This window comes from Ambystoma mexicanum, chromosome 2p (assembly GCF_040938575.1).
Source record: "Ambystoma mexicanum isolate Mex_15411 chromosome 2p, UKY_AmexF1_1, whole genome shotgun sequence".
Classification (NCBI taxonomy): Eukaryota; Metazoa; Chordata; class Amphibia; order Caudata; family Ambystomatidae; genus Ambystoma; species Ambystoma mexicanum.
In genome coordinates, this window is record NC_090923.1 from 881,380,153 (window position 1) to 881,524,331 (window position 144,179).

Consider the following 144,179-nt stretch of genomic DNA (forward strand, 5'->3'; position numbering starts at 1 on the left):
TTTCTGTGCTACTTCCCTCTCTCTTTCTTTTATTCTTTTGCAATGGTGCACTATTATGCTTTGGATGTCCGGCCACCCCTTCGCCTCAACCCCTGCTATTTTGTCGAGTGCCTTCTGCACCTCTTTTGGGAGCCCTCTCTTGATGATAAAGTAAAACAGAGACGTTGACTGATGCCAGGGCGTGCCCGTTTCCGCTCTCCACATCTCCTGCACCCGGAGAATGTAATCCATAGCATCCTCCCCGTCATTCATTGTACATTGCATTACTGACTGTAAATCAGGGGTATCTGGGAACGTCTCCCGCAGTGCGTCCCACACCCTTGCTCGCACTGTATTAAAAGAAGCCCCGTCATGGCGATCACAATTCAACGCCACGCCTGGGAAACCAGCCTTAGCCCATACTCTGTCCGCTTGATCTCCTACTGCGGATACTAGTAGGCTTTTCACATCGCCTACTGCCAACGGTATGCCGGCGGTATGTTTCTCAAATGCATATATCCACTTGCTCGCCCCTCCTGACAACGGGGGCAATAATTTCATTAAATTAGCCTTGTCCATCTGGGCCCACGGTATATAGTTTGGTCTCCCCCCCCCTCTGTGTATCAACGGAAGTTGTAACTTCCCTTTTGCAGTTGCACCCTCCCCTACCTTAGTCGCTGCTGACTCCAATGACGCCATCTTCCCCACTCTATTTCTTAATCGTCCCATCCATTCATCATCTATAGTCCCTAGCGAACATGCACCGTCCACCTCCTCGCTTTCCCCTCCTACTGCCATACTCAACCTATCACTCTCATCCAACCCTCCTCTGACATCACATAACAAGTCCTCTCTGATCCCTCTCTCTCGTGATACATCACCAATGCTCCCTTCTACTGCTCCTACCTCTATTATTCGTGTCGGCTCTTCCTCAATTCTGAACAGTATTTCCCCCTTTTTCCATCCTTCCTCAATTTGTCTACTTTCGCTTGACGCTCTAGACGTGCGTCCTGATTGTGTAGGGGCGCACGCTGTGCGCTCACATATGTCTTTTATTCTTGAGAGTTCATCCCTTGCCACAGAAAGCCTCGACTCTAAGTCACTCGTTAGCTTTTCTATATTCACCCTCTGTGTGCTTCCCTGGGCGCGCTCTCTAGTGCTTTCGTATGGCGGGGGGGCTGTTGGTCTCTGTGGTGTAACAGTTGTGGGGGGAGGCACATAAGTAGGGTCGCTATATCCTGCTGCGGGGGCTGGTTTGTTCAATATTGGGTACAAGCTAATCACCTCCGTAGGTTGTTCTGTATTTAACTGGTCCTTTTCCCCTCTTGGAATCATGAGTGGGTTGTCTGTTGTGGGCGGCAGATCGACATTTGGTGCCGGATCTTTGGGTGGGGGTACTTCCTCAAACAATCTCCAGAGGTCTAATATCTCCTTCCTGTTTTGCCATTGTTTTCCCTTATACTTGAGGCTAATGCATGTTCGCACCATATCAAGAACGCTTTTGTCAAAAGATCCTCCCTCTGGCCAAATCTGGGGCAATCCCTCCCCTTTCAATTCTGTTACCCATTGATCGTGATATTTATTTATTCGTTCAGCGTACCCCGGTAAGCTCTTACAAATATGCGACAAGGGAGTTTCTGCCCCCATATTCTAAATCACTAGCAACGACCGTGTCCACCTCCTTTACTTTTAGTTAGGTGTAGATATATTTATCTATATCTTTATGGCACAGACAAGAGCGGACGTCTCAACGATATCACCCAAAGTTATTCACTGCACAAATCCTTTCTTACTCACCACAACTCATCCCCTTCCCATTCCCATACACTCTCATGTAATTTCACTTACAACCAATCAACTACTAGTTATGGCCAACACTCTCTAGCACCCCCTCGCGGTCAACCGTTCGTCTCCACTACTCGCACGGTGCGCGCACCCCTCACAATACTTTCTCACTCACACCTCTTCTTTTTTTTTTCCTCCCTTTCCTCCCTGGCCAGCTGTCCCTGTTTTTCTGCTAAGGTTACTGTGTTCACGTCTGTACGTGCCACTACTTAATCCCACTCCTAAAAAAGTGCTCCCTATTTTATAGTTCTTCTACAAGTATGTTTACCTTATACCCTTTTCGCGTTCACCCCTTGCCCCGTGGACTGGAAAAAAGAAATAGAAAGAGTAGCAATCACTAACAGTATCCTAAGTGTCTCCCTTTGCCAGACACCAATAACTTATTTTTTACTTCTTCATATATTCCCAGTACTAGTTTAGATAGTACTATGCGGCGCCGCCTTCCACCCCCTCTCGGAGCTAGGTTTCCGTCACTTCTACCTCTTCACTTACTTCTTACTCCTAATGGCCATATGCAAAGAAAAGATAAAGAAAGTTTTAAGACCTGTCTTTAGTAGACTCCCGTAATTCTCTCCCCTACCTGCCCACGTTCTCCTATTCACAAGTTCCCCTCCCTTCCCCTTTATGATCGCTCGCACTCGGTACTCACGTGCCCGTCTTGAACCGATAGTCTCCGAAACTGGGTCCGTCCAGGCGGTGTTGCCTTTCTGCTCAACAGTCAGCCCCGGCTCCGGCGAGCGGTACTCAAAGGGGATTTTGCAACCGGGATCCCGTACCCCATCTAGTTTGAGTGCGCACTTCTAAGCGTACCGGTCGCCGTTGGCGGGTAGCTTCCCGGAGCCGGCTCACCGTGCGTTTCCCTTTCTGACCGGAGATTCTCGTGCCAAAAGGGGGTCGTTAAAAGGAGTTCAGGAAAAATAAATTTGGAAATATCACGCTATCGGGGTCACCACTGAGTGGAAGCGCCCCCAAGTTAGCACGATCCTCCCCGCAATGGGAGACAATAATGGACACTCCCGTAATGGGAATAAGGCCAAGACAGAGTGCGGGTGAGCGTAAGTGGGAGTTTATCCAAAGAATATGGCATGCAAAGAACTCTGCAACCTCCGAGAGCGCTCTGCCTGACAATCGCAAAGGCAGGCGTATTTCTAATACAAAAAACGTCATCAGAACCTACACACTATAGGGGGCACAAGTTAATTGGGATTGGGTGGCGTCGACTAACTATAGGTGTTGCTGCAGCATGGTTGGTCCGGGTGAGATGTCGTCACTGGTCAGCCTCGTGGGTTGGGTTGGGCCTGGCAGGCCGGCTCGAGGTCATCCGGGCGGTGTTGGTACGCTGGGGCAGCCTGTGACAAAGATGAATGCCTTCCCTGACTTAGGCGCCCTAGATCATGCACTTTACCTAGATCATTGCAGTTACTTAAAACCCCATATCTAACTTCTACAGTAAATCTTTCAATCAATACAACACAGGAGGAATGCACCTTGTGAGGGGTCTGGTGGTCATCTGTTGGATTTACCGGTGTTCTGACGTCTGGTATTTCAGGTCGAGGGGCTGGGCTCTGGGGGGCTTGTGCCGGGTGGTACATGTTTTATTACTACGTTAGAAGCTACTATGAAGGGGGCTCTGTGTCTTGTCCCATTGTCGGGGGTCTCCTTGGGGTGGTCTGGGGGATTGTGGGATTTACGAGAGGGTGCTGGTAGATCAGTGGATTCAAACGTAAGTTTATTATCGTGCTGTAAATAACGCAGGTGGCGGCCGGTGGCCTTGGATGCTGTGTTGGGGCCTCTGACTCTCTGAAGTAGTTCCAGCTTGGCCGGGGGAGGTGGGGGAGCACGGCACAGGCCTTAGCTTTTTTCTACTTGGCAGGCTTCGTAGGGCGGGAGGGAGAATGGCCTTGCATATATTCACAAAAGGTATTTTCCTCGTGTGTTGCCTAATTTTGAATACAAAACTTTTATATCATTTGTCTTCTTTAAACTACTATACCATACATATATACTTCGAGTTCATTAAACATTTCGTTAATATATTCAGTCTGAGTACCTTTTCGTTACCTAACATTATATTCACTACAGTATTTGATTATTTTATGTACATTAGACGTTACATGAGGTAGTTCTAGGTTATGGCCTACAGAGATTGATACTCGCCGCTTGGGGTGATTAAGAAAACATATACGAGTTCAGGTTTCTACATAAAATTGAGAGAACACTTATACAGATAAAGGTTATACGTTTTGTCGACATCTTTCTCTGTAGTTATAGCAGCATTAGTCCAGACCTGGGGTGACATCATATAACGTTACATCTTTATGGTTGATTCACAGTTTACAGAATCTGTTTAAACAGAGGTAGTTCGTTAATACCAATACTTGAATTATTTTCTACTTTCTTCAGATAGTGATGCTTCAGCTTTTTCCCCGTCACCCCGGCCTCGCGGACCAGGTCATGCGGGGTGCAATATTACATTGTGAACGATAAAATGTTACAGTGTTAGCATCTCGGGTTAGCTCATACCCGACTTTCTCATGGGAACGCGCTTGCAGCGGATCTACCAGGGCTACGGCGGCAGGGATACTTGGAAAGCCCTCCAAAGGTGGGGGCCGCGCTACAGCGCGCTGAACTCACGCCATCTTTGCTGGGCAAGAAGGCTTCTAGGCCTATCTAAACATTAGTGTGAGTGTATGATGGATATGTGGGGGCAATGTCATCGGCGGGCAAGCCCTCCTCCACCTGGGCCCGGGTGGCATGGGGGGACGCTCGGCGAGCCATGGTCCTCACCTGGGGAGAATGATGCAGGAGAGGGGGGCCTTTAAGGCCTGTCCTCCCCTACACTCTTGAGACAGATGTATGTCCTTTACAGAGGAAATGTTGCAGAAGGGGTGACCATATTAGGGAAATATAAGTATACAGAGGCAATTTAATTTTGCACGAAGTGTAGATTTTGAAAAAATGTTTTAAAGCAAAAGTAGACAAAATTAATAGGATGACATTGGAATGAGTCTACAAATGTTTTGAAGAAATAAAGGGGAAGATGTGAGGCAAAAGGTGGAAATACAATTAGAAGATGAAAGGAAACGAGGTTATACTCATTAATGCAATCTTCACTCTATGGGTTAAGTTCAGCAACTGATAAGACAATGGGCCTCATTATGAGTCCGCCGACCCGGACTTAACGCCACCGGTATAACCATACCGGCACCGTTTCCGTGACCGTCAACTTACGCCCCACGATTCCGGAAAAAGCACCACCACACACCACCACACCGTTAGGGGACCCGTAAAATGCGTCGCCGGGGAAACCCCCCAGTTACCGGCAACACCTAACACCATGGGCATTACGAGTACCACGGACATGGAAACACACCATAAAAATGGCAGAAAAACCGTGGCCACGGAGGCAGTATCGACGCCACCATGAACATGATGTTAAACAGTGCCTGGTGAGCTGAATCAGGCCACAGGTGTAGCAAATGAGACCAGCTGAACCCAGCAGGCCACTGGGAGCCTACAAAAGGGCCACACCTACACCCAGGCCAACTTCAAACACAACTATGCAGGCAGCAGCTGCAGCAGCATTGGGAATGGGGCTATTGAACCTACAGGCAGCACTGCACATGGTGGCAGTAATGGTGCAGAGGAGGATGAGGCAGAGGAGGCGCAGGCGGCAGTTAGCAAACCCTGCACCCATGCCAAACCCAATTGTGCAGCTGGCATGACCCCGCAGGCAGCCTGCAATACCCCGCATCAGGGCCTGACCCTGGAACCTGACCTCAGGACAGATCCACACATTATACCGGCTGGACCATCCAACAATCATGTACATCACCACCATGATTGAGGACGACATCAGCAGCCACATTGCCCTTTCAACTGCAATCCCCCCCCCCTAAAGGTGGTGTCATTACTGCATTTTCTAGGCACTGGAACTTATCAGCACACAGTTGGTGAGCTGCACGGGCTCTCACAACCGTGTTTCTCTAAAATATTGGGACAGGTACTGGATACCCTGCTGCGCCATGTGTCGGAACACATCGCCCTACCCCGTACCCTTGCACAGGTCATTGCCATCAAGTTGGCCTTCCATGCCATTGCGGCCATGCCCAATTGCATAGGTGCAGTAGACTGCACCCACATAGAGCTGACAGTACCATGTGCAATGGAGAGGGTGTACCGCAATAGGAAACTGTACCACTCACTGAATGTACAGATGGTATGTGACGCCGGACAAGTGATTACACATTGCTGCAAATGTTTACCGGGGTGAACACATAACTCAATGGTCCTGCGGAATTCGACACTGCCACGCTACATGGAACTCTACGCTGGACAAAGCACATGGCTATTGGGTGAGTACAACTGCCAATGCACAGGCCCTGTGGAAGGGGGGTGTGTGTCCAGGGCAATGACCTGTGTGAGTGGGCTGCTACAACTGCACATGCATCACCCCCTGGCCCATGTAATGGAAGGTCAGCATAACCCACACATCACAAAGCTACACATGACAGGTTGCCACAGTGTGCCCGTACACACCCTGCCAAATGAGACATACAACCAATACTACCACAAGGCCATACAACTTGAGCCACTCAATACAGCCACCCACACTATGCACCACTGCCCCCCAATGCACATGATGACTGCACATGAGACATCCTGCAACAACCACATCATCACAGTCTATTGATTGACTCTACCATGTGTGTACATCATTGCACAATGCCATACTTACCAACCACTATTGTCCGCAAGGGCAACTACATATGCACAGCAAGTCGTTGGGCAATGTCCAAATGCCAACGTCTACAACAATTACCCATTAATGGTAATCACCCACCCGTCCGACCACTGCTTGGCCCATATGGATGAATGAATGATGACACAAGATTGCACTGCATCTGATCAAGAGATGATACCACAAACACTGACATGTCCCACACATTTCCATCCCATGTAGGTGATGCTGGATATGCACTCACGCCATGGCTGATGACGCTTGTACGGAGGCCAAGCTACAACAGGGCACACCTCCGCACACCTGGCATGATTGAGAGGACATTTGGCCTACTGAAGGCCAGGTTCCGCTGCTTGAGCAGATCTGGAGGATCACTGCTCTACAACCCAGTGAAGACAGGTAAAATTGTGCTTGTGTGTGACAGGCTGCACAATCTGTGCATGTGCAGGAACATTCCTCTGCCCCCAGACACAGAGGATGATGATGGAGGTGAAGATGGGGATAGGGTGGCTCCACACCCTGCCGGGGGTGCATAAGATGGCCAACGAGCACGGGATACACTCATTCGCATTTACTTTTGAGAGACTGCACATTGACAGCATTGCATGGATATGACGATGCCGGTGAATACATGGATTATCTGCAAATGAAATGACGTATGTGCACTCATTATGGTTTTTTCAAAGGTGTTGTATTATGTACAAACCAGGAAAGAAGGTGCATTGGGTAGGGAAGCTGTAACCCCGTGCCCACCCACCACCCAAACTTACCCACCCCCAACCAAGCCCCAAACAACTAACCCCCTAATGGACCTCCCCCACCACCCAAACGTACCCACCCCCAACCAGGCCCCAAACAACTAACCCCCTAATGTACCTCCCTGTTAGGCGATCCTCTGCACACCAGGCCACGACACATCAGAACACTGCCCACATTCCCCCAACATCTCCTCCCAAGCTTCGAGGCTCAAGTGATTCGGTGAACCCACAGAACCGAAAACTCCGTACCAGTGTACGGGCTCGATTGCAACCCTTTCTGCATTGGCAACTGCCTTGGAGAACGTATAGCAGAAAGGGCGGCCTTACGTCTTCACGCCAGTCACGTGATACACTACGGCGTTCCCCATGTGATCTTGGTGGACGTCACATGATCCAGAGAAGTCACATGACCCAGGGGCGATCAGTATAAAGGTCTGAGAGACAGAACGCTCATTGCTTCTCAGCTGGCTTCGGACACTGTTTGGCGTTACAACTTGCTCCTTGTTACCTTGATCACGGAACTCTATCTTGGACTCCCTCGGACACCCCTTGGTACTTTTGCTTGGAACTGTTTACCTGTTGCCGGATATTTGGACTGCACCTCGACTTGTCTTTGGATCATCCCTTGGTACCTTGCTGATCTTCTACGCCTTTTCCCTACTGGGGATTCAAGTCAAGCCCTGACTCCCACAGGTGGCTACTCTTCATCCACGCTGAACCTGCGGTTCTACCATTCCAGGGATCGCCGCATCTAATGAGCCTCGAACCTCCCTACTAGGTCACCTGGGTCTCCATTACACCAGATAGGTAAGACACTTTAGTTACTTGTTTACCTCTTTGTATTGTGCTTGCCTGGTACTTAACCTCATTCCCTCTTGACAGCAGCATCGGTGTTCCAAGAGGCTCCGTGGATCCGAGAAGACATCTCTCACCTGTGGCCTCAAGGGTCGTACAGCGGGTTTCTATTTAGTTCCCCTGTGCGTCACTTGGGGACGGAGGTCTCATCGGTCTACACGACACTCAAGTCAGAACACTCCCCCACTACCCAAACGTATCCACCCCCCTACACCCATCGTGTCCCCGAATGTCATGTCTATTGCCATCCCCACATGGCACTATTTGCGGGGGACCTTATGCGCAGGAGTGTCCCTGCTGGCGGGTCCAGTCAGCCGACTAGAGCGCCTCCGTGGGCTACCAGCGGCAGAGCTGGATGGGGTGGTGCTGGCTAAGGTGACTGCTGGTGTGACTATGGGCACACGTCCTTGAATCGCCTGCTGGGCACCCAACATTGACTCTGCTATGCTGGATTGCACACTGTTCCCTTTCCTGACATGACGTGCCAGGGTGACAATGGTGGTCGCAAATTGTCCAATGGACCTGGAGAGCGGACGCACCGACGTTGCATTGCTCTCACGCTGCAGCCTGGCCTCCTCCCACTGGTTCATGGCCTCTTCACGCTGCAGCCTGGCCTCCTCCAGCTGTCTTTCCACGAGCTGCGTCAGGTTGGTCCGTTGTTGCTCAATGTGCTGCAAGCGAGTACTGAGCTCAGCCATGGAGGGAGTTGGGGAGCGCATGGGGCTGTGCAGTTCTTGGGGGCTGAACTGTAGGCCATGGATCTTGACAGCTCATCCATGTTGTCCCCCTCACCCTGTTGTACAACTTCGGCCTGCATGGCCGAGGCACTGTCATCACTCGATGCAGCCTCCTCAGCAGTGCAGATGGGTTGCAAGATGGCATCCGGGGGCCATGGTGGGTGCCTGCATGGGGATGTGGTGTCCGCTGGTGTGCCCGATGCAGCTGGTGCGCCTGATGCAGTTGGTGGGCCCGATGCAGCTGGTGTGCCCGATGCAGCCGGTGCTGGTGTGCCCGATGCAGCTGGTGCTTGTGTGCCGGAGCAGCTAGCATCGTCCACCTGGGCAGGAGTGCTGCATTGGGCACGTGCAGGTGGCCGCTGCGTCGCCTGTTGGCCGTCGTCACTATCACTTGACACGGCTGTGGGGATACAGAGGGCATGCTGTTAGTTGTGTGATGTTACTTGATGTGTCCATCACATGCATCAAACTGAATGATCCATGACCACTTGCATGTACACACTTGAGACTATTGATGCACTCAGGTGTGTGTGTCTCTGCTTCCAATCAGGCACGCACTGTGTGCATTTCCAGGGGTCATGCATTGGGGATGTGTTACTTGTCATCTGGGTAGTCAGTGGGTCCATTGGGTCACTCCTGCCCTGGCTGGGGGAGGTGTCAGTGGGTCCATTGGGTCACTCCTGCCCTGGCTGGGGGGGGGGGTCAGTGGGTCAATTGGGTCACTCCTGCCCTGGCTGGGGGGGGTCAGTGGGTCCATTGGGTCACTCCTGCCCTGGCTGGGGGGGAGAGTCAGTGGGTCCATTGGGTCACTCCTGCCCTGGCTGGGGGGGGGGTGTCAGTGGGTACATTGGGTCACTCCTGCCCTGGCTGAGGGGGGGTGTCAGTGGGTCCATTGGGTCACTCCTGCCCTGGCTGGGGGGGGGGGTGTCAGTGGGTCCATTGGGTCACTCCTGGGGTGCATTCACACTTATTGTACTTTGTGCACTTGCTGGCAGCTGCAGGTGGGCTCACTCCTGCCTCTGCGTCTCTGATGCCGTGGATGCCCTCGAGGTGCAGGACACTGCTGCTGCGCTGCTCCCACGATTGCAACTTGAGAGGGGTTGCAGGGCCTCCACCGGTGCCAGTGCTGTGTTGGCAGTGTGCAGCGATGAGGTTGCGCACCCAGACCCTGCGGTCATCCCATCTCTTATGGCAGTCCTTCACAGTGCATGTGGTCACACCGACCGATGTGCACTTGCTGGCTGCATCCGCCCACACCTCCTAAGCGGCGTTGCTGGGTAGCGCGCCGCTGGTCTGCGCCAAAGAGCATTTCCGCATGCTCGACAATGTGTTCCACCAGTACTGTGAGCTCAGCCTCACGGAAGCGCTGCTTTCGCTGTCTGCGTACTGGGATCCTGGATGCCATGATGGTGTTAGATGTGTTCTCAGTCTCAGGGAGGTGTTCTGCCCTGTGGTGTCTGATGATGGCAGTGGATTGTGCTTTATATAATGGCCACCTCTATGTTTCCGTTTTTTCTCGCAGTCATGGTATTTCCGCTTCCGGTGATTCCGTGTCCGTGACGGCGGGGGCAGACATGGGTTTTGCACCATTTTTTGTGGCGTTATGGCCATGTGCGTGGGTGTTTACGTGATGGTGGTGACACCGTTTCCGCCTCGGTGTGTTGCGCGCGACCCACGTGCCGTAATCGGTCATTCATTCTCCAACCTTGCGGTCACGGAAACGGTGTCACCGTCGTCACGGAATCACCAGATTCCGGCCCGGGGGACTCGTAATGAGGCCCAATAATTGTTATTTGTAGCCGTTATTTACGAGACCAGTAGATTACAGGAACACTTAGAAGGAACCTAAAAGGGGTTAAACAGGGGTGAATGTTTAGATATTCGGTGGGTGTAAATGAAATCACTCTGAAAACCTGAAAACATCGAATATGTTTTATGGTTTTGATATATTAAGTTACTATGGAATTAGGCTTAATAGTAGCAGGGATTTGACTTTAAGGGAACATAAGTAACTAAGGTCTCTAGTATTCCTCTTTTAAACATGGGAGGTAACTGCTGGTGGGTTTGTACTGAAAACGCCAAGAGGTTATATGTTGTGTTGCTGTGTCATTGCCACTGGACAAGGGGCCAGTCCTTCCTCATCCCCAGGGTCCTCTGGCGCCAGACTCATGTAAAAGTGTGCCTTGCACACTCTGTGCCAAGGGCATGTGCAGCTGGGCCGGGGCGTGGCCGTAGAGCAGCATTGGAAGGCACGTGCCAGAGTCCCAGGGAAGAGCAAGGTGGAGCCAGTAGGCAGGGCTAAAGTGAGGGGCCTGAGCTAGCCGATATAAGGCCAACCCATCCACATGCCTTCGCTTCACGTTATTCTGCTTTCAGCAGCGTATCACTCTCTGCTGTGCTTACCTGTGCATCACTGGATTCCTGCAGCTCCATTCCTGAAGACATCTCTGAGGGCGCTCCTTACCTGCTGCCAGCCGCTGCATCACTGTGTGCACCTCTTACCTGATCCGGCTGCTCCATCGCTGAGGGGGCTCCTTACCTGCTGCTGACCGCTACATCGCTGTGCGCGCCTCTTACTTGAATCCGGCTACTCAATCTCTGAGGGCGCTTCTTACCTGCTGCCAGCCGCTACATCGCTGTACATGCCTCTTGCCTGAATCCAGCTACTCCATCGCTGAGGACGCTCCTTACCTGCTGCCAGCCTGCATTCCATCACGGCCGGAGTTGGAGTTTTCATTTTACCTAATCCGGGCACCCAGTTACCCGGAGCTCCTCTTCTCTCCATTTTCTCTGCAGTATCTTTATCCTGCAACTGCGAATCTTCATCGAGCATCCGGACGCCATTCTTCACCGTCGGCCTGCACCTGCGAGGAAAGAAAGAACACAACAGGTTAGAACTCATGCGAATAACGAACGCTTGGCCGTGCCATACAAGAAACTAGAGTTTCCTTATAAAGACCAACTTACCTGTCACTGTTGAAACTCCATCAGTCTCTAGGGACTTCCTGGACCCTCCTCGGCTCCGATTTACTTCTTCGTACCTATGGCAATGGAATGAGACATTGCAAGGATTATTATTAGACAAAATACAGACAGTCTAATCGAACAATAGTCATAACTAAAAGACTTACCTTCTAAGTGCATTGGTCACAGCTGGTCTGGATCAACACTTCCACGGACCAGTGAAGCAACTCGGTCCGTTCAACGTGCCCCTGCTAGGATAAGCAGAACGGATAGCTCTACATTACAAAACAACAGGTGAGCTTGTATGGGAAAGCGCTTGCACACTGTATTTTGGCACGGAAGGGTTGGGGAAGTCACGATATCCCCACTTCATTTTCATTGCCTCTCATCTTCACTCAGGGGCAACACCAGTATCTCGAACAGCAAGCCCAGCAGCAACCTGGAGGGGGAGACGATTCCGAGGAGTCAAGTCAAGGGAGGGCTCCAACCGTGCCCCAACGCCCCCGCGGAGACCAGGTGAGCGTAACAGAACGCGAAGCCACTCCAAATCTCTGCCTGGGCGTTATGTAAACTTCTGAAACCGACCAGTTAGCCCAACTATTGGGGGAGCTACGGGCTGAGGTGCATGCCTCAAGACAAGCGACTAATTCCCTGAGGTGAGACCTTATTATAGCCCGAGAACGAACAGATGATCTGGCAAGGCAAATGCTCTAGGCACACGCAGGACAAGTCCCGTTACCCGGAATTACACCAACTCCTTTGCTGCAGCCCTCACCACCAGTGCAGGTGGTACTCCCAGGGGCGGTTCCACTTGCTCCACCCGAACGCTTCTTTGGCGACCCGAACAAATACGCTGTGTTCATGAACCAGTGCTGCCTCCACTTTTTTTGCCAACCAGGAGCCTTCCCTAATGAACGTACTAGCTCAAGTTGTTAATCCACCCGAATGCTGTGCAGACTATATCAACCTAACTGTGCAATTGGACCACCGATTACAAGACAGAAAAATGGGCCGCACAAGGGCGGAAGGGAGATCAGTCTACATAAGACCTCGGGACACTCACGCCAGGAGTCATGAAACCCCTAGGAGCTCCCATTTCTAAGGCTGAAAGAGAAAAAAGGAGGGAAATAACGGCTTTGTTTATATTGCGGAAAGGCTGGACATTCTTACGAGATTGTCCTACTAAACCCTCCAAGAAGGTGGTTGGTGCCACGGACAATGACAACGAAGACAAGGAACAGAAGCCGGAAAACTCGGACGCCCGGCAAGTGTAGAGGTCCACTTGTCGAGGGGAATCTAGAAAGTTGGAACCACCTCATACCTGGTCATTCCGGTATTAATAGCCCATCACCAACAACCATCAAGAGTACATGCTCTAGAAGCCTACATTGATAGTGGTGTGGTGGGAAATTACATTGATCAGGGGTTGACTACACGGATAGGCTTCCCACTTCAGCAAAAACTACACTTGGAAAACATCACTGCTGTGGATGGCTCTCAGCTGTCTTCTGGGCCAGTAACTCAACACACCGATGAGGTAATGCTGACATGTCAGGATGGTCATCGGGAAAGCATTTCGTTTGATCTCATAGGGGCCCCCCAGTTCCAAATGATCCTAGGAATGCTATGGCTCGGAACCCATAACCCAAGGATCGACTGGCGCACAAGAAAGCTGACCTTTCCCCGAGAATGTGCCAAGAGCTACTACCTTAAAGATGTGAGGAAACTACAACACAAGGAGAAGCCCATCCTGGGATTGTTGGGTTCATTGCCTTCCGAATATCAAGACTTGCGGACAAAGGAACAAGCCAACACCTTGGCACCACACAGAACTTACGATTGCCAAATCGATCTGGTCCCTGGAGCACAAGTTCCCTGCAGTAGAATCTATGCTCTGACTGAGCAAGAAAATCAGCATCTACGAACATATCTCGATCAGTACCTAGCTAATGGGTTTATCTGCCCATCCAGCCTCCTTAGCTCTTTTCTTCGTACCAAAGAAGGAAGGTGACCTCTGGACCTGTATAGATTATAGGGCGTTAAACCAGATTACCGTGAAAAATAGGTATCCTCTGCCACTCTTTCCTGAACTACTCGACCAAGTAAAGAATGCTCAAATCTATACAAAGTTAGATCTACGAGTAGCTTACCATCTGGTCAGAGTGAAAAAAGATGACGAATGGAAGACAGCGTTCCGAACCAAATATGGGCTTTCGAGTACCAGGTCATGCCCTTTGGGCTATGCAACACACCAGCCGCATTCCAGTTCTTTATGAACTACGTACTCCACGAACTGCTGGACGTCTGTGTCCTTGTTTATATCGGCAATTTCTTCATCTATTCGGCATCCAAGGAGGAGAACGTGGGCCATGTAAGAGCCGTTTTGGAAAAACTCTGTAAGAACCGATTATTCGCCAAACTGGAAAAAAGTTTTTTCCACGTTACGGAAGTCGACTTCTTGGGCTTTATGCTTACCCCACGAGGGGTACACATGGACACTCGTAAAGTGGGAGCTATTCTTCAATGGCCATCCCCGACATCAACCAAAGGAGTGCAGAGTGTACTCGGGTTTGCCAATTTCTACTGGCGATTCATCCCGGGATTTTCTCAAACCGTCCACCCTATCACCTCTTTGCTAAGAAAGAATAAAAAGGTTTCTTGGACCCCCGATGCTGAAAAAGCATTCCAGGAATTGAAATCGACTTTCACTTCAGCCCCTGTTCTCTGGCATCCTCGACCCGACCTACCTTACGTGGTTGAGACCGACGCCTCCAGTGTGGCCATGGGGGCGGTGTTATCACAGAGAGACCCAGATGCCGGACAGTTACATCCAATAGCATTTTGGTCCCGTAGGTTTACAGCACCAGAAAAGAACTATGCCATAACCGACAAAGAACTGTTGGCGATCAAAGGAGCCCTTAAAACTGGAGACACTACCTCCTGGGGCTAGGCATATTGTCACTGTTATCACAGACCATAGCAATTTGCAATATTTAAAGACAGCCAAGGCCCAATCTTCTCGTCAGCTTTGCTGAGCTCTCTTCTTCGTGGAGTATGATTTCATAATCACGTACCGACCAGGAGTGCAGAACTGAAAAGCTGATGCTCTGTTATGAATGGGCGATAACAAAGGCACATTTATACCATCAGAACCTGTACCCATTATTCTGGAGGAACGAATTCAGAACCAGATCACAGTAACCACCTGTTGGGAAGAATTAAAGGTCGAACTCCAATCTCAAATGGATCAAACCGCCCAACAAGAATGGTTGAATAAGGGAGAACTGTACTCCGTCACAGACAACTTATCCTATTTTCAGGGGAGACTATACATTAGGGATAAAGAAATGCAAGACAAGATTATAGCCAACTACCACTAATCATTAGTGGAGGGACACCCCAGTATTACTAAAACACGGGCCAAGATCAGGAAGAATTATTGGTGGCCAACTTGGAGAAAGGATTTGGCCCAATTTATTGCGAACTGCGAAGTTTGCGCACAGCAGAAATCCCAAAAGGCCCCGCAGGATTATTATATCCCCTAAGCATACCACCGGTCCCTTGGCATACATTATCCATGGGCTTCATTACAGACTTGCCTCCCTCTGACGGTTTCAACACAATTTTAGTGGTGGTGGATTTGTTCTCTAAAATGGCACACTTTATTCCACTAAAAGGACTTCCTACTGCTGGAACCCTGGCCACCGTATTACTAGAGCAAGTAGTCAAATTACATGGCTTCCCTTCAGTACTGACCTCTGATCCGGGGACACAATTCGTCTCAGCCTTCTGGAGGAGTTGTTGCAAGATAGTGCAAATTGATCTTCGTCTCTCTACCAGTCACCACCCCCAGACCGATGGTCAAACTGAAAGGACTAATCAGACACTAGAGCAATAGCTGAGATGCATGCTGCAGCAGACTCAAGGATCCTGGAAAGATGTTCTTTGGTTAACTGAATTTGCTTACAGTAACTCTATCCACACTAGCACGGGACAGACCCCATTCTATATCATGAATGGTCGGCACCCTCGGACATCTTCCTTTCACCCACTTGATGAGCTAGAAATGCCGGCAATCACCTCCCTACACAAGACTATTACCCTAACCCTCAAGGAAGCAACCAAGAGCTTAGCTAAAGCCAAAGAACAACAAAAGAAGTTTGCTGACAGGCATAGAAGGGAAGCTCCACATTACCAAATCGGGGATAAAGTATGGTTGGCTGCCAGAAATATACCACTAAAAGGGATTCAGGTCTTCTGCCCCAGGTATCTTGGGCCCTATCCCATCAAAGACATCATCAAGCCAGCCGCGGTAAAGCTAGATCTATCCGACAATATGCAAATTCATCCAGTATTTCACATTTCCCTCTTAAAGCCTGTGAAGCCTGAGACTAGGATCAAAAAACCACCGGAACCTGAAATTAACGAAGGAGAACCCGAGTATGAGGTTAAGGACATAGATTCTAAAATGGTACGGTCAAAACTGTACTACTTAGTCAACTGGGGCCTCAAGATCGCACTTGGGAGCCTGTGGAATTTGTCCATGCACCTCGACTAATCAGGCGGTTTCATCGCAACAATCCCACCAACCCTCGACCAGGGAGAGGATCACCCGTGAGAGGGGCCTTGCGGGGGAGTGCTGTCATGGCCACTGGACAAGGGGCCAGTCCTTCCTCATCCCCAGGGTCCAATTGGACCCAGTCCTGGCACCTCTGGCACCATGCTCATGTAAAAGTGTGCCTTGCACACTCTGTGCCAAGGGCATGTGCAGCTGGGCCGGGCATGGCCGTAGAACAGCATTGGAAGGCACGTGCCAGAGTCCCAGGAAAGAGCCAGGTGGAGTCAGTAGATGGGGCTAAAGGGAGGAGCCTGAGCCAGCCTATATAAGGCCAACACATCCACGTGCCTCGCTTTGCGTTATTCTGCTTTCAGCAGTGTAACGTTCTCCACTGTGCTTACCTGCGCATCACTGGATTCCTGCAGCTCCATTCCTAAAGACATCTCTGGGTGCGCTCTTTACCTGCTGCCAGCCACTACATCGCTGTGCACGCATCTTACGTGCATTCCATCACGGCCGGAGTTGGAGTCTTCATCTTACCTAATCTGGGCGCCCAGTTACCCGGAGCTCCTATTCTCTCCATTTTCTCCGCAGTATCTTCATCCTGCAAATGCAAATCTTCATCAAGCATCCCGATGCCATTCTTCACCGTCGGTCTGCACCTGTGAGGAAAGAAAGAACACAACAGGTTAGAACTCATGCGAATAACGAACGCTTGGCTGCGCCATACAAGAGACTACAGTTTCCTTATAAAGACCAATTTACCTGTCACTGTTGAAACTTCATCATTCTCTGGGGACTTCCCGGACCCTCCTCGGCTCCGATTTACTTCTTTGTACCTATGGGAATGGAATGAGACATTGCAAGAATTATTATTAGACAAAATACAGACAGTCTAATCGAACAATAGTCATAACTAAAAGACTTACCTTCTAAGTGCATTGGTCGCAGCTGGTCTGGATCAACACTTCCACGGACCAGTGAAGCAACTCGGTCCATTCAACGCACCTCTGCTAGGATAAGCAGGACGGATAGCTCAACATTACAAAACAACAGGTGAGCTTGTATGGGAAAGCGCATGCACACTGTATTTTGGCACAAAAGGGTTGGGGAAGTCACAATATGCCCACTCCATTTTCATTGCCTCTCATCTTCACTCAGGGGCAACACCAGTATCTCGAGCAGCAGGCCCAGCAGCAACCTGGAGGGGGAGATGATTCCGAGGAGTCAAGTCAAGGGAGGGCTCCAACCGTGCACCAACGCCCCCACGCAGACCAGGTGAGCGTAACATGCTGTGTCTGTTTGTATTTTCTTTGTGTATGTGTGTGGGCTGGACTGGGGTGTGACAATCGTTCAATTTGAACATGGCTCAGTCTAACAAGGACAGTATTAAAATAGTGAGTTGGAAAGTGAATGGATTAAACTGTTTGACCAAAAAAAAAGGAGTTTTACATAGACTTAATGAACTAGAAGCAGACATTGCTCTGTTACAAGAAACTCACCTGTTAGATGCTGAAGCAGAAAAAATGAAACGTAACTGGGTGGAGTATGCTTTTCCCTCCGGCTTCACCTCTAGTTCGATGGGAGTTTGTAGGAAAAACTTACCGATATCTGATATAATCTACAGTAAAGATACCAAAGGGAGAGTGGTCTGTATTCATCAGAAAATGCAAGGTATTGAATACAGTATCTGCAATGTGTATGCTCCAACTATTGAAGATGGAAAGTTTTATGTATCACTAAACTAACACAGTTTTTGCAGGATCAGAATCGTCATAATATTGTAGTGGGAGGGGATTTCAATGTCACAATAGATCCACTGTTGGACAAAAGCTTAGTGTCATTAAGTAATGAAAGCAAAAAGAAACGAGAGGCAATGTTAGACTTCATGGCAGAATGTGGATTGGAAGACCCGTGGAGAATTCATCACCTGCAAGACAGAAAGTACACATTCTACTCAGGACGTCATAAGACATTCTTGCTCAAAGACATGCTGCTGACATCTCGCATTTGTACAGAAAACTGTGCCCAAAGCAAAATTACTACTATGCTAATGTCGGACCATGCATCAGTGTCAATAGATTTGACCTTGACATATTCAATGCCAAAGAGTAGTTATTGGAAAATGAATGTCACTTTACTGGAGGATGTGGAATTGGTGGACAAGATAGTGACAGGAGCCAAGATATTTGTGGAAAAAAACTGGACAGCACAAGTAAAGGAAGGTGGAACATGTGTGGGAATCGTTTAAATGTTATATGTGAGGCATGTTAATTGGTCTCTCCAGTAAAAAGAAGAAGGTTAAGAATTTGGAGATGGAAAAACTTAAAGAAGAAATAGAAGAGATTGAAAAGGAGATTATGTTAAGACCCTCAATAGAATCATGCTCTGAACTAAAGGTCAAAAAGAGAAAATTAGAGAAGATGCTGACAGAAAAAATGGAGGCGCAATTGTTCAAAACTAGATGTAGTTACTATGAAGTCGGAGAAAAATGTGGTCGCCTCTAGGCTCACCGTCTAAAGGTTATAGAAAACGAAAGATCAATTAATGCCATTGAATGCCAGTCCGGGGAAATAACTGTTGAGCCATCATGGATAAATCAGGAATTTAGAGAATACTATGAAAGGTCACACAAATGTGAAAAACAGAACGGGAGCAACTGAAAGATTACATACGCTGCTTCAACCTTAAAAAGATTGATGAGGCGAGGTAGAATCTTATAAAGAAGCTAGATATTGAAGAGCTTAGGAAAGCAGCATGTCAACTAAAGTCAGAAAAATGTCCAGGGCCTGAAGGATTGCCAGTTGAATTATACAAGGTTTTACCTGATGAAGTATGTGCTTTACTAATGAGAATGTTTGAAAACTCTCTGAAGAATGGTATGCTCCCTCATTCAACTCCACCTGCAATTATCTCATTGTTTTTAAAATCAGGAAAGCCTAAGCTGAATATGAATAGTTACAGGCCTATAAGTCTTATCAATACTGACAATAAAATATTGGACAAAGTCCTCGGGATGAGGCTTGAAGAATTGCTACCAGAAATAATCGGGCAAGAACAGGCAGGGTTTGTGAAAGGCCGATATGCTTCAAAAAACATGCGCAGATCGATGTTGACACTTTTGGAAAGCGAAGACTTGGACCGTGAAGTTGCAGTGATCTCATTGGATCCAGAAAAGGCATTTTAGAGGGACACGTCAAGGGTGTCCTTTGTCCCAGTTCATTTTTGCTCTCGCAATGGAACCTCTGGCTGATAAAATAAAGGGGGATTAATTGATTCGGTGAGTCCAATTTGGTGAAGCCTATCAATGATTATGGCTCTACACAGATGACATGTTGCTGGTGATTCAAGAAATAAAGGAATCAGTCAAAGCACTAATGAACCACATCAACGGATTTATGAATATTCTGGATATAAGATCAACTAGTCCAAATCAGAAGCATTGTCAGCATCAAAGACATGTACTGCACAACAGCTGTTGGTATTTGGCTTAAGGTGGTGCCCAGATCAATTATGATACTTGGGAATCTGGCTGACGAAAGATGTGGATCAAATGATGGAGATTAACATGTGCCAAGTGATCGAGCTATTAGAAAGGGACTTACTAAGATGGAGTGAATTGAAGTTGAGCCTTTGGGGTAGAGTTAATGCCATCAGGATGAGATTGACTCCCCGAGTTAACTATGTCCTAAGTATGATACCACTGGTTGTAAAGAGAAAGCAGATAAAAAAAGTGGAGAGTTAAATACAATAATTCTTGTAGGATGGCAAACAACCACGCTCTGGAAATTACAATTATCGATCAAAAAAGGAGGTTTGGCAGTACCAGACTTTGGTAGCTATCACCTGGCTTTTGGGGCAAGACATTTGGTTATATGCATTGAGAACTCTCCGGATGTTTGGACTCATGCAGAAACCACTAAATGTACTCCACTAACCCAGAGAGAATTATTGTCGTCAGAAAATGTACAAGGATGTAAGTCAAGTGTGGCAACAAAGTTTCGAAGAGCATGCTGCAGAGGATTTATGAAAGTTACTAACAAAGAAGGTTCCTGCTCGAAAAACTGTTCACTCTGGCTAAACCCGGAAATTAAATTGGAGGAGAAAACATTGTTTTGGCTCAATTGGTCTTTAAGTGGCATTCAGTGGTTAAGAGACCAATTTGAGAAAGGGAAATGGATACCTTTTGAAATATTGAAGCATGAAAAGAAGCTAGAAAATGTTACATATGGAGAATATAGGACATTAAGAAAGGCAGTTGATAACAAGATACAGGAAGGGGGCAATGATTTGTTTGACTGGCTGTGGGAATTCAGGAAAGACGGCCACATGGCCTCCAAAGTGTATACGTTCCTAGAACAGTTCAAAGTTCCGAATGAAAGCCTTCTAGTGAAATGGTCTGAGGCACTGAATTTACCGATGTCTATGGGTAGATGGAACAATATTTGCAGAAATGTATCTTGAACCTTATTGAATCTGGGCGAAAGGGTGAGACAAATTAAAATCCTGAACAGGGTAATTTGGACCCCACAGAAATTGTAAATGGGGGGATTGTTAATGTCTGAGGCATGTTGGAGATGCAAGTTACAGAGAGGCACATTTGAACACATGATATGGGAGTGTGGATCTGTGAGAAACGTTTGGAGGGAGGTAACAATAACAATGAATAGAGTCTTAATGTTACATGTTGATTATGATTATGAGAGTATCATTCTAGGTGAAGTAAACCTGATACAGGATCTGTCATATCCACAAAGATGTTGTTTTTTTAGAGCATCACTATCTGCTAAGACAATTATTCTAAGGTTCTGGAAGAGTGATCAAGCGCTACCTGTATCTGATTGGCTGAAGGATCTAGAACAAATGTAAAAAATGGAAAGATTGATCTTATGCAAATACAAAAAAAGAAACGTATTTGGAGATATATGGGGACTATTCCTGGAAATGTAATAGTTTAGCTCCATTGGTCTTTAAAAGCTTTAATACTGTTCTAAATGATTTGCCACATATGTAAATTGTTGTATCTTTTTATGTTAAATAAGTTGTAATAATTGTCTTTGTAAATGTTCTGTATGAAATTCAAATAAATATGTGAAAATAAAAATTAAAAATCAAAAATGGCACGATAAAAGTTGGAGAAAACGTCAAGTGTGGTCGTGTTTTTGACATATCAGGCATGAAGGGAGGAACAGCAGTCCTGATGGACCACTACTGGGTCTGTCGATCAAGAGCATATATAAAGTTGCCACCAGAGTGGGGAGGAGTTTGTTCATTAGTACTGATGAACATGTAAGCCCTAGTAGTAGCACAAAAGGACCTGCAGATCACAGACTTACCAAAATGGATACGCTCCAGAGGAAGAAAAGACTGCTTAACCTTATTCGACATAAGAGGGAGAATTACTTCTCAGTAAAATCAATAGAAGCCTATCATGATATTCCAGACGAGCATAAATTGTTCAGCAGAACGGCAGTGATAGTTGCAGCAATATTCATGCCAGGAATTGAAACGGCAGTAAATGCCAATTGGTTACAAATCACTAGGTGAGAGCTGCTACAAATGATCAACACGACAATAAAAGGATTTAATGCAATCAAAAAAGAACTGAGGGCCCTCAGAGTCATGGCCCTCGAGAACAGGTATGTCCTGGACTTAATTATAGCAATGGAAGGCGGCGTGTGCAACAAGATCGGGCCTGCTTGCTGTACATAATGTGAGGAAGGCATGGTATCAAAAGGTAGACACAGACACAAGGAAGCAAGTTTGTAAAACCTTTATTAACTTGAAAAGGGGTTGGAGACTCCCTAACTGGCCCTATTTCTAAGTGGTCTCAATCCTTAAACTAAGTCAAAAGGTAGTCAAATGTCTGTCATTCAAAATAATAAAGATGTCTGTGTGAAACCTATGCTTGCCCTCACTTTCTAGTAGAAAATGTGTACAGCATTGGAAAAACAAAATAGCGAGTCAAATAATATCAGGATGGCAGTGGAGCTGTCCCACAGCTCCCTTCCCCAAACTTGAGTTACTCAGGCTTCAACAAAGTTCCTGGGGTTTAAATAGTTCAGAGGAAGTTCCTTCAGGTTTCTAAGGGCTTGCTTTCCCCACAGACTTATAAGCCCTTCTCGTCGCCTTCTCTCAGAAATTTCACAGTTCACAATATTTGGCTTTCACAAGACATTCTTGCTGTGGTTTCATCAGCGGTTTCTTTCCCATACAATTCCAGAGGGGGGAATGCAGAGAAGCCGACATTTACATCATTGATAGAACTCACCTCCGACATACTGGATGAAGGACAAGAAGACACTGTGCATGGCACCAGGTATTATTCCAATAGTACATTGAGTATATGGGAGACGTTATACACTCAGAGAACCGTACCGAATGTACAATCGAACTGAAGTGGTAGCAGGAGATTTTCAGACAGCACTGAAAATCAAAGATCTGTAAAGGAAATCTGACAGGTGCAAAGTGATGTCATAAGCAGAAGATACAGTGACACACTGAAACAATATGAGAATACTTAAAGAATGAAGATGTAACTGAAGAAATAAAGTTAACATGTATACGGGTAAGAAGAAACCATATATACAAAGAAGATAAGTAACCAGATGAGTAGTAAATGTATATATGCAGAAACGCAGGGTAGATGAGTCACATAGAAGCTTGCTGCAGTAGAAAATAAAACACAGGGAAAGTGGCCATGTTGAAAAGATGGACGTCGCCTGTGAATAAAAGTAAGCGATAAGGGTACAAAGGGAGTCAATGAGGATAAGCAATATACACAAGATTTTTCTCTAAGATTAAGTAAATGATGAACATTTGTGAAGGCCAACTATTGAACAATTAAAGATGCAGAGAGCATATGTGAGACGGAGCAACGCCTCCAGAGGCTAAAGAGAGTCATGACACCCAGGATAATTGCATCAAATAGCACTAAAAAGAAAGGCGAGATGGACAAAATCATGGTCTTTTCACAAGTGCTGCAAGACCAGAAAACACGGCCTATTCATAAGCTCCAGGCGAAGATAACGATGTACCTTAACTCCCCTTAAAGTTCCACAGAAGGGAAAATATAGAGCAAGGTCAATTACAAAGAAGAAGCCTTGGCTGATGAGAGATGGTAGACTAATTGGGCAAGTGGGCAGTAGTCAGATGTTGTTCTCTGCATCTGGGTTTTTGTTTTGCTTATGTGCTGCTAACAAGCGAATGTCCAAGGTTGCGAGAAAATGCCAACCAATCATGGGGGCCGATGCAATGGTGAGCATACAACATTGCAGCGGCCAGTCCGCTGCTGTTATGCTGGTATAATCTCTATTATACGTAGTTACAGGGAAGTTCAAGGCTGCCTGTCAGATGAGGGGCAGCCAATGATATTACTAACACTTATATTAACAACTATAAGTAGATATGTTCCCCTAACCAATCCCGCCATCCTATAGGTTTTATTATTTGGCACGTAGGATGATGTCATAGCTGACGCAGATCGAGGTATAAGCCTTTGTGTAACTTAAATGTTATTGAGAGTGTGTAGGATATAATTTGCTGTTTGCCAGGTTTCCCTGCTTTATTGAATTGATAATAAAGTAGTATTTTGCCATATTCTTTGAGTCGGTACGGTTATTTGGGTCCGATAGCACAGCGAGTAGAGCGCTCGCTTTGACATCTGTGCAGAGCCTACTGACGCAGGTTCGAATCCCGGCAGGGCCAAACTCAGCCTTTCATCCTTCCGGGGTCGATAAATGAGTACCACACACCGTGGGTAATAAGCAGCCCTCAGATGCTCAGATACCCGAGGGTTCGTAGCGCTATATAAATGCTAAATTATTATTATTATTATTATGGTAATGCCATTCTGCACATAAAGAACACCCAAAGGTGCTACTGCACGCACTGTGCAATCCCAGATAGCACCTACCTAAAGACTTGTCTATTCATGTACAGTTGATGAAATCATATCTTTCCTTTCACTCAACGAGACCTCAACTGGGAATTGAGACGGTCAGATAACAGCTGGGTTCTGGGGTCACAGTAATTGGTTCAACAGAAATGTAGCTGGAATGTATATTTACTTGTTTTACTGCTGTTTTGTATGTGTCATGGTGTACTTTTATGGCCCTTGGCCGAAATAAAGTTATTGATTGATTGATAGATAATCAGAACCATGATGGACCTGGACCTTCACAACCCCCTTAGATCTCCTTAGATCCAACAGGATGACAGGAATGCAAAGGTGAAGATGTCCACTTGCGAGGGTCCCCCAGAGATTGAATATCTTGTCCAAGACCTCCTGACAATGCTCCCATTCGTGGGAGACCAGCTCATGGCATCCGCCATCATGTTCTCTGTATCAGCCAGATGGGCTGCCACTAGATAAACATTTCTCTCCAGAGCCCATAACTACAGACATGTTGCTTCCCTGCATAGACGGAGTGACCCAACACTGCTCTGTTTTTTGATTTAGTGCATAGCCACTGTGTTGTCTGCCGGGATTAGGACACATTTCCCCTGAATCGAGTAAAGGAAGGCGATCAGGGCTAGCATGATTGCTTGCAATTCCAGCAGGTTGATGTGAAGCCTTGTCTCTGCCAGGGATCACAGTCAGAGGCATTGTGAATGTTGTGAGTTGGTGGTAATGTTGCTGTTAATGCTCTTGCTCTGCCTTGTGAAGAATCCTACGGATTCCTCACTGAAATGCTGCCTAAAGTCTCCTCCGAGGTTGCCAGGGAAAGGCAGATGCTTTCTGATCCTGACCTTGTGGGTGGCGTACTGCAGGAGGAAAACCTTGGAGGAGACAGGGCCGTGAGTCCGCAGAGAATAACCTGAAGAAATTATTCATAATCTATAGAAGTCTTGAGAAGCCAAAATTACAGCCCCACCAGTTCATGCCTACTGACGAGCTGTCAGGAAACTGCATCGGCCCAGACACTTGGGGAAAACCAGAACTCATATACAAGCAAGGCTTCCACTCCTTAGTTCCCCCTCACGTTCGCACTCTCAGATAACTGAGCCACGTAATCCTAAGGCCGTGAATATCCGCTGTGTATCAGTTAGACGGCGTTGGAAGTTACCATGGAAACGAGGTCCTTCCACGTTCATGCACTCACGTGTCTTTTCACGTTAAGCCTTGTTTCATCCTGTCACGTGATCTATGGTTCCTATTTATGCCCCGCCCGTTTTTGAATCACTGCTTCTGAATTCGTACTCTACGGCCTTTGAAACTTTGTGTGAATTTGCTTTCTTGGTTACCTACCCGGATACGTCCTACGGATTATCCTTGTCTTGCTCCCTGTCTGTTTGTTCATAAAAGCCACATTACGACCCTTGGAACGCTTTTGACCTGCTACGCTTGCCGATTTTGTACTTCTTTCTGTCTACACGGATACTGACCCGGAACTCTCGACCATTCTTCCTGTTCGCGCAACTTAGTGTTCATTCACACATTCAATCACTGTCCACACACTACTTTACCTCAAGACTCTCTCCATCGCGTGTACCTGGACTGCCTTCAGGAACTTAATTAGGCGTCCTCGTGCCGGCGGGTGTTAGGAGGAGTCTTCTTCACGACGGTTGACCTTGGACTGCCTTCTGGGAACTTTGCTAGGCGTCCTCGTGTCGGCGGGTGTTAGGAGGAGCATTTCTTCACTCCAGCGGGACAAGGACTGTGTAACAGCAGGTAGGTCTTCCCAGCTTAATTTCCTCTCAAAAGCTTTTCCAGATACTTCGATCTGCAGAACCCCACTCTTGGGCATATGGTTAGAGGGTTGTCTTGTTTTGTTATACTGTTCGTGATACTGCTACTCTTCTTGGTTAACTAACCTAACTCATTATACTGTTGTCCACTTCATAGGACACTCCTGTTTACATATCATCAGGATTACTGATCCTAGTACTGGGACCTTATCTGCTAGTCTGAAGATACTATTTCCTCGATCTTGCCTTGTCATTTGTTCACGTGCATACATTGTGTACTAACTTTGACTTTCCTTTGCAGGTCAGTGGAATCCTGTGGCGTCCATCCATCTTTGGGTCAATTAACTCCTCGGGCGATTGTTATACATCCCTGAGAGGTACATTGGCAGAAAGAATTCATCGACTACACGGCGGGTTCAACTGCCGGAGCAGAACTCCAACAAGGAATACTCTAGAGTTCTGACTCGAGCACTGTAAAATGGTGCAACAATCCTTTGCTGATAAAATCACATTGGCTCACTCAAAGATTTTGGACTACCTGAAGCACGATATGAACTATTTGCCTCTGACTACTCAAAGCGAAATCACTGAGCACTCTGATTTCTCTTTTTCATACATATCAGAAGAAGAGTTGCAAAGGATTCTGAAATTAATGTGTCATACATCCTGTTTAGGTGAGATTCTTCCACCTAAATTCATCTTACAAAATCCCAACATCTTTATCCCCTTCTCAGTAAATTTTGTTAATTCTTCTTTCAGTTATGGAAATTGTGAGAAACCAGAAGGCGTCTCACCCGCTAGTCCCGAGTAGCTCTCTCTCTGGTGACCAGGGCACGGCCATCGCCTTTGGATCCAGACCTTGGGGTGGACCAGTGTGGGAGGATCACCTGGGTGAGGGGTCTTTGGGAGTGTGATGCTGGATGGCGAGATGCGCTATCCCTCCCCTTGTAACACCTTTACCTATGTGGGAACTTTACCCCCCTTTCCCTTCTCCAACACTTTCATATGGATAGCCCGCACTGGGAGAAAACAGACTCACACCCTAGCAGTGTACCCGACATGTCCCGCTACTATGGTCAAGCGAAGTCAGGCAATTACTGACAATGGAGGTCATTACGACCCAGCCGGTAAGGGTTAACGCTGTTGTTAACCCTTAACGCCTGATTCCAATTTTAACAGCTGCTTTTAGCAGGCGTTAAAATCCATGGCGCTAAACCGCCTTGCTGCTAATTACGGCACCGTAATTTACGGTGCCGTAATTAGCCCCTTCCCCACTCCCATTATGCCCTATGGGGCAAAAATGGGAATGGGGAAGGGTAAATGGGAAATGGGGATTTACCGCCCCACTCACCTTGGAATGGGGCGGTAAATCCGCCATCCACCATGGTGTAAACATAGTTTACACCATGGTGGTAAAGTTGGTGTACTTACCGCCTGGGTCGTAATGACCTCCAATCACTCACGCCTGACTTCCATTAAACTTCCCTACACAGATAGAACGCAAAGCACGAGAGCACACTCTGAGCGAGGCAAAGCACCTGACGGAACAGCCGTTTTGAGTCAGCCGCTGAACAAGGGGAGAAAGACGGAAAACCAAAGAAGGGTTTGCAAGGAGGGAAATACCATTGACCTTTTTGGCAAGAAACCGTTACTTTCCAGAATTCTTCGAAGCTGAAAGCATAAGGCCAGGAAACCAGACTGAAGACTCCTGCATTGTGTGTCAGAGATACCGAAGGCCCCCCGTGTAACCAACCAAGGCGGGCAGGAGCGGCAGCCGCTGGGATATGGCCCTTGGCTACATGAACAAAGATGAAATAGAGAGATCAACACAGCCGGTGAGTTGGGGAGACCGATGCAAGGCCAGTCTGTGTTGAAATCAAGGTTGCAAGCAGCAACATTATATAACAAGCACTGGAACACACATTGTTAAACGTGTGTGATGAAAGACGCGAGTAAAGCTAAACTGCAGATGTATGTTTGAACTTGAGAAGGAAAGATATGATATTGTTAACAGAGTGGTCCGGCACTGTGAGTGTGCTCAGTCGAAGATCTCTGTAAGGTATCCCACCAAGAGAAACGAAAGCCAAAAGACTGATGAGATATTGTATGAAGTGAATCAAAGTGGTCCTGCAACGGTTTAGGTAAAACCCATCGCACATTTGAAAGTCTTTGATTTTGATATCAAGAGGATCTGAGCCCGAACAAGGAGATCCGTGGTCAGAGCCCGAACGAGGGGGATCAAGAGTAAACATTGCGGTATAAAAGCCTGAAAAAGGGAGACCCATGATAAACACTAGAAGCGAGAACTTTTGCATGTGAAGATCCTAATAGAAATGGAACTTTGATATTTGTTTGTTACGACAGGCCCTCTGCAGTAAGAGACTGTTATTGGAAAAGAGACTTTAGCAGAAGTCCCTGATGTCTATGCTTTGAACTGTGTCCTCCTGGCAGAGAAGCCAGAGTGTGTTCGAAAGCTCGAATGTGCCACCTTGCCCGTGTTGAAAACGTGGGGAAGGGAGGTAAACTGCTCAACCGTCCTGACATATTATTTCTTGAACACTTTTCTTTGTTGCATACATCACTGTCTCACACCCTTTTGTATTTAGAAGTAAGGATTGGCAATAGGTTTATTGGTATAGGCTCTTTTATTTTGACAGAGACTCGACTAGGACTGTGTTATTATTATTTGATGGTCTGTGAGAAACCTGAAGGTGTCTCCCTGACTGGTCCCCGGGGATCTGTCATCCAGGTGGCTAGGACACGGCCATCGCTATTGGATCCAGTTCTTGAGGTGGACCAGTGCCGGAGGATCACCTGGATGGGGGATCCTCAGGGAGTGGAGGTGGGACACCAATGGGTGAAACACGGTATCCCCCTTATTATGACACCTTTTCCCCATCCTACCACATAGGATGCTCAGACACTCTACTCCCCGCTTTTCCGACACAAACACTTTCTTTCACCACAAAAGACTAATACGAGACCGAAAGACTAATACGAGACCGATTTACCTGACATGTCCCAACACAAGTCTCAGGCAAAGTCAAGCAATTGACCAGAACCACACACACCTGACGGCCCTTTCCCTTCCCCACAAGGATAAAAGGTGGAGCACGCCACGAGCAAGGCAAACCACATGCCCAGAGAGCTATCCAAGGGCGGCATTTCAAGAGGAGGAGAAAAGCAGTGAGAACCGAAGAGGCGACAAAGAGGGAAGCGATGTTGCGCTTTTAGACCCAGACCCACGAAGCCTCCATGAAAGGAATTCTAAGACCGCGAACAATAACCAGCGTGTGTTGCTGCAGATATAAATGGTACACAGAACCCTCCTACACTGATAATCAGAGCAGGTAGATACGCTTGCTACCGTGGTACCGTCCTTGACTCCAGAGAAAAGAAAAGCCAAGCGGTTCATCACAGCTGGTGAGTCAAAGGGAGAGCTGATAAGAAACCAAATTGTGTTGAACGAAAGTTGTGAATGCCAAATTAAGGGGAAAACCAGCTGCAGAGGGGTCCGGCAGCACGTGGGTGCTCACTCGATAGACTCTACTTGATTCCCCATTGACAAAACTACAGATACCAGAAGACCATAGGACAGCTGCAAGGAGAAGGTCAAAGTGGTCATACAGGGGTCTAGCAAAACCCCCGGTACAGTTGAAAGCCTTTGACCAGTACATTATTGGGAAGCTAAGGGAGACGAATCTCGCATAGAGCAAAAGGAGAAAGAACTGTGTGTTTGGCAAGAGTGAACCCGACGAGGGATGTCGACAGAATGGGGCAAAGCATAATGCCCCAATGAACATTGTGTTGACAAGCGTGAAGCCGACAGAGGAGGATCCAAGGGTGAAAAGCTATCACCCACTGACTTGTGAATGCAAAAAATGAAATCTTGTGAATAAAAGCCGTAGTGAATCCGACAGAGGGAGGCTGCTATTCGAGAGGGGTCTGAGCCCGCAAGAGGGGGGTCCAGGGGTGAAATGTCATCACCCAATGTACAGACGGAAAGGAACTTTTTGTTTTATTATTTTGAACACATCAGGTCCTCAGAGGCAAGAGCCTTTTTTGTGGAAAAGAGACTTAACCACCGAAGATCCTACCTGAGAACGGAACAGTAGTCTCATGCTGGGAAAGCTCGAGAGTGTGCTGCACCCAGGAGTCCTGCCTTGTCCCGTGCTCAAAACGTGGGGAAGGGAGACCCCTGGCTATAACATCCTGATTTATCATTTGTGAACACTTATTTCTTTCTTTTTAGCGCTATCCCACACTCTTTAAGTATTTAGTTGTAAGGATTGGCAATAGTTTTTTTTTTAGTATAGGCCATTTTTTTTGACAAGACGCCACTAGGACTGCCTTATTATTATCTGATGGTCGTAGATTGCTCCCATCTTAGATTTAGGTTTAGATTAGGCATTTTTCCAACCTACCGATACAGTTTAATAAACACCCTTGAACTGTGATCACTTGTGTCTGCCTTTACTGTTGCCACCATGAGTTCAGTTCAGGTTTTAGCTTGCTCCCATCCTTAGATTTAGGTTAGATAGGTGTTCAACCAACCCACTGAAGTTCAATAAACACCCTTTAACTGAGATCACTTGTGTGTGTCTTCACTGTTTGATAGCATGCCTACCTTACAAAATGTCCCAGACATTATCAAATATGTAGTGGTTACTCGCTTGCCAAAAAAGGCTTGCCCCAGCCCAAATGACCCAAGAAATTTGCACCCTATCACCAACACGCTTTTCCTACTGGAAATCATTGATAAAATGTCAATGCTACAGCTCCAACACCATCTGGAGAACACAAACATTTACCATCCAAATCAATCTGGTTTCTGTGCACTCCACGGTACAGAAAGTGTACTTTTCGATCTGCAGACACATATGCTCAACACCATGGATGATAGCAAATCAGGGCTCCCAATACTTTTAGATTTGTCTGCCGCTTCTGATTTGCTAGATCGCAATCGCCTAATGGACTTTCTATCTATTGTTGGTAAATGTTCCAAAGAAGCGACAAATTGGATTAGCTCCTTACTAAGTAACAGGAAATCACAAGTGTTCTGGGGTGATGCTTCTTCAGATATTGAACAAATACGTGACAGCGTTCCACAGGGAGCATTCCTATCTCCAAGATTGTTCAATCTGTACATTAAGCACCTTTGTGACCTTCTCACCACCTTAGACATCCATTTTACCAATTACGCAGACGACACCCAGCTCCTCATGGTGCTGAGTGGACACTATGGGCCTCATTACGAGGTTGGCGTTAACCCTCCGGTGCCACCGGCGGGTTGCTGCCAACCCTGTAATGCCGTTTTCCACCACCTGAGATCCCGGTGCTATTACCTGAAGCTAAGAGAGCAGCATCAAGGCTTCTGGGTAATTACTTGGGCTGATAGCTGGCAGAAAGGTGCAGGTAAAGTTGGGGAAGGGGAACTGGCTGCTTGTAAAGACTATTTTTAAGTGGACACAACCTGTAGTGCCAGAGACTGTGGAAGACATAGGGAAATGAGTCTTAAAGGCAAACCTAGAGTAGGACCACTTGCAAGACTCTGCAAGTCTGTGTTCTCACGAGACTGGAAGCGAGGAGCGCAGAAGCCGCCTGAAGCGGTAGTCGAACGCAGAGGGCTCCTGAGCGACAGAGCAGCAGCAGCTCCCGGCGCTCCTCCTGCACATGTAGCTAAAGACTACTTTACCGCTTAAAATCTGCTAGAAAACCTCTGAGACTTCAACATTATGAGACAGTGAATCAAACTGTGCGTTATGATATTATGTATATATGTTGCCACTGTTGCGCACCATTAGAACAAAGTTACAATACTGCAAGAGGCCTGATCATTACACAACATAATTGGCAATGAGGAGTGATGAAGACCCTGCATGCCGCAATGCAAAGTATGATGCCACCCCTGCCATTTCTGCAAATTCCAGGTAGGCCCACCATTCCATGGCCTCAATGGGAACCCCTGTTTACGACATATGTGGACGCTCTGGGAGGGGCGGATTACACACTTGCAAGGCACAGCGCGTTGCTCCTGAATGTGTTGGGAGTAGAGAGACAAAGAGTGTTTGCCAGTCTGAGGCCCAAAATAGTGGCGGGAGAATGACGATGTGTACACTGACGATGTGTACACTGAAGCTGTGAGGAGGATTGTAAGAAGATTTGCCAGCAAGGAAAACACTGTATTACATAGAATTCGGTTCTATGGTCGCAAACAAGAGCCGTCCGAGCCAGTTGATGACTACGTTACAAAGCTACGCAAGTTGACTGCCCTTTTAAATTTTGGAAACAATGCTGAAAGTATGATTTGCAACAAGCTTACTGTACACACAAATAGCAGGAAGGTGTAGAACAAGTTCATCATGGAGAATGACCTCCAGTTGGATAAAGCTGTTGAGATAGCAAGGGCCATCGAAGAAACTGTGGGCAGACGCAAAGAATGTGCTGGTGGCTCAAGTGCAGCGGATGTCCAGGCTGTTACTTTTAGGGGGAAGAAGGAGAAGAAAAAATTGAACCCAGAGAAGGAAGGTGGGGGAGAAAGGAACCCCTTAAATGCCACAGATGTGCCAGTTCAAAGCATTTGGCCAATGAGTGTGTGCTGCGAGGGACAGAGTGCTGCGCCTTCTGCAAGAGTTTTGGGCACTTTACAATTGCATGCAGGAGGTGCAACAAAAAAGTGACCATGGTACATGCGGAAGATGGTGAGGAAGGGGAGACTTCATCCGAGAAGGAAGGAAGACCAACCGTCATAATGGTCAACAGCTTGAGAGCCAGGAGGGAAAATCCCCATTGTGTCATCAGAGTGGACGGGGTGGAAACGAGAGTGATGACTGACTCAGACTCCGATCTAATGATAATACCCATCCACGCGTAAAAAAAGATGGTGGAAGCGACAAAGTGGAAGTACTAAGCACTTAACACAAGCCCACTGTATTTGGGGGCGCCTCAGTAAGTTTGTTGGGATACATCAATGACGTTGTAGAGTTTAAAGGAAGAGAAACCAGGACCAGAGTCTATTTGGCCAAGGAAGGTCCAGTAGTCCTGTGGTGGGACGATCAATCGAGACTAAAGATTATACTGGATCCCAGCATGGAGGTTCAAGTATTAGCAGTCAATGTCGGAGGAGTGCTGGTGTTAAAAGAAGATTTCCCCAAGTTGTTTTCCGAAGGGCCGGGAAAAATCAAGAATGACGTGCACAAGATGATGCTTAAATCCAATGCAGTTGCCATAAAGCACAAAGTTTAAAGTAGAACAACAACAACTTCAATAGTCTTCTTTGGTATAATTTTTTTAGCAGCTTTCAGGGAATAGAACATTCACATTGACCCATATCAGGATTGGTTTACAAATTATGCTCATCTCCCTCTGAATAAGTTCTCCCAGAAGGGTAGCTTGTTTGCCACCTTTCTTTCCCTTCTGCTTCAACAGGATAGTGGTTAGAAAAAAATGTTCCTGTTTAGAGTAAAAATGTTCCTGTTTATAGTTTGACTGTGACAATGTGAGTCTACATCAACCTCAATGATAGGTGATCCAGAACCTGCATTGCAACCTTGACAACCATAGGGCTTTTCAACACTCCCCTCTTGTGTTTGGCAACCTTTGTCAGACTTATGTGGCCTGTTTCTCAAGGTCTTTTGGCCTGGGTATTGGTGGCATGCCTGGGTTTCTACTAAGGCCTCCCCACCGGGTTGTTGGTGTTTGCTCAAACTCACATTTTCATTTCTATACTTCGTTTGATTGAATATCAGCCACTCTTGTAAGTTTTCAATAGTTCGGTATTCATAAGATTTATCAACTTACCTTTGTAAATTTGCAATAGTGTGATATTTGTATGGTTTATCAGCTTGCCTTTGTACATTTGCAATTGTGCGATATTCGTAAGTTTTATCGGCTTGTTCTTGTACGTTAACAACAGTTAGGTATTCGTAATGTTTAATTTGCCTTTCACTCGCTCATGAGTGATCCTGCCTGCCCGTAACACGCGGCCTACATGGGAGCGTCCCGGAGTCACTCGCTTGGCTCAGACTCACCAGTTAAGTCGCTTCCAGATGCTCCTCTCTGTGTTTGCAGGACTGCCGACAACGTGGCTTCTCCCAACTAGGCACACCTTCTCTCTTTGGTCGCCACTGCCTTGGCCACGCTGATTTTGAGTTGCTTTGGTGCAACTCTGCCACCTGAAACATCTTGACTGATCACACTACGTCTACTTCCCGCTGCAAAGGTTCTGCATAAAGTAGTCTTCCTGGGCCAATGTTTCTTCCCCACGCTTCCCACTCCGCGACCTCTGCATTTTGGGTTAATAGATGCAAAACAAAAGAGATGATGGCTGGAAGGTTTGGAATTAATCCTAATCTCTGGAGTTGCTTTGGGCAACCCTCCATACCATCGCTTTTATGGATAAAATAGTGTCCTCATTCTTTTCTGCTAGTGAGCCTCCATGCTATCACCTAGAATCAGGCTATTGTAGCACTGACCCTGCCACAGTTACATGTCACTTTATTTAACAGGAGGATACATATACTCACCAGCTAGACAGGCCACCAGAGAATCTAGTACAGCCGACAGACTGCAGGAGAGACAACATTCATTTACTACCCTGCAGCCACCAGTCACTGGAGAAACATGTCTGCGGTTGCTTGTGTTTCCATGTAGAGGGGACCTGGCCTAGCAGTTCGGGCAGGGCTGCTCCTATTGGTGGCAATGGCGCAGACAGGCTAACAAACGATGGTGTGGAAGGTTGCTCGGAGCAATGCCAGTGGTTGAGATTAATTCAAAACCTTCCACCCATCACTTGTTTGGTTTCGGTTTGGGATAATAGAGGCATAGACCCTCTCAGGACTCACAGCGGTTCATGCATCTTGTGGCTCCTCTACTTCTTCTTCCCCAGCATACATGGCCCACACTGCCTTCTCCAGTTCTGCTTCTGCTGCTTCTCTTGCTCCTCCTGCTTCACCTGTTTCTCTATTGCCTGCCTGTCACCCTCAGGCCATCACCTCCCTCCACTTTGCAGTAGCCAGCAGCATTGTCATTTCATTGTCTTTATACTTTAGCTTGATACATTAGCACCTTGCTGACAAAGTGCAATTATTAGCTTTTCCACTGATATTTAGGGCCTCATTATGCGTTTGGTGGTATATATACCACCAAACTGAATTACGATTACCGTCAGTTGGTCTGGTGGTATTTTATCTGCTGGATTACAAGTGGCAGTGTAAATCTCCATTTCTTTTAGTTCATAGGACTCAATGGGGCTTTTTTGGTAGAATTACTACAGCGATAATTTCGTCGATTTTGCCAATTGTTCGGCAGAGTTGGAGGATTTACCTCCAGCATAATATTGCAGGTAAATCCTCCACTCCAGGGACAAACTCGTAGTATGCTAGAGCAGGAACATCGGCAGTAATTCCGTTACCGGAATTATTTTCCAACAGTGCAATACTTGTAATCAGCCCTGTTTATTGGCCTGAGCGGAGCGGGCGACGTCCCGGGGTGCAGAGCTAAACAGCTCAGGAGGGGGGCGCAGTAAGACACCCACCCAGAAAGCAGACTCTGATCTTGCCGCACAAAAGATTAAGCAGCCTGCTGTGCCGGTGGGTGCGCCTCTGAGATGTTTGGCTGGCTGTTCTCTGCCGGCCTCTGGATGACTGCAGTGCGTCACACACCATGGCCCCCTCTTTCTTTGCGTTGAGAGCCTTTCAAGTGGGGAAATGTATAAGTCAATGCTCATTTAACAAGCCATTGTTTTTACACAGTATGTGCTTAACATTTCAGTGTTAAAAATTGAACATGGGGCATTTTTATTCACCAGGCCATCACAAGTATCAGTTAGCTAACCAGACCTATGCATTCTGCAAAGCAAAGCGAATTAAAATGCCACTCAGAAAATGTTTTTAACTATTTTCTTTATTTTCATGTCTCTTTATCCATACAATAGCATACTGGAACGTTTTGTCTATGTGGCTCTGACCAGCATGCCATACTGTGCCTACACTTAAACGCATAAGCAATCCAAGAAGTTGCCTCAAATTGTACATTCACTAGACCAAACGCCCTTTCTACACTGACACCATGATTTTCAGTAGCTGCAGGCCAGCACTAATATGAGATGCTAATGCCATATCTGTTAGGTAAAGCATGGACCTGCTAGTTTTTGAAGCAATAACCCCTGAGGCCTTCGTAATAGTGAGGAGGTAGTGGCCGAGGAACTGTTGACCCTTTATTTACAATGCATTAGAAGCCGCACTCCATCAGCGTATTAGAAGTAAGGCTAACGTTTGCAAGAGGTACAATCCTTTCTGTGTAGCCTTTCTGTGCATTGTTTATTGGGCATTCTACGGTATCCTGTCCTGTCTATAGATATAAATCCCAAAAGATGTTTCTGTATTGGGTTGGGCATGCTCACACTGAGACCCAGCCCTTCCTCGTCTAAATGTATTCAGAAACAAGAAGCCAAAGAGCCCTTGTACCCCATTTGAATGTCTGATGTTGCAGCCATTTTATACTTGCGTCCAAAAACTTAAACTGTCCAAATGAGTATGTATTGTTTATGGTTACAAACATTTTAATGTTGGGGTGAGTGATGTGGGCACCATACATCTGGTATGAATTTAGAGATTCACGTATACAATCCTTTTATCACAGACTTGTTTATCCAATATAGAGATCTCGGATTACTGTAATACTCCTGAAAAGCTCTGTGATTTAATGCAAAGCATACAGGAACCCTCACTGGTGCTATCTGTCCCCTTCCCACTCTCACATAGGCATTTTGAAAGAGTAGAATAAAATTGTACCAGACTGTCCATATTGGAATGATAAACTTCCATCAGAAAATTAATAATATGGTTAGTCTAGTATTGCCCCTTGCAAAATACAAGTGAGTTGGTATGAATAGAACACCTGCAACACAGGGACAGTGGCCAGTGGGCCCTCAGACCCTGGTAGGCTGGTCACACTGCAGTGTGCCAGTATGGACAGTTTGAAACTGGATTCAGACAAGGCCTTCCCTAAGAGCAGTTGACAGAAAAATCATTTACTTGGACAGCAACAGCTGTGTTTTCACATTATAATTAATATTTTCAACACATTTGTTAAAAAAACTCATAGTTCTATTAAAGACACGGAGTCAGAGGATTATGCTTCTCTTATCTTTACTTAACTCGAGTAGCATTACAATAACAACCTTTCTAGAACTATACAGTGAAAAAAACGACATGTTCCATGTAAAACAGAGGGCCTCATTACGACCCGGGCGGTAAGTGAATAACGATGCCGGTAAAGGATTACCGGCATCGCTTACCGCTCCGAATGATCATGACCCGCCAATCCGCTATTAGCGGCACTGTAATTAACGGTGCCTCTAATAGCGGCATGGGCGCGGGCACGTGACTCTTCATGTCGGCAATACCGGCATGGCGTAAACAAGAGGACATCACAAGTCAGGCGGCCATGCAAATAACGGCCTACTGAAGGCCAAAAAGTACCTTACCGGCATGGAGCAAATACCGGCATCGCGGACCACCCGTAAACGGCCATGTGCAGTGTTCCCAACTGCCACAAGTGCACACAATCAGCACAGGTGGAGGAAATATAGACTGGGCCAGCACAAAAGGAGCACACCCCACCCCTTCCCACACCCAGTCACACACCAAAATGATTCCCATACTACTAGCAATGCTGGGGCTGGAGGACATGATTGCAGTGGAACTCCAGCTACAACAACAACAACAGGCAGCACAGAGGAGATGCAGGAGGAGAATGAGGGTTAGGCAGGCCCAGTATGCCCCACCAGTGCAGCCAGTGGTACCTCGCAGGCAGCCCCCAATCCCTCGCATCAGAGCCATTCCATACAACCTAATCCCTGAGCAGATCTACACCCTGTACCGTCTGGACCGGGACACCATCACCACCATTGTGGACATGATACATGACGACAGTCAGCCTTATTGAAATACGCACCACCATCCCACCCCTACTGAAGATAGTGTCTGTGCTCCACTTCCTAGCCACAGGCACCTACCAGCACACAGTGGGGCACATGCATGGCATATCACAACCATTATTCTCACGTACACTGAACCAAGTGCTTGATGCCCTCCTGAAGCACACAGGCAACCACATTTTCTTACCACGGACAGCCCAGGAGATCTCAAACACCAAAGTTGGTTTCCATTCACTGGCCGGCATCCCTGGTTGTATTGGCGCCATCGACTGCACCCATGTGGAATTGGTGGTTCCACATGCCATGGAGGTAGCGTACCGCAACCGTAAATTATACCACTCCATCAACGTGCAAATGTTATGTGACTCAAACAAGATCATCACACATTGTTGTGCCAGATTCCCCGGATCAACCCATGATTCAATGGTCATGCGGAACTCCACGATACCACGCTACATGGAGCGACATGCAGGGCAGAGATCCTGGCTTCTCGGTGAGTTGCATGTTAGGCTCATGGAAATGTGATGTGGGTAGGTGATTGGGGGAGAGAATTGCATACTTCACCTGGCTGAGATGGGGGGGAAGAGATGCATACTTCACCTGGCTGAGATGGGGGGGGATGCATACTTCACCTGGCTGCGAGTGCCTGAGAGAATGGACCATGCTCATACCCCAAAGCATGCCAGACCGGACCTGAAACCTGACCACATAATGCAAGATGTAAGCTGCCCTACCATGTAGTGTTACAACCATTGCAGAGCCATCAACATGTGCACTGTACTCAATCAGACCGTATCCCCCGCAACACAATGCAGCTACAAGCAATTAGTATGGCCAATACACAGCACCAAATACCATCAACAGAAAGGACAGTCCTCCATTACTGCGTACAAAGGAGTCACATGAGGGCCAAATACATTAATACACCACTACACTGACACAGAGGTCCAACAAAACTGCATGTCACCATTTGTTGTGCATAGTGAGATCATCCTGAGGCTGCCATCAACGATGACAGGATGAAAGCATACACATGACTGCACATCATCCAGATCATGGGAACAACCGGCGTGGACTAACACAGTGCATGAGCACTCACAAGGAATATGACCCCCTGCGCCCAATAGACGATGGCACGCACACATGTCCATAAGAGGAATACACACATAGCAGTCACATCGTGTGTCTCCATTCATGCATGGATATGTGGTTGCAATCAGGAAATAAATGCATGCTATGGTGTCTTTGATACAGGTCCCATATGATGTGATGACTTACACATATACATTGTTGCCCACATGTAGGTGATGCAGGCTATCCCTTGAAGAGGTGGCTCCTTACCCCAGTCCGGAAACCCACAGAATAGGCACGAGGAGGACTACAATTGTGCGCATACACGTACCCGTGTGGTGATTGAGCAGACATTTGGCCTCTTGAAGGCACGGTTTCGCTGCCTCAGCAGGTCTGGTGGGGAACTCATGTACGGCCATGAGATGGTGGCCAAGATCGTCATGGCATGTGTCATGCTACACAATATGTGCATCAGAGGGAATGTACCTCTGCCCCCTGACGCTGAACTGCAACCACCTGACGATGAGGATGAGGAGGGTGGAGATGGGGCTGCACTTCAGGGAGGCAGCGATGCACAGGAGGGACATGCCATGCGTCAGGCTCTGATCAGCCAATGTTTCTAGCACACATGGACGGGGAGTGTGACATGGAGGTGGCACTCAGGGCACTGGGTGTGTCAGGGACATGGACACTGTAGACTGTTCACCAATAAAGCACACGTACACAATAAGCAATGTCCGCACATGTGAATTATGATTTCCCAACAGGTGTATTAAAGAAATATAACAAAGTGCACAAGCCCTCCACCCTACACACCCTATCCCCCTCCCCCTCAACTCCCCCACACGCCCTCTCCCCCCTCAACTCCCCCACACAGCCTCTTCCCCCTCAACTCCCCCACACAACCTCTCCCCCCTCAACTCCCCCACATGCTCTCTCCCCCTCCCCCCTCAACTCCCCCACGCACCCTCTCCCCTCTCCCTCTCCCCCCTTGACTCCCCCACACATGGGGTGCACTGGCATGCACCATTAGTCCACATGGGACCAGTATGCCTGGCAGTACCTACAGCCCTCCCCCTCTTCCAGCACCAGGTGCACCCCTGTCCGATCTGCGCAGGTTCCGGCCACACCTACGCACGGGGCTGGTCCTAGTTGAGCTTGCATTGGAAGATGTCCCAGGTTGTTCTGGCAACTGTGGCGGACGCATGGCCTGCATTGCTGCCACCATTTCTGAGAGGACCTGCCGCACTGCTGCCAATTCGCTGCAAATGTCCTTCGAGGTGGTCTCAATTGCTGTTTTCAGGGATGCAGCACATTCCCTAATGTCATCCCTTGCCCGGCCACATTCTGTGATATGCTGTGTCAATAGCCCTGTCAGCTCCTCCTGGTGCTTCTGAATAGCCCTGATCCCCTCTTGGCTGGTTGGAACAGTGGTGGATGTGTGAGGGGTGTCCAACATGGTTTGTTCCTCATGCACAGTTGGCGTGGTGCTGAAACTGCCGGGCCATGAATCCCCAGGGGACAGCCCGTGCATGCTGCTGTTGTGCAAGCTGCATGGGGAGAGTTGTGGTGAATGCAGGGGGCCTGTGGCGGTAGTTGCGCCATGCGGCTGATCATCTGCCTCATCGTCCGACACGGCTGCTGTGGCAGCTGTCTCCCCCACTGTGCTGCTGGCAGCCGATGTAGTGCCTTCTGCCACTGGCTCCTGGGTGCTGGTGTGGGTGCTGTTGTGGGGGCCGTAGTGCACATTGGTGCTGTGGCCTCTGGGGTTTTCTTGCCCTTCCGCAGTGGTGTAGGTTGGCCTCTTCCCCTTGAAGTCGAGGGGTGGTGTTCTCCCTTCTTGGCCCTGGCCTTCTTTTGTGGTGTGGCATCATCCTCCCTAGTGTCCTCTTCACCACTGTCTGAATGTGTGCCTGTGGGAGCCAATAGGGGGAGAGGGTTAGTGATGGGTCTACAGGCATCAGGCATGCATTGGGGTGGCTGTATTCATATGGAATGGCAGTTGATTGACATTGGGGGAGTGACATACAGGTTGCTTGGCTTTTGGGTGGGTGATGCATGGAAGCGTCTGGGTTGAAACACATATGGGGTGCATTATGCATGTGGACAAGATGATGCTGTGCACTGCCTGTAGGCAGTCTTGTACATATGTGTCTGGTGGACCCTGCTCTACATCATTGCACTGTCAGTTCAGGTGGACATCATTGTGTTGGTATTAGCATTGTTTCATTTGGGACACCTACCTGCATCAGCCGATGACGGGGCTCCTCGCTCCATGTCCCCCACTCCCTCAATTGCCTCCGTCCCTATGGTGCTGGCGCAGATCTCCTACCATGGTTGCAACTTGATGGGGGAGTACGCACCTCCGCCTGTCGCCATCCTCAGGTTGCGGTTGGCAGAGAGGATGCTCCGCACGCGTAAACGCAGATCGTCCCAGCGCTTACGGACATCTTTAGGAGTGCGGGGTGTGGTGCCAACTGCACTTACTTTCTGCGCAACCTCCGCCCAAATCAGCTTCTTGCGCTGCAGTGCAGGTCAGGACATGTCGGTGGAGAAGACCACATCTGCATGTTCTTGCAGTGTCTCCGCCAGCATGGTCAACTCCTCTCGGGAGAAGCGCTCCTTGCGCAGGTGATCTGTGCTTTTTTTAACTGCTTTCGGCATGGTAAGATGCAGCAGGTAGTGGTGGAGGCGTGGTAGAGTTCTGGGGGTCAGATGGCACCTGGTTGTGGTGGATGGCAATGGATTGTGTTTTTAAAGATGGCCGCCGTGCTCTTTCCCGTTCCTGTGCGATGACGCTACTTCTGGTTCTGCTTATTAGAGGTGACCGCTATTAGCGGTCACCGCTAATGCCGATGGCTTGGATGCCGGTGGAGCTATTTGCACTTTGTACTAGGCCAGAAAGAGAGATTTTTCACCCTTTTACGGCATGGCAGTGGGGTCATTACCGGCATGGTGCAAAGCTTGTGCCCGCATATTCGTAATGGGCGCTTTTAGCGGTCTATTGCCAGCACGGACACGGTAGTTGCTCCATGCTGGTAATGACCGGTACTTACCGCCCACCTCATAATGAGGCCCAGAGTCTTTAGTAGTTCTCTTGTTATTGGTCTTCATATAAACCTATGATCTTATTCCTCCAATAATCCCTCAACACCTCTATAAATCTGTCCACCATCTTAATATCCTCCACTTTCTTTTGCTGATCATCCAACTTTGTGTCCCAACCGGTAAACGCTGAACTTTATTTATTTATTTATTTTTTTATTTTGATATAGCTGAGTTAAATCAACTTTTCAAAAATAATGACATATAAAATAGCAATTTCCTTTTAACATAGTAACGACATGATAAGATAAGGAATTTACAAATCAAGGAATTACAAATTAAAACAGACAAAAAAGAGATGTGAAAGAGCAGTTAAATGAAAAACTAAAATAAATTGTAAAGAAAATCTAAGGAGAAAGTGCTGATGGTGCTTTTACAATTGGCAAAGCAGCTGCAAAGTATGTTAGAAATTGCATCTATATTAGAAGCATACTTCAGCAGGTAGCACAGCTTCCAGAAAATGCACCAAAGCCTTCATAACCGAAAATCTAACTCTTAAATAAAACGCTCCATATCTCACTTTCGTCTCTTTCCATATACAAATTCAACAGATTATTAAAATGTTTCTGTCGCAAAGCCTGCAGGGTAGGGCAGGAGACAATTATATGCGGCAAGGTTTCTTTTGCACATTGATTCTCGCAAAAGCGACAGAAATTTAGATCGGCAGGAATAATTTTTCGCCTCACCAGCACTTCACCCGTTAACCACAAGTTTAGTCTCAACCGCAGTAACTTATTGCGGATGTTTGCAGAAGGACATTTCAAAAGGTAACCAGCCGGTTGACCCATGCATTTTGTCCCAAAACAATTGACATCAAAGTCTCTGTATTTTACACATGATTCATAATTTTTGATCCAATCCCATTGAAAGTACTTTTTCTTAGCACGGATCGGATTTTCAATGAGAAATTGAAGCGAGATGTTAGCCTCGACCAGGATGTCCATAACATAATTTTGCCATTTAAAGGGAAAGACAGAAGTGGAAACAGACAGATGGCGAGCTACCGTGTTCAAAATATTGTTATCGGTCACTCCAAGTAAACTTTTGCGAAAAAAAGAACATATTTTCCATTTAACTCTGCTACATAAGGAGTTCAGCCCCAGTTCAAACCGCAAAATGGGCAAGGGTGAGCAATTTGGGAGTAGCAAGACCTTTTTCCAAAAGGTGGCCTCCAGTTTGTTCCATAAGCCATCATTTGAATATAGATTTGATTCGATACCATAGTGTAAAATGGGAACCACCTTTTGCTCATAAAACATGATGAGATGTTTTAACATAAATTTCCCAAACTTATGTACAAGAATTTTACTTTGCGATATCAGAGACATTAATTTGGACTGTAAGGTGTACAAAAATGTACCATCACTGACGGTGTTTTGAATGTAGATGCCCAGATATTTATATTCGGACACTGTTTCAATTATTTCCTGATGCAAGCACCAAACCCCATTAAAAAGTTTGTGTTTACCAAGGGGTCTGCAGACCATGATCTGAGATTTGGACAGATTTACAGTTAGGTGATTTGTCTCTGCATAATCTGATCAAAGCAGTCAGCAAATTCTGGAGGCCTCTAGGAGTCTGTGATATTAAGACAAGGTCATCAGCATAAAGCATCCAGGGGATATGCTGGCCACCCAACTCCGGAGCATCTGCTGTAATTCCAAGAAAGGAGACACCCATATCAAGAATAAAAAGGTTGAACAAAATTGGCGCCAAAATGCATCCCTGTTTTAAGCCCACAAAGGTGGGAAAGGAGGCAGACAGTAGACCTTCGAGCGTTAGCCTAACTCTCATAGTGGTGTCTGAGTGTAATTGAATAATTAGGGCCAAAAGAGAAGATGGACAACCCAGTGTTTTTAACTTCAAGAATAATAGGTCACGATTTATAGAGTCGAAGGCTGATTGGAAGTCAATGAACGCAAAATATAGAGTTTGCTTCCTAGATGCGTATTGTGACTTGAGCATATTGATGGTGATAATATTAGGCATCGTGCCAAGCCCAGTGACAAACCCAGATTGAAGAGGATCCCTTTTAAAGTGATTTTTTGTCCAATTATTAAGATCTCTGAGAATAATGTGGCAAAAAATCTTGCCCGAAACATCGAGCAAAGAGATCGGTCTGTAGCTGACCGGGTTGGCTCGATCACCCTTCTTGTAAATCGGAACGACAATTGATTGTTTCCATGAGCTTGGAATTTTTTGGGAGAAAAACTTTATCTAATCTCGTCCTTATTCTCATGTTCCTTTCTGCTTGCTATCACCTATGGACCCTGCAATTAAAGAACATTTTAGGTTCCTGGTCACCTGGACTGGGTAATCATGTTGCATGACAAATACATCACATGATTGCATCATAATCATGACATTATATTATACATTTTCACGATTAGAATGGGTGGGATAATCTTTTGCCTCTGTGTCTTTAATAGAATTATGATTTTCTTAACCAAATGTGTTGAGGCTCGGATTATGCTTGTTTAAAGTTTACTTACCACTAACGATGTTACCTTTTCGACTGGCCTGAAATAGACAGTTTTGAATGTGGACTCATTTATCCAATCTGCTGCCTTCAACATATCCCCTAGTCGTGCTCGTACGCTAAAAGCTTTGGATGCCATAACTCCTCTCAACGAGTGTGCGCCATAGTGTGAAATGTCAATGCCCGCTTGGCTCATCCATCTTGCTAAAGTGGCTGGCGCTACTGCCCCAAAACGTCTCTTCAGTGCAATGACCAACTGGGATACCTCTGCAGGCCGTATCTCATTTGCTTTATTTATAAACGTCTGTATACACTGTACTAGACATAATTTCGGTTGTCCAATGAATGAGGCATAATCTATAGTGCTCAGGTTTGTTTTAGTTTGTCTAGAAATATAGAATGTCACTCCTGTGTGTGTAAATGTCTTCTCATCAACCTCTAATGCTTTTACGTCAGATACCCGTTTGCATGACAATACGCATAATAACATTGTCATCTTAGCTGATAATTCCTTCCTGTATAGATCCTCATTATATGGCCATGTTGTGAATAACTTTAATACTCTGTCTAGATCCCATAATTGGTCGTATTTTACCCTGGGGGGTCTCATCAGTCTGATACCTTTCAATAATCTGCATACCAAGGGGTGGTCCCCTATTTTTTCGTCCTTCTAAATGCATGTGTCCCGCTGATATCGCAGATCTAGCAGTATTGATGGTCCTATATGCTTTGCCTTGCACTGCCATTTGTGCTAAAGAATTTGCTACATGTATTACATCTGTTCTAGCTGAATTAATACTCCTCTCCATACATCAGCTATGCCACTTAGACCATGCAGACCTGTATGCCTTTCTGGTCCCTGGTGCCCAGGATTCCTCAATGATGTGCTCAGCCTCATTCAATAGTCCTGGCCTAGCCCAGGCTCCCCTGATATTGCCCATGCAATGAGGTTGAGGCTGCCTGACTCCACTAGAGGATGGTGGTTTCCTGTCGAGTCCCGAATTATCTATCCGATCGTCGGCAATGCAATCGAGTTGTCGTATGACATTTCCAGCAGATCTGGGAACCATGCTTGAGTCCTCCATGCTGGAGGCACTAATATTAACGATACTCTTTGTCTCCTCACCCGTGTCAGAGTTCTCGCTATCGTTGAAAATGGCGGGAAGGCATATTCTATTTCTGGGCCCCATACTTGCAGGAAAGCATCTGTCGCCTCTGCTTCAGGGTCTGTTCTCCAGCTGAGAAATCGAGCAATCTGTCTATTCAGTCTCGATGCAAATAGGTCCCTCTGAAATGGTCCCCATCTTGACCACAGTGTTTGGAATACTGTCTTACCCAGCTTCCAGTCGCTGGCATCCCACAAGAACCTGGAGTTCCAATCTGCTACTTCGTTCAGACTGCCCGGCAGGTATTCTGCCGTCACTGAAATCCTTCTCTGTAGGCATAAGTGCCAGAACTCTTTCGCTAGATCCGCTAGCCTCTTGAATCTCGTTTCTCCTAACCTGTCTCACTGCGGACACTTTGTCCATCTTGAGGAGAATGCAATATTGTGCCTTCACCTGTGTACAGCATGTTACTGCGAACGAGTCTGCTAGAAGCACCAGGCAGTTGATATGCATATCCGGTTCTTTCTTCAACCATTTCCCTCTGGTCATCATATTTCTGCATCGGCTCCCCAGCCCCATCTGCTGGGATCTGACTCTATTATTCGGTCTGGGGATGAGCCAAATATCGCTCTCCTGTTCCATGCCTCCATATGCTGTAGCCACCACTGCATTTCCTCTTTGACCTCTTGAGATAGAGGTACTCTGTTCGTAAGAGGCCCCCCCTCCTGAGATGTTGTATCTTCAGTCTCTGCAGGGCTCTGTAATGGAGTGGGCCTGGGAAGATCGCTTATATTGATGACGTTAATCGTCCCACTAGTCTGGCTATTTCGCGAATCGACAACCTTTCCTTTGTTAGAGCATTCTTGAGCTCTTTATGTCATTTACCTTGTGAATCGGTAGAAGATTTAGGGTACCCCACGGGGTGTTTACCAAGAATCCTAAAAACTCCATGGATTGATCTGGAGTCAGAAATTACTCCTCCCAGTTGAACAGAAACCCCAGATGCTCTAGCAGATCCAGTGTTATGTTCACCTGTTGCTTGATCATCTCTCTGTCTTGACATATTATGCAGATATCATCTAAATACACAATCATACGCATCCCTTGTTCTCTTAGATACGTCACTACAGGTTTCATCAACTTTGTGAAACACCATGGGGCTGATGTTAGTCCGAAGGATAGACATGTGAATTCCCAAATTTGTCCCATCTGAACCTTAGATATGTCCTCTGTTCTCCCTGAGATCTATTCTTACCAACCAATCGTCCGGTTGTAATAAGTCCCTCAGGAGGTGAATACCCCCCATCTTGAAGTGTCTGTACAATATGACGCTGTTCAGTTCCTTTAGATTTAGAACTGGTCTCCGCTTGTGTTTTCATTTGACCAAAAACCTATTGCTTACGAAGCTGTCTGACTGCTCTGAAACTTGTGTTATGGCTTCCTTCTTTAGTAAGGCTTTTATTCTTTGTCTAGAAGATCTTTGTCCGCTGCGCTCTGTACTAATATGTTTGGCTAACTTTTCTGAAATGGGTTGGAATGGAAATCTATTTGAAAACCTTGAACTGTATTCGTGACCCAGTGTCCGAAGATAAAATACACCAGTGTTCTACACATTGCGCTAGTCTCCCACCTAATGCGGGTACTCTCTCTATTGTACAGGTTTTCTGTATCATTGGTCTCACCTGTGTTCTGCTGTCACTGGTGTTCTGGTTGGCTCCAGCCTCTACTTCTCCCTCTTCCCCTGGATGGGAAGAATGGGTTGGGTCTTTGGTCATCCTGCCTTCATTGATTCCTGTCGTTGAAGGTCCTTTCATGACTGTACCGGCTGGCTGAGCGGCTCCTTCCTCTGCCAGCCCATGCAAAAATTTGACTCCCAAACACCCTTTTTAGGGATGCTTGTGCCTTGTTGATAGCCGCATAGGCGTTCGCGGATTGCGTAAGCTCCTTTAAGAAGGAGTCACCAAAGAGCTTCCCTTTCGCTGCTGCTGCTGAAGTTGCTAGGTCGCTTAGCTTGGGGTTCACTTTTATCAGAACTGACTTGCGTCTCTCTGTTAGGAGCGCACTATTTGCATTCCATAAAAGACATACTGCTCTCTGTGCCCATCATGACAGAATCACAGGGTCTATGGGTTCATTTTTCTCTTTGGCCTCTGCTGCCATTTGTAGTATCTTGGTGAGGGATCCCACCACATCTAACATCTTGACCTGGAATGACCACCAGGACCTATCTAGACCCTTTTTTATGTCCATTGCATATTTGCTCATAAAGGTCACTATTTTTCCGTCAATTTCAAGTGTTTCAGCAATACCCTCTAACAGGTGTGGTCTTGGGCATTCTGCTCTAAGTTTGATTCTCGCTTCTTTCGACAAAGGTGTCCTCAGTCACTTCTTCAACTAAGCAGCTATCTTTGCCAGTAGTTCCCACTGCTAAACGTGGGTGCATTAGTGTATCCGGGTCAAAGTTGTCCCTGGCCTCAGCTTCTATTTCAGTCGTTTTCCTTTTCTTAGAAGTTCCCTCTTCCCCAAATGAAAATATCACTTCTACTTCCTCTGAGGAATGTTCTTGCCAATCATCATCCTCTTCTGAGCTCTCTGAGGATGTGTTGTGCCATTTATGTACTCTCCTCTTAGACTTCACTGCTTTTTTCATTTTCTTCTGTGGCATGCCTGGGTGGGTCTTGGTATGTTTAACCTTACAGGCTCTCTTTCTTCCACCTTTCGCTGTTTTATGCCTCTTTGCTCCCCTGAGTGCTTGCATGCCCTGAGATAATTTTTTCCAATCCTCCATAATGGCCAGCTGGTGGGGATCCCCCATACCGGCCCACAGAGCCTTCTGTATAATCTGTCCCATCTCTGTATAGTTCCTTTTTTGGCTCGCTCGCGCCCTACTTTCTTCACTGGAGCTGGAAATTTTAAATGAAGATATTATTTGCCACAGGTACTAAAATATCTATCAGTGCATTTATTGACAGGTTTCTTTGGCCTGTATTCCTCTCACAAACACACTTACCGTGTGAGCAGTGGTCTTATATTAGGCTTTTTTACCTGTCAGGTTTTTCTTGGGTCTGTGCCCGTCAATTTGGTTGTTTTTCTTCAACTTTAATTGTTTAGCCACTATGTGGCGCTGCACCGCTCCATAGAACGGTCTTCTGACAGAAGTTCTCTGTCAATGAATGAATGTATGCGCGAATCGCACAGAACATTCTGCTTACTGCAGAGTGAAAGTATTTATATCTCCTTCTGAGAGTAAACAGATTAGAATGAATGCTGGATGAATGCAGGCACTCAATGTAGACACGGCTCACCAGAGTGAGGGCGTGGTGGAAATACGTCTTCCCGATGCGCCTCCTCTCCGGTGCGTGTCCACTCTGCCCCCTAATGCCGACCGGACTCCTGTCACGGAGTATCCGACCGGCGAAATTATCAAGGTTTTCCTTACACTGCTGATATGCTCTGTCTTAATCTAGATACATTGCACTTGCACTGAATTCCCCCACTTTCACTACTTTAGATATACAAACATTTCATTTGTTACATAACTTTCCAAATTTAACAAATTGGTACTTACCTGGCTGCCCGAGCAGCAAAGAAAGAGGAGGATATTAAGATGATGGACAAATTTATAGTGGTATTGAGAGATTATTGGAGGAATAAGATCACATGTTTATATGAGAAAAAGACTCTGTTTTACATGGAACATGTAGTTGTTTCACTTTATTGTTCTACTAAGGTTGTTATTGTAATGCTGCTCAAGTTGAGTAAAGATAAGAGAAGCATAATCCGAGCCTCCGGGTCGGGACATAGAATTCTTCTGTAAAGTACTTGCATTGCAATGTAATGTAATGAAACCAGCTTCATTTATATAGCAATTATTTATTCATATTGAGCTGGGGTTTCGCTGCACAGCACATAGGTGTAGTTTGGGAGTAACGTGTGACAGTTGGGGGCGGGGGGGGGGGGTGCAGCGTAATCTGGTGTTTCACCCTGGGCACCAAGTTGGCTAGAAACTGTCCTGCTTGTAACGAGGGACTTAGTGGTTCAGCTCCCTGGCTGGTTGCTTGTCCTTTGATGATCTGAAGACATTAACCCCCTTGCTGCATTCCTTTGGGGGGTTGTGCAGACTGTTTTTCCCAGCTGTATAAAAGAGGGCTGCCCAACATGCCTGCTGAATGGTGCCCCGCCTACTCGCCTTGACACATCTTCTGTCGGCCCTGCAGAGTGCGTGGCTGCTACGAAGTCGTTGCAGATTTCGAAGAGACGCCCATCTGTATCAGCTGAGCTCTCCATGCTACGTGCGAGGGCCGCTGCCAACCAGCGTCCGATTTCCAAATTCCCAATTGAGTTCAAGAATGTGGCTTGTGACAGATCAAGAGCTAGTTTAAGACGTAAATGACAGAAAACGTAACGTGAGGGAGACCCGACTTGCTAAGGTCCGTTTCTCGAATGGCAACTAGAGCCTACCGTTCTAAGATGTCCGTAGGTTTCATGGAAGAGGATGCATCAGAGAGTAGTCCTTTTTCTATCTCGAGAACGAAGCAAGAAGGCCTTGGGGCTTGAACCAGGCAAGGGGGAGAGACGGTCGAAGAACCCGGAGCAGAGGCATCCCGAGAGCAAAGGGAGTTGACAGCAACCATGGTGAGAATTGAGAAGGAGAGAGGGGAGACAGTGGGTTAAGAGAGGTGCAGTGGACAGACATATATCATGAGAATGGGTGAACTGCATAAAGAACGAGGTCATCTTAGGGAGGGGCTTTAAAGAAAGGTAGGAATGAAGTGGAGAATACGGGAGGACCTCGGGGGAATGAGGGAGATCGGAGGAGCGTTCTCACCGTAGTCTGCAAAAACTGCTCGTGAAGCGGGGGTTTCGCCTACCTGCCAAGTCTTCGATATAATGCGGGAGTGTCTGGCAAAAAGGTTAGATGCTCGCAGTTGATTACAGTCCTTTTAGAGATGCAGTTTCTTTTGCTGTAGATTTTGCATCCCTGAGACAGCGACCGCCAACAACTCCAAATAGCCTGCTGTGTCTTCACACCGCTTCCCAAATATTTTATGGGACTTTTTATTGTTGTGCCATTTTAATGCTACCAAGAGCATAGCTGACAAATGCCCCCAGCTCATGTGTGACGCGAGAGTTGTCTTTTCACCGTGCATGCTGGGTCTTGAAGACCTATACATGCAGTGGGGGGAGCGTATGCCATCGCAAATGGAGACGCCGCTTCTGATTGAAGGTGTTTAGCTTGACGTTGGGCCACTTGGCAAGTAAGCAAATGGCTTGAATCATATTATTGTCACACATTATTTTATAAATAGGCCTTACTTTTAACCCTTCCTTTTACAAGGCAGCTTGCGATTCATTCCTGGATGGTCTATCCTTCCCTCGTTTCATCAAATGTTAGTGGTAACTGAAACAATCACCATGATCTACTGTGATCCTCCAAAACATGATCCCTATTCAATGCATTTAAATACAAGTTTCAAGTTGTACCACCATTTTCAATATAGGACACTCGCAACACTTTCTCAAGATTGAGAGCTGTGCTTGCTGCGAAATTTCGAGTCTTTCTTGACAAAACTACAGGGGCCATCAACTCGCTTGGTGAATTGAGATAATCCATTGGTTGGTAACTGTGCAAATGTTCACGTTTTGTGTCAGTATGCGTAGTAACTTCTCCTTGGCAATTAGGCATCACACCACCCGTTTCAAATCTGCACCTCACCCACTGTCCAGACACCCACCTTTATACATGTATGATACTCTGACAATCGTTGTATTCGCCCTTGCCTTGTTGCCATCGATTTACGGGTCTCTTATGCTCGCATGAAAATTCTCAAATTCAATTGTTTCTTTGTAGACCGTGAAATCTAGGGTTATCCAGCAAGAGGAACCCTGTAGTTCCAAAGAGAGGAACAGTGAAATGCAAATTTCCTGTGAACGTAAAGGTATTTGCGAGAGTCTGCCCCGTGGTGTTGCCATGGGTGGGGCAGGGGTGTTGGTTGCCATCCCTCCCACCCCCCTGGTTCACTCTAGGTGCCCAGTGCACCCTAATGCCTCCCGCAGGGTTGGTGCTCATGACGGAGCACCAGCTCATATTTAAAAAAAAATCCTCCACATTGCTAAAAGTGCGGCATGCGCTGGTGCAGCATGCCTGAATTTGTCCCCATGGTTCAGCACTCCCTGGTGGGCTGTGATTTTCTGTGCCTGGCCTTGCCCCAGCCTTCCTGAAGAAAAGACAGAAGAGAAGAAGACCTAAGGTAAGTGTGTGTGTTTTGTGATTGTGTAATAAGTTATCAGGCTTGAATGTGTTTGGATGTAATGTAGTGTGTGTGACTAGTTGAGTGAGTTTGTAGCTGTGCTTGCATGTATGTGAATGCTAGCATTAGAGTGTGCTTGGGCATGAGTGTTTGTGTGGTTGGTCACTGTTAATCCCTTGTAGAGGCTGTTGGCATAGATGGGTTGTGTCATCCGCTTCAAACATGTGATGTATAGTGACCATTATTGGCATAAATAGGTTGTGGCAGTAGATTCGGGAATGGAATTTAGTGACCATTACTGGCGTAGATGGATTGTGGCAGCAGCTTTGTGTAGGGATGTAGAGTGACCATTACTGGCGTTGATGGGTTGTGGCAGCAGCTTTGTGCATGAGATTTAGAGTGACCATTATTGTCGTAGATTGGTTGTGGCAGCAGCTTTGTGCATGAGATTTAGAGTGACCATTATTGTCGTAGATTGGTTGTGGCCCCAGGCGCACAGCAGCGTCATTGAGCTGACTGGGCTGAAGCACCCTCGGCCACCCAAAATGTTAGCTGAGGGTCTGGGTTTCTGTGCCCTTTAACAGTTCAAAGGATCAGGAACTTGCTTCTGGGCGCATTTTACTTCTTCTTTGTAAATCTATCTGCTCGGCTCATCAAGCACTGCCCGTTTCCCTGAGTCACAGCCCCCGAGACACACAGGCTGCGTCCCTAGTGCCGCAATGAACTAGACAACATGTTTCTTTTGTCATCAGCAGCATAAAATTTCTTATGCAGGATGGTGAATTTCCAACTGAAAGACCAGCAGTTGCCTTGCAAATATGTGACAGTAAAAGCGAGCAACACAGTAAAGCACCCTTTCAAAATGTGTTCACACCCATAACGTCTAATAGCTTGATATGCTAAAAGGTCAAGTTTGCTTTGATGTCCTTAGTTGAATGTTCTTAAAACCATACATAACGACAAGCTGGAGGTTTGTGACGAATCTCCAAACATAAGTGAGTTTATGACACAATTTATTTTATTTTGTGTCTTAAAACGTTCAAAATAATGTGTGTAGATATTTAGCCTTTTACAACTTATAGTTTTCCATTCAGGATGTGGAAAATGAAGGTACAGTGATATTATTTTGGTCCAACATGCTGCCATAAGGATGTACATGTTGTCATGATGCTTTACTCTGCAATTTGTGTATTTTGCAAGTAAACTCTATAGGACAATATTATTGTAGGTTTTTATTTTTAATTTTTTTACATTTATGAAGCGCACAAGCGGCCCTAGGGCATTGTGGCGCTGTTACAAGCAGGACTTACTTAGTTACAGCAAACATAAGGAATAACATCATGACACGACAGCCTGTCTGTGGTTTGAAGTTACAGTGAACTGACAGGTTATAGTTACTCCTAGCAGTGTTGTACAGGTGAAGGGCTCTACGTTTCATTGGTTACAGGGGAACCGGAAGTAACTCATAACTTTATGAAAACGGTCTCTGGGTGCGATTGATGGTGTGGTACCGGTATGAATTAGTTGAAGAACCTCGTTTTGAGAACTTAACGGAAGGTCAGGTGGGAAGTTTCATTGGGCATTCCAGTGTGTTGGAGCTAGGATTGGGAAGCTGGCACTGTCTTGACACCCAGAACTAAAATATTTGTTCCAAGTAAAGCATGGAAGAAGGTGGCCGTGCCTAAATTGCAGTGTGGGTTAAAGTCCCTGCTTTGCTGTTAAGCGTAAGTGTGTGACCCCGGGCAAATAATGTATTTTAAAAAAAAAAAAGTTTTTGTGTTATAGTCAAATACAAATGTCGACTTTTCACAAAAACAAAATCGCATATATAAAAAAAATCACTCAAACAGCAAAGCATTTAAAATATACATACAGAAATTATAAATATCCCCCCAAAAATAGGAAAGTAGAAATATTCACTATCCCTTTTTAAAACAAAGAAAGAAAAAAAAAAAGATGACTTTCCCATCATCTCACTCTCAAGATTACTATCCTACCAAGACAGTAGAGAAAATCTAAGAAACCGTAAAATATATTCCAACGTTGCCCCGTCTAGGGCCCCTTTCTTTTCTAGGTCTAACATGATCTGGCACTTATTGCTATCTTACCAAGTTTAGCTCTTTCAGTAACCTTACTACTTCACATGTTAAAATAAAATCTTCATTTTTGGGGGGTGGGGGGTTGTTTTGTTTTGCTTTAACATGTTGTAAATTCAATAAAAAGAGTTTACATTTTTTTAAAAAAAATCTTCATTCCCGGCAGCTATTCTATTCCAAACGCATTCTGTTTCCAAAAACCAGGCATGATGAACAAATCTGCATAATCTGTGAACCCTCGAGTTCAATGTTCCTGGACACCGTAGCAACAGATGTTTTAGGGACTGTATTTCAGACTTATCACATTTTTTTACAAATATTGGAAGAAATCTCTGCTGCATCTCTTACATGTTGTATTTCTAGAGTTGGCAGCAGATTAGGGTCCTGATTCACAGAGCGTTTTTCCATTGGACCGTGCCAGTATAAAACGTATCTGTGTGTGAATCAGGCCTTTAATCGTAATCTCAGGAAGTCGCTCTACTGGCCGGATCTGGAGACTTCCATAAGTAAGTGGGTAAAAACGCCCTTGGTATGTCAGTTTGGGTAATAGAGGCAGAGGCTTTTGCTGATCTCATCGCATCAATAGTCCTGATTCAATCCATCCTTTTTATGGCTTCCTTAATAATGTAATCTCACCCTGAATTCAACTGCAAAAATTGGAGTGCGTATAAGTGATTACATTTACACCCTTACAATAGGACAGTTTTAATAAGTGTAGGGACACATTGGTGTACCCTGGTGCTCCTCTGCTAGTGGCTCCAATACTGTCGCATAGAATTGCATTATGGCTGCACTGGCTCTCCCCCAGTCTCATAACACTTGATTAGACAGGCATACATAGTCTCACCAGCTAGTCAGTTCACCAGAGATTCCAGTATAGCGAGCAGTGGTAGAACCAACATTGCATTTCTTTCCCCTGTTGCTCGCATCCACTGAAGTTGCCTGGGCCGTCCAGAGTACTGCCCCACACTCTGCAATGTCAAGTTATGCTATGATATTGAGTCTTTCATTGCACACCATCTTCCATTTTCACACTTTCTAGCACCTTCAGGATCTGCAAAAACTGTTTTCAGACTTAAAGGAGAGTGTTAACTGATGGTAACATTGAAGCTGCACTAGAATAGTCGGATTACAATTGGGGACGTCATTTCACCAAAATGCCTGGGGTAGCGGAAGTGACATCACATGACCCTTGACCCCTGGTGACATCACAGGAAGTGGTCATTTGACCCCACCCTGAAGTGATATTGCGGGATGCAATGGAACATGACCTTTCACCCGTTGACAAAACAGGAAGTGCTATCACCTAGCATTGCAAAAAATATGGTTACAATAATACCATAATGTGATGTACATTTCATTCAAGAATGGTTCGCCATATTTATTGTTAAGATCAGTGTGTATAGGCCCATATTACCAAATTGCTGTGAATGCAAGCAGACGTCCATGACCAAATGATAATGATGTGTTATTATATAGCACTTACACTTAAGCGCTTTATATAGAAAAAATATACACCCAATATCACTCAACCTGTGTTGGTACTCATTTATCGACCTCAGAAGGATGAAAGGCTGAGTTGAGGCGTTTAAGAACAGACTAAATCAGTGACTCACCACCTGAAGTGTGCCTGAAATAAACCTTTGAGTCTAGCAATTATTGTATAGAATTCCAGAAAGACATATTATTTGATATTCCTAATCTTTCATATTTAGGGTCAGTGCTGAAAGTGTTAGACTTGTGTCACTCCTTTTCTTCTTTTTTAAGGGGCTTTAACAAGAAAGCCAGCCACTCCAGAACTAAAGAGCCACATGGTGATTGCCACAGCCCATGAGCTTGCATTAAAAATAAAAAAAGGTTTATTTTTTCTAGAGGTCGCAAGGGAGACCTCGGAGGTCCCAGTTGCGACCTCTGGCTACCCCTAAATGATGTCCCTGATTACAATGAGTAAAAAGTTAGATGCCCCTACACAAGTAAGTATGCCACTCCTCCACCGTCTCTGAAGTTAGTGTCTCTCCCAACCGTTGAAGGGTTAGCCCCCCACCTACATTTTAGCCTAGGTGCACCCCTGGATGTGCACACTTGCATTTTGTTAGGCAGAGAGTTGAGGGAAGCCTTTCCTCGGAACTGGCGGTGTTAAAGTTTTACGGTGTTTGTTCAGAAAGATGTACTTGAATGAACGCAGGTAAACTTTAAAGCTGCTACTTTCAAGAAAGACTTACATCACCTCTATGGATATTGTGGTTTAAAATATACTACTTGATAGTTGGTCCCCACACCAGACTATTGGGGGTTTAGAAGGGGGGGGTAGAATAGTTGGGTTGGAGCCTCCAAGTTTGCCATGCCTATTTTTTGAAGTGGTCCCTCCCATCACCACTTAGCTCCCCCCGAAATGTAAGTTTTGTTGCACCCCTGGTTGTTGATTCAGCCTCATGCTTGGGATTTACATTGTGTGCCTTGTGCTGTTGGTGATATGGCATTTGCTGGATTTTTCCCTGTAATACACTAGAGAACAAACTGTAAATTGTATGGCTTTTTACTAATTCTGCTGCAAAATGCACCAGTGAGCACATTATTAAAAAAATAAATATATTATTGGGTGCGGGGGCTTAGAAACCCCTGCACCACCCATAATTATTTTGGGCTCCCTCGCTATGGTCAGTCGCTCCCACTAATAGAGAATATTCACCAGACATGACTGCCGTGAATCAAGAAAAATTTACCCCCGCACTCCCAGCACCAAAAACTGTCTCCGCCACGGAGCCTGCCCATAGTTGCTCGCGACTCCTGTGAGTTGCCGAAGACTTGGAAAGTCTGCACAGGAGACTTGGTTGCTTGCAGAAATCTTGCAAGAGGCATCACTAATGGGTGGCGGCTGCACATTGTCTTCTGGTTCACAAACGTTACGTTAGGTTGCACTGAAAATGTTGATGTTAAAGGATATTTGTGCCGCGCACTCTCACCACCGGATTGGTCCCCTGGCGAAAACACAGATGTGCTGTTGCCAAGCGCCCTTGACTCTGCTTTTGTTGCCCAGGAATAAGGGCAATGTCGGTGACAACGAACACGAAAAGCAAAGCGAAATGGAGGAGGCACCCCGATAACCCGAGCAGTGTCCTCCTCCCCCTGTGGAAGAAGGGGAGGCGCTGACCCCAGCGCGGCAAAAGAAAAGGAAAGCCTGCAAAGGAGAAAGCACGGCGAAATTTGGGAAAGCCCGCAAAGGGCAACAAAAGAAAGGGGAGGGGCTTAATAACAGGCGGGCTCCTTACTGCAGGCAATATCCAACCGCTGCAGAACGACGCCCGCTCGCTACACGAAGGTTTTCATTTTTCCCTTTATTGGAAGAAGATCGTCTGCAGCTCCACAGAGCAGAGCAGGCGTGAGCAGCGCGGGCGGAGGAACCAGCTGGAGGAGAGCCGCGGCGTGCTGACTCGCCAGCTGATCGACTGAGGGAGCAGTACGAAGACGCATCGGCTACGGCATCGGGCACTGCTGCGGACGGAGAGGAGACCCTCGGTGTGCCGAGCCGCCAGAGGACCAGCTGAAGGGAGCGGCGTTACCAGGAGGCAGCGGCTACATCGAGGGACACCGCTGCTGCTGGAGAAGGAACCCGCCGTGTGCACTACAGCCGGAGGTACAGCTGATAGAGTGGCTGTACAAGGAGAGGCGGAGCGACATCCGGAGTCACCGTGAAGGCCAAGTCGGGCCGGAAACGGGAAGCGAGAAGTCTAGTGAAGGTCTTCGCGCACAGCGGCCTGGGAAAGCCATCCGTGGAACACAGAGGCTCACGGTGAGGGACAAAAGCAAGCGGCCAGCGCGCAGCACTGCTCCTGACAAAGCACAACTTTTCACTGACAATCTGGGGAGAGGGCCAGGACACACCAGACTCCTGCCGCACTCACTGCATCGGCCACGCAGGTCGAGAAGCAACACTTGAATTCTGAAGCACACGTGTCCAGGCAATCACGCAAAGAACAGGCGACAACGCGCTGCACAAGCCCAGCCATACACGATGCCTCCACTACTCTTCAAGGAGGCTCACGTGGACACAAAGGCACACATGGCCAGACAATCAAGGCAAAGGATCAGGCAAACATTGCATCATACAGCCCGTCTTGCACAGGACAACCAGCAGCAAGAATGGACTTGGATGCTTTCATCGCCATGGCCAAACTTGTGGTGGCCAAGCATGGCAGCAACTGGATGGAGGCCTTGGTCCCACAGCCAGGGGAGGAGCAGCCAGGGCCCAGTGAGAGGTCTGAATCCCCATTGATGTTCCAGGAAGATGAAGAAATGCAGGAACTAGATGGTGAAGGACATGGGGCAGAGGAAGAGGAACCAACGGGGAAAAGGAGAAGAGTTATGACGCAAAGGGCCAAGGCGAGCAAGCTGCAAGTAGCAAGAAGTCCAAGGCAGCGGGGGCAAGAAACGAGGGAAGGACACAGGAGGTTGTAGCCGTACCGGCATCTGCACCTGTGGAAGCGCCAAGGAATCATGGACCACCCAGCACGCCTGCAACCAGACTGGTGGCTGCGAGGGAGGACGGACCCACATCCTTGGGGGCGGTCAAAGGTATGGTGATGCAATGTATGGGGGAATGGTGGCAGCGGGCAATTACTGAGTGGAAATGTCAATGCCTTTAACCAAATGGGAAGTGGGGCAGCGGTACTACAGCAGAGAGGGGTGGCACCGGACCAGGGGCCGGGGGCACAGTGGGCTATCAGCAGCCAGGGATCCCTTCTAGCATTGGGGTGCCGGGAAGGGGGAGCCAGTGGCCAGAGGCGTGGCCCACCACACCACTCATAGGTCAGCAGGTACAGGGTCAAGGGGGCAACACGGTGGCTAGTGTTGACACCGGGGGCCTCACCACAACGCAGTCTTCCCGAATCCAACAGCCCATGGCAGTAACCAGCGCAAACCCCATAAGTGGGGGCAGTCCAGTGACCCAATTGGGGCTAGCAGCAACAGGGGCAGCACAGGCACCCACATGGTGGGGGGAAGGGGTGGCAGACTCAGGTTTACCTCCGGTTCCCAGCACCAATGCCGGACAGGAAGGGGTATGGGAGAACAATGCCTGGGTTTGGCCCGGTCAGGGTGGCAGTTAACTCTTTATCATGGCACATACCACTGGCGGTCAAGGAAAGGGTATGGAGGAAGGAGTTCATAGAAATCCTGGATTTTGTGGGGATGGAACCACTGGGAAACGGGATAAAGGAATTATCTGAGAAGGAGAAGGAGAAAAGGGATAAGGAGACACCTAAGACTGAGGCATCCATTCATAACTGGCATAAGGCGTTCAAGGTGTGTACCTCAATAATGATAGAAAAGTATCCGCAGGATGCTTTAGCAATGATGGCATATGAGCAGTACATCCATGATCTTTATTTAAAACGGGTGGCGGGTGAGGGATGGCTACAGTATGACCGGGTATTCCATTTGAAAATGCAGGTATGGCCAGCGTTATCTTGGGACGAAATGGATGTGGGCGGGTTTTTGGACACGCTGGTGCCCACATGAGAAGGGGGTGAAAAATCCACAGGGGAGAAGCCTCATGCACAGCGGGGGAGGGCGTCCTTTTCCGGGAACTCCTCCTGGAACAGCAGAGCCAGCTACAAGGGGGAGCAAGCTTACTGCTGGAGGGTCAATTCAGAAGAGGGTTGCCCCCTTTGGCAAAACATGCTGATTTAAGCACCCTTGGGGAGGGAGCCACGAGGAGCGCAGCTCCACGGCCAGTGACGGGAGACGCAGGAGCAGCCCAAAGGGAAAAGAGAAGTTCAAAAAGGAATGAGGTTAAGAGCATGATGTCTAGGTCTACCCCAAAACGAATGTGTAATGGTTTGATTAAAATTGGGCTGCCAACCCCAGTTAACCTGCAAGCAATGACTCCGTGGTTGAATACTTATCATAACTGTGAAGATGCTAGATTGTGAAGATGCTAGATTGTTGTGGGAAGTTTTCAGGTGGGGCTTCAGGATCCCATGTGCAGAGGTAAAAAAGGGCACGGTGGCACGCAACCTGCGGTCAGCGCTAGGGATGCCAGATGTGGTGGCACAAAGTAGCCAAAAAGGTAAACCTGGGCAGGGTGGCGGGTCCATTCACGCAACCACCAATGCCAAACCTGGTAATATCACTGCTAGGGCTGGTCCCCAAGAAGGAGGAGGGGCAATACCGGCAGATCCACCACACCCCTTTTCCAGAAGGTGAGTCCGTCAATGATGGGATTAGCGAAAAAATGTGCAGAGTGCATTATTCATCCGTTCAGGCGGTGGAAGTGGTGAGAGCGTCTGGGAGGGGAGCCCTTATGGGAAAGGCCGAAATTGAGTCGGCATTCCGCTTGTTACCCATTCATGTGGAAAGTCAACGTTTGTTGGGTTTCAAGGTGCGAGAGCTATACTATTATGGTAAATGTTTACCGATGGGGTGCGCTATCTCCTGTGCCTATTTTGAAGCGTTTAGCACCTTTTTAGAGTTTGCGGAGTGTCGGGAAGGGGCAGTGGTACATTACCTGGATGATTTTCTGTTTATCGGGGAAAAAAGGTTCCGAAGAGTGTGAGGACCTCATGGTTACTTTTCAGAGGCTGACAAAGGTAATGGGGGTTCCACCAGCCTGTGAGAAAACAGTAGGGCCAGTGACCTGTCTGACCTTCCTGGGTATTGAAATTGACGCAGTGAAGGGGGAATGCAGGCTGCCCCAGGAAAGGTAGCAAAACTGAAGAAGATCATCAAGGGGCTAAGGTGTAAGAAGAAGGCAACCCTGAGGGAGCTCCAGGTCTTGGCAGGCAACCTCAATTTTGCAGGGAAAGTCATCCCGGTAGGTAAGGCATTCGCAAGGAGTGTGGAGCTGAAAACAGTAGGGCTGCAACATGCAGGCCAACATGTCAGGCTGGGGTCTGAGGTGCGGGAGGACTTGGCCATGTGGGACACATTTTTGGACAACTTTAATGGGGTACTAATGTGGAGAAGCGAAAGTAACAGCAAAGACAGGCGTGAGTTGTTTACTCATCTGGGGCTTTGGGGTTTGGGCCAATCCTTGACACCAAGTGGTGCGGCAAGGCATGGCCGGAGGAATGGCATTGGCAGGGGGTCACCAGGCACATCACGCTTTTGGAACTCTTCCCCATTGTGGTAGCATTTAAACTTTGGGGGGGAGCAGCTGAAAAACAGCAAAGTCATGCTCTGGTCAGACAACCCAGCAGTAGTCCAAATCATTAACCAAGGTTCTGCCAGCGGCGCAAGGGTTTTGCGGTTGCTAAGGGAGCTCCATAGATCCATGCTGGAAGGGAATATCTAGGTACGAGCAAGGCACATACCTGGGGTTCAGAACATGGCGGCTGATGCGCTCTCTTGTTTGCAGTGGGAGAAATTTCGAGAGTTGCCATGGAGCAGAAAAAGTGATGTCCCCGTTCGAAACACAGTGGTGGTACATGATTGGGGCAATCTGAGTACCCTGATTCAGACGGCACTGGCACCAGGCACGACAAGGAGATGCAAGGCATGCTGGGAACAGTACCTGAATTTCAAACAAGAGGTATTGGGAGAAGGCCAGCAGGAGACGCCGGTGAGGGCCTTTGTGGTTTGGGGCTGGCATGAAGGGAAAACCAGGTCATGGATGGCATACCACCTGGCAGCCATCGCTCATTTTTCTAAACTGGAGGGGAAGGGTGACCCTACTAAGGAACATTACATTTTTATGGCTATGAAAGGTTGGGCCAAGCAAGAGAGGCCTAGAAGTGATGAAAGGAGGCACATAGACGTGGTCAAGCTACAGAGGGTGGTGGCTTGCCTTGAGCGACATCTGCCACGGGGGATTCGAAGTGTCATTATTCAGGGTAGCATCCTTCGGGGCATTCAGGGTAAGTGAACTGGTACCTGAGAACAAAGGTACGAGATTTTTACAAATGCAGGATGTGCACTGTTCTGAGGAACAGGTGACATTGTGGTTAAAACGATCAAAGACGGTTCAAGAAGTCAAAGGGTGCACAGTGTTGCTACATCCCATCTCAGGAAGCATTGTATGCCCAGTCAAGGCAGTGTCAGGTTTTCTCAAACTAAGACCTCCTTTGGTAAAGGGGGCTCCGCTACTCATTCACCAGGGTGGCTCAGCACTGAGTTGCTTCCAATTTAGGAGGGTATTGGAGCTGGCACTGGTGGGAATAGGGGAGACAGAAGGGGTCTTCGGGACACTCTCATTCCGGTTTGGGGCCGCTACATCGGCCGCAGCCGTGGGCACGGGGGAGGTGGCAATCAAACAGATTGGGAGATGGAAAACGGGTTGTTTCAAGAGATATCAGACCTGAAAAACTGTAAGGTTGACATGCCTCCTTCATTCCCCACCAGCCCGAAGGAGGAGGAGATCAGTGTGGGTAATAGGACACTCATTTGTGTCTAGGGCAGGGGCAAGCTGGACGGCGGAGCAGGAAAAGCTGACGGCGGGCGAGTTCAGGATTGGGTGGCATGGGGTGCCAGGTATGAAATGGGCACAACTGCAAGGGCATGTGTGCAGATTGTTGGACAACAAGCAAAAGCCAGACATATTGGTTATTCACTTGGGGTGAGGGGGTTAACGATTTGACAAGTTTGGGGAGGGGGGCTTTGATGCGGGAAATTATGTTCTCATTGCAGGAGCTAGCAGGACAACTGGGGGAAACAGAGATCGTCTGGTCGGAGATAATCCCGAGGCTAGAATGGAGAGGTGCGGATAAGCACGCAGCAGTGGAGAGGTCCAGGCAAAAGCTAAACTGCGCAATGGCAAAGTTCTGCAGGGGCAGAGGTTTTGGGCAGATCAGGCACGGCTTGATTAATTTGAAATCTCCAGAATATTTCCTCAAAGATGGCGTGCACCTATCACCATTGGGAATGGATCTGTTTTTCTGGAATCTCTGCATGAAAATCCTGGAAATGTAAGGAGAGGAGCAAGGGGGGAGCCACGGTGGACGGTAACCCACCCGTGGCGTGGCAGTGTTTGGCGAACAAACGCATGAGACAGACTCCGTATGAGCCAGGAGAAAGCCGGAAGGGTCTTCGCTCTTCTCAGACCAGCGCCCCTTGGGAGCCTAAGCGGCAGGGGCGTCTGGGAGGAACAACTAGGGCTCAGCTTCCCCCAAGGAAACGGCACTCTCCCCGCCCAGGAGCGCCTGGAGGAGCAGGAGAGGCTCGGAGGCGAAGGTTGGGAGAGTTGGGCCTATTCTGGACTCTTTGGGAAGGAAAGGGGGAAGCAGTTTATTTTGGACACGGAGCAGTCACCGCATCTTATGAGTGTTTTCCACAATGTGTGCAGTGTGGTTTTTGTGATATTGTGGAAATAAATCTGTGACCTTTTTATGCCAAAAACAAACAAGACTCATTCTACCCTTTTTTGGGGGGAAAAGGGAATGAGCTAATATGTGTTGGGTACAAATGGACGGATGCCGGGGTTATCAGCTTTATGGATCTCGAGTAAGGAAAAGACTGCTTCGTGATGAGCCTTAGTTTTCACGCACATTCTGCTAGCACAGCCAGTGCTTTCCTGTCGCAGCATAAACAATAGCAGTTTTGGCCATAAAACAAAAGCTCTGGTTAACGATTATTTTAAAACCTGCCGTGCGCTTTGCATTTCTAGTAGAAAGCTACAAGTGTCTATAATCGGATGTCTGCACTGCAGGCACAGCGTTGAGTGGCAATTGAGAGTCACTGTTGTCACAGAGCTCTCAAGTTTCCCCCTCCCACTTGTGAGACCGCCATGCAGTTCTGTTTTTTCACCCCACGGAATTCTGAGGGTGCTGCCCTTCATTTTTAAAACGGAAAAGACAATACTCTGTTCCAGAATACCGAGGAAAAACAGGACAGCTTGGCTTTCTCCCACATGGAATGGGTAACTTGATAGCTCTGTTCGTCATGTGTGGCACGTCCCCAAAGACGTGCCAACGCTGAAAGAATCGGCTCCCAAACACGCAACCCCCTGTCATGCATCTTGCAGTGTGTCCCCAAGTTTTTTCATAATGGGGGGAAAACAAAGCTACAGTCGTACCCGCTTTGCTCATAATCTTTGCAGGGATCAAAAATTCAAGTTGCAATCTACTAGCTAGCCATAAGAAAGTCGCCTCTGATGTATACGTAGACACCACACCATTTTATGATTTTTATTTTATTTTTTTTAACTCCGAAAGAGTCGAGTATCGCTGACCGTGGCTAGTGACAAGTGCACATTTTGCACCCTGATCTTTGTATAAATTATACATTGTGGGGTTGGTCTATTCTGTGATCTCTGCACTCTGAGGCATCTCCATAATGAAGTTCATGATTTTGTCCTGGGAAGCCAAAAATGAACACATGGGTGAATCAACTAGTGCTGGGAAGACACCCAAGTTTCAAATGGGAAATTATGGCTGCAACAGTGTATGATCCCTGGCAAAGCAAGCATTCTTACTGTGCCCTGGCCACCTGAATTGGGAGTTCCTAGAAATGATTCGCTTTTAGCATATACCTCTCAAAAAAATCCTTGCTCATGATTTAATAATTCTAGTGCAGCGTTGACCAAGCCAACATTTATGTCTTGTGGATGGCGAGGATATGTTCTTTGTTGCAACATATTCACCATACAGATAAATATTTGGTTTCCAAATGTAAGTTGCCTGTCTGCCCCGTCCCCCCACCCACCCAACAAAAAGGTTACATATTATTTGGGGCAGGCAGCCCTTGCCTAAGCTGGCCAGCTTTCAAGCATCACAAGCACTCTTTAGGCCATGCCTTTTGTCGGAGCTCCTCCTCCATTTCTCATCCCACTTAAAGCACTCCCCGCGGGTAACACCATTCCATTTTGAAGAGTCTGACCAGTATTCACCCTCCATTTTGTGTCTCAAAACCACTGCTGCACTTAAAAACCAGAAGATGAGGGCATGAAGCGACATATATAAATCTGTTGTTCTCACTTTCTTGCCTCTTGGTCACCCCTTCTCCAAGGCCTGCCAGCCCTATCGTTTTGCCCTCTTCCACACCATACTGGTTCTATGTGTAATATCACGTTGGGGTCCAACCCTCGCTGTGCCCTTGATTTTTTAAATTTTTTTTTATTTTTTTTAACGTATTTGGGGGCTTTCACCCCCGCACTCCCCTTTTCACACATCTTCCTGTCCTGCACCACACTTACTCGTCACACACTCGCACCGGTCGTTCGACTTTAATTTGCGTCGCCACCCATTCCCACTACATACATTCACATGCATGTACGCACACACCCAAACACTTACCTTACTTCCACGAAGTCCCTCACCCGACCGTGCCTGTCAGCCCCTGTGCACACTCGTGTACGTCTCAAGGAGCAGCTCGCATTTGCAAAATGGCAGCGCACCGAGAGGAGGACAGCATCGACGGAGCAAGGTAAGTGCAGGGTGTGTGGAGATGCAGTTTGAGGTGGGTGAGAGGGGTTTTAGGATCGATTTAGAAAGACAAATTATCGATTTTTATATGGTCCTTCACCCAAGAACACAATTTTTAGCCTTTATTTGAAAATCATACGCAGCAATAGTTTTTTGTACCCATCATAATGATACTATTAAAGAGGAGAGAACAAGTGTTTGCTTTCATGGGGCGAATGACGAGAGAGAGATGTTGGAGCTAGGAAAGTTACGAGTGGTACCTGGTGGAATTTTGGGAGGAGAGACCAGGATTAGGAGACTATTCAAGGGACCGTGTAGAAGCATAAATAGCCAATTGCCTCCCATGTGTAACATGAGAAATCACGGTGGAGGTACAGTGGTGAATGTGTGTGAACACTGTGGAGTGTCTGTCCTTGGTACGAACTGGCGCTGTACACCAGGAACGTGGCAATGTAGATGGTGATCATGCAGCGAAGAGTTGAAGATCTTTGTGTGACCAAAGGCAGATGGGTCGGGGGAGCATGTGTCGAGCATATTCCAGGTCACAATCACACCACGTTTCGATTACCAAACTTTCTTTATGAAACCTACCAAAAGTAAAAAGTACTTGCTTTGTTAATTTACAGCCCAGTACTGCCTATATAGAGTGCTAGATACGCGGAACAATGTCATCACCTTAAACTTGCTTGGCTGTGTGAGATGGGGAGGCAGTACGTCTATTGGTTGCAGTGTTCAAGTATCAAGGGCTTCAGGCGGGGGATGAGGAGTGTGTGAACATGAGCATGATTTCACTAGCAGAGGAGTGGGAGACAGTGCTTATTAGATGAAACACAAGATGAATGCTTGAGATCTTGCTGCTAGAGCGTAAATTGATATGGTTTATTTTTTTTGAACCGCAGTATGTTTCAGTGGCAAGTTCAGGCATGTTAAGTATTTCACTGTAAAATTAGACATTTACAGCTTTCACACGTTGAGGGTGTGCATGTGATATTTTGGTGTGGGTGGTCGGACACGATGTGAAGGCAGGTGCTTACGAAACCAGTGGCCAGATTAATGTTTGCCCCAGGGTTATAAATTGAGTAATTTCTTAGATAATATGAAATGGAGCAACCGAGTTTCATCTCAATCCGTATTATTTGAAAGGATTTGCTCTTGGGCAAAATATAATCACTGTTGTTTTTATACTATTTTTTTCCTGCGTAGCGTAAAAAGAAACGTTTACTACATTTTTTTTTTCTTCATGTTATGCAGCAAACGTATAAATCAGTCTACTAGTTTGCCCTAGTGATAACGTTTAGATAATATGGATTGGGGCGAAACATGTTTCCTATTATGTAAGCAGTAAAACTGGTGATAAATTCATTTGCTTCATGTTTTTGCACAAGATTTGATAATCCGGCCCCAAAGATATTCGTGTGTGGGAAACTGCAGATATGCCATGCATGTTACTGTGGTAGCATTGTGTAGGGAGAGGTAATGCAGGGATTATTTGCCAATAGTCTTCATTAATCCTCGTCCTGCTCATCCTCATCACTGTACTTAGTGAGGCACCAGCCTTCGTTGGCAGGCAACTTTTTTCTTTTGTAAGCTTTTCTCTTTCCTCCGAGTTTAAAACCCCTCCTTTTCCCATGCTCACCAGTTGTATTATCCAAGCACCTCATGGACCCTTATAGAGTCCCAGTAAGGGAGGGGCGGCCACCAAGTTATGTGATGAGGAAGAATAGGTCTGGGTTAAGAAGATTACTGGTAGGTAATCCCTCCAGTTTTCACCCAAATCCATCCAGCAAGTCAAACGCCATTAGCCTTGCTCATCCTCTCTGCTGTAAACGGCACTAAGGCTGACCTAAGGGTTTTAAGGAGAAAAGGGCACCCCCTTTTTGTCAAATATTGTAAGAATGACCAGATGGATTTACCCTAAACCAGTCAAGAAATTCAATTCAATGCTTTGTGCTCAAAGTTGTTTTGTACCTGGTCTAATTCCATCCAGCGGTTTTGGCTGTGTGCTTGAGAAAACATTTGACTTTTTCTCTATGGGAAAATGAATAGGGACTCAAGTGAAATAGCATTTATTTTGTTTTGTCTTTTTGCTTTCTTAATAACTTTATTTTTTTAACGGATCTTTCTCAAATCTGTCATATGAGTCATAAGTGATTAGCAGTTCATTTTTCGGGGTTCCTATGGAACTCGACTTAACTATAATCGGACATCACCCCAAGCCCAGCGAACGGTGTTAACCGGGCTGAGGTGAGGTTGCCAACGGCACATCACTGCTCTCTTGCACTTTTCTCCCTTATTCCCACTAACTCACCCCCTCCCTTTTCAGAGCCGCAAGAGCGCCAGGGGACCACTCCGTTGGCGATATTGCACGGTACAAATATCCTTTAACATTAACATAGTGACCGCCGGCCTATAATCAAGAAATAAAAAATAAAAAAACAAATATATAAAAGTTTCGCCTTTTTTTTTTTTTTTCCTTCCCAAAACATCACTACTCCTTTGTTGAAAGGAGTTGCCATCTCACATAAAGCAAAAGATTGTGATTTCTGATCTACAATTCCCAAGAACCACCCTATGCGTTCAAAGGTTCTGAAGAGTGCAACACAGCAGCTAAGTTACAGAAACCATTCCAGGGGTTGAAATTGAGATTGGATGAGCAGGAGCTAAAAGCAGCTGCTGGTTATTGGGCATCATTTAGTAGACAGGCGCTACCTCAGGCGAACCAGGAGCTAGTACACAACACAGCACAAATCTAACTTGCACATGAGATGCAAACACTACATTTCTGTCCATGATGTTTTCCATTCTGCTTTAAATGTCCTTTTGATGCGTCCTTTTATTTGCTCTTATTCATATTACGGTACATACTGAGTTGATGTCACACATGAACGTTTTACATAACACCAGTTGACCTGAGGAGTCAAAGGTGGCTTCTAGTAGCTGTTTGTGTCAAGCTAACCAGGCTCTCCTAAACTGGAAGCAGGAGCTTAAATAGCTCCCAGAAATGTCAAACCCTCCTTTCGACCACAAGACTTTAGATGTCCTTTGATTATTTTGATGCTCAGAAAATGTGACCTTTTTTAAATAAAAAAAAAAACATAATTATACATATTCAGTTACTGGAAGAATTAAGTGGTCAGATACCCTCCTCAATGTATATGCTGTTGTTTATGATTCCACATCAGTGTTTGGGTCTGATAGGAGTTTACTTTGTACATTTTTTTGCTATTCCTTTTAGATAGGTGGCACTTCACACCCCCTAGGGCCAGCCTTTTCCAAATAGGGAACGTTTATTTTTTCTGAGATGATGTAAATAGTGATGTATACAGTCTTAGGATTCAAAGTAGTTTCCTCTTTCTTGTAAATAAAGTCTGCCCCTGGGATAGCACTTTTGATAGGCTTCCTTGTCCAGCTATTTGCCTCCTTATCCTTCTCTTCAGGGTCGGTTGAAGGTGAAGAAGAGTATGTTGTACTCCTGTACGCATGGGAATCCCTCCTATACTCTGTCTTCTTGGAAAAGCCCATAAGGGCTTTTTAGAAGAATTTGATCTGATCTTTTCTTCTTAGCTCTCTCTCTTTTCCTTCTCTTATGTCTTGAAGAGGAGGATGAAGACTTCCTCTATGTGCTTCCTTTTGCAAGCCACCTTTCTGCCGCTCATATTGGCAACCATTGGTTACTCCAATACCAACACGTGTTTTGCTACTCCTTTAAAACGACTTGCTTATGCACATTCTATCATTGACTGAATCGTACAGTAAAGTGAGATGGCTGCTGTCCTAGCCAGCTCTGAACACTTTGTTTAAAAAAAAAAACGAAAAAAAAAAAACGAAAAAAAACTCAGGAACTTTCCCACACTGCACGTAATCTTCTAATGGACTTGTGTCGTTATTTGTGTGTTTTGTTTAAAGCGATTATTTAGGAGCGTAATTGCCGAAAGTGTCCTCGCTGTACCTCCATGTATGCATAGGAGATGCATTATATTTGTGGGCCAGTTAGCAGTTTTGCAGTGAATCGAGTAAGGATGTTCCTAACGTGATTTAACTGACGTGTTTCCTGGCTGGCCACTAGTTCCTGACCTCTTTCTAGAGTTGGGCCTAATGGCGCCTATCTTTTTGAGTCACATGTTGTATTTTGTAAACTGCTGACACTAGGCAGATCCACCGTTGATGCAGTGCATCCATATCCCCAGGCTGGTCTTGGCGCAGGATTTCCTGAGATAAACGGCTGGCCCTGGCGGTGACTCGGCTTCCCGCGCTCAGCGGTGTGGGCCTCTGCACTTGAGAAAAATGTTCTTGTAAGGTTCAGTATCTCGGCAGAGCACATCGGATTATTCACCGAAACAAGCTCGCACTATTGTCATAGTGCGACTCATTGACCGACTTCCCCAGTAAGGCTATGTGACTTCGAATGTCATTCGCACACAGGCTTTTAAGGGTGAGCATTTACCAATCTGCCAAAATAAATATCGGATTCAGTTGGAACATTTAAATTTCAGAAACTAGATTGGAATCCTGCAATTTCTGAAACATTTCTTTGTAGAAAAATAATGCCATTTTGTCTAGGAGTTTTCAACACCCAAACCTATTCCATCCCCTTAATGTCAGAGTACGTGCGTAACTCCAAACGTTGCATCTCTTCTACAAAACGCAGTTTTTGCAGATCAATGAGCCTTCTTGTAGTTTTGTAATTTAAAAAAATGCTGATTGTATGCGTCAGCTATTTGAGATTGTGTGTTCTGTGAACCACAATGACAAACATCCAGGATTAATTTAGCGACAAACCCAGGCTTTGACCCTTCAGCAGACAGGTTTGGACTTGGTGCTTTTGCAAGCTTACCACCCAATTCTGCTTCCTAAGCCAAACATTTACCCACCCCTCCCTCTCTCCCATGGTCCCAATAACTGGCTCTTATAACTTTCTTTGTGGGCAGAATTAGGAAGCAGTTTATTTTGCAGGAGTTCATTTACAGGTGATCTGCAAAGCGGACAAAGTTTCATGTTTTGCACTGAGCTGGTATCCTACCTGTACCCCAGCGTAAGGATTCCTCCATGGAACTACTTTGTATTAGTTCCCAGGAACAGGCTGCATATGCAATGCCCTGTTACCCCCCCCCTATGCCCATGCCAAGACACTACCTTGTACCTTGTCTAATGACCTCTCTTACCATCTCTATATTTGAGACTCTTGTCTCATAACCATGTTCTTTAGCTTTCGTTATTTAGGACTCCTAACAAGACCTTGCGACTCAAAGACCTTCAGGCCAACCTCAACGCCCCATTCACATAAAGGCGACTCCTAGTTCTTGTATCCCAGGGTGCCGTTAATGTAAACCTGTGGCTGCACAGTCCCCTTGTGGTGCCTGGTAGCACTTTTGCACAATGGATGCTCCACGCAACCCTGCCATGACTCTGTGGTGGCTAATGCCACAGGAGAGTTCTTTGGTTACTTTAACCCACATTTGGTAGGTGAAATTTCTTCTCTTGTCTAGGCATTAAGCTGGTGGTATCTCCCCCCTCCCCCCCCACCCCCACGCCCCTGTTCAATTCCGGTATTTAAACTTTTTATAGTCTACCGCCTGGATAGCCCCTTCCCACCCTCCTATCTTCCTTACCTCTATTGACCCTCTTCCCTTCTCTGTGGACATTGGCCAATTGAAGTATCTCTCACTCCCACTATGTCAAGTCTGATGTGCAATTCTGGTATTTTTTAAACTTTTACCTTACAATGTCAACTTTGTATGCAGCAATACAATACTTGCCATCACCACCCCATCATCGTTTTCTGCCTATCGCCACCACCTGTATGCCAGTTAAATTCCTCTTCTCTTATTTGTACTTTGCTCATTCTTCCTCCTGAGCTTTTCCATTTCATGGAGGCCTTCCGCTTCCTTGGGTCGCTCAACAGCCTACTACTGCAGGGTAGGAGCATATTTCTACTCCCCTTTTATAGTCTTCTCTGCCTTGTTGTCTACTACTATCGCGGCATTGGCATATTTTACTGCTCTTCCTACTCGGGCCCCACTCGACTTAGTAAACCAGCAGTGTTTTCAATCTTAAAGGTGAAAACGCACAGCCCAACAGGTATACCCCCCTTGGCCTCTTCTGATAACGTGGGCCGAGGGCAGGCTATAAAATAAAGGGGCACTCCGGGTTTGTAGACAGGGGGCCTCGGGCAAAGATTTCAGCAGCAAGTTCATGAATGTCTTTCAAAAGTTAAAGGGGCTTTAAGGGTCCTGTAAGGCGGACCAAGGGGACAGGGCCTCCTCAAATAACTTCAGTTTCTTGTCTCTGGGGCTCGACAGTGTCGAGCCAGTCTTTTTGGTGTTGAATTGGGATTCTGGTCGCTTTCAGTTCCAGTCTGGTGTTGAATCAGGGAGCAGTGGTGCTGAGTTCCAGGGATGCAGTTCTGTTAGGCAGCGGAGATTGTGTATCGAAGACGCTGGGTCAGCGGGTGATGTTGAGTCAGCGCAGCTGGAAGTCTTGGTCGGCTTCTAGTGCGGGGAAGCAATGACTTGCCTGAGGAGAGCAGGCTTGTCTGACTGAACACAGTGACTGTGTACTGCTGTGGCTTTGGCTTGGGGCTCTTAAAAGCTAATGACCAGGCAGTGGTGCCGAGTTGGGGATGCTGGAAGAATTGGCAGGTCTCGGGAGCGGATATGGCAGAGCTTTGGCGCTGAGCGAACTTGGAGCTGCGGAGGTCGGTCAAGCATCGAGGATGACTTTGGTGGTTCCCTTGCAGCAGCTTGGATGGTATCGAAGGCACTCAAAATCGCACCTGGGCAGTTGGAGATGGAAGGGTGAGCCAGGGGTCAGTTCCTTGGTTCTGTGCTTACAGGGAAACACTGCCTAGGTTCTCATGTGAAACACAAGCCTTTGCTTCTGAACGTTCCAACCTTGAACGTTTGTAGAGATTGCTTGCAGGGTTCTGCCAACTCCAATGAAGAGGGTCCAGGGTACCAGTGATTCAGTTGCTGAAGACGTCCAGCCAGATGGTGTAGAGAAACCCCTCGATGCACACCAGAAAAAAAACACTGCTGCCATGGAATGTTCTGGCAAAATCAATACGAGCAACACATTAAAGGCACAACGCGTCATCCTTGACGTAAGTTAAATAAGGTACAAATCCAAATGGATGGTTGGTGCAACCCTAATCGTAGGCTACCTGCTTCAAAAGGGATGTCGGGCCATTGGTCCCTGCCCCTTCTGTCCATCTTCTCCCACATGGGCTTCTTCTCACACGTCATCGGGCATGAGGCTAAAATTAATTTCTCATTATGTGAAGAAAAACAATGCATTCTTTATCTCTAACCTAATGTGCACCTGGTACTGCAGACAAGGGCTAAAGAGGATACTTTGAGGGCATTGTAACTCGCAAACCCCAACACGATTCCAGACACGTTGGTGCCCTTCCAAAAATCTCCACCCTCGTTTCAGCTTTGTTTTGCCCCTCCCGGCACCTTGCAGCACAAATGACATGATCTATGGTGAAGGCAGCCTGTTCTTGCGTTCTGATCTTTTCTGATTGGGGGGTTTATGGTCGGTGATCTGGGAGTGACCGGTACCTTGGAATGCTGGGGTGTTAGGACGGGGCGCGTCTGGACGCTATTATTTAGGGCGGGGGCGGGGTAAGGTGTTAAGACGGATTTCTGAACTCTGTCCTGGTGGCGCAGAAGTTCAGAAGGCCAACCTAATTACTTGGAACAGGGTAACCTCTGGACGAGCCAGACCAATCAAGGTAGCGATCGCGGCGGTCAAGACTAGGTCTCAAGAGGGGTGAGGGTGACTGAAAGCCCGCAATGAGCACACAAAGCAAGATCACTTAGAAACTACTCCAAACAGTTGTTATATCAAAAATATATACACATTTATTTTAAGGCCTTTAAAACAATGACCGTAGCGAGAAAATCACAATATCACAATATTAAGCCAACACATACCATACCAACACAATATATATACAAATACGACAGTCGCAAGCGTTATATGCACGAAATGTGTAGTCCACCTTAAAGGGAAGGAAAACAGGCAGTGCGATAATGCTTTAGACTCAGTTTGCCTTCAGAGGCACCTAACTAGATGGAAGTCCGAGCCCTGCGAAGAGTGGAGCCTTGTGCTCAAAGTACCTGCACACGCTGGTGCCAACGGGCAAAAGGAGAAGCTCTTCGGAGGAAGTCAGGCAGTTCGGGTTAGTGCACAACAGAAGAAGAACAGGTTCCGCGACTCAAGCGCAGCCTCCACAGTGAGCAGAAGCAGAGCGCGAGTACGGACAAAAGGGTGCTGTTTTTACACAGCGGGGAAAAGCAATGGGCTACTGCAGGAGGGCGACCAGATCCTAGCTATACTACTCACCGGTCCCCGATGCAAGCAGACCCAGGCTTCTCCACGTTAGTTTCAGTAGCTGGCAGGTTCAGAAGAGCCGGGAATGCCTCGTCGTCGTGTAGAGAAAAAAGACGTCCCAATCGAAGAAACCTGCACAGTTTTGTCACCACAGCAGGGCAACGGAGCGGCCGTGTGTATCTGAGCCAATTGTACACTACTCACTTCAGACTTGGGAACGCCAAGTGTACGAAGCGTGTGAGAGTGACCAGGACTCGAAATACAACACAACCTGGCGGCGGTTACAGGGCAGGACTCCCGTGTAAGCTGGTCAGTCAACTGGATGGCCCAGAGACGCTTCCGAAGGCTTACTGGCAGGAGATGATGAAGTCGCCGAGACTAGCTGTTCCTGCTATTCCAAAGGTCGAAGCACCAGTACAGGCCTTCTGGTTCGATCAAAGGAGGAAAGGGTTTCACAGGACGACAGCAGTGCAAAGGAGTCCTTCAGCGGGTCACCAGCGATTCCTCGGTCCAGCCTCTTGGTTGCAGGATACTTGGCTCCTGTATTCCTTCGTTCGTGAGAACTCAGGAGATCGACATGGTAGTGGTGTTTCCAGCCCCCTCTTATCCACGGTTCCCTTCGCGCCAAAACAGAGGGGACCCAATGGGAGATCCGCTCATCAACACACACACCATTCGTGGACCAATCACGGACCACCGTGGTCCCAGGCATTCACACCACCCTAGACTCTCTGGCACCCAGGATGTGTATTGGGACCAGACATCCCAGCCCACACCCTGGAGGCACACAAAAGACATGTAGAAGCCCGCGAAAGCATCCGTGTTTCGCGGGAAAGTACATGCCCAAATAAGGAAGGCCCTGGGTAGCTCGACCTGGGGAAGGTGAAGGGAGCAAGACGGTCAGTGGACAGGACAAAGGAGCCTCGTGGTCTGGCCATTTTGGGAGCCAGGCCACCATTTTGGGTTCAGCGCGAAAAATGCGCTCAGAACGCCAAAAGGAGCTCAAAATACACAAAACGATCGCTGCCACCATTCCAGTCCCTGAATGACTTGCACCGATCAAATACAATCCTAAACGAGTATCTAGGGCCTGTAGAAGGCTAGAGACCCAAGAGAGCTGTAACTTAGCTTACAGTGCCCTCTTGTGTCATGTTGCACTAAAGCCGCAACATGATAAAAGAAACTACGGGAAACAGCGTTCCCCGTTACTGACTGTCTTAAGGGCATGTCAGTTTCCCCATAAGAAAAGGAGCGAAAGCCCAGAGGAGTGCGGCAGAAGGCTGCACTTCTCTGGCAAAGTCAAGAACAAGGTGAAAAACAACAGCAAAAAGTTTAGGGGTTGCCACATGGAAGGAAAATTACCTACAATTACGAAATCTTTCCTAACACTCATCGATCTTCATTGGCTCCTACTGCACACAAATCGCCTTCTGCACACAAATCACCTTCAAGTATTGCTGCATCATCTATAAGACAGTCGCCCTCAAGTCACCCAGCTACCTCGCAGAGAAGCTCTGCATCTCTGACGTACAGTGCACCATCAGAAGCTAGGACATGTGCAGTCTTGAAATCCACCGCTGCAAAAAGGAAATTATCAGAAAACAAGCCTTCTGTGCCCCCCCCAACCCCCCAAGACTATGGAACCTCGGCATCCAACTCGCCCCCCATGCTCCTACAATTCAGAAAAGAGCTCAAGACGCACCTCTTCAAGGAGTCCCTCCTCCTCAACACCTAGGTCATCACGTCATCCCTCGTGCCACCTGACTTGCTAGATGCCATCCGCTCCGGCCCTCACTGTCACCCGGTACAGCTGTACCCCTCATCGGTCCCCCTCTGTATCTAACACCCAGCTGTATATCTGTTGTGTTGCTCCACTGAAAAGCGCTCCCATATACATGTGTAATGTTGTACACCTCTGTAAAGCGCTCCGTTGCTCCTCAGAGCTAGGTCCATGCTCAATAAATGCAATAATTATAATTTTTTTAAAAGGGTACTGTTTCCCCCAACAGAGTTCCAGGAGATGCCTTTGTGTCTTGCATTTCAAAGACAAATGAACTAAGGGGGGGGGTCTCCCTTCTTCCTGCCCCCCCGTAGAAACAAAATGCTACAGTTGATTGGTCCTGAGCAAGTCTGTTGGCAAGGGTGGCAATCCAGACTGCTGTACTGAGCGTTCCTTGCCTGCTCACTTCATACCCAGAATGCCTTGTCTGTAGGAGGTTTGGGTGCCCTAGGAAATAGTGGTGAGATCACTCTCTAGCATCTTGAATGCTGTTCTGGGCTATTCCAGCACCTCCCCCTTTGTCTGCCTACATCAAATGGCTCCAGTAATCCGCACCCTCGTGTAAGATGGTCATTATGATGACAGGACTGTCTTTCAAGCACTGGTTTCCAGGTTTCCTCCAGGGAAGGGATTCTGTTCCTTGGAGAGAAGGGGTCACTGCTCTTTTTGGAGGGGGGAGAGGGAAATAAATCGAAGGCTTCCTGGGCCACATGTTGGTTGTGAATACATATAACGAACAGAAAGCCCAAAATTGAGGAGTTGCCTTAACAGTGCCTACTATGTTTAATACAATAATCCAAAACAACAAAAGGCAGTTATATCCAAAGAGTACAAAAAGAGCACATACACGGATCATAAATAATAATTTTATTATTAACATTAAAACCCATAGAAATACAAAAATCATCATACTCATGAAAACACCACATTAATACAGAAGTGCCCAAACCTAGACAAAGGGGATAAATAGAGATCATGTAATTCTATTAGTACCAAATGGACAAAGAAGCTACTGATGTTTCTATACACATAATCATAGTATATTGTCAAATCTCCTTCTCATATGAAACAATTGGAATTAATCAAGTGGATGTTTCATGTGGCCTTTTCACAAAGTTGAAGTACATCACTTAATTCCTCCCGTTTGGATGAATTTCCGTCAGGAGCGTACCACACTGAGATGAAAAGGCATCCGCTCAATGCACCATTCTGGACATGAGGTCCCCAAGAAGTAACCAATGATCCTAATAGTTCTTGATGGTTCCACCGACTCTACTTAGTTCAAGGTGCACTTGTGCACGTTTCTGAAGTAATCCGCACTCCTGGAGTCCTCAAACATCTAACAAATGGTACTCTGAGGGCCTCCGTCTCACCCTCATGTCAAGTCATGAATGTGAACAAAATCACGCACAACCGGAAGACATCCGGCTAACATGTTGAAGCGACCGATTGCACCGTCTCTCCCCTACTACCAACTGTGAATACACTCAGAATACACCCAGACCAGACAGTTAACCCACATCCAGCTCTGTTATGAATGAGTCACTGTTCATCAAACAGACCATGACATCCGATGCATGTGGCTGTTTGATTGTTTAATCCCAGCCATTATGCAAAACCAGACTTCTCTTTTGTAATAATTGCTGCTAGGGTACACAATTGCAATTATTTTAACCAGAGGTGGTGACAGTTGTGTTCCATCAGCTATGTTCACAAATGCACGTCACCTCAAAACCTGGCCAGAAACCACTGCAGGCCAGCAGCTGGAGATGTTGGGGGGGCCGAATAATCAAACATCATATATGCCCCATCTTGGACTGCATGACATTTTATGTTACTTTTCCTCTGCAGTTGTCTTCAACTAGGGGAGGACTGACAACATTTTGCCTTGGGGGCAAGCTTACTTTTCCGGGCCCATAGGGCAGTGGCCCAAGCTCACAGGTAGTTGGCAAAAAGATAACTGTTTTAATATCAATTATCTAAAACGGGGAGTACAACGGACGTCTCGGCGCATGGTTTCTCAATGCATCTAAAAAAAAAAAACTATCATAAAAATCACCATTGATGACGTCAACCTACGTATTTACTATTGTCATCCTACGTGGCAAACTACAAAAACCTAGTGTCTATTGTGATAGGTTCTTAAGGAACATCTAAGTATACGATCCGTACTAGTCTAAGAGAGCGAGAGAAAGTGATTGGTTTCTTAACATCAGGTGGGGCAACCAGGCCCTCCCCTTTAACAGGTCACTATGAACGTCACTAAATAGACAAAGTCCCATTGGTTACACAAACTATGGGACCCTTTCTCACGGGGCCCCCTACCATTGGTTGGCACGCTAACCTCCTTCACTACTTTTCCACCTACGTTAGTAGCACGCAGGCTGGTCTTCCAGGAGCGCGTGAGCTAGTCTTAACCATAGCTTCCCACCAATTAGCATATTAATCTATCATCACCTCAGTGTTCTGCTGTCAATTAAGGCTTTGAACTTGTCCTTGGGAGTGTGCTTTTGCTCTGGAGAATTCAGGGAAGTGAAGGCACACTCTGCCCTCATGCGTAGGTGTGGTCGTCATGTTCGTCCAACTTCATCCTGCCACATGCACACACCGCGCGTGTGTGTGCCTCACATGGCCTCACTGCAAATATTAGAGTAAGAACAGCACAGCTAGGCCCATTGTGAACTAAGATGGTGGAAGACCACATGGCCCATGCACAAGGGCCAATCCCAAACCAGGCCAACCCATCCCACCAACATGCAACAAGTTGCCATTGGCTCTGCTCTACCGTAAGGGAAGGAGAAGCTGGCTGTAGAAGGAGCGCAAGACAGTCTTTAAACGGGAGAGTGGTGTGCAAGCTATGTACTAAGTAGGATGGAGGAGCTAGCTAGAGGTGTAGGTTCTCTTGAACGGGCCTCTACTCAACACCTAGGCCATCATGTTGCACCTTGTGCCACCTGGTACAGCTGTACCCCTCTGTATCCTACCCCCTGCTGTATATCTGTTCTGTTGTTAACACTGAAAAGCGCTCAGTTATTCATCTGTAATGGTGTACACCTCAGCGCTCTGTTATTTATCTGTATTACTGTAAACCTCTAAAGTGCTCTGTTGCTCCTCAAAGCTTGGTCTGCGCTCAATAATACCATAATAATAATAAAGGTTGTTTTGTAGGAGTAGTAGGGTTGCCATCCAAGAAAAATTTTGTGGAAGGAGGTTGTTTACCGTCTGGAGTGGAAGAGAGTTACCATCAGAGTAGCGAAGGTTAATATCTGAGAATGGGGACCCAAGAGGAAGGTAGATGGAAGGGATCAAAGTCCTTTGCTCAGATATAGCTTGCATAGAGAGCAACCAGCTAGAGGGTGAGATGGCTACATCAAGCTTTAGAAGGAGGGTGGAGTGCAGGCTAAATCCTTACCACTAACAAGTTCCAGGGTAGAAACCAGAGACTGGTGGAGGCACCAGTCATTGCAACCTCACTGAGGGACCGCGAGTGTAAGGTAGGCCCTCCGAGGAAATGGTGATCCCTCAGGCCAAGATTCTATGAGTAAAGGCTTGTTAAGCCTGACCAGCCATGGACCTGGACCTGGACCATCGACCTGGGGGGTGGGGGAGGCTTTGGTCGAGAGGGGGGGGGGTGGACGGAGGGCGTTCGAGGAGAGTCTAAGGACCTGCCATTTCCGAAGAGGGGAGGGTTCGGGAATTTCTGTTACATGAGTTGTATTGGAGACCAGAGACAGGACTACTCTGAGACTGCTAAAGCTCAAGGTCTCAACGTTTACACCAATTGTGCCTCATGCACTTTCACTCCCAATGGGTTTTGGGGATATTGGAACCTGAGCAAAAAAACTTTTTCGAAAAGATTGGGGTCTGTCGCCCAGTAAGAGTACATTAGGTATGGCTGTAATCAAAGGCTTTGGTTCTTTCAGTTTGGTGGAGTTCATTCTTTTATGAGATCCAGCAAATGGCCCTTCAGGGGTTGGCAAGTTCTTGAATCTGAAACTTAATAAATAAGCTGGTATATGAAGGAGTGTTGAGATGGATTTCTAGAATTTTGCCCGTGGACAGACCTTCGGATGCCACCCAAGTTACAGTGAGCAGGGAACTCTGACAAGTTAGCCAAAACCAAGTCCATGCTATTCTCAGGAGCGTTTGGGAGTGCGGCCAGGGGCCCTCAATGATGTAATACACAATAATTCAATTCAAACTGGAATGTATAAAAATATTTATTCTAGGCCTTTTTATACAGACACTAAAAAATTAAACTAGCAGGTGATATTATTGCACAATACTTAATAAAAATATATAGATTCACCATAGGTTCTTAAAATGCATTCAAATTACTTAATCAACGCAGGAGATTAGTAAATTAATGCAATAAAGACAGAACCAAGTTACATAGTGAATTCTAACCTCAGCATTACAACAGAGTAGGGCCTTGTGTCCACAAAGTCATAGGAGCCGCAATGCTTTTCCCCAGAATGTAGTCTCTGTAGGTAAGATCTAATTGTACTTGTGTTGATCGTTCAAAGAAGATATTCAACGTAAGTAAATTGTGTTTTTATCTTTCAGATAATACCACCCAGGTTCGACCACCAAAAGGTAGTGGAATGGAAGATTGGGATACAAAGGGACTGGTTCCCAATGTTACCCTACGGAGGACAGGGACATGGGTGGCGATGGGGGAGGAGGGGTGCTCGACAAATAATGTGCGCATGCTTGCCTCGCTTACTCTGGTTTTTCCCCAGATGACTTAAAGGGTTGACTGGGGGTCGGTGGAGGCTGGATTTCCTGCCGTTGGTTCCTGTGGGAGGTGCCTAGAAGCTGCAGGCACAAGGATTCTTCTGATCCGGTCCAGATGCAAGATGCAACCCCTGGCTATTAAGATATCCAAGATTCACATATGCAGGCATCTTCCGGACAATTAACAGGACTGGGAAAGGTGAGTTCCAGCGACAGCCACCGCACACAGAAGACTGCAGGTGTCCTTACAGCTGCGGTTGAAGAAGCTTCTCTAGGATGCTGGGATGCTGAAATCCATAGGGAATGTGACTTGTACCACGAGCTGGTGACTACTATAGTTCCAGGTGCAACCACAGAACAGCAACACTTTTGGTGAGGAAGCCCATGAGACAGCTGGTCAGTCCACCAGGTGGTTCAGGAACACTTTCTAAGGCTCAGGATGGCTGGATCCAAGAGAAGGCATCGAGACTAGTTGGTTCCACTAGTCCAAGAGGTGAAGCACTGCTCAGGGCATTCGTAAATCAGCTAATCTAACAGGGCTTCACCGGGCCAGACGCAGGAAGGGATGCCAGGCCTCTTCAGGAGTCTTCTTTGTATCTTCAGTTGGATTTTCGTCTGAGAGATTCTTGGTGCCAATGCTGATGTGAAGCAATGGCTGCAGGAGTGTTCTTCTTGTCCAAAGTTCAGCCTGGAAGCAAGTCCAAGCCCATCAATGGTAAGGGTCTGCACCCTTCAAACAGCCAGTAGTTGTCCAATAGGGGACAACTACTGTTTTTACTCAAGCCCCACACCTAGACTCTCTGGCTCCATGGATGTGGAATGGGACCATACAGTCCCACTCCCCTTCTTCTTTTTAGTTTTTTTCTTTTTTTTTTAGTTCCAAGTGCAGACGTAGCTCGAGAGCAGTGGAGCGCTGTACAGATTGTGAGTAGACGGCATTTGGGCTGGAATCTTTTAACGGTAGCGCAGTACTGTGAGGTCTGTGCGCTGATATGTGCATCCGTTGGAATTGGTCCTTAGTAAGGTGTTGTGAAAGAGCCATGTTTTGAGAGATTTACAAAATCGGAGAATTGTAGCGGCATTCCGAGCCGATGCCGGGATCGAGATCCAGAGGGTGGATGCATGACAAGAGAAGGATTGTTTGCAGGTCCTCGTTGCGGATGAGCGGTTGGTTGATTTGCTGCGCAAGAAGCGTGTGACACCAGAGATGTGGAGCTTAGCCGCCAGGTACGCTGGTGTGCTACTTGTGACTGCTTTGTAGATGATACATGCAGTCTTGAACAGTATTCTGGCTTGGAGTGGAAGCCAATGCAGTTCACGTAGGATGGGGGTAATTCAATAACATTTCTGTGCTCCCGTAATAAGACATGCTGCCGGATGGTGGACTGCTTTTAGGGAAGCCAAGTGAGCAGCTGGGAGCCCTGTCGGGAGAGCATTTCCCCCATCGATGTGCATGACCACAAGTGCCTGCACTGTGGCCTGGAAGTCCTGCGGCGGGGTGAAGGGTTTGATTCTACTTAAGGTATAGATTCTTTGCCATGCTGTTTGGGCCTTCTACGCTATGGGTTTCTGGTAGGACAGATTGCTATCAATGGTGAAGTCCAATGATGTGTCTGCGTCTGAGAGTTGTGGAACAATTCCTTCTAGTCGCATATCATTGAGCCATTGTTGGTCATGTTTTATTTTAGCAGGGGGAGCGGTGAAGACTAATTCAGTCTTGGATGGGTTTAGTTTGAGGTAGGCAGTCGACATCCAGGGCTATTTGTAGTAATATGGGTTTCCTTATATTAACAAGGGTTGGAATAAAAATCCATAATAACAGTCTGAACCCAACTCCACGGGTCTTTCTTCATAATTAGTGGTCCCAATTAAGTTAAGCTATGATTTAATAAAATTAAGTCTAAATCTCAGTATTTAGAGTAATAACTATCAATAATCCTAGTCTGAACCCTTTTCCATGGGAATCTCTTCATCAACATTGGTCCTATTTAAGACATGATCACTGTCACTAGGTAAGCAGATTCACAATGGGTACCAATTCCATGGGCATCTCTGCATAATTAGTGGTCCTATCTAAGTGATGACCACTGTTACAAGGCAAGCGGCTAGAAAAATGGCTGTCATACATGCGAGTGCGGGAGGACGTCATGAAACTACTCATGCTATGACATCACCAATTGGCATTCAAACGGTGCACATACATATAAAATGAAGCTGTCGGCATAGGTAGACACAGCAAATTGCAAATGTATCTAAGGGTTTGTGGCACAATGAGTAACTAATAAATGTGTATATGTATCAATCTTTGTAAATTACCTAGATCAAGCCCAGGTGGGCAAAACATTGGCACGTGCTGTCCAATGAGTTACTGTTGGAATTTTTCATTCTGTGTTATTGACTGTTGTGGAGTTTTTCAGTTACGGCAATTGACTGTTCAATCCAGTATCGCTAATGGATTTACAGGTCTCTTGGTTATGTCAATTGACTGGTGTTCACTTTAGTATTGATCACTCACATACTATAAATTGTGCTCCACAGCAAAACATTGTACGTACTCTTTTTCTTCTTACTGTGACATCCAGGACTACATGATGGATAGCTAATCGCGGAGAGGAATGATGTCCTGCGTGCTATTTACTCTTGTGTACAACTGAGTATCATGTGTATGGTGGATGGCTATATTAGGATCTTTGAGTAGAGTACCCAGAGACTCAGTGTAAAGTTTAAAAAGAATTGGTGAGAGGATGGAGCCTTGACGGACTCTGCAGGAAACCTCAGTCGGTTACAACGTAATAGGTTAATCGGGACAGCCTGATGTCTTTTTGCGAGGTAGGAGGTAAACCAATTCACGACGGTGCCAGAGAATCCCATCCTGTCAGCAAGGCGGAAGAGAAGGATGCGGTGGACGACCGTGTCAAATGCAGCCGAGATGTCAAGGAGGACGAGGAGGTATGTGTCGCCCATATCCATGATTTGGAGAGCATCATCCACCACCTGGATGGTTGTTTGGCTCGATGCTACACTTTGGGCGGAAACCTGACTGATAGTCATTTAGGAGGTGGGGATGTTAGATTTTGACAGCACTAACCTGTGAAAGCAAGTGCATGACCTAAGGGATTTCCTGACCTGACAAGGCAGGAAGAAGGCCAAACTAAAATATGGCCAAAGATAAAGCAGAAATCTTGTGGCAAAGCCATTTTAGGGTACTAGCCATGTTTAGTTGCCATGAAAGGTAAACGTGAATGTGCACACTAAAACGAATGCTGCAAAAATGGAAAACATTTATCTGCTGCCCTGAGCTTGTTTAGGCCCATCTAAAAGTAACCAAAAATCACAAGTGTAAAAAGCTAGGGTGATACAAAAGTATCCCCATTGCACTGCACTGTAAGATGTTCTGTGCAATGTTAAAAAGTCACAAAAGGTAAAACTGGAAACCTAGTATCTCAGTACTGATGTTTGACAGACTGATCAGTTTCTCCATAACTATTGAGCAAAAGGCAACAGAAGTGAAGCTGAAGGCTTTACTTCCATTCAAAAAGTCAGAACAGGTTCAAAAACAAAGAAATGATTGTGGGTCCATAGAAACTATGGAGGGAAAGTTGCCAAAATAGAACTTTTTCCTGTCCATGAGCACCCCAATTACAGCAGTAACGAACATGGGATGCTTGCAGAGTGGCCCAGGTCTCTGGTTGGAGTAAAGGTATAGATGTGGAGTAAAAGTTTGACTCCTTTTCAGTCATTTTCAGGAATATTGGTGGTGTGGACATTTGACCAACCCCACCCATTCACCCTGCACAGGGCACGGTCAAGGCCCTGTGCTGTGGTATAGGCGATTTCGGGAGATTTGTGGACTTTTTGACTTTTCCAACAATCATACGTTAGGACACAAGGTCGGCATACCAGCCTTGAGTGTACTGGCGATAGTGAAATTTGACCAACCCCAACCATTCGCACTGCACAGGGGTGGAGTGCGGTCCGGCTCTGTGCAATAATTATAGGCGATTTCGGGAGATTGCCGATTTTGCAAAAATAGGTTATGACACAAAACCTACACATGGCTATAGCAGACCCCCACGTGCATGTCAACTACAAACCCCTCCATTGCTGAGTGGTACCGCTAGTTTTATACATTTGTATTTGACCTGCAGTTCAACAAATTAGAATCCAGGCAGGCCCGACTCAACCCATCATCTTTCAGTGTGCAATAAATTGAGTATGATTCAATGTTTTCATAGTAACCTATTATTTACATCTCCTATGAAACAGAAAACGTATACTAATAACTAGCACTAGTAACCAGTATGTATCTTAGAATTTGCACATTGCCAGCTACCAACCTAGTGGGATCTCGGTGTCGAGAATTTTCAGAATTGTTTGTTGGGCCCAGACTTGCGTCTTTGGTGGTGAAAAGAAAAATAAGGGAAGTGGTTGAAGGCAGACTGGAGAACTGCATGTTCAGGTAGCACTATGGGATGGTGTTTGGTAAGGGTTGACTGTGAATATGGGGTTACCTACTTGAATGTAGGAGATCACTGGTGGTGGTTAGAGCCAAAGGTGTTGGTGAAGAAGTAGGGTGACTTTGGAGCAAGTGGCTGATCCATGTTTTGGTAGATGCATGTATATCTTTGATGAAAAAGTTTGGTGCACGGATTAAATTAATGCATTGGTCATCCGGGAGCTGAAAGCAGCTCGCTGGTATTGAGCATCACCCAGTTACTAGGTGTTACTTGGGTAGGATACCACAAATCTAACAACCTCATGAGTAGCAACCTATATGTTTGTGTCCGTTTGAATGTATTCTAGATGTCCTAATGCTCCTTTGTACACATTTCCCAAAAATTCTTTATCGTCACTTGTGTACGTTTACATTTCGCTAGTGGTCCTGGGGAACAAACCTAGCTCCTGGTAGCTTTTAGTATCAAACTAACAAGGCCTTTCTAGGTTCCAAGGCCATGCTCCAACAAATGTCAAAGCCTGTTAGGGTGTGCGTGCTTGCATGAAGGGCTCCACATGTGCTTGAGTGTTTTCTTAAAAATATGGAAGCCATCAGGAAATGGGATTGTTCACCCTTTCCCCAACACACAAAAGCAGTTACAGGTGAGGGCTGCCATAGCCTCTGCTGGCAATCGCAGCTTAGTGAGTAATTTACTGAGTAGGTAAATAGGGGGGTGGGAGTAGTGAGAAATTGGAGGGGGCCAGGGGTGCAGCGGGGGGGTGGGGGGGTGGTGTGTAGAAGCCGCTGTGGAAATAGCAACTTGTCCCACTTAGGGATACAATAGCAAAACAAAAGAGGTGATGGCTGGAAGGTTTAGAATGATTCTTAACCTCTGGCATATTGCTCTGGGCAACCCTCCAGACCATTGTTCTTCACCTGCCAAGCCATTACAGAAGGAGAAACAACGTATGCAAATCAGGCTTGGCCCCACCCCCAAAGGGGTAGTCCAGCCCGAACTGCTAGGTCATGTCGGACCATAAGTGTGCCAAACCTGCTTGGACACAATCCTTCACTCTGTGGCCCAGTGGCTTATGTGCAGAGGTGGCTGGTGTGCAAAGGCCCTGTGTGCCAAGCCAAAAAAGTCACAAAGTTTAGGATGTCAAAACATTAATAAATGGAGTGCAAATAGAGCGCCCATGCCCATTCCACATTAGTGAATGTTGCGTGTAACCTGAGAATTTGATCACACATGGAAGTTTACATTCTAGAACCATAGCTGGACATGTCTGTAGATGATTGACTACATACAGAAGTGTGCAAGTTGATTTTTATAGGTGTTATACATACACCACTGCACGTTGCCCTGTGGCCACTTCGAAGAACTTGCCCTCATTGTGAATGATGCCTTGCCTCAATTAGATGCGCCACTCTGATCGGTGCACGGGCTATTTCAGACAGAGTTTGAAGGAGATCATACTAGTGTGGTGTTTTCCTGCGGGTGGAGTCTGGTCCCTCTGCCCAGAGCGATGAAATGCTGAATATGCACTCATTAGGCCACACATAGCCTGGTCCTATAGGCAGAGCTTGCTGGAACATTGAACGCTCGTAACTGGCGATGGGCTTTGATCTGTGGCTTTTCTAGCCTTGAGCAGGCTGTTTTGAAGGCCAGTTAGGAGTTTTATCAGGATGGTTGTAGTGGTAAGGGAGGCTGGATATCTCTTGGGTTGAAGCTTGGGGCTTCTGGGGTCAATCTGCATGATGCAGCTTTTTCAACCCAGGCTCTGTTACATGTCCAGTTAAGAGGCATGCAGGGGGTCCAACAGGGGAGTAGTCAGCTTGTCAATGCACATTTGCCAGTCTACTTTACGATTTTAAAGCGTTTTAATGGACTGAGTGACTGCATATCTCAGTCTGCTAGATTCCTTTTTGGATGGTGTCAAGGTTGAAAGGTTGGACCTGCTATTGTTAATCGCTCTGATTATGGTTTTGGTCAATTTCTTAATTTGACTGGAGTAGAGGAACGACCAGCAGCGTCCTAAGATTGGTAAATCTTAGTCCCTCATCAAAGGGGGACTAGAACGTGGTCCTTGTATGATCTACAAGGGCTGATGTATGGAACACACAAACATGAAATAGTGTAAAGTAATGTGACATAGCAAGCTAGTGTAGCAAATCGCTATTGTCAAAACCAGAGAAAAACTACATTAAAACGGAAGAATGCATTTCTGTTGCAAAATCTAATTTGGTAGAGGAAAAACGGAGGTGCGTGAATAGGGCTAGGCTTAACTGATGGAAACTAACAGAAATGCACAGACCACAGTGGACATGGTGGTGGGTATTAACGAGAACACTTTCCTATTTTCTGCAACTATACATTTGGGAACAAAACACATGGATACTAACAAAGGTACACATTATACGGTTTTGAAGCAAATTAACATAGTGTAGCATGCCAAACATACTAAAGCATAGTGCATTGCCCCTACTCGAGAGGGAGGGACGTGCACCTCTCTTCCCCACAACCAACCCCCTCCTCCGCGTCCCACTACTCCAGACTCGGCCCTTCTGTTTTCGAGGTCTGCTTCTCTGCAGGTTTTCTGTCAAAATGAAATGGCACTCCAGTGCAGAAATAACGTGCCATAGAGGGAGCAAAACACCACGTTTGGCAGCACTTCGGTTTCATTCCAACCTAGGGCAAACTTCTCTTCTTTCATCTGAAGGTGCTCTGGTTCTTAGCCTGCATAACGTTTCCCAGAGAAAGTTTGATGCCCTTGAGCACCCTTTTCCTTCTGGAGAGGTTCATGAGGGGACCGAAGGGCAGTCGGGTGAGAGCACGATTTGATTGGTAAGGGCCCTGATTTTAAATTTCTTTAAACAATTTTTTATTAACAAGTTACTTGATTGTACTTTAGGGAGGGTGGTCATTCTGGAATAAAAATACTATGAGCAAAACTCTTCCAGCAAAGTTTGTAGAGTCGAGCAAGTTTAATGTTTTCAAAGATGCACAACACAGGTACAATTGAGCAATGATGCCAAGAAAGGAATAACGTTGAAGAACATGTAGGGCTTGTGTTTCATGACAAGGTAAGGAAGGTCTAAAGTCCATATTCCTGTACGCCTATTGGACCAGACCTACACATTGATTTACGATTTCTCCATCATTTGTCTGGTTATGTCCATCATCCCATACTGTTGGAAATTATTTGGCCCCCTCCAAAATGTTGGCTGCATTCCATAATTGCAATATTTTAACCAGAGTGAGAGACAGTTTTAAAATATTAAGTTACTTGTTTCACGTGGCCGTGCTGTCTCTACTTTGGTGAGCTCTGCATCATTCAAATGTTTCGGTGGGAGTTTTCATTTCCGACTTTCTTGGATTTTCCTAACTATCTACACAGATTCGATTTATCCTGATCCAGAACCGTGCAGGAAAAACTCGTTTGGCCAAATGGTACATGCAGTTTGATGATGACGAGAAACAGAAGTTGATTGAAGAGGTTCATGCTGTTGTGACGGTTCGGGATGCAAAACACACCAACTTTGTTGAGGTATGGCTGTACATCTATCTGCTTACCAGCCATGACTGAAGCCTAGTTTAAAAAAAAATGTCTATTGGTTTTAAAATTGTCACCATTGTAATTGTCAATGACGTGTGTGTGTGTGTGTGTGTGTGTGTGTGTGTATATATATATATATATATATATATATATATATATATATATATATATTTTTAAATAAAACTGTTTTCTTGTTTTATAATAAAGATCACATCAGAAAGAAAACAAAGGTCGCAGAGCATGGGTACAGCGTATCAGTAGTTATCAGACAGTACATAGAATACATGGGTGTATTGGGTTAACGGGGAGATGACCGCTACGAGTTACTGTTCTTTCAATGTCCGGTGGGCCGCTGTCCATCCACCAGGGCCTTTTATTGTTTAAAGTTCACACGGTTCCTGTCCATTTCCCCCAGACCTTCTGAAACTTTCCAGGGCATCCCCAGGCATTGTAAATTTGCCTCTCCAGGGACACACATCTGTCGACTTCATTGACCCGACAGCTGAGGCTCTGTCTACAGAACCCCATGTTGCAGCCGTGAGCCTTGTCCCCAGTCCCACTGCCAGGAATGTCTATTCATGTTTAGCGAAGACCACTCCCACCCTCTCCCCCTCCCCCCCCAGATTCCCAGTAGTATTAGCTTCGGGTCATGCGGAACTGAGGACCCCACCAAAAGTCCTGAATTACATTGCACCTCCACACCATGTGGAAGAAGGCACCCTCTATTCTCCTGCATCTCAGTCAATCCTGGTTGTCTGCTACCCTCCCTCCCTCCCTCCCCCCACCGTGCTATCGATGCGTGGTAGTAGTAAGTCTGGTGCAGTATTTTATATTGAATTAAACGGAGCTTGGAGCTATTCCAATGTCTCGTGGGAACATTAGTGCTTTTCCCCACACCTCCACCTCCCAATCTTTCTCCGAGTTGGGACAGCTCCTGGGACCCAAAAGCAGTGAGTACCTGGTACAGTGTGGAGGTAACCTTTGTTGGAATTCTGGTATGGAGAAGGTTGGCCTCTAAGGGGACTATTTTGGGACCTCTTCCAACACAGGGAATTGCGCATGAATAGCGTGTGCTAATTGTAGGTGTCTATAGTAATCCTTGGTAGGCAACTACACATTTGCTGCATAGCCCCAAATGTCAAAAGGCACCCATCCTGTACCACATTCGCAAGGGTGCGAATCCCATGTTCCTCGCAGCTCGCAAAGTGACCCATTTTCAGGACTTAGGGGAGAGGCCTATTATTCCAGAAGGGCTGGTCTCTCTCCCCAGCCGATGTGGTGGTGAGCCTCCATCCAGGTTTGCGCTGTGCCATCCTAGAAATTTCCACAATCCCCCTATCATCTCTCTATACTACTTGCAGGGGTGTGTTTGATCTCATATTTCTAGTCTCTCCCGAGCGCTGCAGGGTCTTGAGGGCTATGCAGGGTGTTTACCCCCACCCGCCCCGACCTCCCTCTCTCTCGCCATAGGAGCCCCCAAAGGATGCTATCCAGTGTTGTGAAGATTATTTTGGGGATGGGAAGTGGGTCATTCTGAAGGACATATAGGTATCTCGGGAGTGTCAACATTTTGAAGAGGGCCACCTTGCCTATTAATGTTGGTGAGAGGGATTGCAAGTGGACCACATCAGTTGCAAATCTGTCTATCACTGGTTGTAGGTTGATTATGTAGGAAGTCATCCAAGTTGGGGATTATATGAATGCCTAGATATTCAAAGCGCTGGACCGAGACCTAGTATGGACAACGCCCAGGGATCGCCCCATCTTCTCACTGAAGAGGAAAGCGGACTGTTTTCTGTTTGTTCACCCCAAGTCCACCAAACCTCTGGTATTCCGGAAGGATGCGTGACACCACCGGGCAGGAGGTCTCCGGGTTGCTCATATAGATAAGTAGGTCGTCTGCATAGAGGGAGACCCCGTCCCCCCCTCCCAATGGCCACACAAATCCTGTCCATTCTCCTGTTATCCTGAGTTTGATAGCTAGTGGCTCAATGGCATTTGTAAATGGCAGGGGGGAGAAGGGGCAACCTTGCCTGGTTCCCCGCCCCAGTGTAAAAGCCCTGGAGGACAGCCAGTTTACCCGCATCACCACCTCCGGAGATTCGTACAGTAGCCTGACGCATGACATGAAGCTTTCCCCGAATTCCATAAGGCCCATTATGTCTCATAGGGCGTCCCATCCAGCTGAATCAAAAGCTTTCTCCAAGTCTACGGCTAAGAGTGCTAGTGGGTCTGATATCATCGAGGCATGGTCAATGGCAAGTTGTACCCTGCGCAAGTTCATCTCGGTGGATCTAGATGGCATGAATCCACATTGGTCTGGGTTTACGAGGGAATGTATAACTCCTAGCCATCTATTGGCCACAACCCGCGCCAGGACCTTGGTCTCCCCATTAGTTGGCGATATTGTCCTGTAGGAGGCACAGAGTTTTGGTGGTTTCCCAGGTTTAGGGTTCACCACTATACATGCCTACTTTAGGTCTGGGGGGAGTGGTCCATTCTTCTGGCTTTGTAAGAACATGCAGTACCTGTAACATATCACTGGTTCACCCAAACGTTTCCAGGTTTCCAACGGTAAGCCGTTCGGTCCCGGGGTTTTGCCGGATTGAAGCTGGGACAGTGCAGACACAACCTCCTCCTCGGTGATCTCGGTTTAGAGTTCATACGTCTGCTGTTCCGATAGTCGGGGAATTGTGATTGAGCTGAGGAATTGTGAGCCCCCTTCCTCAGTTACTGTCACCTGGGGGAAGTAGAGGTCTTCGTAAAAAGTAGCGAATGCCTCTGCAATCTGAGTCCCCTATTAGCAACTATCTCCCGGTCTCCTGTATAGCCCGTACATGCCTCTTGCTCCTGTCTCTCCTTTCCAACCATACCAGGGTTTTCCCGGCTTTGTCTCCCATTTCGTGTAACTGGCTGTATACTGTCCAGAGGGCTGCCCTTGCGTTGTCTAGCACCTTATATCTTCGGACCACCTGCGCGTAGACCAGGCCCTTTTGTGACGCCTGGGACCCTGATTCGTGGAACTGTTCTTCTTTCCTAGACGCCCGTTCCTCTGCCTCTTCTATTTCCCAGGTATGTTGTCGGCGGTGAGCCAACACCAGGGAGAGAGCTTCCCCCAGAAGTACTGCCTTGTAGCCCTCCCATAGCGTGATCGGGCTGTCGACTGAGCCCTCATTTAGGGAAAAATCCTCTTTTTTTTAAATTTTTTTTTGGAAAGGCCCTCCATTAACTCAAGCATGCCGAGGTAGTATGCGGTAAGGTGCCAGTTGATGTTGGGTTTGGTTCACCCATTTTTTGCGATACAAGCCAGGGGCAGCGGTCTGAGAGGCCCCTGGCAAGAAACGTTGCGGACAGCAGTCTGTGTGCCATGCCGTGTGGGACAAAGAAGTAGTCTATCCGGGTCAGGGACTTGTGTGTGTTAGAAAAAAAAAAACAAGAACCCAGATTCTGTTGCGTGTAGTGTCCACCAGCCCCAAGGCCGTTGCGGTGGAGTGCAGTTTAGTTGAGATTGCTATTGCCCTTATGGGATCTGTCTTTACCAACCTCCATAACCTCATTAAAGTCTGAATCCAGCACCCACAAATCTGCTTGCTTGTTAAGCATTGCCGCTTGGAGGTCGTTTAGGAGCTCGAGTGTGAGTGGTGGGGGGGTGCGTATACCGCCACAATACCCCAGCTGTTGTCCCACATTTCCCTGGTCACCACTACGAATCGGCCTGTTGGATCTGCCTGGACCTCCCTCAGTTGAAATGGGACCCTCTTGTGTAGTAGAACCATCATCCCCCTTGCCCCTCGAGAGAATCCTGCGTGATAAGCCAATGCGTAATTGGTTCTCTTAAACCTGCATTCAGTGCCAACCAGGTGTGTCTCTGTTAGGAGGGCAATATCTGGTGAGTGTCTGTTGAGGAACTGGAGTACAAGTCTACGTTTAATGTTGGAGCCTAGTCCGTTGACATTCCCGGTTGTCGGGCTGGGTCCTTCCTAATGCTGGTGGTTGGCTCGGCAGGGTCCCGGCATTTTATCCTGCGACACTGTTGGTCCGCCTCCCGCCGTGGCTCTAGCTTGCGGGTGGACTTGGTGTGTTGCACGTAGTTCGCTCGTTTGCAGGCTTCACTGCTCTGATTTCCTCCAGGTTTTTTTGAGGATTCTGCGGGGGCTCACCACCTAGTATTAATATCAAAGTTGGTGGGAGGTTGAAGCTGCCAGGAGGATCTTTTTCTCAGGATATCAGCAGCCCCGGCAGAGCAGCAGAAACTCACATCTACATGCACCGGCTGCTCAACAGCACCCTCCAATGACGTATATTAAATCGTCACATATAGAGGCGACATATCTTAGGATTCATGTTATCCCACTCCTCTCCATCCTCTGCAACGTTCCCACCCCCACCCCCACCCTCTTGTCTGTTCAGGCTTAACATACTCTTCATCTGCAGCTGAATTATAAAAGCCACATTACATCAAGGGGTCCCGGATCATAACTCGGACAAAAGTAAACCTATCTAGTATCAATATCTCGTTGGCAGGAAATACTCATCTGGCCTATCCCACATAAGGCCAGTGGACAATAAAACCGCCACCCCAAATCCAAGGGACATCTCTATGGCCTGCAGAATGTCTAGTGTTGTATCTAAGATTGCCGACATGTCATGATTGGAGGCATACATGTTAACATACAAATAGGTTTCCCTTCAATTCAACCCTTAAGAAATATCAATCTGCCTTACATAGCTTTGACAACCTTATCAATCTCAAAGTTGACATAATTAGAGATCCAAATAAATACCCATTTGTAGTAGGTAGGATAAGTCGATCCTACTCCAAACCCAGTCCATCTCTTAAGCATGGCATCCTGTCTGCTTTGGTCTAGATGTGTTTCTTGTAGCAGTGCAATAGAAATCTTCTTGTGCCTAAGGTAGCCATATGCTCTATTTCTCTTGACATAGCCATTTAAATCCTAAAAATGTCATGAACGTATTATTCATAAATCAACCACTAACATCAATCACTTCAGGTGTAACTTTGTTCTCCCATCCACGTAGCACTCTGCAAACCCAGCTCCTCATGCATATCTACAACCATTTCCATGGCCAGGAGTACCAGCAGCATACCATAATACCCAATTCAGCAAGACAGACAAAAACACTGTCCCCTATTATTCAACTGAACACACCCCAACAAATCACTGTCTCAACTATTCGCTATCTGATCACCTAGTACTACCCCTGACGTAGATTGCTAGGGGCACCTGTATACTCTCCTTAAAATCCACTCCAAGGAGCTAGTCAGGCTTCTTCCTGGGGGAGAGAGTCAAAGCTAGGTTGCGTTGCCATGCAGAAACCAGCAGCGAGAGGGCCTCCGTTCCAAGCCCCCAAAGCTGAATCACAGTAGTCTGCATACTCGGACAATTCAAGTTACAATAGTCCATACAATCCTGGTATTTTCTGTTCATAACATCTGCATCTTCTCCCAAAATGACATTCAATTACCTTCCAGGCATTTCCAAATGCCCACTTCCCATCTAGCCTACTGCAATGCATTCCAACCAGTAGACTTCAGTCCTGGGGCTCATGACTGGTGTCTTTTGCTGGAGCTGAATGATAACCAGTGGTGCGGATGTTCCGGAGTCTCTCAAAACCAGGATTTCCCTTTTTTAAAATAATCCTCAGCTTAACTGGGTATATCAACATATATTGCATCTTGTGTTGCTTCCGGTGTTGTATTACCCTAGGCCCAACTAAGTGCATGTGCACCACCCCAACCTTACTCTCTCTTTATCGGACTCTGCCCCTTCACCAGACTCTGCCCCCGTGGGCCAAACTACCACTCTTCACGCTCCCAGTTTGTCTCTAACATAAGGACGTTTTCAAGGTCGAGGGGAACCAAAATGTATCTTTCACTCTAATTCAAGCCGGTTCTCTTTTATGGCATGTTAGTTGAAAGAGTGTTTTTTCTGAGTTCTGCTGCCCCGAATTTGGAGAAGAAAGTATGTTGTACTGTTGAGTGCAATATAGCTAGCTATCTGTTTAGCCCGCTTTGATTTGCCTTCTTTTGGTTAGGTAAGAGAACCATCTCTTAGTGGAGGACATCAGAACGTATGCTGATTGCCAACGGGACATAACTGAGAGCGGGTTGAAATTAGGAATTTCTGTTTCAGTGGTAATATCTGGTTTCTTGCGAGTTGACTGCTGACATCTCATGAGATGCACCTAGAGCTCTGAAGCCTATAGGTGATGTGGCGCGACACAAAAATTAAAATAAAATAAATAAATGTGCTCTTGTAAAATGGTGAACTTTAAATATGAAATATAGGCAGTTGGTACAGGCACATAATGTTGATAAAAATAACTAAAACCTAGCACGGTTCTCATGAGACGTTACTGCTCTTGTGTTAGCAAGGGGCATACCAAGGTTGCTGCAGCCCATGCACCTCCAATTCCTTTGGCTAGAATGCCATTAAAAGATGGTAAAATCAAAAGTTACATTTGGAAACTGCTTGGGCATAAAGACTTCAGTGGAATAAGACAAAGGGAGAATGTCCTTAGAACCATTGGCTAGGTATTCTCATGGTGGAGTAATGGATAAGTGTGACCCTGAACATTCACAGGTGGGTAGGAACAGTATTCCTTGTGGCTGTGCAGTGCAGGCTTGTTTTATAAAAACTGTTTAGTACATTCTGCTTACATCAATACAAACACACCCCAAGAGTGAAATTGAGTAATGAGTTGGGCGTTCCAGTACAACATAATCTTTGTGGATGTGGGTAAAGCTATGGGGCTTGCAAGCTTGCATTTGTGGTTATTTAACATTTTTATTTTGTTAACTCCTTAAATGGGTTATACTATGCTCTACATAGGAATATTTTAGGTATTTAAACCTCAAGAGACATCCAAAGGATTTCTTAAAGACACTGCACTCAAGGTGCGGTGTGTCACTATACAAAAAGCAGATGCCTGTGGAGTTTGTCAGACTCCAAAAGCAGTGAACATATAAAATCCTAATTGGGGAAAAACACATGAGAGAGTGAGAAGGTCCCACTCACTCGGGAGTTCAAATTAAAAAGTCCTAAATCCAGCAAATGAGCTGAGGGTCTCTAAGGTGGGAGGAATTTTAGCACAGAAAGGAACATTCTCCCTAACACTGGTTGCTTTAGTTGAGCCGTCACTGTATCATGTTGCTTATGTCTCTTATGAACAAGCCCTGTGAAATCCGTATAAATCGCCAAATCTGAATTGCCTCTTATCTTCCCTCCAAGTTTGAAAAATCTCAGCTTGTACTGTTTGTAGTTATAATTGACAGCCTATCCGGACCCATCACCTGTAGCAACATGTTTTAAATATAATTTGACCCATCATTTCCTTCACCTTCATGTAGGCCCCAGATTTTAATATTCTTCCTTCTCGTCCTGTCTTCTGCATCTTCAACTCCATCTTCCAGGGCCGCTGTTAATAAAGTATCAACCCGCACTCTAAGTGGTTCTTCCTATGTCACTGTCTGCCAATTTCCTATCAGATGCAATCACCCTTTATGATAGTGCTCCAAGATCTTGTCTTTGGAGACGTCAGCTCCAACTTCCCCTATCATTTACACCCTGAATCTTCTCCCATGGGCAAGTTTTGCTGTTTGGACTTTTCTTTAGCCAGCTCCGGTGGACTCCCCCCCCTGCTCGCCTTTTATCTGTAAATTTATCAATCTTAGCTTGCTTGGAGTGTGCGTGATAAACCTGTGCAGACATTGAACAATTTGTCCTGTGTCCAATTGGTCCAAGTAGTGCACTGGGCTGATAAACCCACATGGCTCTTGCAGCGTCTTGAAGCGCCACAATCTACTTGGAACACACAGTATCCACATAGGTGAAGTCTTCGTATGGGTGCATTCAAGGGGAGCGGTCGGGAGAGCCCTAGCCCCAGGCCAGGTGCAATCGTTAGCCTGCTCATGGATCAGGCCCCGGCAGTTTTCTTGCTTGGGGAAGGGAGGTGGGAGGGAATACATCTTGCAGTGAACCTGCCACTCCTTTGAGGTCTGTGTAGTATTGCACAGGGACTATGTGGTGGCTGTCAGGGAATGGATTGAAGCCCTCCTTAGTTCTGTTACATACAGGAAAAGCGGCCTCCAGCTGCACTGCCTCATACTGGCGCGGTTCCGTCACACAGAGTGGCACCATTTTGGATTCCCTCTGTCATCTTTGTTTTGCCAGGTTTCGTCGCAATCTCTTGCAATTAAGTGCCAGGTCCAGGCTCAAGTCTGTATGGAGCACCATACGCTCCAAGTCCGAACTGGCGCAGCACATAGCAAGCGATCCGGCAGGGTTCATGGGGCTTGGGTATGGAGCTCACCTCACAAGCAGCCTCATGCCCTGTGCTTGCCACACCCATTAATCTTCATTTTGCAGCTTGTGTAAAGTACTCATCCTTCTGTATTTTTTGCCACACAGTACCATCCTCTTCCACATGGTCATCTGTATCTTTTTGGTTTTGAGCAGGGTGTTCAACCTACGAGTTTGAGGTTGAATTTTCAACCTCAAAGTTCTCGCTCGTGACAGGAATTGAACACTCCAGGGCCTTCTAGGAGAGAGCCATTCAACTGAATCCATTTTAACAGACACATTTGTTTCTGAAAGATTGTGTGACAATATGTAAAGACCGTAATTCGACTACCAATTATAAACCAAACCTTAACGTTTGAAGTGCCAAGGGTGTATTTTTTTCATTGTAGGTCCCATAGAATATCCTTGCAGATCCGCTCATTCCCGCACTTTAAATGTGCGCATCTTGATTTCTTTATTTTGTTTACATTGACAGCCGATAGACTACTTTGTCCAACATTTGTATTTGATACCAAAGGCACTTGGGTAACAAATGCTGTACAAACCTGAGTTAGAAAATCAGATTTTATCGCAAATAAACCAACAAACTTCTTAAATATATTTCACTTAACTATCAGTTATGAAAAATTAGACTTTGTAGTACACCACTTTTTACCTTTGTCCTCATACTTTGTCTTAACCATTTGTGTTCTGGAGTTTGTCCCTCGAGATAATTGCAGGTAAAAAAGGCCACCATACTTAAAGGGGCCACTTGAGCATATATCAAGCCTATCACACAGCCAAAAACTGTTATTAATGTATTAGTTCCTACTGTCCAACTTGGAGTACCCTTTTGATGCCAAACATGTTAATCTAGATGTTGCAAACCCTGATATGTTCCACAGCAAGTTGAAATATCGCCTATAACTTAAACACAAAAATGTTTTAAACTTTTTGCTAAATAAAGTAATTTGGTCATAATATACGTATTTGTTTTAAAAATGTTTTTGGTCTGTTACTGAATTAGTGAAGTGGACATTCTTCCCCCATACCTTTTCCCTTCTCTCTAGCTCAACTGCGTACCTCTTCATTTGCATTTGCTTACTTATATCTGATGATACATGGGGGGAATTGCACAAACCCGTACCTCAAAGCCCCTAGTTTGTTTCTATTCCTTTTAGTTTGATCGTGAGACATGTCTTCCCTCTGTCTGTGGCACTTGCACTCTCTTCACCCATTAATCCTCTCCCTACTCCTTTTCCTCTGCAGACTTGGGTCTGTATACCCTAGCCAGGGGCACAATATGCAAACTTCCAGACAAACCTAGGAGCTCTGAGGACAGTATGGTGGTGATTTGGAAATCAAAAGCTTTCTACCATAAGTCACACTGCACATTCTAACAAACTCTCCACCGGTCTGCACACACTCACCCAGTTGGTTGTGCTTCAGGGCAGCAGCACATGCAGCACATGCAATTTTGGCACAGAATACACGTCTGGGGAAAGATTGTAGATATCCACAGGGGAAGGGAAGGGAAGGGAAGGGAAAGGAAAGGAAAGTGGGCTGGAGGAGTTATGCGGGGCAGTTGCAAGGATAAAATAATGTACCTTCTACTTTGTTGAACCCAGCCACTGTTTGTATAGCTGGAGACACTCTCCCTCCCCCCGCACCTCCATCAAACGGTTGGATTGGACCTAAGAAGACTCACACTTGGGACAAAGGGTTCCAACTCTTAGTATAGTCCTGATACACACAAGCTTTGGTGGTAGTAAAGTCTGAGTAGGCAGGCTTATCTTAGGGGAGCGGAAGAGCTGTAGGTAGTACACATAACTTGGTGTGTACACCTAGGCCAAAGTAACACTGCCACACAAAGCTAATGTGGTCAAAAGGGTTCCAGGACTTCGGAGAAGGCTCCCTGGGGGCACACATGTTAGGCCTGAGCTAATGTGCATGGATAAACTCCCAAACGCACGAATCAGCACTTCAGCAACACAGGAGCAGCGAAACAACTCTCAGTAAGTTCTACCAAGAGTCTTAACAGTACCTTAGAAGTGAAGAAGAGGATGCAGCATGAAGCCTCTGCGATACAGCAGACCCGGTCACTGGATTCTTGGTCAGGTAGACGAAAGAAGGGACTCTGTAATGGATCTTGTCGCTGCAATCGGGTGAAGAGGCTTCAGACAAAGGATTCTTTTGGTGTTCTGTGATTCTTTTTTTTCTTTTTTTTTTTTTTTCTTTTATTGATTTTTTTTTTTTTTTTTTTTTGGCACCCTTTTCAAGACCCCATTGAAGAACGATTACTGCCCCTTCTCTGGAGAGGGGACTTAAAGGAGTGTAATCTTGCCTCTGGAGGTCCTGAAGGAGTCCACCGAAGTTTTGGGAGGATTCGATCTTTGGAAGGCGATGCACTGCACAGTGGCTACAGGCCTCAGGGTATTGGTGGTTGGCAGCCTGAGAAGGTCATTGCATAGTGGCTCAAAATGCAGGTTATCTTTAGACTTATTGGGCCCACCAGTCTAAAGGAGAGAGACTCCCTTTTTAGGGCTCCTCTGACGCTTGGAAGTTGGGGTCGGTTAGCAGCGATTACTCAGACATCTATGGTCTTCTGGAAGTGGCTTTGGACATTGCTCTTCTTCCTCCTTGTTGATTCTTCTGTTCAGGGGTCAGCTTATCTTCAGCCTCAGAATTCATACCACTTATGCAGGAACCCAGCCAATCGGCACCCATGCACCATTCAATCTCTGGGTTGGTGGCTGCTCTTTTAGGACAGTCAGCTTCCCAGTTGGAACTGGTTCCAGGTGGGCACAGCAGAAGCCAAAGAACAGTGGAGTTTGAGTCCTCCCCATTTCCTGTCCTCACAGACGCACTGGAGCCTTGGCAGGCTTGACAAAGGGATCCCACCGAAGACCAAAATCAAACCAGGACCTCCAAACCCCCCTCTCCCACCCCAGCCCCCCCCCCTTCCAAGCACGTTGCATGACAGGAGAAGGACCAAGAAAAGACAAGCCGTCTTGAATTGGCAAAAAAACACTGACGCCATTTTGGGTCAATGGTACACCCTTCTGTGCACTACCACGGCTGTAAGTACAGGCTTGGAGTAAACATTGCACACATGTAGGTAGGATAAAACCACTGCCATCAGCCATTCAGATTAGCTTGTCCCTGCAACCAAAAAGTGACAGTATCAGTGAGAAGGGGTGGGGGGGATACACTCCCCATAAGGTGTGCTGATCTCGCAATTTAAAAAGATAGGATAAAAGTATCCCCCTATAACAGAAAATAAAAAGGGAAGCCTAAAGGGCTCCCAGCAACACTGCACAGAGTGCTGTGTACTACAAAAGACAGATGCCCTAAAATTTGGAGGAAAGAAGAACTACAAGAAAAATGTATAAAACAAAATATAAAAGTATCCCAAAGATAGGGTAAAAGGAGTGTGTGTGGAAAAAGGTCCCCACTCACTCGGGGGAGGGGGGGGGAAGACAAGAAATCCAGTCGTCCTTCAAAATGTGCTGGGGGACTTTCATGTAGAGGAGATTGTGCATACAAATGAGAATCTACCCAACACCCTCCACTCAGAAAGGATCACTGTTTGAATCGGTGAACAGTACACAGCAACCAAAGCTTTAACATTAGTCTGCTCCTTCAGTATCTTCTGTCGAACCTCTGACCTGCGAAATGCAGGGTGCTCTGGGGGAATTTTGTAAAGGGCAATCGGGGAGCATAAAATGTGATTAAGGAGCCTTGTTTCCATCTATATTGGTAGTCTCCAACCAGCGAAAGAATAGCATACACTACATGCACAGCTAGAACCCATGGAAGATAACAAGCATACATATGTAAGGTGCACATGGTAGGTAGAGATGATTGAGAAAGTAGCCATTTATACATACTAAGAGATAACCGACCCCAGTAAATCTTTTGGTTCTTCATTCTAATAACCCAGAAAAATGAAACTTTGAAACTTACGAGGTAAACCTAGATCACTTCCGATGTTTAAAATTAAACAGAAAAAAAGAACTTCAAAGTAAAAATTAAAATGTTTTAAACTTCTATTTTCTAAATAAAGGAATTTGGTCATAATATATGTATTTTTTTTTTTTTTTTTAAATTCAATTTTTATTGGTTTTCCAAGAACGAGAAAAAGCAAACTTATGCATGTAGCCCATAATGACTTCAAAACTTGATAGGAACACAAGGCTTTAACGCTTTTCACCCCCCCATTCCCCCCCTCGGGAACTCGGGAGTCCGCAATTTGTGATTCTTATCTCTGGGCAGCACCAGCCGGGCCCGGGGCCAACTATGTATAATCAACTCTTCAGATTCCCATGTATAGGGATCCATGCACAAGGTAGTTATGGGCCGGGTGGAGGTGTCCTATTACCCTGGAGACTTGTCCTCCGAGTTGACAAACGCCTCCATGAAACGCAGCCAGTCGGTTTCAATCTGTACACTAGAGCCGTGTATTGCGGCCGTTAGTTTGTCCATGAAGTAAATGTCCTTGGCCACTGTCACCCATTCCCTCTTCGTTGGGAGTGTTTGTCTTTTCCAGGTCCTGGCCCGTGCCGCTCTAGCAGCCAGCAGTAGGGCATGTCAAGGCCGGTACCTTTTCCCAGTGCTCATCTCTATATTGCAGGCCAAAAATCACCAGTATGGGGTCCAACGGGTAGTCCCCCTCCCCCACATCCCTGATCCAACTAAGCACCTCAGACCAATAAGTCTGGACTTTGTGACAGGTCCACCACATATGCCAGTAATTGGCTGTTTCCCCACACCCATGCCAGGACACTGGGGCTACGTCTGGGAACATCCTGGAAAGAGTATCGGGTCGTACTGCCACCTGTGGAGGAGCTTGACAGCGTGGGACTTATATTGGCATGAAATCGACGTCTTGAAGGCCCTCGTGCAGAGCTTCCCCCAGAGACCATCCCCTATGGTGCAGCCTAGATCCCTTTCCCATTTTCTTCTGAGGCTCCCAGTGGTTCCCTCTCGGGGAGCCAGGAGGGCCGTGTACAGGAGTGAGATGAGGCCCTTCATTTCCATATGGGAGTACAGTATTTTTTCCACTGGGGTGAGCCCCCTCTGTAAGCATTCCTTCAGTTTTGGGTTCATTAGAATGCCCTTGAGTCTAAGGTATAGGAGTGGCGAAAGTCTGCCGATACCCAGCGCCTCCTCTAGTTCCTGGATCGGTATGAAAGAGTTAACCCTCACCAGTTGGCCAAGCCTGGAAAAAGCCCCAGGACTAGTAATGTTCATGTCCCGGAATCTCTTCCAGTACTTGTGTGGACCATATGTGACTGAGTGGGGAGGGCCATGTGGTGACTCCATCCTTATGTTCCTTCCCTGCTAGTGCCTTCCACATAGTTCCCATAATGGGGTGGTCTTTAATTCTTCTCAGAAGTTTCTTAAGTGGACCCACAACCATTCACCCACCGTAACTGGGCTCAGGAAGGAGTTTTCAATGTAGACCCACTGTTTGTTGGGGTCTTCTCTAAGGTGGGGGGGCCAAAACCCTGAGCTGGGCGGCCCTGTGGTACGTGTCGAGATCTGGGAGGGCCACACCTCCCCTTTCTTTGGGAAGGGTGAGGGTCTCATGCCCTATTCTGGGCTTCTGGCCTTGCCAAATAAACTTCAGTATGCACCTCTTGGCCTCTCCGAGGTATGCCACCGGGGCCTCCAATGGGAGCATCTGGAAGAGTTAGAGCACTCTGGGAGGCAGGTTCATTTTTATCGCATTTATTCTACCCATCCATGAGATTTGTCCCTTCCCCCCCCAACCCTCCATCTCCCTGAACAATTTCTCAAACAGTGGGGGGGTAGTTTGCCAGGCTCAGGTCCTCATCGGGTCTTACGATGTTGATCCCCAGGTATTTTATCCCATCGACGCAGACCTGAAGGCCCAAAGGGGGCAATTCAGGTAAGCACCTATCGGCATCCGGGGCAAATGGGAAGATCTCGGACTTGCCGACATTAACTTTAAAGACTGAGGACCTGCCAAACTGGTCGATGATCTGAAGGGCCGCCGGGACTGAACGCGTGGGTGCCCTCAGGTGGAGCAGGATTTCGTCTGCGTACAGGCCGAGTTTAAAGGTACGGTCTCCCACCACTATGCCCCGCACCATGGAAGAACCTCTGAGGTATTCTGCGAGAATCTCCATGGTCATGGCAAAGAGAAGTGGGGAAAGGGGACAGCCCTGCCTCGTCCCCCCTCTGGAGGCCAAAAATGCGACACAGGCGACCATTGACAGTCACTCTGGCCGAAGGTGACATGTATAGGGCTTTGATGGCCTGTCTGATCCCCACTCCAAAGCCCAGGTTTTCTAGGACACCATGTAGGAACCCCCAGTCGACCCGATCGAATGCTTTCTTGGCATCTATGGACACAAGGACTGGGTTCTCGCCCATCGGAGCCGCGACCCACATGAGATGCAGAGTTTTGCACAGGGTGTCGGCTCCCTGTCTTCCCTGTATAAACCCCACCTGATCTGAGTGGATTAGGTTCGGCATATGGCCGTCCAGCCTCGTGGCAACAATTCTCATAAACAGCTTCGCGTCCACGTTAAGGAGGGAGATAGGTCTATAGGAGGGCATTCCGTAGGGTCCTTCCCCTCCTTCGGGATCACCGTGATTAGTGCCTTGCCAAATGACGGTGGTGCCTTCCCTGTCTGCATTATGTTTGAAAATAGACCCGCTAGGAAACCCGCCAGTAAACCCGAGAAAGCCTTGTAGAAGCCTGCGGTGAATCCATCCTCCCCCGGGACCCTACCCAGCTTCAGCCCCGATATTGCTTTCAGCACCTCCTCCTCTGTTATTGGGGCATCTAGGGCCGCGGATTCCAACATTCCAATGGTCGGGAGTGAGACCCCATTGAGGTATGCCTCCTGTGCTTCCCTCTCCACTACCCCCTCTCTTCCGTATAGGTTCTCGTAAAAACTAGCAAATTTCTCAGTCTTCCGGATCCGTACATTTCCCTTCTACATCATCCCCGATTTGTTGGACCCACCTGTCCGCTCTCTGACCTCTGAGTTGGGCCGCCAGCATAGCATCGGCCTTGTCCCCCTTCTCGTAGTACCTCTGACGCAGGTGTTGGAGTCCCGCTACTATTTTGCCCAATTCTAGATCCCTGAGTTCCTGTCTCATTTTCCCTCGCCAGGCCTAGGTCCCTCTCTTTTTCTCCTTCCCCCTTCCCCTCCGATCTTTCTAGGGAGAGTGTATCTTACCTCAATCTGTGAGCTAGAAGGGTCCTTTCTCTTTTCTTGGAGGCTCCTTCACTTATCAGCCTACCCCTCCAAGTTGCCTTCGCCGCCTCCCATACGATATCCCGATCCACTTAGCCTGTGTCATTTAGCTCGAAATATTCTCTGATAGCCGAGGACATTTCTTCTCTAAAGACTGCGTCCCTGAGCAGGAAGTCGTTGCATTTCCACAAAGATTCCCTGGCCTTTAAGCCAGAGATGCTTGGGTCCGACCAGACCATATCATGGTCTGACCAACTGACAGGGCGAATATCACACGCGTCTATTCTACTCATGAACTGGTGACCTGTGAACAGATAATCTATTCTTGTCCTTGTCCCATGGGCTGCTGAGTAAAAGGTGTACCCCTTTGCTCTTGGGTGACGTTCCCTCCAAATGTCCACAAGTCCCCTTTCCCACATCAGGTCTCTGAGCCCCCATTCCGGGCCTCCCCCCACGCCGCCTGGTTGGGTGGCCCCACCGCTATGGTCCAAATCCCGGTCCACCCACATGTTGAGGTCCCCACCCAGTACCAGGAGACCTTCCGCCCTGCGCATCACCTCTCCCATGGCCTCGTGGATGAATTCCTTCTGGCCTACATTGGGGCAGTAAATGGATACCAAGGAGACTCTTAAGTTGTGGAGATTACCGGATACCATCAGGATCCTCCCTCTCCCAATGGGAAACCTCTGTTAGTTTTTGGTGCCTGTGGATCAGGATTCCAACCCCCGCCTTTTTAGTGGCGCTGGACGCCCAAAATACCTGGCCCACATGCGATCCGGGGATGGCCCTCTCCTCACCCTTCACCAATCTGGTCTCCTGCACAAAGAGGATGTCTGTCCCCGCGTTCTTCATTTCTCGCCCTAGAAGAGAGCGTTTAGTTGGGGAGTTAAGCCCTTTGACGTTGAGTGAGCCAATTCTGATCATCTCGACCCGGCCCTTTCTCTCATGGTCTGCCATTATTCCCAAGCATGGTGTTCATCGGCTTCCCGATTCGGCGGGAGCTGCCCTGTACCCCGTTATGGCTGGATCCGAGGAGATCCCGAGAGTTCCTTCCTCCCCTAGCCCGTTTTCCCCTCCCGCCTCCCTCCCCTCTCCATCCCCTGTTTGTGACGCCTGCCAACGGGCAAGCCGCCAAAGCCGAAACATGATTGTGCACCGCAGTTCTCGTGGTCAAAAGAAAATCCTGTCCCCGGCCGGGGTTGTGGCACTATGAACCTGATGTATCCCAGGAGTTTATAGTTGTTTCATTAGTCTCCTCCAGCCTCTGACGGTGGGGTGTTGGGTGTTTTAAATTTCCTCCTGCCCTTTGTTTTCTTCTTTGTCGACCAGGGACCCAACGGTCCCCTCTCCATTTCCGGTCTGGGCTGGGTTCCCGCTCCTTCTCTCTCCTTCGGAGGGTCTCCCTTGAGCACCTGTAAAACTTGCGTTGCCTCCTTACCACTGATCACCCTGTAGTCCACCCCCACCCGTTCGAAGGATAGGGCGAATGGGAAGGACCATCTGTATCTCATGTCCTAGCTTGTCAGCCCTTGTGTGAGTGGACGGCACTCCCTTCTGCGGGTGAGCGTGAGGGTCGAAAGGTCCTGATAAATCTTAATGGTATCCCCTTCAAAGATGAAGCTCCCCAGCCTCTTTGCCCTCTCCAGTACTTCCATTTTCTCCCTGTAGCGGAGAAACATCACCACGATGGATCTTGGGCCTCCCCCCGCACCGCCTCCACCTCGGTGCGCCCTTTCCAGCTGGACCTCTTTGCCCCCCTCCAGTGCGAAGAGTTGATTGATTAGGCCCTGGACTTTTCTCCCCACATCCGCGGGCGTCTCCCCTCTCTCCTGAGATACCCCCATAATGCGCAGGTTGTTTCGACGTTCCCTGTTCTCTAGATTGTCCATCTTAAGGATCATGTCCTCTTCTCTCATTTCCAAGTCTGTTAACCTGGCCTCATATTTCATGTCGAGGAGGTCCGCCTGTAGATGGTTGTTTTCCATCCCCTCCATTTTGTCTTCCAGGGTGTCCACTCTCCCCTAGAGTTCTACAATGGAGGCTTGTATGTCTGTGTGGAGCGCTCTGATCTCCTGGAGGAGATCCTTGAGGTCATCCCTGGTCAGTGCTGTCGGGGGGGGGGGGGGGTCCCCACAGCCAGCATGATGACTCTGGGGCCCTCGGGCTGGGTTGGGGACTGGCGGCGAAACCGCTGGAGAGAACTAATCGCGCCGGAGAGTGAGGTCTGCTCCAGGATCAGGGGTAGGGCGGGCACCCGGGAGGTGGCGCCGCTATGCGGGGTCCCCCTGGAATGTTCTAGAAGCTCAGGTCAGGGATCACGGCCCCTTCTTGTTGTAGGGTGCTGCGGCCACAATGCCAACACCAACCTGCTTCCCCCCCCCCCCCCCCCTTGGCTCCTCGCCTTGTATCGGCGGCTGATTTCGGCCCGGGGCCCGAGAGCAGCGGGAGCACGGTCCCTCACGTGTGCGGCCCGACTTTCTCCGGGTCCTCTGTGGTCCAGGCGCCCAGGCTTTCACGCGGGGTGCACCCGGGGAGCGCCTGGATCGGTGCGTGGCAGTCCCGTCCTCTCTGGCCAGGGACGGGTCCGGAGCGGCCTCGTCTTTCTCCCCCCAGCGTTCTGGTATCTGGCCCCTGGTGTCTCTCTCCGGGCTGTGGACGAGGGGGTGCCTCCCCGGCTTCCCTGATATTGTGGTGATTGTAGGGGGGGTAGTTCCCACGCCGCTGGCGGTTCCCGTGTGCCTCCAAGGGGTCTGCTCGGCAGAAGCTCGGAGATGTCTCCCGCGCAGTAAGCGACGCTCGCGTTGGCGGGCTGTCTTTCCCGCTCCCAGCGACTCTCTCCGTGGTTGCGCCTAGGGAGGCTTGCGTCTCGGGCTGCTGGGCGAGTGGGGCTTCCCCCTTAATCCGGGGACAGAGGTCTCCTCTGGGGCTGCTTTAAAATCCTGGCCGGGGATCCTAGAAGCACACTAGGCCCCGCGGTGCTGACGGAGCACGAGCTCACAGGTCTGTCATGTTCCGCGCCCCCTGGCGGTCCTCCTATGTATTTGTTTTAAAAATGTTTTTGGTCTGTTACAGAATTAGTGAAAGAGGAATTTCTCACCATACCTTCCCCTCTCTCCAGCTCAACTACATAACCCTTCATTTGCATTTGCTTACTTAAATCTGGTAAGGTATACTTTCAAAACATGGGGGAATTGCAAGCACCCATACCTCAAAGCCCCTGTCTTAAAGTTTGTTTCTTTTCCTTTCTTCACTTTTAGTTTGATACTTTTTCAGTAAATTATTTGTACTGCTTTATTTTAGGTATTCTTTATTTTGTCAGGGTTATTTTAAGTGTAACATTTCAAAAATGGTCTAAAAGAACATGAGTGGAATGTGACACAATTGTACTTATTTACAGAGCTACACAAAATTTAGGAGTGAAATAACGGTAAGTGAGCTCTAGGCTACTTGCATCTTCATGTTGAGGGTAAAACCAATAATAACCTCCTTTTATTAAAAGATAATGGATGAGAACCATTCATCATTTTTCACTGACCATGAAGCACTTTTCCAGCTTTCGTGTGTATTCCTTCACACTTGGAAAACATGCTTATATACTTCCCCTATAGCAGTTGTTTGATGATAGCCATGCGCTGAATGATACTACATTGGATTGTTTTTTTCCCCCCCCTCTAGTTCCGAAACTTTAAGATCATTTATCGGCGTTATGCAGGTCTGTACTTCTGCATCTGTGTTGATGTGAACGACAATAATTTGGCATATCTAGAGGCTATTCACAACTTTGTGGAGGTAAGATGTCTGTAAACTGTCAATCTGTAAAATTAAAGTGGGCAACACCTAATAGTTCAAATTTATACAGTCAATTCCCTATATTGTTTGGTTCATGCCAGAGCACTCCAGCATCCAGAGTGTACATCAAATCAGTGAAATTCACTGGCAAGATCCCTTTTCGGAAAGCTGGTCAGAACCCTTCTAAAAAATCCACTATATTAAAGCTGCATGTTACATTTGTTGTTTTTTTTTTGTGAAGAAAATTTTTAATGGCAGACACAAATGTTGTTCAGTGCATTTTGGATGTCTGCATCCATGTTTGGGCACATTTCTGCAAATCACAAACGCATTGAATAGTAAGATTGTGTACCAGAATTGTTGCACGTCATAGATTATGAAAAGGAGAATAAGATAAAGAAATGCCATTTCTTTGTATCAATACTGTATGATAGTTTAAATTTGTCACAAATTAGAAGTGTCAAAGAAAAATCAACGTGCACGCTAATATTTGGCTTCTTACATTTAATAATCCGTTTCCATTCACAAATTCAATCATTAACTGGAGCTGCATTTTGGCACAGAACCCACACCATAACAGCTAGAATTCTGAGCTTTTATTTTTCCACACTAGCTTGTCTAGTACTTTGTACCTGCAACAGCGCCTCAGTGCCTACGGGTTGTATGTGTGCTTTACAAATGAAATAAATAAAATAGCGCTCTGTGTTATCACTGGGATTAATAATAATTCCAGTAATAATAATATGAAGTTCTTAGTACAGACATTTTTTTACAGGCACTTAACAGATCCAGGATGATGTATTCCTGGTATTCACAATCATTCAAGGTATGATTTTTCTTTGACACCTTTGATTTTTGCCACACACCTTTTATCTGATTGGAGCAGGGTCTAATATTACCTTTTTCTAGTTCAAGGAGTGAATATTCAAAGCAAAACATTATTCTTAGTGATAACTGGCTCGGTCCATAAATATAGCTCCCCAAGCGAGGGTATATTGATGAGAGCAAATCTTCAACCCTCTGTGCGGTGCAAGGGATTCCTCATTATTGTACACCTAATTAAGGGAAATATCCACTTTAGGTCTGAGGCACATCTGGAAAAGCACAATGGTGCAAATAAATGTGAAACACAGTAGGGCCGGATTTTATCTTTCCCTAAAACAGGATCTAAAATGAACTTTTGTCTTTGTAGGTGCTGAATGAATATTTCCATAATGTTTGTGAGCTTGATCTGGTGTTCAATTTCTACAAAGTAAGTATTGCTTGCTGCTTCTCATAGATCCGTGGAAATGCTTTGCAAGTGATTGCCCCAAAATGTGGGAGGAGGCCAGGGTGTATCATATGGGTGAGACAGGATTCAACCAAAGGTTGTAAAATTACTTCCAAGGGGCAGAAAAGTCCAGTGACTCAACATATGTGGGGCTAGGGTGAGACCCATATGTTGTGTTTTATTGGGGGATTATGTTGACATATTGGTGGACACTAGACATGTGATCTAGATGGACTGGTGGGCGATCTGAAGACCAATATTTGTTACTTCCCATGAGAGGCAGAAGGTGCAGCACTGTGTCGGACTAATCTTGGTGACCTTGTGTTGGGATCTTTAGCAGGCTCAGATTTGAGCTATCGCATTGGGGGGTTGAGATGTTGAGTACAAGTCCCACTATTGTAGCATCATTTGGTTGGGTGTATTGTTCCAGGTTTATGATGTGATACAACATCCTATGTGGGAGGTACTGCAGAGGGTACACATGTTGAATTATAATGGAAGGCTCAGGCTTGATATGTGATGGGTATGTTTGATTTGCGATATCTCATGGGGAAGAGGACAGGTAAAAACAGTTACTTATTATATTACATGACCTGCATTTGTGATCTTGTGGCTGGTGGGCTCAGCGAAGACTCTGGTTTAAGACCTCATATGGGGGAGGGGCAGAAGCAAGGCTGGCTTTGTGACAATAGAGGGCCAGAGGTGGAAGGAAGCCCAGGTTCACTGCACCAGTTGTGGGTCAGTGGCAATCCCAAGACGGGACCTCAAATGGAGTCAAAAGCAGACTCTTCTTCGTGACTTTCTTATAGAGAGCGGCTGGGTTTGTGAAATCAAATGAGGGTTAGGAGTAAGCTCAGGTTTATGACATCATATGAGGAGGAAGAAGTATATGTTTCTGAAAACATGGAAAGGTGGGGGAGGCCCCAGATTTAACACAATTTAGGAGATCGGGAGCACCTAGGTTTTGACATTGTGTGGGAATTAAAGACTCTTCTTCGTGACATTAGACAGTTGACCGCAGCAAACCCAAGTTCCCTGCAATCAGAAGGAAAGAGAATCCTTTTTGTGCCTCCTATATAGATAAGAAAAAGGTGGATATTTGAGGCATCCTATAATCTGGCATGGGTAAGGGTTATGTCTGTAGTAGAAGGCCTAGATTTGTTTTTGAAACATAGCCTAATGACCATCTCTCAGGGGAATTACATGTGAAGGACCCATATACTCTTTTGAAAAATAATGATTACTAATTGTATGTTTTGTGAACGATGCTAACAAACACACATTTGTAATTCTACTAAAACATACCCATCACAAATTAATCATGTTTTCATTTATATGCCTTTTTATATTGAATTACTCTTGTAATTAGCAGTTTTTGTAGTAATGGACACATGATTTATATCCCAAAACGATGTAAATCTCCTCGGTGTAAGTAAATATCTAGTAGGTATTGCAAAAACAGAATCTAACAGTGTAATAACACATTATTGTGTTCTGGTTAGATGTTAATTAATCATACAAATTAATCTGGCAGTGGCGCAGGGGAATACCCAAGTTCATAATATCAGATGCATGGTGCAGGTTAAAGCCCAGTTATGAGAAATGTGGCCTGTTAAATGCGAGATTATTTTATAGTTTTCCGTCTGTTTTTCAAGTTGTTGAAATGAGAAGGAGCTGTTTCTTGAAGATTGGTGCTTTATTGGCATGTGCTTACAGTAAAAGCTTGATTTTCTGGTTTCAATGGGGAACCCAATGTTGCTTTATAATCAAGAATGCCTGTTAAACGAATGTCGGTTATCAAGCCATATAAGGAATCTTACTGGTCTGGTTGCTCTGTTATCTGGCTTCCAATCTTTATTCAGCATTCCCATAACCATTACTATTGCCACCAGTACAGGTGCTTGTTACTGGTGAATTTATGTTAGCAAGGGTCTGGATAACAAAGCTTTTGCTTTGTTTCACTAAATGGTGAACTCGCGATGACTACCTTTACAGCTAGCCTTCAACCTAGAAGCCAAGGTTGGAATAGTTATGGACATTCGTTTTTGTGCCCCTTATTCTCGACACATGCTCTATCGCCAAAGGTCTTGAAGGGCGTTTGCTCGTGTGGCTTGTTTAACTGACACAGAATAGTATGTAATAATGTTTTGCTTTTATTCATTAATATTGATTTGTGAGAAAAGATGCAAGGTACTGAGGACACTCAAGCCAACTGCAATAGACAAGATCTCTGCCGTGTTGGCAGCAACAGGGTAGTTACTCTTACCATGATATATATCTTCACATAGCAAGATCACGTTGCACAGCTAGGTTGTCACTGTAGGCTTTGCAATGAGGCAATAAAAGCCCAACCAGGCAAATGGAGTAGGAGAATTAACTAAAGGAAATGGTGAAATAAAGATACAAAAGTCAGGAAAACTCCAACTAAATTGGCAAATGCTGTAAAACATACAAAAAAGGAGACAACCCTCAAAACCCATGGAAACCAATTTGAAAGAAATTTAAAACTAAACAAGACACTCCATAAGAAGCCAATGACAAAGGCCCTCAATATAATGAAAAGTCAGTCGGCTTAATAAAAGAAAACCGTAAACGGCCAATGAAGCAAAAAGCTGAGACTAAGTAATATTTAAAAAAAATAAAACTAAAAAGCCAATGAGCTCAAAAAACAAAGCGCTAGACAAAAACATCTGCATGAAACTGTGTACTAAACCTGCCAAAAGAGACAAAGGCCCATATTGCAAAAATATAAAGTCTCAAATGGTAAATTCTCTAATCAGACAGCAGGATATTCGCTTGAGGGTATACTCGTGTTGTATAAACAATGTTTCAGCCCTATGGTCTTGTATGGATTAGATGCCCTCTCAAACTTGGATATGGTGTGGCTTGATAGAATTGAAGGCCATTTTTGGAAAACTATACTCTGATTATCAAGGTCTATGCCGATGGAATATCTGTCTTGAGTTGGGACTGGTCTCATTAAAGGGTCTGGCTATTCTTAGGCAGGGAGTATTCTATATTGAGGAGAACACTAGGCTGCAATGTGAACTACTTAGCTTGTTGGCTAGTACCCCTGATAAAGTACAGAAAAATGTTAGTAGGGATTTCGTTGTTTGGGTTGAGAGTTGTCTAGGGAGCATTGCATGGAAACCTGACTTCGGACGTGGGACCTGCTTTTAAATCCTAAAGCGAATATTTATTTAAAAAGAAGGTAAGCCCATGGGACTGGATGCAGTCTAGTGCCCATTTATATACGCTGTGGTACCATTCTGAATTATCTAATGTTATGCATATGTATTTTAAGGCTCAAAAGTACATAAGGTGTTGCCCTAGCCCGTGTCTCAGAATGTTCTTGTTTAAAACTTCGGACAAACCAGTTACCTACTCTGTTAAAAATTGGTCCAATATATATAATATAGACCGGGAGGATCGCTATGTTGGGTTTGTGATAAAAATAATATGGTGAAATCTGCTAGACATTTGCTCACCGTATGTTTAGGGTTAAAGACGCCCATAGTTGCGAACTTGGGGTCCTATGTACACAACATTGATTCTATTAAGTCAGATGCTTTTTGGACGTATTGTCTGAACTCAACAAACAGAAAGTTACAAATGGCACTCTTCCGGTTGTGGAATTTTGAACGAATTAATGAATTTTGAAAACTTAGTCAAATTGTGAGGAACAGTAACTGTTAATGTGTTGAATTTAGAGTACTCGTACAATGTGAGAATAATGATTTTAGATTTTATAGTTTGCTTAGTAATGGAATTAGTAATTTGATTAAGTGTATGTTTGTAAAAGTTTTTAATTACTATGTACAAATAAAAGAATAATAATAATATTACAAAATTTGATACTTGGGTGGAGTGGGATTACAGTCGAAGGTTTCATTCATTCCATCCAGGCAGATGTTAAAAACTGTTGAACAGAAATTCCTCCATTGGATGTATGGTGCCCATATGCTATGTTCATCACAGTCCCCTCTCACACATGTTGGCCCATCCTGCCCTCCAGAGAGTGGAACTTGAAAGATTGGGACATGTGTGCTGGTTTCCAGAAGACCTGTTTGTGCACTCGGGGAAACACTACTATATCATCCATTTTCATCCTTCTAAACTTTTCTGTTACATTCAGTGTTGATTTATCCCTCCCGCTTTCAAGCTCTTAACCTCTTTGGCTTTGAGGATTCTGTACTTGACTGGGTGTTCTCCCATCCTTGACTGCATGTCCTCCATCTTGTGAGACTCCAGCATCTCCTCCCCAGGACCCTTTCCAGTAGTCCATGCTCAAGGACCAGTCCAAAGCCCACTTCATTTTGCCCTGTAGATGCCCTCTTTCAACAAACCCCTTTCTTTGTTTGGCTGTTACTTTCACCTCTTTGCTGATGATACTCTGATCTTCTCCTTCCCTTAATTCACCCCAGCAATCTCTGCATATATAACCAACTGCCTAACCGCCATTTACCACTGTACCACTCTACTCTGCCTCATGCTCAACTGTTCAAAGACTGAAGTCCTCCTTCTCCCGGTCTCCCAATGCCAAACCCACTCTCCACATCTATTGCCCCTGGAATTCCTTTTTGATAGCTACCAGAAAATCAAGTTTGTTAGTCACTGCAGACACTCCACCTCCTAAACCGCAGATAAATATGCCAGCATCTCATGCACCACTCAACTAAAATGCTTAATCTCTACTCTCGTGCTCACCAAATTAAGCTTCTGCGAGAGCCTACTCGCTTTCTCCATTTTTGTGACGAGTGCTCTTTTTAACCTTCCCATATTCTCCTCCACCTACCATCATGCTGGATGGTTCTCTATGCAAAACTGCTTTTCAAGTTCCTGCTAATGGTCTATAAATCCATCAATGGTCTTGCCCCCATTACCTGGCTGCCTTAATCTCATTGTACTCTCCCTCTTGACCTTTCTGCTCTTTGTCTCTTTAAAATTTATCATTCTGCTGTGGCCCCTCCATCCTTTGCTCCTTTACTCTCTCTTCACTCTGTTTGCCCCACTCTGCCAGCCTCTCTTTAACGTAACTCTTGAAAGTGTGGCTCGAACACTACCTATGAAGGATGGAAGGAGAACTATCCCTTAAGGTCCCCCAACCCTCCTTTGAAAACTAACCACCCACTCACCTCTACAGCACTCTGCCACCAGGACCACTCTATGTAATTTGTACATATTTAAATACTCGCCCAGGTTGTCAATGTAAAAAAATATCTCCACTCCCTATCTCTGGTACATATTCCCAGTCCTACACATCCCATCACTTGGACATGTCACTCAATCAAATGATGCTCTTATGCAAAGGCACCTTACACTAGGACTGCCTCTGCTCTGTTATTGCCCACTTTGAAAATAATTTGTTCAATTTACAGCCGCCCTGTTCTTCGTTACATATAATGCTAATTTGTAATTCTGAACTGCTAGAGGCCGGGGTCTGGACTAAATTTGCATGGGGCATATCCGCTGTAAATCCAGTCTCACTTTCCTCCCCCTGGCAGGGATATGTGAGCTCGTCGAAGCAAGAACGTTCTCTACTGATGGAAGCATTTCCCTGCTTGTGCTGGGCTTTAAATAATGGGAAGTATATACCACCTGGTGATAGACCCTCGTACTGTTAGGTGGCACATATCACCCACTATGTGTAATACCAGTCAAAGGATAATACAAAAAATCCAAACAGAAATGTGAAATCAAAAACAGGTTAAGGAACGCATTAAATTGATTGGGTCGAAAATTAAAATGAAAACACAGCAAATATGTATCTAAACAACTGTTGAAAATTACGTCTGATACTGGTAATGGTTTAAAAAATGGTTCAGAAACATATATTTGAAGAAATTGGTCTACTACAGTGAAGCCATTGGCACCCTTATTGAACCTGATGCTAGACTGCAGGCCACAGAATTCTTATTAATATTTGCTTGTCTTTCTTGCAGGTTTACACTGTGGTAGATGAGATGTTCCTAGCCGGAGAAATCAGAGAAACTAGTCAAACCAAGGTGCTCAAACAGTTGCTTATGTTGCAGTCACTGGAGTGAAAAATCGCCAAGGTTTCTTAAGTATCTCCTCCTGTGGCAGCTTTCCCACACTCATTTCCGGAGCCCTAGTGATTCATGTGCACACATAACGAGGGAACAAATCAACTCGCACAGCAGTTGAGGTCAGTGAAGCTAATCTGCAAAAACGTGCACAACTGAGTCACTGCTCGTCCTTGCAACTCTGTAGTCCTGGTGACTCCCATGTTTACAACACATAGACCATGTAACTTTGACAATGAACACACGCAGTCACACACACCCTAACCCTTTATACCACAGGTAATTAATAAATGTCACAAGCATAAAGAAACGCCACTTTAACACGCACTCTAAAACCACCTTCAAAAATGCACCCTATACGTTCCTCCCTGTACTTTTATTCACTGCATTTCTCCTACAAACTTACTTTGGATGGCATGCTGGCCCCCAGTATAGTATAAGGGGGACTTGCGTCCCACCTCCCACACACACATTTTGTTGAGAAGAAAGCTATGACAACTGAAGCCAAGGAATCGCTGCCAAGTGTCAATTTGACTCTATAATAGGGTATTCATGTTTTTCATTTCTAGACATTCTTGTCTTTCACCTGGTCACCAGCTCTCATTCTATACTTTGCATACTTGGTGCATCACCATTCATAAACTTACTTTCTAATTCATATCATAGCCGAAGTGTAAGAATACTTTCTTGGCACTTAGTGAGAGGTCACCAGGTTTTTCGAGGCTCCATCTTGTAATTTAAATAGTGTGTGCCTAGTGTAAGCCTAGTTTGGACTCTGTCCATGCAATTTCCATATCCACGCAGGACATTCAACCAAAAAAGTAAACCTGCTCATGGGGCATAAGTCAACATCAAAGGTACAAATTCATCCTATTCTAGCATAGTACCCAACTCTCCTGTGCATATCTTTTTAATGTGTGCACGTTATACACTCTCACGGTATGCCATTGGCTGTATAATTTCTAGCATAACTCCCGAACATAAGGGCATTCCTACAAGCTCTGCAGGTTATTCCTGTACTCTTATAGCACTCTGTCAGTGAGGATGACATCTCAACATCATGTATTAGGAGATGAACTTGGATTCTGTTTTTTTAACTACACCCTCAAGAAGATGGATCTACATATTTAAAAACTTTAGTCACCTGATCTGCAGTTTCTCATGACCAGGACAACCCATTTAAAGCTCCATTACTCTCGAACTGGTTGATGTGGGGTGGCTGAAAATGGGGGTTCAACATCCTCTGGGAATGGGGGGAAGGGGGTTCCCTGCATTAATCTGCTGCTCTATAGAACAGTCTCCAGTTGGATTGATGAGGACTATAAGTGCACTGCACAGATTCTGACCGTGTGTAATGGAAAGCAGGGTTGCTTATCGAGGCTGATGGACTCGGCCAAAGAGGTGATAAATCATTCCGTCAGTCTCTTGTCAGTGGCCGACTCTTATCCATTCTTTTCCAGTCACCTGCCACATTGATCACCCAATTGGATCCCTCCCTTGCTCTATGTTGGATCCTGAGTTGATATGCAGCTCAGCTATTGGAGGCATTTGTGAACATGAATCTGTTGCATTGCTTCCTCTTTTGAGCTGTGTGTGCATCCTCCTGTGCTCCCCGCTCCAGGTGTGGCACCATATCCTCTTCCAATTTCTGTAAACCGCCTCTTCCCCTATTTCGTCAATCATTTGTGCTGAAAATGCCCTGTGTTCTTGGAGCACGGATGAGGGACCATCCCTGTTGGTTTCCCAACACAGTGGACTTTTTTTTTTATATTGTGTATCATTACTGGAAGTTAAGCGATGTATACCACTACTACCAATAAATCGTGTCTGTGAAACCTATGCTATTTTCTGTGTCGGCTTCTTGCTCTATGGTAAAGTGTGAAGACGAAATGTGGGGACGGGATGCCCTACTTCTTGATGGGGGGAAAATGCACTTTGCTTGTTTTGTCTGACAAATGGGTACCAACATTTCCTACATTTGGGTTGCCTCATTTATGCTTTCATATTTGTCCATTAACCTGTTGACTTAATTCACCTTTACTCCTTGTTAACTTGATTGACCTCCCTGAAGTTACACAGAAGCTTAGTTGCACCTTGTAAAAATAGTCTGAGAAAATGTCAACATTAATACTGCTGCTTAGTGTTCTGATTCTAAGCAGTCACAATCTATAGCCAATGAAGCAAAAGAACATAGTGATTGGACCTAGGTCACAAAATATAATTAATTGAATTGTTTTTTTTTTTTAAACGCAAAGTGCTACCTTGAGTCATTCCTTGTGGCCTTATTTCGTATAAACTCAAATGTGAAAATTCAAGCGGGTTGGGGTACAGAGAAATCAAAACGGTTCAATAAATATGTAAATGTCAAATGAACAGATCAAGCAGAAAGGAAATGGTCCTTAAGATGAGCTTTTAAAAAGATAAAATGAGGAAAGACCACAGAGAAAGAGGGAGAGCATTCCAATGTTTAGGTGCAAGTAGAGGGAAGGAACGAAAACAAGAAGCACAAGGATGCTGAGGGACAGCTAAGAGAAAGAGGGACCAAGACCATAGAGCGCAAGAAGGAGAATAGAATGAGATGAGCAAAGAGATATGGTTGTGCTACACAGTTAAGACATTTGAAAGCAACTCAAAGAAAATTGAAAAGTAGACCGGTTCCAAAAGTTAGCTACTGTAGTGAATGTGAAGCCGAAGAGAGAGTCACGCTGGGGAAGAATACACAGAACACAAATTGAGGATTGATAAATGGAATGAAGAGGAGCAAGGTGATGGGCAGGGAGACGGAGAAGGCTAGAGCAGTAAGACTAGCATGAGAAAACGAAAGGGGAAATCGGCATAAAGGCATCAAAAGTAAGAAACTGTCTTGTCTCGTAGATGTTGAAAGCGTCAGCCAAGAGATGGAAACAATTTGAGAAGTAAATGAGGGAGAGATGCTGAAGATGCCAGATTACGCACAGAAGTAGAAATTGGAAGGGACGCGAGGAAATGAAAGAGGAAGGGGGCAGAGGAGGAGGAATAGTAGAAGGAAAAACTAGAACCTTTATCTTAGACAGATTGAGGTGTAAACAGTATGAGGGTATCCAGGATTGGATAGAAAGGAGGCAGGCCTAGAGAGCAGAAGGAATGGACCCAGAGAACGACAGAAGAATCTGGCAGTCATCAGCGTAGAGGTTATATGAGAATCCAAAAGAAGAAATGGGAGCAAGAGGGGGAACAAAAGGTGGCCTAAGAGCCTTGAGGCACACCGTGAGAGAATGGGAGAACAGGAGAGGAGTGACCCACTCAGGAGACAAAAAAGTATGATTGGAAAGATACCAGTGGAACCATTCAAGAACAGAATCATGAAAGCCAAGTTGAGGGGGGGAGGAAAGAAGAATTGAACGGCCAACCATGTCGAATGCGGCTGACGAGTCTAGAAGGAGGAGGAGGATAGCTTGAAATAACGAGAAGATGGAAGAGCAGCTAAGACAGAAGGGCCGTTTCATTTAAGTGGTGTCCACGAAATGCAAATTGGAAGGGAGGAAGAAGTGAGCTCTGATTCAGAGAGCTTGAGACCTCTGAGTAAACAATACGTTTGAGTAGTGTAGAAAGAAATGGAAGAAGTGAGAGAGGGCGAAAAGTAGAGGCGGGGGAAGGGTCATGTGTGCTCTTTTCAAGGGTCATGTGTGGTCTTCATGTTTTCAAGAGGAAGGGAAGGTAGAGGTATATAGAGGAGTTAAACAGAGCTACAAGATGAGAAAGAGAATATGATTAGCAGTAGGTGTTGAGAAGGATACGAGTATCTCCCAGGAGCATCAGTGGTTTGGCCTTAAAGAGAAAGATAAAGGAATCCGAAAGGGGACAGAAAGAGGACATTAAGGACTGGGGTGAGAAGGAAGGGACTAGAGAAAGTGAGGAAGAAGAGGGGTAAATAGAGGAGCAACGATTCAAGATAGAAGAATAGCAAAGCCAGAAGCTGTGAGGAGATGGCAGCTGGGTCAGGAAGAGAGGATCTGAAAGATGCAGCGGATTAGGAAAAAGGGAGGCGAAGAAAGTATTAAAGTATTACTGTTTGGCAGAGCGGAATGAAGAGCACATAAGTGATTAATATCAGAAATGGCCCTTGATTTATTCCAAATTAACAATGGGGTTAACAATGGGGGCCCTGGGAGTCCCTCTGCCAGACATTAGTCCTGGTTGCGAGAGACTTACCCAGAGTCTTTAGCTCACTATCTTTCACAGAGAAGAAATATCCTAAACATATCAGTCTTTGTCCTGCCTTGGGGCAGTCCAGCACCGAAATGCTAGGCAATTCTCCTCTGAACAAGAGTACCAACAGCAAATGGCTCTGCTCAGAAAACAGAAACAAATTGAAACCCATTATTTTGAAGCATTGCCGGGACATTTCAGAAATGAACACGCCACTTTTCTCTTTAAAAAAAAAAAGGCAACAATTTGTTTGAATGTTGTAATGCTACATTCTGACATCACCATCAAAAAAGTCCCCCCTAAAACACTCTTGAAGTATTGGGAATTATCTCCATTTATTCAGCAGTATCCCTGTGGGTCTTGTGTGATGGGTGTACACAAAACAGAGCAAAGATGTGCGCCGAGGGTTAGAACGACCATCGGTTTAGACTTTTTGGAAACAATTATACTACCAGAACTGTTTAGCTTATAAAATGTCCATGTGATAAGCTCTACTTTGGGATCACTTTGAGAAGTGCGATAACTCGATTGACCGAAAACAGCAGAGCTGCTTTCGAATAAAGAACACTAATGCACTAATAACTGTTGAGCATTTTCTGTTTAATGGGCACACAGAGGTTGACATCAGATGGATCATTCTTTCTTCTTCGTCTATGGATCCGAATGTTGAAGAACTTGTTCAATTTGGAACGTCTTCTCATCTTCAAGACTGAAAGTTACTTTACAGTATTAAATCAGAACTTTACCCCAACATAATCCTTGAAGCATTTGGAATGCTGTGCATATAGGTGCCTTTCAGAATTTGTTTTAATTTTCTTCACTGTTTGTTTCATTTGATGTTTTAATTTCCTTTGCCGTCCACGGCTTGGGTTATTTCCTCAAGGTGCCTACATTCTAGAGGCACACATTTTGTGACCCACGTTAACTTTTAATTTCCAACATAGCTGCTATGTGGTTTTCCTCAACACTCTGTATCTATTCTTTTCTATGCTAGCTCCTTTTTCAGTCCTTTAGTCCGGCATGAACTACTGTTTTCAGCTATGCACCATTCAGTAACTGTTACAATGAATAATATATCAAGAATAGTGTTTTTTCATAAGCTTCAGTGATTTTCCTTATGTAAACCCCTCGTTGTCTCCTTCATTCCAACATGGCTGCAACGTATATAGTTTTCTAGCTGGGCCCGGTATCCATGAAATAGAACTGCCCACATATCCCAATTTGAAAATGATTAGCGGGGTCTCGTGCCATTTTCTCACATTGCAAAACATACCTATACAGAGTGTAGCTGGCAAACCATTGGTAGCTGTTATCTAGGATTGAATTTACTTGGAGCACATTATTTGGTACAAACATTTACTTCTACACTAAGAGTACCTGATCAAATCTGGATCCCACGGATGACCCGTTAAACAAGGTACCGTTTTCTGGATGCACACTATCTTCTCAACAACTCGAGAGCATTGCAGATTCTCTTTGGTAAGTAGCATTTATAAATATCTATATTATCTCAACAATTGTAATACCATTTAGGGAACAGGGATTGCTTCATTTCCGTATTCTTTTCCTCCCCCAGTTCTGCCTTTTTAAAAAAAATTCTCATTATAACAATAGTGGCAAGAACCACACGCATATGTTAATATTTAATTACAAGATTGCCTCCTTAAGGTAAATTAAAGTTATTTTTTTTTTCTTTTCCTTGGAATATATGTCCTCCTTATAGACTTCACTTTAGCTTACACTGCCATATATTTTTAGGTTTCTTGAAATAACTAACGAAAATCCCACACCAACAAGGGGGTTGAAACATGTGGGGCTATGGTTTTGCTTATGATTTTGGATTTGCAAACCATTTGATCTGCAGTCTTGAATTACTTTTTTTTGTACATGATTTCCACAAATGCATTCTGTATAAATTGTATTAACAGATGTATTGTACACTTGGGTGTATGTATGTTGTTTCTCAATATTTAATTTGATGTTTGTTATTTAACTTGTGTTTAGAAATCCAATTAAACACGATTTGTTCTGATTGGGAGGTTTTTGGCAGTTTGTTCTTCACATATAATTTGTTGTATGCAAAGATTTCATAGGGGGACTTTTTTTTGATACGGCTGATTCATCAACCTTTCAAAACATTTAAAATACATCATAAATGTACAATTGATAAGAGCATTAACATAATCTTTTCAATAAAAAACAGTTACACCCATTCAAGATAAATATCGATAAGAGAATTCATTTGAATTTAAATGTCATAGTAATTTGTTTAAACCATCTAATAATCTTATCTATATTACAATGGCCCTCAATTTAATTTAATGAATCCCTAAGGTCCCAATACCAATTGCTTCTAAAAATCTAAAAGTTGCTAAAATCACTGGGACGTTGTTAGGGAAGATTGTATGTAGTAACCCTGTGGGAGATTACACCAGCTGTGTCCTCATGGCAATGGGTAACACAACCTTTGTTATAGGTCTGTACTGCACAGGTTGATAGTGTGACTGAGCAGCCAGGCTTATCTCAAGATGGGTCAATGTGAGCTGTAGGGTTGCAACAGGGAGTTTCAGAGTGACAGGTATTCAAATAACACTTATACTCCAGGTTTCTTGATTAAAATAATTATTAATTTAACAGTCTGTTTTAAAGTAAGCCTTCTGTAGAAGGGAGCAATATGCAACACTTAAAATACGCTTCAACATACTCTTCAGTTCAATAAAGTAAGTAGATACCCTTTTGGGATGGCACACAGATATTTCTACACCCTGAGGTAACTTCAATAGTTAGGACACTTTGGAAATTTTTGATTTTTTTTTTATTGGGCATTGATTTTAATCTTAAACCTTAGCTACATACACAATTTAAGGAATCAAACAATTCTTCAATAAAAACATTGTCCATATAAATAAAAAGAGGAAGGAGAAAAACGAAGAATAACCTGGAACAAAACAGTAAGAGAAATGAAAGAAAATACAAAACAAATACAAGGTTTAAAAAAAAAAATTAAAGAAGTCCTGCCTTCTCCACTTCCCAAGAATGAAAGAATTCCATACACAAAGAGCAAGTCAACCTGAACATCACTGCTAGAGCTTCTAGCTCTGCCGCTTTTAGAGATCAGCCCTTCTTGGGCCACTTCGTCAACAGTAGTTCAAAAAGTTCCTTCACGAAGGCCAGCAAGGCTAATGTTAGTGAGGTATGAGTGCTCGACAACAGTCTTCCCCACTATTCATCATCAGAAAAGGTTGTATTGTATATCTGCAAAAATGCTTAGCAAGCCATTTTGAGCGAAGATCTCTAGCACCTACACAGGTTAAGATGAGATGGTGTAACGTCTCTTGGTCAGTCACACAGCCTACAGTGGAAGTCTCTCAAAACAGATGGTTTTCTAACCTCGCCGACTTCCTTAGTGGGGTCGAAGTTCATTCTCACCTTTTGAAAATTCTGGCGTTGTGGAAATCAATATCACTTTTCACACTTAAATTGTAATACTGAAGTTGTGGCAGAAAGGAAAAGGTTAGGGAAGGAAACCATGGTTAACACGTTTTTCAAACAGGTAAGTACTTCAGAATGACCCAATGCAATGTAGGTTAACCCATTCCCAGCTATACAAATAAGGTATGTATGACTTTTTGGAGGGACAGATCAATACAAAGTCGGAGGGTAAGAACAGTCTTCAGGGAGCCAGGACAGCCAATGTCAATTAAGCAAAGTCTAGGGGAGCTGAGGCACTTGCAGATTAGCACAAAAGCTTTACACAATGTTAAAGAGAGATTTGTTGTAAAAAGGAATCACTGTTTGGCCACAAGTTGGGAGGCTTGTGAAGGGCAAAGCTCCAAGCAACTCTGCAAAGGTCAGCAAATGCAAGTCTCCAGTGAGAGCAAGCATGCTACACACAAGAGGTAAGTACCCCTTAGTTGACAGTACCTTGAGTCTGAACAAAACTTTCCAGCTGGCTTAGTTTCCTGTTGTAGTCCTGCAGATCCTGTTGTTCCTGGGCCTCAGTCGTGGGGACAAGAGGGAGGACTTCTGGGGACTCCTGCACTACGATTCCAAGGCCGACGGCTGCAATGGGTGCAAATCAGATCAGCGACACTTTGGCTACTTGCAAATAGCACCACCGCAGTTCTTGGACACCTTGTGGACTTTCCTTGCTTCTGGGGTCCCGCACTCTGTTGAGGTGGCTCAGGCTTGGTCAGTCCTGCTTCTAGGGAGTCCGGAGGATCATCCTCGAGCTCGGGGTCCGGCTTAAAGGCAATGCACTCGATGGTGTTCCTGTCCCCTGACACTCAGTTCCTGCAGTAGCAAAGCAGTTCAGCCAGCAGAGAGAGCGGTTCCAGTTGAGTTCATCTTGGGGCTGATTGGTACCACCAACCCAAGGGGAGAAGTTGTCCTTGGAGTGCTTCTCAAGTCGATTAGAAATTCGGAGCTTCAGCAATGCAGCAGGGCTTCACTGTGAAAACCAACAGTCCAGGAGGTTACAGAAAGCTTCTTCTTCGGTTCCTTCGTCCAGTGGTCGACTCTGCCTTCCTTGCAAAAGACCTTGCCTTTTATGCAAGTCGTTCCCATTCATTCGCAGCCTAGCTGTCACTTGCACAGCAAAGTGGCTGTCCTCCAAGGACAGCCAGCCGGCCAATCACCTTTGGGTGCATCCCTGTAACCAAGGAGACTAAGCACAGGGAGTTTCAGGAATCTCCCTCACTTCCTGACCTGCTAGACACGCTGGAGCCAGAGGTGGGCTTCACTAGTGAATCTCGCCAAAGACCAAACGAACAAGGGGACCAAACCTGGTTTGGCACGCAGAGTAAATCTCAAGGACGACCTTTCCAACAAGCAATTGCGAAAAAAAGACTGGGCCATTTTGGCAAAATGGGCACCCATGGGTGCAATACTGCAGATGCCAGGGCAGCCTGCGGTAAAATGGCCAATTGTAGGAAAAACTAAGCCACTGCCACCAGCCATTCATTGCAGAAAGGGTAACATAAAATTGTTACATGAGAAGGTAGACAAAGGGGATACTAAGTAACCCCTCCAGCATTCTTTGTAAAATGGGTCTACAAAGAGAAAAGGGAAGTAAAGTCAATTTCACTTTACTACTCTTGGAAACCATAGTTTATCCAAGAGAAGGTATTTAAACCTTTGCAGAAATCCAAAGGATTTCTATGTGACACTGCACTGAGGGTGCTGTGTGTTACAATGTAAAAAGATGCCTATGGAGTTTGTCAGACTCCAAAACCAAAGGAAACACAGGGTTCAAATAAAAATACATGAGAGAGTGGGGAAAAAGGTGTCACTTTCTCCAGGATGATTTGTTTGTATTTGTATTTATTTAGTTTATATAGCGCTTTACACCAAAGCGCTGCACATTTTAACCACAGGATACATTTAACATTAACAATGTAACAGTAACAGTAGAAGCGATTTACAATTGTGAATCAGACCAACAAAACAGTAAATGGAGCAATTAAAATGAAGGAAAGAGGAGTGTAGTGCAGTAGACATGAGAGGGGGAGGGAGTGGTGGGGAAGAGAAGGAGGAGGAAGGAAGGGGTAAGTGTGAGAAAGTGGGGGAGAGAGGGGCGGGGAGGGAGATGAGGAAGATAAGGCAAGGGGGGAAGGGGGAGGGGATTCAAGGTGGGGGATGGAGGAGGAGAGATTTAAGGGATGTGCAGAATTCGGAAAAGGAAGAAATGGAGCAGAGTGAGAGGTAAGGAGTTCCAGTGCAGGGGGACTAGGAGTTGGAAGGAGCGGAAACAGGATGTGGCACAGGGGGGTGGTGGAACAGCGAGTAGAAAGTGGTCAGCAGAGCGAAGGGAGCAGGAGGGAGTGTAGAAAGAGAGGAGCGAGGCGAGAAGGGGGAGCAAGGGGGTCTCCAAGATGGAAGGGAATTAGCACATTTCTAAGAATTCTCCCTAACAGACGTATTCTCCACTAAAAATCATCGCCAAAGCATTATCTTCTGACAGATCTTTAAAAGATTCAAAATACTTTTTCATATTCATTTGCCTTATTTCATTCAATTTTGGACACAATGTTATGAAATGTGTTAATGTTTGAGTTTCATTGATGCTTTCACAAAAGCGACAATATTTAAGTTCTTGCGATCCTTTTGATCTTATACCCAAAACCTCACTTATCAGAGGTTCAATCGTTATTTTAAAGCCCCCCCCCCCTTTGCATTTCAACAAATGAGAATCGACTCACATTTCAGGAATTAATTCACTGCCCTTGTTTCAAATAAAGCATTTTTTTAAATCTTAAAGTTATGACACTACTATCGTCCTACACCAGTCATACTTCCAGAAAATAATTTTTGCTTTTTCCTACTTAGACACTGTTTCCAGTGATATATTCGCGGACTTCATCCAATTTAGACAATATGCCTTTCCTCCTGCCATTATCCCAATTGGCAAATGCTCTAGTAATGTTCTTATAAGTGGCAGGATGGAGTTTGACGGCCCCAGCAAAATGTGTCTTAGAAAAGCAAACAATTTCCATTTAACTATCGCTGCTAAAGAAAGTAATCCAAACTCATAACTGATGATCTTGATCAGAACTCACCCCGGCAAACCTAAAACCCCTTTCCAAAATTGACCCTCAATAATATTCCAATCAAGATTACCCAAAAATAATTTAGCTTCCGCTCCATATGTTAAGTTTGGGACGACCTTCCATTTATAAAACATTATAGGCGGCTTACAAGAAAACCTGCCAAATTGTTTGTTTGTGAATGATCATTCCCTGAGAGGCCGCTGTTTTTGCCATCAGTCTTAATTCCAATCAAAAAGGAGCTTCTGCCCATTTGCAATTTGTACAGACACCCAAGTATATATATTCATGAACCCTCAACAATGGGATTGTATACAAGCTCAAAGCAAGAATTTATTTTCTTTGCAGATTTTGGTCTAAAAATCCTCAAGTTAGATTTTATGGTATTAATCGTGAACCCATATTCCTGAACATATTCTAACATTGAGAGACTTGTCTGAAGGCCCACAGATGTCTGGTCCACCAGGACCAGATCGTCCGCATATAGGAGCCATGAATTTGTTGTATACCCAGTTTTGGTGGAAACAAGCAAGCCTTGTCTGCGATACAGTGGTTAAATGAAGCGGGGGCAAAAATGCACCCCTGCTTTAAACCTATAGCTGTCAGAATAGATTTGGTCAATTGTCCTTGACGATTCAATCTAGTCTGCATTGATGTACCCGAGCACAGGTCTTTTATTATCTCTTAACAGATACAAAGCACAACCCCAATTTTTGTGTTTTGCTGATTAATTTAGGTTGGTCTACCGAATCAAAAGCTAACTTAAAATCAATAAACATTGAGCAGGGCTATTGGCGAATCATTTTTGGCATCACATCGCATGCCCTTCTGAATAATCGGCATGACTATCTGCTTTTTCCACGAGGTTGGTACCCTTCGTTCCTCCAATATCCTGTAAAACATACTCATCAGTATTTTTGCCCATTCCTCTGGAGGAGCCCGCCTGGCCCCAGGGCTTGTGAATTTCTGGATGTTTCTATAATCGTCTTAATATCCTTGTGGTCAAAGGGCAAAACCCATTTGTTTCAAGATGACCTCTCTTTAGCCACCTCCACCCAAGGGCCTCCTGCAATTGGGGCACTACAATGAGAAACCCTTGATTTCTCAGATATAACTTTCGCCTGGACTGCAGCCTGATGGTTATTACTGTTAAAATGTAGCATGCCCTGCATATCTGCACTATTTTTTGAGGCTAGTGCTTTTAGCATGTGTCTGCTTCCATTTGGATCAAGATAGCTTTGTGACCTCTGAGCCAGATTTTTAACTTCTATTTGAGGAGCTTCATTTTAGTAATACCCCCTCCAAGTCGTGTGCCCTGTAAGAAAGGCATGGTATCAACAGTAAGAGACACACGTGACCACAGTTCAAGGGTGTTATTGAACTTTAACAAGGGTGATGTAAACACCCATCTAAACCTAAATCTACAAATGGGAGCAAGCTATGACAATCAAATGAAAATAATGCAGTCCTAGTTAAGTCTTGTCAAATTAAAAGGGCCTATACTAAAAAGAAATATATATATTGCCGATCTTTGCATTAATTTACAAATAATGTGGGTGGGGTGTTCACAAAAATGATAAGTCAGGATGTTCGGGCCGTTGGCCTCCCTTTCCCACGTTTTCAGCACGGGACAAGGCAGTTCATTCGAGCAAAGCACACTCTGGCTTCATGCGGCACGTGGGTACAGTTCCATCTTCACAGTTCCAGACCTCCTGTGTTCAAGCCTCTTTGCTTCTTGCAAGTCTCTTGACCCGGAGGCCTGGTATACAAAAAGAACACAAAGGCGTGCTTTTCCTTTTGCAGTATTCAATTTGGGTATTCACCTTGGAAACCCCTCAGCCAGGCTCATATCCCTTTCAAAACAAAAGTTCAACGTTGGATCCCCCTCAGTTGGGCTCTGATCCCCTTCAAGCAATGTTCAGACAATTCTTTCTCGGGTGACTCACGGTTCACTCCGGATCCCCCCCTCAGCCGGGCTCAGATCCCTTTCTTTCACTCGATCCCTCAGCCGGCTTGGACCTGTACAGGTTGAGCCAAGTACCCCCACTCCAAGCTCTGCCGCCATGATGCCTATATGTTGGGAGCCAGAGTGCGAGACACGTGCAGTGCCAGTGAAGATACCTATACCAAAAAGAATCCTGGAAGTAAGGTACCCATTGAGGAAGCCATATATGCACTTAAGACAATATGATGGTCATTTGAATTAAATCCCGGAGGAAGTGTGAAAAAGAGCAAGCAAGACGGTTGATGACATCATGCGAAGCAGATCTGATGCATCCAGAAAAGATGCTGAAGACCATAAACATTCTATTAGATCGAAGGAGGAGGTGTTACAGATGAGCAACATTTCTGGCTCAAGATGAAGATGCTCATGCTACAGAAACGAAGAATATACAAAGTCATTTTACAATTGTACAGACTCAGTAACGCAAGCAGACAAAGTATTCTTAGACGCTGGCTACGTAATGAATAGACTGCAGTGATGCGCCAACGTTTATGCATATGAATGTATAGACTATGGATGTTCCACAACACACTTTAGCAGAGTTTGGACCTGTGAACAGAAAGGCTTTTTAGTGTGTCGCAGTTGGAAACCGACTTAATGACGGCAGTGAATTCAAGAAAGGCTTGGCTGGCCAAGCACCAGGAAGTCAAGGCCACTGTGAGCTTGGATGTTCATGCAGTAGCTATAAAACGTGTGAAAAGAACAAACTCCTGTTTGAGGTGAGGAACAAGAACATTGAAGGTTCATCATTTAATAGTATTTCAAATACAGAAAATCTCTGAAACCTGGTCTCCAGTCACATGGTCGGATGAAAATAGATACTGGGCCTCATTATGAGGTTGACGGGCCAGTAACAACGGTACCGGTATGCTTGCCGGTACTGTTGTTACCGGACCTGCAAACTCAGAGTTGTGCCGCGGGTGCCTTTCAATTTGCCAGGTCTGCCCTCGTGGAATGAAAGGCACCCACGAGCACAGCATGCCTGTAGCACCTGCACCGTTATGAACGGTGCAGGTGCTACAGGCATCTCCATTCCCATTGAGCCCTATAGGGCTGAAATGGGGATCTACCAGCACTGGCACCCGTGAAAGGGCAATTACCAGGTCCGGCGGGGTCAGAATACCCCGGTAACTGCCCATTCGCGGGTGCTGGACTTTCATGCCGGTATGGAGGTAGCCTTGCCGCTCTTACCTGCAAGGCTACCTTCAACCTTGTGATGAGGCCCACTGAGTTGAGCTGTATCGAAACCAAGAGACAGAGGATGCCTATACTCCCTCTATTTCTCAGGCACAGAGAACATTTCCAAGGCCAATGTTCAAAGGCTAATTGACTGGCAGACGGCAACAGTGATGATAGATGGCAGGCTAATTCGGTGGTAAACTGGTCATGACCAATCCACCAGCACCTGGGTGCCAGCCTGCGTGCTGCGAGCGTGTGTGGAATATTAGAGGGGTACCAGGGTGCCAACCAATTATAGAGGTCTACATAATGGAGAGCCCCATAGTTTATATAACCTGGAGAGCCCTATAGTTTATACAACCAATAGGACTTTGTGTATTTGATGACATTTGTGTTGACTTGCACTAGAGGAGGGCTTAGTTGCCCCCCCCCTGATGTTAGATACCCAATCACTTTCCCGAACAAGTATGGAATGTATACCTAGATGTTCTCTTCCTATCGCTTTCCCAACTATGTGTTTGTAGTTTGCCATGTATATTGACGTCCTGGAGTTTTTACTATATAGGCTGTTTTTTATTAAACTCGCTGAGTGAGAAGCTCACTTGCAAGATGGTCTCTTTGGCTATACATACTTAGTTACAATCAATACATAGGGGGTACAGAGTTCAACAGGCAACAGTGGGAGTGTCAGTTGAATAGTGTAGTTTTGAGGCCTTTGCGGAAGGTTGTGAGGGAAGTTTCAGCACGGAGGGCGTTGGGTAGGGCGTTCCAGAGTTTTGGAGCTATATGAGGAAAGCCTATACCCCCTGCTTTAGCCCTTTTGATGGGCGGGATTCGCAGTTGGTTGGCATGGTGCGTTCTTCTTGGGTGTGTGGAGATGTCTCGGGTGACTGTTTTGGATAGGTATGAGGGGGCAGAGAGGCTGAGACATTTATGAGTTAAGGTAAGAGTCTTGAATGTAATTCTTCCCTTAACCGGGAGGCAATGGGCATCTCGTCTGGCGTGTGATATGATCTCTTTTGGGGATGGTGAGTGCTGCTCTTAGCGCGTTGTTTTGGACAGTTTGGAGCCAGTTTAGGTTTTTGGCTGAGGTGTCTGCAAGGAGAACGTTGCAGTAATCTAACTTGGCACTAATGGTGGCTCGGGCGATAGGGAGGCAGTTTTGGTTGGAGATTTGGTTTGATGGCGTTTATTAATTTGGTGGTGTGGGCAGAGGTGGAGACAATGGCACTGACCTGTCTGTTCATGGACAAGGTGGAGTCTAGATAGATCCCAAGGGTCTTGACTGAGGAGGAGACGGGATGGTTGTGTTGTCAATGATAAAGTTGTCAAATTATTGGATGAGTTTGCCCAATATTTCTTGGGGACCTATGAGAATTAATATATTTGGAGGAGGGTTGCAGAGTCGTCATACGAGCCAGTGAGGGGGATGAGAACTTGGGTATCATCGGCATAGTTGGTGTAAGCTATGCCGATGGAATCCAGTTTGTCGAAAAGGGGCTTGGTGAACGGGTTGCAGAGGGTAGGTGCAGTGCACGATACCTGGGGAACACGGCAGTGGATGGTGGAGGGAGCAGCGTTAGCTAAATCTGAGAAGACTTTTTCATGGCTCTACCTTCTAGGAAGGCGGTTATCCATGAGGAGGCCTGCTTGGAAAAGTGGGCTGCATTGGTGAGGGGGGTGGTAAGTATTTTGTGATACACAAGGTCAAATGCGGCTGACAACTCCAGTAGCAAGAAGAGAGCTGGTTTACCTTTTGTCCTTTATTTTGGTTATTTGGTTTTTTAAGTCCAGGGGGCAGTTTCAGTGCCATGGCCTTTGCGGAATCCTGATTGTCTTTTGCCTAGGGTGGAGTTAGTTTCAAGGAAGTGCTGGATATGATTGTGGGTCGCTTTATCTAGGATCTTGAGCAGGAAATGGACAGCGGTGATAGGGCGGTAGTTGTCGAGTTAAGAGGGGTCAAGGGAGGGCTTTTTAAGAAGGGGGCGGACCCAGGCTTCTTTTAGACTGGACGGGACAATACCTTACGCATTCATGAAAACGGTGATGATTGGGACCAGGGAGTCAGCATTATCTTTGATGTTGGGCCAACAAAAGTCTCCTTTGCACGTGGATGCTTTGCACATTGATGGTTTGAGATGTTAGAAGAGAGCTGTGACTTCAGATTCTGAAACGTCTCTGAAGGAAAAGAGAGGGGGGAGACTTCAACGTGGGGGTGGTGGGGGTGGCAGGTGAGTCGGGCTTGGGCAATGTGTTGCATTGTGTTTGTATTTTTTCTTGCAGAAGAGTGATTTTGTTTCGAAGTGCTTCCTGTATACTGGTGCACCAGGCTTTATCTTTAATGATTTCATCGGGGCTAGTGGGCGGAGTGGTGAGGTCTTTAAAAATGGAGAATAGCTCCTTGGACTTGGAATTGGCTTTAGAGAACCGGAGGTTGATGCCATTAGATTTGGCATGGAAGATAGCTTGTTTTATATTGCAATGAGATTCTTTTGAATTCTTCATTGGTGGTGTCACAGGGGTTGGAGAATTGGTAAGGGCAGTGTTTTTGTTTGAGCGGAGGACTAGTAGGTCATCCGTAAACCATGAATTGGTGTTAATGGATTTTTTTCTTTTTTTTAGCTTCAGTCGGAGCTATGGTGTCAATGGCTCTGAAGAGGGTAAGAGCATAGGTGTCAGCAAGGGAGTTTGTGTCATTAGTGAAAGGGGGTTTCAATTCCTTAACATCTATGAAGGGGCAAAGGTTGTTAACCATACGTTTTTTGGACCTTCTAACCATAGCTGTGGTCTACTACCCAGTCAAGGGTGCAGCCTTTAGAGTGCGTAGAATGGGTGACTTTCTGTGTGAACCCAAGGTATTTGAGTTCACTGGTAAGGGCTGAGGCTGCTTTATCTTTAGGGTCAGTGAGACCGAGGCTGAGGTCAGAGTAAGATGGTTTTGGTGGAGTTTTTCAGATTGTTGCTTAGGACATGGAGGCGATGCCCTTGAAAGTCGGGGCTGTGCCGGTAGACCTGTATATGACGTGTATATTTATAGAGCAGTTCGGGGACAGAGATAGTTTGGCTGAGAGGGGGTCGGTGTTACCTTCCATGTGTGATTGCATATTCTGACGGGGAGCTCATCCCTGGCTATGAGAGCAACACCTCCACCTTTAGAGAGCTTTCTGTCCTGGCAGAGGATGGAGTAGCCCTGTGGGAGAGCGAGCAAGCAAGATAGCTGGGCCGGAGGCCTCGTTGAGCCAGGTTTCCGTAATGGGGAGTATGTCTAGGTCTAGAGTGGTGATGAGGTTGTTGATCTCAAGGGCCTGAGCTGGGAGAGATCGAGCGTTGATGAGGGCACATTTGAGGGCATAGGTATGCCTGTCTTAAAGGGATGGGAAGAGTGAGGAGGGGCGCTAGTTGGGCTTACCGAAGATGTGGGAGGGGAGGTACGATTGGTAGGGGTGGGGTCCTGAGGCGTTGGTGGCTTGTGTGCGGGGGTGCTGAGGTGAGGTGTGGAGTGCTGGCGCTAGCTTGCAAGGATTGTTTGGTTGTGGAGGTGTGGGAAGGAGTGTAGGTGGTTTTGGTGCGAGAGCCTAGCTTGATGACTCTCATTGCCATTGAGTTAGGGAGGCTGAGGTGAGGCGAGTCTACCTTGTCTTAAAGGGCCTAGTGCTTGGTACACAGGTTCAGACCAATTGTGATATGCTTTAAATTATCAAAGACTTTCGAATGTGCACAGGGTTTAGCTTGACCCATTGCATGATCACTTTTATCTCAATATTCCCTTTTCTCACATTTGGCATCAGTTGGATACCTAACGGAGACATTCAAATGAGCACGCACTTGGCGCCGGACAACTGTGTATGGTATCTTTTCTTGGCCTCCCAAAGTTCAATTATAAAGTTCAAATAGTCCTTTGGTTTCCAATTATATCCACGTTGCTTATTACAAACACCTCACACACTGCCCTCTTTATACAATGTTGCCATTTGCAACCTTGGTTCAAAACGCAAGCTGGTTCGGTATCTGTCTCTGACTTGCCAGCTGTGCTGTCTTTTCTGACACCACTTTGTTGTAGAAGCCAACGACAGTACCACGGCGGCAATCGCTCCTCCCCGCCTTGGTGATCGATGCAGGAGAGCCCCGGGTACCTCCGACACATTGTGCAGGTTTTATCCGTCTTAGTTCCTGGTCTTCAGTTTCTTACTTTCCAAGGCTCACGAAAGGAACAGTCTTTAGAGGTCACAGGCTCTTCCTTCCTTGCGACTCTCTCTTGTCTCACTGTCTTTCTCCTTGTATTAAACTGCCATCTTGGAACTGCTGTTTCCTCGGGTGGTTTGCCTCGCTCTGAATGTGCTTTCATGCTCTACCATTTATCCGTGTGGGGAAGTGTGATGGAAGTCAGGTGTGTGTAATAATCCGTAATTGTCTGACCTTGCCTGTCCATGGTGTTGGGACATGTCAGGTATACAGCTGTGGTGTTCGTCTGTCGCTCACTGTGAACTGTCCGTGAGAAAGTGTTTGTCTTAGAAGGGGGCTGGGGGTTAAATTCCTAGGTATCCTATCTGGTAGGATGGGGTATAAGGTGTTATTAGGAAGGGGATTTTGTGTCTCACCCTCCGGTGTCCCACTTCCACTCCCCGAGGACCCCTCATTCAGGTGATGCACCCCCAGGAACTGGATCCAAAAGCAATGGCTGTGTCCTGGCCACCTGGATGACCGAACCCCCGGGGATTAGTGGGTGAGACACCGTCTTGTTTCTCACAGCCCTTATCCATCTAATTACCGCTCTGGTTACCTTCTTCTTTAATTGGAGTTATATATCTAAAAAGTGTTTGTGTGTAAACACGGATCACTTAGAGTTAGGCTTTTTAGACAAATTTGATACAGTACAATCAAACAATCATTTATTTGTTGCCCATTATTCAATAACGTCTTATTAATGGTGTCCATCGAACAGTTGGTCCAGTTGAAACGATTCTTACCGGGCCCTACCACCAAGCTTTCCCTACATGTCTCCTTTGTATGTTGAGGGGCCAGGAAGAACCATTTAGTGGTCACCGGATTGTGATCACACTTTTCCTGCAAGATTACCATTAGGTCCTCTATCCACCAGTAAAGATGGCTTGATACAAAGACATAATCAAGTGTTGCAGCTTAATTCTCTCTGTGCCAAGTGCTACGTGGGGGAATATCACCTTTCAGGGTTCCGCTTACGATAAGGAACCCTATCTTCCGTTAAATCCATCCAATTATTTGCTCTTGCCTGCTTGGGCCTCCCCATATTTATCATGCAAGAAATGTTCAAGTCCCCGAACATCACTGTTCGGAAAGATTCCACTTTACCACACGTTTCTTTCATTTCCATGGACCCCCACACCTTTTGGGTTGATTTGTTTGTATCTGACCTGTTCTTTTTACAGTTCTTAAGATTCACTACACTGGCTTTTGCTTCTCTGTTATGGGGAAACTGACATGTCCTTCAGACTGTCGGTACTGGGAAACCTTGTTTCCTTAGCCTAGTTACTTTGTTACTGCTTTTAGTAACTTGTTATCACTTGTAGTAACTTTTATCAAGGTGCAATGCGTCGTACAGTGCAGTACAATGTGGTCCACTTTTTGTTTTGCCCTAGACTAACACTCAGATGATTTTGGATTACTCTAGGTGTGCTAAATGGACAAGCTGGTGGCAGCAGTGACTTTTGACAATTTTTTATTTGGGTGCATTTCATTTTAGCCTTACCGCATTTACTGTGTTGGGCTACTATGTTATATGCATTTCTAATGCGCACATACACCCGTAGGTAGGTTGGCACTAAGTGATACAGAGCAGCAGTTGTTCAGGGGAGCCTAATACAGATAATGTGGCTAATGGTCAAACATGGCCATGCCACATGGTTTTATGCTTGTCATTTGGCCATCTTGTCTTTTAGCCTTCTTCCTGGTCAGTGAGGCCAGGAAAATCCTTATATGGACTTCCAGTGCCTGGAAAAGCAGAGGATTTTGGCGGGCTACTGGAGGACTGTGTGATTGCTGCCAGGAGTGGCCTGGGACTGGCTTGTCCCAATACACATACTGGTGCCAGTGTGTCTGAATGTTATGCCTGAGTTTTGCCACCAGTGGTCTCGATTGGACCTACTTCTCCTGGGGGGTTGTGTGTGTGGCCGATCTGGCATTGGCGTCTTCCGCTCCTAACTGCTTTTAGGATAAGAGGACCCCTGCACCCACTTTGGAGAGATCCTGGAAGGAACTGAAGGATCCAAGTCTCCTGTCCAGCTACAAGGCTTGCGAGGAGACCGTGGACCCATCGTTAGGCTTGGCAACCAACTTCTGCTGCTGCCCTGGTAAAGCCAGTCTTGTGACGGAGCTGCGACCCTTGGAGTAGAGGGAACATCCATTTGCGACGTCAGCTTGGAGCCCTACTAAGAAAAGCCTTTGGAAGTGCCCCAGAACCACCCTGTGGCTGACCAGCTCTGAGTTTGGGCTACTGTGCTGCAGATGTCGCTGTTCCGAGTTGAGACCTGCAACTTGGGGGATATTCAGCTTATGCAACAAGACTTGGCTCTGTGAAAATTCGTGGTCCTAGCATCGAGGGGACCGAGATAGGAGGGAAAGTCTGACCGCAGCAGCTGAATCCCTTTGCATCGCCGTGCGCCTGTGGTCGCCATCTGAAACTGCTTACCTGCATCCACAGCTGTCCTGAGAGGTGCCCTGCATAGAGTTCTGCTGCATTTTCAACTGGGAGAAATTGCACCAGCATTGGACACCGACCTAGGAGAGCTGCTCGAACCTGCAACCCTTGGGAATTAAGGGCTGAGGCTGACGGAGGGAAAAGCGACCTTGTCCCTCAATTGACCTACCAAGTCGTGTGAAGAATCTGGGTACAGGGCAGTGAGTTGTAGTAATACTTGCCTGGACCCCTTTACTCCCTTCTATAAGTTTGGTAACTTTTAGAAATGTTTAGATTATGATATATATGATATATTTTATTTGTATCACGCTCGTACACAAGCGTTTCAGAGCGCGGCAAGGGAGGGTAATAGGGGAGAACAAACAACAATCTTACTAGCCCCATTGACATGGAGAACGTGCAAGTGCATGGGAAAGGGAAAGGGTAAAAGTGCATGGGAAGGGGGAGAGTGGAAAGTGCGGAGCAGAGGATAAACCGATAAAAAATAATAAATACAAATAAAATAGATAGTGGAGCAATAAACGGGGGCAGTGCAGCCAGCAAGTGCTGTGTTTATGGCAGTAGAATGGGTAAGTCTGATAAGTGCGTAAAAGAAGAATTTGGGGGGTGGGTAAGGGAGTGTATGGGGTACAGATACAGTCCCCAGTGCAAGGGGTGGCCAGGAGGCAGTGCAGAAGGGTGGCAAGGTGAGCAGGTACCTGGGCCAAGGGGACAGAGGGTGGCCAAGAGCACAGTGCCAAGAGAGCAGATCAGCAAGGGAGAGGGGGGAGCAAAGGCAGATGCAAAGAGGAAGGTGTTGAGGTGCTTCCGGAACCGGAGATGGGTCTCCTCAAGTTTTATAGTGGCAGGGAGGTTGTTCCAGAGGAGGCCCCGGCTGAAGACGGAGATCTACCCCCAGCTCGTTTGTTTGAGAAACGACTGACCCTGATGAAGTTAGAAGTAGAGGAGCGAAGAGCTTGAGAGGGGAGGTATTTGCGGAGGGATAGCTGAAGGTATTTTGGACCCAGACCCCAGAAAGCTTTGTGGACAATGCAGAGGGGTTTAAATGTAATCCTTGCATCCACTGGGAGCCAATGGAGAGATTTCAGAGCTGGAGAGATACGATCCCAGGGCTTGAAGCCAAGGACAAGTCTTGCAGTCCTGTTCTGGATTAGTTGCGGAGGGCGAAGAGTAGAGGCAGCTAGATTTAGAAAGCAGTTGTTAGAATAGTCCAACCTAGAGGGAACCAGAGCTTGGGAGACAGTGATCTTAGAGGAAAGGAAGAGTACCTCTGAGGAGGTGCAGTAGGAAGTTTGACTTTTTAGAGACTTCAGAGATGTGAGCGGAGTAGGAAAGTGTGGAGTCAAAGATGACCCTGAGGTTCTTAGCCTCACAGGTGGGGATAGGAGGTGGGCCAAGCGAGTCCGGCCAGAGAGAGAAGGGAAAGGATGGAGAAGGGTTGCCGATGAGGAGGATCTCTGTCTTGCTGGCATTCAGACAAAGATCATTTGTGGCACACCAATCTCGAATGGCAGTTAGGCAATCAGAGATGAGGGAGAGGAGGTGGCCGAGGGCAGCCTGAAAATGAGTTGAGTATCGTCAGCGTACCACTGGAAATTTGAGCATAGAGTGGCAATGCAGTGGGCGAGAGTTGCCAGGTATTGGTTGTAAACCCAAGGCCAGAGGTTGGACCCCTGGGGAACACCACAGGTAGAGATTAAGATAGAGGATAGGAAGTACCCCAGTTGGGCCTGGGAGGGTCGATCAGAGAGGAAAGAAGTCAGCCAGGCCAGAGCCTTGTCAGTAATACCCAGGTTCTCACGGAGACGGTTTAGCAGGATGGTGTGGTTGACTGTCGAAGGGAGATAGAGTAGGATGAGGACAGAGCGAATGTTAGAGTCAAGGTTGGAGAGCAGATCTTCACAGATGCTCAGGAGAGCAGTTTCCATGCTTCTGGCTGCTCTAAAACCAGACTGGAGGCCATGTAGACAGCCAACAGAATCAGAATGAAGGTTAAGATGAGAGATGGCCAGCTTTTCCAAGAGTTTGCCCAGAAAGGGAGTAATGGAGATGGGGCGATAGTCGGACCGGAAGAATCAGCAGTGGGTTTCTTGAGAAGAGGATGCACAAGGGAGTGTTTTAGGGAGGTGGGGGGGGGGGAGGATCCTGAAGCAAAGGAATGGTTGCAAAAATAGTCAAGGGTCGGAGTGAGGGTGACAATATGGTCCTTGATGGTTTTAGAGGAACAGGGATGAACCTGTTTTGATGAGGCCTTCATAGATCAGACTTGTCTAGCGACCTCATCGGGGAAGAAGAGCGGAAAGGAAGAAAAGGAGGGAGGGGGTGGTTAAAGGGGGGGTTAGATGGCACAGACTGAGGGGGTAAGGGGAAGGGGAGGGGGCGAGGAAGGGGGAGGGGAGGGTGGGTGGACAAGATGTCCTGGGTTTTTGAGATAAAGTGAGAGGCAAGGTCATTACAGAGAGCTTGGGAGGCAAGAGGAGGGGTAGAGACTGCAGCAGGGTTGGCAAGCTCCTTGCAGATTTTGAAGAGTTCAGCCGAGTTGTTAGATGCCGCAGAGACACGGGCTTGAATGTGGACTCTTCTTGGTCCAGACAGAGAGTCGGTATTGCCTTTGGAGCAGGCGACAGGCCAGTTTGTTGGAGAATGAACACAAAGCCCTCCATTTCCTCTCAGCCGCCCTACACATACGTTTAAGTGTAGCTAGGTCAGAGTCATACCAGGAATTACACTTGGATTTGGGCTTCAAGCGGATCCTCATGACAGGGGCAAGAGCATCAGAAATGGAAGAATAGAGAAGGGACAGGGTAGTGTCCGGGTGTGAGTCAGCCAGAGGACGAGAGGGGGGAGAGAAGGTAGCAGCGAAAGCCTCAACTGACACGCTTCATAGGTCGGATTCCAAGAAAGTAGGTGGCAGTGTTGGGGTGAGCTTGGCTTGGGGGGGAAGAGAGTGAAAGATGAGGAGAGAAGGCAGTGATTACTCCAGGAGAGCTGAGTGGTCAGAGGGATAGAGAGGGGGAGGCCAGAGGAGATCAGGTCGTTGAGTGTGTGTCCTGCAGAGTGCGTTGGGCCAGAGGGGAGGATGGAGAGGGAATCGCAAAGGTCGCGAAAGAGCAGAGATGAGGGACAGGGGGAATCGAGGTGATGTTGAGGTCACCAAGGAGGAGGAGTTGAGTGGTAGAGGTCAGGAGGGAGGAGGAGAGGTCAGCCCACTCAGAAAGAAAAGAGGTGATTTGCCCAGGGGGCCGGTAGAGGGTAGCAACAGTAAGAGTGGCTAGGAGAGATTGAGAGCCTGCAGACAAGGCATTCGAAAGAGAAGTAAATCTGAGTGGGAATGATGGTGGCAGGAATGCACTTACCTTGGCTTTTCCATTGCTTGTTCACACAAGCACCCAGAACATGTGTGTTAGCTAGTTTAACTCGTCCCCTGAAACTTGGAACTGTTCACTGGACCCCAGAGACCCTACCTTCATTTTTTCTAGCTTCACAAAACTGTATGGACCTTTGCTGAACTTTTGGGCAGAAGGCCTCCTACATTTTAGGGATGAACTTCTGAAGTTCGGATTGAATCTCTGTGGACTAGTAGTGCTAATACTAATCTTATCTTCTTTTTCAGGGGTTTGATATGTATTTTGCCCTACTCCAGTAATTGTATATATGTATCTAATTTTTAGTATTGAGTGATTACTGGTTAGTCATTTTTCACTGTTATTTGGCCATAAGTAAAGGAGTATTTTTATACCCGTTTGTGTGTTCTTTGACTGCTTCACTGTGTGTGCTCATTGTGGACCCCTTACAAGCTCACCACCTCTTGAGACTTAGCTTAGACCACTCGCCCTGCTACCTTGAACTGGTCACAATATAGATTGGCCTTCTATACATCTGTTCACCAGGACACAGTATAGGAAATCAGTCCTAACAATCACCACCCCAATATTCAAAGGCCTACAGCACATAAATCCAAAAGAGAGACTGCTCCATCTATAAAGGCTTATGTACTTATCCCTGGCGGCTTCCAGTATAGATTGAGCAGGCCCAGTGAACCACCTACTTCTCCTCGATCATTGAGCCAGAACATTCTTGTAAGTTGGTCAAAGTTATTGGCAGAAGCCCAAGGTTCCAATACTAATCACAGGCCGTTTCTACATGCTGTCAGCAGTCCATAATGCCGATTACACCGTTGTTGACACGTACAAGGCTGTGCAAGTATGAATTAAGGATATGGACTGAGGTAAGCCAGGTCTACTGCATAAAGATGACACTCGGGAGACCCAGTGGGTTATCCTCTTTCTGGAACAGGTGTTTAAACACCCCGGTATTCCACGTGCCCATCTGTATATATGAGACATTATCCCCCCTTTGTAGCTAGCTGTTGCCAGGCTTCCCAGCTAACACCCCTGGAAGCCACGACCAATACTGACTCCCCATCTCCTCCTGTCTTGTGTGCATGTACTCTTGTCTTCCTCCTGATTGCTGCCCTTGCAAACATGTCACCTTTGTTAGAAATTGTATCTGCAAACTACCTATGCTCATAGTGATTGGGGGATGGCGGTGGGGGGGAGAGGGTGCCTCGTTTCTAACCTTTTACTTCAGATATATTGTACCCCAGAGGCCAGAACTGGGAGCCTGCACCCAAGATGGCCTCCCAGACCAGTTTGGACCGCACATATAAAAATACTCGGTCTAGATCTTTGTCATTCATGAACTTGATCTGTGCGATATCTCTTGATTGTATGGCCCATAGATTTGGAATGTTGTTGAATAATCTCAAAACATTTGCCCTGTTCAATATGAGAAAAACATTACAATCCAACAATCATTCTAATAAAAGACAACTAGAGGCTGTATTAAAGGTCCCTTTAAAACTCTCCCTCTACAGATAGGCCAGTTCTGACATTTTATCAGTTCCTGGGTGCCCTTAAAACGCCTTTCTCTGTGCTATTAGATTAAATACATTTAATTATAACAGTGATCCAGAGCTCTGTGCAGTATTTCGACCAACGTCTCGCCCTGGCTCAAATCTAGAATGCTGCTGTTGGGGATAGTTAATTGCTTGCTGATGTTTAATTGGTCTTCTCTGCTCTAATGTACAGAATGCTATGGGTTGAACCCCCATAATTGGCTCTGAAGAGGGAGGCAGGGGCATAGCACCCTCTTTTCGATCTAGTGAGATAATCGGGTGATTGAATGAGGTTGTCTCTGTCTGAGGCGATGATTGAGGCACTGCAAAAATTACTAGCAAGCCCGGGTCTTCATTAACCTTGTTGTTTCAAAATATTTCAAACAGGGGCTGCGCTAAGCTTCGTGGGTCCTGTGCCACATCCATATCCAAGATGGTTGATTCGATTTCCTCCCGACCTCAATATTAGTTCTTGCAATCTTCTTGGGTCTGGGTTTAACCCTATTGCCCCCTCGAACCAGGGGCAGAGGTGGCGAGACATCCTCGTCTATCAGTGCCAGAGCCTCATAATTCACCTGGGACACAGGTGAATTATGAGGCTCTGGCGTTAAATTATTGTTCATCATTTCTGCCTCCGCCCTGTAGGATACTTTGTCCTCAATACAGGATAGCTTGGAGTTTAATGAGGTCAGTAGCGCTGTTTGGAATCCTATAACTTCGACAATGTTACCAATGTCGTGTTCATGGCTGTCGGGGTAAATTCATTTCACCGGAATGGCCGTGTTGTCAACACCTAGACCTTCTAGGAGTTTGGTGAATAAATGAAAATAAAATGTTTGAGGGAGAGTCCAAGGAGTCTGGATAAAGTATCAGAGATGCTGATAATTTCCTTTAACGCTGCTGGATATCGCTCCTTTCTCACCCATCTTCTTCCAACACAACCCCTTGTGGTCCCCGGATGGGATGAAGCTCATCTATTCTCCAGCATGGGGTCTGGCATGGATTCACATGCTCATGAATATTCCCCGTCGTCAGGCTGGGAATCCTCGGTAAAGAAAAAAACCAGTATCAGTTTCGTTTCTGATCTGTCTTTCGTAGTAATAACCAATCACTGGTCTCTGCGTCATACTGACCACAGCCAATGACTGCCCTCTACCTAAGCACCGCCTCTGGCAGCCATCTTCAGATTTTTACCGCACGTTCATGTGTTGGGATCCTCGTGCTATTGCTCTCGAGCGTTAGTGCTATTTTTTCACGTTTTTTCTCAAAAACTTCGTTTTTTTCGGTCAAAAGAGCCTCAAGCTCCACCGACTCTCCATCCGATCAACGGGGACCCGTGTCGGATTCGTCTGCGCCCCTCAAGGGTGAAGATTTCGTCGAGCTACGCTTTTGGAGGACTCCAGAAGCTTCTCAGGCCCGGACATGGCCCAGGAGAAGGGAAGCTCGACGCCCGGAAAGCTGTTCAGGGTCTGCCCTGGATGCCAGCTGCAGAACGTCTTTGAGGACGAACACTCCTTTTGTCTCTACTGCTTACATGAGGACAAGACTCACGTGGAGAAGGACTGTGCGTTTTGCAGCAATATGTCGGAGCGGACCATGAAGGACCGCCATCAACGTCTCGCCAACTGGCTGGAAGGGAAGAGCCCGTCAGGCGAGAAGAAGAGGAAGAAATCCGAGCGGTCTTCTAAGACCTTTGAGGACGCCCCGGCGACGGGGGTCCAACACAAGGCCAAGCACCGCGAGTCCGCTGGCACCGGGAGCGCCGAACGGTCGGGCTCTACGGGCGCCAGGCAGGGCGCACCCTCCCCGGCACCTTCAGCCACGAGCCAACGCTCTGGGTCGGGTAAGAGGAAGGGCGAGCACCCGGCGAAGCTCCTGGAGAGGCCCCGGTCGAGCTCGAAGGCCCCATCGGAGGGGGAGCGAGGCAGTGTCCCCCCCCCCTCAAGGATAAGGCGGTGAGCGCACCTAAGGTGGTGAAGGCCTTAATCCATCCGGCCAAGCCCTCTATCGAAACTGTCGCGGCGGCCCTGGCTCAGCCTGTGGAGGCTACACCAGTGGTGGCGACCTCGGGGCTCAGTCTCCCTGCCACCTCGGAGGGAGTCCTCTTTTGTGCCCATCGATAGGACCCCCGTGAAATCCCTGGCGGGGAAGAAAAAGGGGGGGCAGGGCGTCGTCGTAGATTCGGCTTCAACCTCGGAGGAAGAGCTGATCGAGGTCTTAAGCCACGGCCTTGGCGTGGAAGAAGACCGGCCCGTCGGGATGGATCCCGACGCAGGTGACGACGACATCGTCGAGGGTGCCGACGGGGCCCCTGATCGCCCGTCGGATTCCCCTCTGCCAGCGCCGCAAGACAACTCGGCGGCCATTTTGTTGGCTATACAGTCCTTATGCTCGGAGATAAGGACGAGACTACCGTTGCCGACGGAGGAACCTCTCCCGTCGGGGGATCCTGAACCGGGACCTTCTGGTGTTCCCCCGCCCAAGAAAAGAAGGATTCACCCTCCACCTCCTTTTCAGCCGTCGCGCCCCGTCCAGCCCTCCTCCCCGTCCACCCGAGGGGATGATACGGGGACTGACACGGCAGCGACGGGTACGGACGACGAGGTATACGACGAGGATCTACCGTCGTCACCTCCCACCAGGGCTTCTCCGCCCAACGAGATTGGATCGTTCCACTCCATGATCGCCAGGGCATCCGAGCTTTTCCAACTCTGCCCTGAGGAGAAGAAAAAGGAAGGATTCCTTTATCAACGGCGCGAGGCCAAGAGGAAGACGGTCCTCGCGGTGCCTCTACTGGACGACATTTGGGATGAGGGCCTCGCCCTCCTCAAGAACCCTTCCACGACGCCAGCTAGAAGAGACCGTTACGAGAAGAAGTACCGGGTCCCGGACGCGGCCCCCCTGTGCCTCCGGGCGCAGCCTACCCCGGACTCCGTCGTCTCCGCGGCGGCCAGGAAGAAAGCGGGGGGGGGGTGCGGCCTCCACATCGACTTCCCCACCGGACGGCGAGGGAAAGAAATTGGACGCTATGGGACGCAGGGTCATCTCGTCTGCAGCGACGACGATTAAAGCGGCCAACGCCTTGGCTATCGTGGCCTGCTACGACAGGGAGCTATGGTACAAACTGGCTCCCCTGCTGGACTTCCTACCGGACGACAAGAGGGCGGATGCCCTGGAGATCCTACAGGAAGGTGAGGTGGCGTCGGACCACGCCATCACTATTGCGACCGACATCGCCGACACTGGGTTTCGCCAGTTGGGCAACGGCGTGTGCCTTAGGCGGCGTGGATGGCTCAAGGCTACGGACTTCCGTCAAGACGTACAGACTAGAGTCCTGGACATGCCGTTCGATGGGAACAACCTGTTTGGGAAAACAGTGGACGATTCCCTTCAGGCCATTAAAGCGGACACTGAGACGGCCCAGGCCCTTGGGGTTCTGCAGCAACGACGGACGCCCTTTCGGAGCAGCGGAGGCAAGGGCGCCTCCAAAGGTTCCGGCGGCGGTTTCTCCACCTACCGTCAAGCGGCCCGCTCGTCGTCTCAGGAGGCCTACAGAGGACGAGGCAAGTCTGGCGGACCCCGCCGTCGTCGCCAAGGAGGTCAAGGCGGCAAAGCCTCGTCGAAACAGGATTGAACCGGCCGTGGGGTCGGGCCCCCACCGAAGCACCCCGGTGGGAG

The 144,179-nt window shown here is 46.6% G+C and overlaps 1 protein-coding gene across 1 annotated transcript; it reads left to right on the forward strand.

The window, feature by feature from the left end:
• Positions 1–50,000: 50,000 nt before the first annotated feature.
• AP2S1 (adaptor related protein complex 2 subunit sigma 1) lies at positions 50,001–116,853 on the forward strand. Its single transcript, XM_069644578.1, has 5 exons — positions 50,001–50,464; positions 88,215–88,364; positions 107,587–107,700; positions 108,893–108,952; positions 114,913–116,853. The coding sequence occupies exons 1-5, from the start codon at positions 50,462–50,464 to the stop codon at positions 115,012–115,014; spliced, it is 429 nt and encodes a 142-aa protein (XP_069500679.1). The 5' UTR covers positions 50,001–50,461; the 3' UTR covers positions 115,015–116,853.
• The last annotated feature ends 27,326 nt before the right edge of the window (positions 116,854–144,179 follow it).

Excerpts from the sequence above, each read along its gene's own strand:
- AP2S1 (XM_069644578.1), top strand. Across the intron at positions 107,701-108,892 it reads CTATTCACAACTTTGTGGAG|GTGCTGAATGAATATTTCCA; the intron begins GTAAGATGTCTG and ends TTGTCTTTGTAG. Across the intron at positions 108,953-114,912 it reads TGGTGTTCAATTTCTACAAA|GTTTACACTGTGGTAGATGA; the intron begins GTAAGTATTGCT and ends TCTTTCTTGCAG.